Genomic DNA, 107,834 nt, shown 5'->3' on the forward strand with positions numbered 1-107,834 from the left:
ATACTTATTATGGACACAGTATGCTTACATTATTAGCTATCTTTGTTATTATTTGTTATTAGTCCCATCCTTCAACTCTACTCAATACATCCCATCTATCTCTTAACACCATCCATATAGGATTTCTATGTGCCATCTATATTTCAACCGTACTGTGATGTTTTACAAAAGTTCTGAACCTTTCTATTCTCATTGCTTCTACAGAAGCAAATACAGTGGGGAAAAAAAGTATTTAGTCAGCCACCAATTGTGCAAGTTCTCCCACTTAAAAAGATGAGAGAGGCCTGTAATTTTCATCATAGGTACACGTCAACTATGACAGACAAAATGAGAAAAAAAATATCCAGAAAATCACATTGTAGGATTTTTAATGAATGTATATGCAAATTATGGTGGAAAATAAGTATTTGGTCAATAACAAAAGTTTCTCAATATATATACAATATACCCTTTGTTGGCAATGACACAGGTCAAACGTTTTCTGTAAGTCTTCACAAGGTTTTCACACACTGTTGCTGGTATTTTGGCCCATTCCTCCATGCAGATCTCCTCTAGAGCAGTGATGTTTTGGGGCTGTCGCTGGGCAACACAGACTTTCAACTCCCTCCAAAGATTTTCTATGGGGTTGAGATCTGGAGACTGGCTAGGCCACTCCAGGACCTTGAAATGCTTCTTACGAAGCCACTCCTTCGTTGCCCGGGCGGTGTGTTTGGGATCATTGTCATGCTGAAAGACCCAGCCACGTTTCATCTTCAAAGCCCTTGCTGATGGAAGGAGGTTTTCACTCAAAATCCCACGATACATGGCCCCATTCATTCTTTCCTTTACACAGATCAGTCGTCCTGGTCCCTTTGCAGAAAAACAGCCCCAAAGCAGAATGTTTCCACCCCCATGCTTCACAGTAGGTATGGTGTTCTTTGGATGCAACTCAGCATTCTTTGTCCTCCAAACACGACGAGTTGAGTTTTTACCAAAAAGTTATATTTTGGTTTCATCTGACCATATGACATTCTCCCAATCCTCTTCTTATCAGTGGTCTTGTATGTCTTCCATTTCCTAATAATTGCTCCCACAGTTGATTTCTTCAAACCAAGCTGCTTACCTATTGCAGATTCAGTCTTCCCAGCCTGGTGCAGGTCTACAATTTTGTTTCTGGTGTCCTTTGACAGCTCTTTGGTCTTGGCCATAGTGGAGTTTGGAGTGTGACTGTTTGAGGTTGTGGACAGGTGTCTTTTATACTGATAACAAGTTCAAACAGGTGCCATTAATACAGGTAACGAGTGGAGGACAGAGGAGCCTCTTAAAGAAGAAGTTACAGGTCTGTGAGAGCCAGAAATCTTGCTTGTTTGTAGGTGACCAAATACTTATTTTCCACCATAATTTGCAAATAAATTCATTAAAAATCCTACAATGTGATTTTCTGGATTTTTTTTTCTCAATTTGTCTGTCATAGTTGACGTGTACCTATGATGAAAATGACAGGCCTCTCTCATCTTTTTAAGTGGGAGAACTTGCACAATTGGTGGCTGACTAAATACTTTTTCCCCCCACTGTATAACCTTGTTGATTTGATGTTTCAATGTTTAAGTTGAAATGGTGCTGGAATAGCGGAGGCAGTGCTCCTGTTGTCTTTGTGCTGACTTGCGGTAACTCCGTGGTTCTAAATCAGTAGTTGTTTTTTAAACTGTCGAAAACATGCTTGACCATGCTGCAGGTCATATACTATAACTGTTTGCTACATGCAATATTTGCTTTGTGGACTTCACCGAACAGATGTTGTTGTCTGGTTTTGTGATGAAACAAACGTATGTGTAGTTGAATTTGTTGTCACAGCCTTATTGTATATCACGGTGGCGTTTGAACGAATGGGTTATAGAGCAAACAACGCAATTATTACAACAGCAGGCTTTTTTTACTGGCTTGGCTTCCTTAGTGATTTTACTAGCTGTAGACTAGTTGTCTAGTGATATTGGCAACCATCATCAGCTGATCCAGGAAAGAAAACAAATATTGATAGAAAATAATAAAGCTAAATAAATAGTCTAATTCTTCTGGCCACGGACAGCACAGAGAACGCCAATATCTGCGCGCACCTGAAAAACAAAGCAATGAGCGCTCTAAACAGCTGACTGACAAAAGCAAACAATGATAAATCAATGGATAAATCTCATGCATTGGAATAAAGGCTATTTTTATCAAGGGTGCATGGCAAACAAATGGCGAAAATCTATGGTTTTAAGGAGCTCAGCTGAGGCCAAATTCAGCACTACTGAGTGGACAGGGAGACGGTTTGTGCAGCCACGTAGAAATACATGTTTTAAACCATGACAGAGGTGGGGGTGTTCGTTTCATTTGGAAGGTGTTATTTTCATATTTACCACTGTAAAATATATTCACCACTGCATTTTAAACAAATAGGATAATTGTTAAATAAGCATTATTTAGAGACTACCCCAAAGTTTGACTTTCATTTAAGGGAGCTAATGTCTCATTCAGAGAAGCTGAGCCCCCTCTTGCTCCCCCATAATTCGCACCCTGGTGGACGCCATAAATCAAAATGGCTTGCATTGAGCGGTAGTCCTGATTTTCACAGACACAGGAGTATGTCTCTTCTGTCTGTGTGAAGCAGGATGTCACTCCCACCATTTCATCTGCTCATGCGACTGTCCAACTCCTGGCTGAACCCTATGTCACAGCCACTACCATAATGTGTCTGGAATCTTTACATCATAACGCAGCAGAAGAGAGTGGTTTCGTCACTGTAGCACATTCAGAGATCGATTTATAGCCAGTAATTTAAAATAATTCATACACTTTGTTTGTCATAGCTGGACAAGATTAATATGAGATGAAAGGTGAGTTCCTAATGAGTTCATGAAGCCAAGCTAGAGCTCTGAGATATTCACCGTGATGGGGGCAGACGTTTTGATCAAGAGAGACCTTTAGAAAATATTCACATTTTCTCTAACCCTAAATATACAAATATGTATTTTACAGTTATAAGGAAGGTGAAATCTTATAGTTAGTCATTTTATAAACTGATTATTATATTTAGCCTTATTCATACAGTTTTGTTGAATAGGAAATACAATATTAAAATATTTAATTTTCATATTTTTATCATATTTGTACTGTGTACTTGAGCTTGTGTCCTCAAAAGTGACAGCACCTCAGCAATTTATTTAAAAAATACCAGAAAGGTGAGATTTTAGCCTTTCTTGGAGTATGCAGCATTACTAGTTATTGTTTATGGCCCTCTCATGATAAATAATTACTTTTGGGGATTACGTAGATTACATTTTCGATTACATTTAGTTACATTTAAGAGGTTTTAAAGGATTACCCCAACCCCAGTTATGGGTATGCGTGTGTGTTTGTGTGCGCACACTTCTTGTATTTGTGGGCATGCATGCATCTGTGTTTGTACACGTGCATGCACGTGCGTTCGTCTGTATACTGTTTGTACACAAGCTCAAAGTGAGTAAACAACCTTGTCTGCACTAGAGTGCCTCAGGGTGTGAAAGTATTGGGGAGAGGCAGCTTAGCCAGCAGGGGAAGTAGCGGCAGCCATGCTTACATCTAGCTTATAGAATCTAAAGTGGCCTGGAGGATTGCCAGGCTACGCACGTCAGGATCAATCATATATTTGATAACCCCCTCCCCAGACCACTGCTTGGAAATGTAGAGCTACTGTACAGTTTGAAAAGAATTGGTTGGATACCTTTGATCTTGCAGGACTCTCTGCTCCACTGCTTTTGATTTGTGAAAGTGCGAAGTGCTCTCCCAAAACAACATGAAGCATCTTGATTGATTACCTCTATAAAGCCTGTTCAGAACAAACTGAGTCAGATGTTTACAGCATTTCCAGACACTTATACTGCACTTAGTGTTCATATGCACCCCAGTAAGTTACTTACTGAGACTCCAGCAGAAGTAGGATCTCTGACATCATCTCTCTTCTTGGTACGTCTCAGCGGCAAAACATCCCCTGACATCTTCAGTTGAGAGAAGTGATGGGATTTATTTGGAATCTGCTATCCACTTTTACTTTAGCTAATTCCACTCACTCAGTTGTATAGCTAGTTTGTTTGTTTGTGTTGGTGTGGACTAGCTTGCTAGCATTCACGCCAGGCTGGTCATTAGCTTCACAGTTGTACTAGCTACAGATGACAGAGGCGTCATGCCCATAGGGGGCACAGGGGCACGTGCCCCCTCAGATTTATAAAATAATATTTTTCAATGTTCTTTTTTTATTTTTTGCTGTTGTTTCTCTGTAATACTACTAGCCACCTAGCAATTTCATGAAGTTGCGTTTAACTAGCCCAAAGGTTCCCAATCTCCCCATGACTAGCTAGCAAGAAGCCATTTCAGGCTATCAATCATGTTAGAGTAGCTAGCTTGTCTAACTACAGTGCATTCAAAAAGTATTCATACCCCTTTAATTCATCTACCAGTGTCCGTTGGAAATCAGACTGAACCAGGTTTTCCTCTAGGATTTTGCCTGTACTTAGCTCTTTTACGTTTCTTTTTATCCTAAAAAAAACTCCCTAGTCCTTGCCGCTGACAAGCATACACAGCCACTACCACGTTTGAAAATATGAAGAGAAGTACTCAGTGATGTGTTGTGCTGGATTTGCCACAAACCTCACGCTTTGTATTCAGGACATAAAGTTAATTTCTTTGCCACATTTTTTGAAGTTTTACGTTAGTGCCTTGTTGCAAACAGGATGCATGTTTTGGAATATTAGTATTCTGTACAGGCTTTCTTCTTTTCATTCCGTAATTTAGGTTAGTATTGTGGAGTAACTAGAATGTTGATCCAGCCTCAGTTTTCTCCTATAACAGCCATTAAACTTAAAGTCACCATTGGCCTCATGGTGAAATCCCTGAGCGGTTTCCTTCCTCTCTGAGAGGAAGTGTAATAATAACTCACCCTGCTCAAAGGGATATTCAATGTCTGCTTTTTTATTTTTACCCATCTACCAATAGGTGCCTTTCTTTGCAAGGCATTGGAAAACCTCCCTGGTCTTTGTTGTTGAATCTGTGTTTGAAATTCACTGCTCGACTGAGTGACCTTACAGATAATTCTATGTGTGGGGTACAGAGATGAGATAGTCAAAATCATGTTAAACACCATTTTTGCACACAGTGAGTCCATGCAACTTATTATGTGACTTGTTGAGAATATTTTTACTCCTGCACTTATTTAGGCTTGCCATAACAAAAAGGGTTGACTCAACACATTTTAGTTTTCATTTTGTATTAATTTGTAAAAATAAAAATCTAAAACCAAATTCCATTTTGACATTATGGGGTATTGTGTGTAGGCCAGTGACAAAAAAAAACTTAATTTAATCCATTTTAAATTCAAGCTGTAACACAACAAAATGTGGAAAAAGTCAAGGGGTGTGAATACTTTCTGAAGGCACTGTATCTTAGCTGGCTGGCAAGGTTGGCAAAAAAAAGAAAAGTTTAGCAGAGATGCAGAGAAGCATATTTATTTCTTTAAAATTAAAAAACACCATTCAGGAGGATACAGACAGCTCAAGAGGTATGCTTAGATACAGTATGTGGAACAATATACATTTGTTTGTTTTTTACATAGAATTAAGCATAATGATTATGGCTTTAGATTACAGGAAAAAGCTGTTTCAGGTGTTTGAAAAATGCGAGCACCCCTCCAGACCATCAACCAGCCATCCTCATGTACTTTGTGCCCCCTCAGATTTTTGGGGTGCATGACGCCCCTGTATAGCTGGCTAGCTAATTTCAGCCGGTAGCTGCTTACCGCTATTGTGCAAAACGGCACACAAAGTTTGTAATTTCCTAAGGGAAACTGAAAAATTACATGAGCCGAACATCTCTCTTCGAAGATGAATATTTTATATCCAACTTCTAGCTTCACATAACAAACATTTACGGGTGAAATATCCCCTACCTGGGCTGTATTCATTAGGAAACAAATGTAAGCAAACGGGTCAAACCTCTCTTTCCCTCCACCCCTTCGCCTTCCTCGCAGGTGAGTGACATCACTGAATAAAAATGTGAAAATGCCCAAAACAGGATCGTTGCTTTTCAAGCCAGTAAGAGCAAAAAGTTGGCAGAATGGAGAAGAAGTCTCATGAATTGCTGTGTGTCTCCATAAATTGTGGGGGTTTATTTAACAACATAAGCATTGAAATGGACAGTAAGCAACCTAACATTGTAGCTAGCTAGCTAACTGCCCGCTCCATGTAGTTTACAGTTAGCGAGCTAGCTAAATCAGAATTGAAATTAGTATTAGTTCATTAAAAGTCACCCTGATAATTTTAGCAACAAATCCAGCAAAACCTAGACGCTTCAAAGACAACACTGGAACATGCATGAAATCCAATAAACTTTTCCCCAGGTCAAGTATGAATGTGATTAGCCCTCTCCCATGGTGAGGAGATAATTGCAGTATATCACCCTTCTACACCTTTACTAAAATATATAATATGAATTTACATTGTATTTATGTTTTCCACCACAGCTCATGCAATCTGTTGAGAGAAACGCATTCAAATCAAATCAAATGTTATTTGTCACCTGCGGCAATACAACGTGTAGATTTTACCTTCAAATGCTTATTTACAAGTCCTTCCCAACGATGCAGAGTTAAACATACGTAAAATACAAATATTAACACGAGGAATAAAAAAAAAAATGAATGAAGCTACACTGAACATGCCCCCTGCCCTTTCCCATGTTAAATGAGCTGAAATAAAAGATCCCATACATTTTCCATAGGCACAAAAAAATAACGTTTTTCTCATTCTGTGGACACATTTGTTTATATCCCTGTTAGTGAGCATTTCTCCTTTGCCAAGATAATCCATCCACCTGACAGGTGTGGCATATCAAGAAGCTGATTAAACAGTGTGATATATTACACAGGTGCCCCTTGTGCTGGGGACAGTAAAAGGCCACTCTAAAATGTGCAGTTTTGTCACACAACACAATGCCACAGATGTCTCAAGTTTTAGGGAGCGTGCAAAGGGCAAACAATGCCACCCCACCCCACCCCACCCCACCCCCAGGTGGTAAGGATAGGTAACAACACATCTGCCACGCTGATCCTCAACACAGGGGCCCCTCAGGGGTGCGTGCTCAGTCCCCTCCTGTACTCCCTGTTCACCCATGACCCACTGCATGGCCAGGCACGACACCAACACCATCATTAAGTTTGCCGACGACACAACAGTGGTAGGCCAACAGTCGAGAGAATCCTGACTGGTTGCATCACCGCCTGGTATGGCAACTCCTCGGCCTACGACCGCAAGGCACTACAGAGGGTAGTGCGTGTGGCCCAGTACATCACTGGGGCAAAGCTTCCTGCCATCCAGGACCTCTATACCAGGCGGTGTCAGAGGAAGGCCCTAAAAATGGTCAAAGACTCCAGCCACTGTTCTCTCTGCTACCGCATGGCAAGTGGTACCGGAGCGCCAATTCCAGGTCCAAAAGGTTTCTTAACAGCTTCTATCCCCAAGCCACCAGACTCCTGAACAGCCAATCAAATGGCTACCCGGACTATTTGCTGCTACACTGTTTATTATCCATGCATAGTCACTTTAACTCTACCCACATGTACATATTACCTCAATTTTCTTGACTATCCAGTGCCCCCGCACATTGACTCTGCACCGGTACCCCCTGTATATAGCCCCCCTACTGTTATTTTATTTTACTGCTGCTCTTTAATTATTTTATTTTTTTGCTTATCTATTTTTTACTGCATTGTTGTTGAAGGCTTGTAAGTAAGCATTTCACTGTAAGGTCTACACCTGTTGTATTCGGCGCATGTGGCAAATAAAATTTGATTTGATTAAAGTGACTAGGCATCAGGATGTAAAATAAAGAACAGAGTAGAAGCAGAATATGATGAGTGTGAAAGCTATTCGCTGGTGCAAGTGGGGACAATTCAGGCTGAGGTGTAAGTTTAACACATCCCCATGTGCTACATTCACCCCTCAAACTTACTCAACAGTGAAAAGCTAGCTATTTGCTGGAGCAAGAGGGGACACTTCAGGCTGAGGAGTAAGTGTCACACTGCCTGGTATAGAGGTTCTGGATGGCAGTGAGCACGGCCCCAGTGATGTACTGGGCTGAACGCACTAACCTCTGTAGTGCCTTGTGTTCAGATGCCAAGCAGTTTCCATACCAAGCGGTGATGCGTCAAGATGCTCTTAATTGGGCAGCTGTAGACATTTTTGAGGATCTGAGGGACAATGCAGAATCATTTTTGCCTCCTGAGGGGGAAGAGGCATTGTCATTCCCTCTTTACGAATGAGTTGGTGTGTGTGGACCATGATAATTCCTTAGTGATGTGCACACCAAGGAACTTGAAGCTCTCGACCTGTTCCACTACAGCCCCGTCGATGTGGATGGGGTCTGCTTGGTCCTTTAAAAGGTTGGTCAATGCTCACATCAACACCATCATCAGACACCCTGGACCCACTCCAATTTGCATACCGCCCCAACAGATCCACAGATGGTCCTCCATTTCAATGGTCCGTCTGTGGATCTGATGGGGCGGTATGCAAATTGGAGTGGGTCCAGGGTGTCTGATGATGGTGTTGATGTGAGCATTGACCAACCTTTCAAAGCATTTCATGGCAACAGATGTGAGTGCTACGGGGCTATAGTCATTTAGACAGGTTACCTTGGCATCCTTGGGCACTGGGATTATGGTGGTCTGCTTGAAACAAGGTATTACAGACTGGGTCAGGGAGAGGTTGAAAATATCAGTGAAGACACTTGCCAGCTGGTCAGCGCATGCTCTGAGTATGCGTCCTGGTAATCCGTCTGGTCCTACGGCCTTGCGAGTGTTAACCTGTTAAAAAGTCTTACTCACATCGGCCACGGAACACACAGTCATCTGGAACAACAGGGGCTTTCATGCAAGACTCAGTGTTGTTTTCCTCAAAGCGCGCATAAAAGGCATTTAGCTCGTTTGGGAGTTCTGTGTCACTGGTGTAATAGGATTGCACCTTCCTCCAATATTGTCCTTTTTCAAGTTTGATTGATCGTCGAAGTTCAAAGCAGGCTTTTTTGAATGAGTCTATGTTCGTTCTTGTAAGCGAAAGCTCTAGCCTTTAGCCCAGCATGGATACTGCCTTTAGTCCATGGTTTTTGGTTTGGATACATTCGCATAGTCACTTTGGGGACGACGACGTCATCTTTGCACTTATTGATGAAGCTCTTGACTGATGTGGTAAACTCCTCAATGCTATCGTATGAATCCCAGAACATATCCCAGTCTGTACTAGCAACACAGTCTTGTAGCCTCGCGTCTTCTCAATATGATATTGGTAACAGAACATTTCAAGAGAAATCTTGGGAACTTCTCTACTTTTGGACTATGTTTCCAACCTTTATACACAGCTTTGTCAACTGTACATGTTTTTCTCACTAAATATTAGGTGATGTGTGTCTGTCCATGACATCACATTGTAACCCCAAGGGTTGGGGAATAACTGATTACTGTAATGTGATCTGATTACAAAAAAACTAACTGTAATACATTACGTTAGCAGCAAAAATATTGTAACATGGTTAGAAATACTTTTGAAAACTAGATGATTACTTCTTCGATTAATTTTAAATTCAGAAAGGATGTTTGTAAAAAAATACATTATGAAACCTTTGTTTTCTCAATGACATTCAATTCAGCATTGAAAACAGGCACAAGCTTTAGTTTGTTCCACCCGAGCTAGCGACCACAAGTCTGAAACCACTATGATGACACACCAATTACTGATTACAATTTTGGACACGTAACTAGTAACTGTTACATTTTAGAAAGTCACCTACCCAACCCTGGTAACCCCTGACAACAACATCCATTGATGAACATCCTGTACTGTTTCCTCATGCATTCCTCTCCATGTTGTCGTCTTCAGAGACCCACTGGAAGATACTGGCACATGGGACAATCTGGCAGCATCTGGTGGTTGTCAGGGAAAACTGCATTCATACAGTTTCCGCTGAAATAAAACATTTTATACTCAGTAATAGCCATCTTTATTTGACCCTTTCTTTCTTGACCGCTTATCTAAAAGGACAAAGTATGTGAATGTCATATGGGGAAACCCTATCCAATCCTTTCATCTATGATGAATCACAAGGGAATGTAAACCATGAACTAGGCCTATCCATGTAAGAGCATAGGACAGATGACCAATGACGGGACCAATCTTCGTATAATTCAGGTGCACTCAGACAAATGACAGGTCAATAGACACTGTGAACGTACACTGACCTTTTCCATAAATGACAAGGTCAACATTACCTTCAGATATCATGTCCTGCTTTGTCTGCCCTACTCAAATGTAATAGCTTCAACCATGTCATATGAACTTGGAAGTAATATTATAATGGAAATAATGTAATGTATAGCGCGTCAGAATATGAATATTGCTATGAACCCTCTAATAAAGGAACAGGGTTGTGAAAATACCTGGAATAATGCTAACGTGATAGAAGGCTACAAAAGGCAATTGGGAAAATTACATTTCTAAGCACATTTCATATAGATTTCCAAGTTTCAAGTCAAAGGAAACTAGTAATGGGTAGGTGAATGGGATACCAAGCCTTGTGGTACATTTTAAATGAGCATTAACTGTCTCCTGGGACTGAACATACATTAAGCTCAACACTGTTCTGGAAAAGCCATGGGTTTCTCTATGGTCTACTGCTATGGGCTAATCATGAACTAGACTGTAGGCTGCTGCACCTTCCCTGGGGCTAGAACCAGTCAGTGTTTCCCAATAATAGAGTACAGTAGCTGTCTTTAGTTGATATGTACTGGAATGTATGCTTCAGTGGAAGTACTGAGCAGCACAATGGAGTCCAGAGAAACATCCCAGGAGTGACAATGATGAACCTTAAACACTCGGACTCCTACATGACTGAATGTACCAACTGCAATGATGTTGTCAATTATACAAAAATTCAACAAACTTATTTTTACGCACTTAATTACAATTCTTGAATTAGATGGGTTCAGTTATAAGTCAACCTCTAATATGGTTTGCCCTGTTGAAGCACACCATGCAAGCACTCAAACAGTGTTACTGCAGATGTAAGACCTAAAACATTTCACACCCGATTGGCTGATATGAATTTAACAGACCATTTTCACCATCGAGTGCAGGTGCCCAATTTTAAATGAAAACCAATCAACTTAAAATAATTTAAGGCAGATGTTTAGATCATTAACTACATGTTTGTCAACATCCACAGACAACTTTCAACAGCTAATGTGAAAGCTTGAGTCAGAGAGAACTAAGTGTTTGTGTGTCAACTGCCTCAAAATATGTCTCAAAGTATTCAGACACCTTGACTTTCTCCACATTTTGTTACGTTACAGCCTCATTCTAAAATGCATTAAATTATTTATTTTTTTCATCAATCTACACACAATACCCCATAATGACAAAGTAAAAACAGATATATTTTTTTGCAAATGCATATAAAATAAACGGAAATGTCACGTTTACATAAGTATTCAGACCCTTTACTCAGTACTTTGTTGAAGCACCTTTGGCAGCGATTACAGCCTCTAGTTTTTTGGTACCCTTCCCCCAGATCTGTGCCTCGACACAATCCTGTCTCGGAGCTCTACAGACAATTCCTTCGACCTCATGGCTTGGTTTTTGCTCTGACATGGGCTGTCAACTGTGGGACCTTATATAGACAGCTGTGTGCCTTTCCAAATCATGTCCAATCAATTGAATTTACCACAGGTGGACTCCAAACAAGTTGTAGAAACATTTCAAGGATGATCAATGGAAACCGGGTGCACCTGAGCTCAATTTCGATCCTCATAGTAAAGGGTCTGAATACTTATGTAAATAACGTATTTCCGTTTCTTATTTTTAATAAATACGTAAAACTTCTAAAAATCTGTTTTCATTTTGTCATTATGGGGTATTGTGTGTAGACTGATGATGAATAAATGTATTTAATCCATTTTAGAATAAGGCTGTAACGTAACCAAATGTGGAAAAAGGGAAGGGGTCTGAATACTTTCTGAAGGCACTGTATATTATAGGCAGTTAATCCGTCCATAGACATGCAGTATGAATGTATACTTTGACATACAGTAATAAGGGTGTGCTATATCCCATGTAATGCTGACATTCAACAGCACGGGAGTGGAAAAGTCAACTTTGCAATTTACAGAGAGCACGAATCCTTGAAGACCAAATTAATAATTGTGTGCTACTTAAGAATACACAATTTCCAACTGCTCTAGTTTAAAAACATATAATTGTTCCTTTCTTCCCATCATGATCTGAAGTGATTTAATTGAAGTCTAAAAGCATGCCGCTGCTGGCTTCATGTGTGATGCTCCCTGCCTTGCCTGTGAAAGTGCTCGGCCCAGCTTGCTAGCCTATATTATAATTGCTCTCTGATACTGTGTGTCTAACATTGTGGGAGACCCAATGTATAGCAGCGGCTTGAGTCTCACAGCAGCTATGTTCTGCAGTGCTAACTCCCCTGTGTCTTCAACCCTGCTCTTACATGTAATGCAGCAAGGGAATCATAATACTGTAGTTCTGAAGATATCACAATAAGAGTCACAAACTATTCCTTTGGTTTATTCATTTTATTAAGACGGTTGATACACAAATAAAACATACATTTTTCAAAAGACAACATACAAATGCATATGGTATAATTTGAGTTTGGTCAGTGCGCCATAAAAGGAATTATGGAATTCCCTATGCCACGACAACACTGCATTTTTTCGTTTAGAATTGGAGCAGCCATTTTGTTAAGATGACAGACTCTAACAACTTTAACAATCCTGAGGGGTGACATCCTGTATAGAGAGACACATTATACCCAGGTGCAACCAAGCCCTGTTATCTAAGGCCTTATTTCTAACACAGCAGCCCAGTACAGATCACTATGAATAAGGACTTTATTTTGCTGCTTTCGTTTCAGAAAAAAGTTGATAACATAAAAAGGTATTCCTGTGGAGGGAACTGTGTGGGGTGACTTAATAGTTAGCTAGAGTTTAGATACTTGGCCACTTTATTCTTCCTGTCTCTCCAGGGGAGTTTTAATGTATTCAGGTTGTATGTACTCTATTAGTTGCAAAATATTTGACCGACTACCTCGATTCGATCTTATGTAGTAACATTTGAAATTGTGTTTTTTACATTGGATAAAAGTAGAGACCCAGAGGTACAAAACTGAATATCATACACTGCAGTTGAGGAACAATGGGAAAGTAATTATTTGAAAGTTGATAAACTTGTAAACCCACTTTTAAGAAAAAGGCCCTTTAATGTTTTTGTCACGGTTTCGGCCGAGGCTGCTCCTTCTCCTTGTTCGGGCAGGCTTCGGCGGTCGTCGTCTCCGGAGTACTAGCTGCCACCGTTCTATGTTTCTATGTTTGATTGGTTTTGTCTGTGTTGCTACACCTGTTCCTTATTAGTGTTTATTAGGTGTCCTATTTAGTTATCTTGAGTTTGGTCAGGTGTTGTGTGTAATTGTTTCCGTGTCACGTTGTGTGCTAGTTCGACATTTTCTGTTCTCTCTGTATTTTGTGTTTGAGAGAGAGTTCCGCACTTTGTGCGCCTTAGCATACTTTACTGTTGTGCGTAAAGTTCGCCTGTAGCCTGTTGCCGTGTTTGGCTCATTTTGGACTTTACTAAAGACGCTGTTCGTAACCTCTGTGTGTCCTGCGCCTGATTCTACACCACCTCTACACTCAACCCTGACATAGTTACACACCGATCATGGAATCAGCAGGAGCTACCGCACCCAGTGAAATTATCGAGGAGCGTCTTCGTGGACAGGAGGACAGGATCAATCAAATCGGACATGCTCTGGATAGAGTTATGAACACCCTCCATCGATGGGAGACCAGCGGGGTACCCATGCCTCCACCTACTACACCATCACCATCGATCAGTCCGCCTGTCCAACTTCCGGAACCCAGTGGGATTCGGCTCTCGCTCCCGAGGGCGTACGACGGCACCGCTGCCGGGTGTCAAGGGTTCCTGCTGCAAGTGGAACTCTACCTCGCCACCGTACACCCGGCACCCTCGGGACACGAGAGCGTTTTCGCCCTCATCTCCTGTCTCACCGGCAAGGCGTTGGAGTGGGCCAACGCCGAATGGAGGAGAATAGACGCCGCTACTATCACCTATGCGGAGTTCTCCCGCCGCTTCCGTGCAGTGTTTGACCATCCACCAGAGGGGAAGGCGGCGGGGGAGCGTCTATTCTACCTCCGGCAGGGGATGAGGAGCGCTCAGGAGTTTGCACTGGAGTTCCGGACTCTAGCGGCAGATGCAGGGTGGAATGAGCGGGCCCTCATAGATCACTTCCGCTGCAGTCTCCGGGAGGACGTCCAGCGAGAGTTGGCGTGTAGGGATACCACGCTTTCGTTTCACCAATTGGTTGACATGGCCATTCGGCTGGACACCCTGCTCGCCACTCGCGGGCGTCCCGGGTGGGGGTCGCCCATTCCACCCTCCAGCGCCTCCGAGCCGAGTCCTATGGAGCTCGGAGGTGCTGGCGCTAGAGAACAGAGGAGAAGGAGCCCGAGGGGGGCCGTCCCCTGCACCAACTGTGGCCGTGGAGGTCACACCGCGGCTAGGTGCTAGGGAGGGTCTCCTGGTGGAAGAGAAGGCAGGCCACGCATTGGGGAGTCCTCCCAGGTGAGTAGGCGCCCCACTTACCCAGAGCTTTCTGTCGTACACATAACTATACCTGTTTGTTTTCCACAGGTTGCACCTCGTTCCCAGCATAAGGCGCTAGTAGATTCAGGCGCAGCTGGGAATTTTGTAGATCGTAAATTCTGTGTAGAGTTAGGGATCCCTCTTCTTTCGGTCAATAATCCTTTCCCAGTACATGCCCTAGATAGCCGTCCGTTAGGATCCGGGTTGATTAGGGAGGTCACAGTGCCACATAGGATGGAGACGCAGGGGGGGTCATGAGGAGACGATTCAGCTCTATCTGATCGACTCTCCTGCGTATCCGGTGGTACTGGGGCTTCCCCTGGTTGATTACCCATGATCCTACTATTTCGTGGCGAGAGAAGGCTCTTAAGGGGGTGGTCTGCCCAGTGTGAGGGGCTATGTCTGGGTGTTTCCGTAGGGGCGACCTCGGTGGAGAGTCCAAACCAAATGCCCGCACTGCACATTCCCTCCGAGTATGAGGATTTAGCACTCGTGTTTAGCAAGACGAGAGCGGCGCGGTTGCCGCCTCATAGACAGGGGGATTGTGCGATAGACCTCCAGGCAGGAGCTGCGCCCCGCGGAGCCATGTGTATCCTTTGTCACAAGAGGAGAAGAGGGTGATGGAGACATACATTGCCGAGTCTCTGAGACAGGGATACATACGGCCCTCCACTTCGCCCGCGTCCTCGAGCTTCTTTTTTGTGAAGAAGAAGGATGGAGGTTTGCGCCCGTGTATTGATTACCGCGGTCTCAATCAGATTACTGTAAAATATAGTTATCCACTCCCTCTGATTGCGACTATGACGGAGTCATTACACGGGGCACGGTTCTTCACAAAATTGGACCTCAGGAGCGCATATAACTTGGTGCGCATTAGAGAGGGCGATGAATGGAAGACAGCATTTAGTACTACCTCCGGTCATTACGAGTATCTCGTCATGCCATACGGGTTAATGAATGCTCCATCAGTCTTCCAATCCTTTGTAGATGAGATTTTCCGGGACATGCAGGGGCAGGGAGTAGTCGTGTACATAGATGATATTCTGGTGTACAGTTCTACCCGAGCCGAGCATGTAGCCCTGGTGCGCCGAGTGTTGAGGAGGTTGTTGGAGCATGACCTGTATGTCAAGGCAGAGAAATGTCTGTTCTTCCAGGAGTCGGTCTCCTTTTTGGGTTATCAGTTGTCTGCGTCAGGGGTGAAGATGGAGGTTGACCGTGTGTCAGCTGCGCGTAATTGGCAAACCCCAACCACGGTTAAAGAGGTGCAGCGGTTCTTGGGTTTTGCGAATTACTACCGGAGATTTATCCGGGGTTTTGGACAGGTGGCAGCTCCCATAACGTCCCTTCTGAAGGGGGGTCCGGTGCGCTTGCGGTGGTCAGCTGAGGCGGACGGGGCCTTTGGGAGACTGAAGGACCTGTTTACCTCGCTCCGGTGCTGGCGCACCCGGATCCCGCTTTACCATTCCAAGTGGAGGTGGACGCGTCTGAAGCCGGTATCGGGGCCGTTCTCTCACAACGGTCCGGCACACCACCTAAACTCCGCCCCTGTGCTTTTTATTCGAAGAAGCTCAGTCCGGCGGAGCGTAATTATGACGTAGGGGACAGGGAGTTGTTAGCCGTGGTACAAGCCCTAAAGGTGTGGAGGCATTGGCTTGAGGGGGCTCAACACCCTTTTCTCATTTTGACTGACCACCGTAACCTGGAATACATTCGGGCAGCTAGGAGACTGAATCCTCGCCAGGCTCGGTGGACTATGTTTCTAGCCCGGTTCGTGTTTAAGATCACTTACATCCCTGGGTCCCAGAACGGGAAGGCAGATGCACTGTCTCGGCGGTATGACACGGAGGAGAGGTCCGTAGAGCCCACTCCCATACTACCTAAGTCTTGTCTGGTTGCACCGGTGGTATGGGAGGTCGATACGGAGATCGAGCGGGCGTTGCGCACCGACCCTAGCCCTCCACAGTGTCCGGTGGGTCGGACGTACGTCCCGCTCGAGGTCCGGGATCGACTCCTTTATTGGGCTCACACGTCACCCTCCTCTGGGCATCCAGGTATTGGCCGGACAGTGCACTGCCTTAGCACAAAGTACTGGTGGCCAACGTTAGCCAGGGATGTGAGGATTTATGTCTCCTCCTGCTCGGTGTGTGCCCAGTGTAAGGCGCCCAGACACTTGCCCAGGGGTAAGTTACAATCCCTGCCCGTTCCACAACGACCCTGGTCTCACCTCTCGGTGGATTTTGTTACAGACCTTCCCCCCTCCCAGGGGAATACCACCATCCTGGTCGTTGTGGATCGGTTCTCGAAGGCCTGTCGTCTCCTTCCCATGCCGGGTCTTCCCACTGCCCTACAGACCGCTGAGGCTCTATTTACCCACGTCTTCCGGCATTACGGGGTACCCGAGGATATAGTGTCTGATCGAGGCCCCCAGTTTACCTCCAGAGTTTGGAGAGCGTTTATGGAACGGTTGGGGGTTTCGGTGAGCCTTACCTCGGGTTACCACCCGGAGAGTAATGGGCAGGTCGAACGTGTCAACCAGGATGTGGGCAGGTTTCTGAGGTCGTATTGCCAGGGCCGGCCGGAGGAGTGGGCGAGATATGTTCCCTGGGCAGAGATGGCACAGAACTCTCTCCGCCACTCCTCCACTAAACTAACCCCTTTCCAGTGTGTGTTAGGGTACCAGCCGGTTCTGGCACCTTGGCATGAGAGCCAGATCGAGGCCCCTGCGGTGGATGAGTGGGTGCGGCGCTCGGAGGAGACGTGGAACGCTGCACACGTCCACCTGCAGCGGGCCATCCGTCGACATAAGACGAGCGCCGATCTCCACCGCAGTGAGGGGCCAGTGTACGCACCTGGAGATCGAGTCTGGCTCTCGACCAGAAACCTGCCCCTCCGCCTGCCCTGCCGGAAGCTGGGTCGGCGGTTTGTGGGGCCGTTTAAAGTCCTGAGGAGATTGAACGAGGTGTGTTACAGGTTACAACTGCCCATTGATTACAAGAATATTAACCCCTCGTTCCATGTGTCTCTCCTCAGGCCGGTGGTAGCTGGTCCACTCCAGGACTATGAGATAGAAGAGACTCCTCCGCCCCCGTTGGACATCGAGGGGGCTCCGGCGTACACTGTTCGGTCCATCCTAGATTCGAGACGCCGGATGGGGGGTCTCCAATATCTCGTGGAGTGGGAGGGGTACGGCCCGGAGGAGCGGTGCTGGGTGCCGAGGAGGGACATCCTAGACCCGTCTCTGCTGACCGAGTTCCATCATGGTCATCCCACGCGCCCTGCTCCGCGTCTTCCTGGTCGTCCCCGAGGCTGGGGTCGGCGCACTCCTGGAGCCGCGCGTCAAGGGGGGGATACTGTCACGGTTTCGGCCGAGGCTGCTCCTTCTCCTTGTTCGGGCAGGCTTCGGCGGTCGTCGTCTCCGGAGTACTAGCTGCCACCGTTCTATGTTTCTATGTTTGATTGGTTTTGTCTGTGTTGCTACACCTGTTCCTTATTAGTGTTTATTAGGTGTCCTATTTAGTTATCTTGAGTTTGGTCAGGTGTTGTGTGTAATTGTTTCCGTGTCACGTTGTGTGCTAGTTCGACATTTTCTGTTCTCTCTGTATTTTGTGTTTGAGAGAGAGTTCCGCACTTTGTGCGCCTTAGCATACTTTACTGTTGTGCGTAAAGTTCGCCTGTAGCCTGTTGCCGTGTTTGGCTCATTTTGGACTTTACTAAAGACGCTGTTCGTAACCTCTGTGTGTCCTGCGCCTGATTCTACACCACCTCTACACTCAACCCTGACAGTTTTGATACACCTACTGGAGAGCTCTTCTTTGATTACACCTATGTAGCATCATTCACACCTTCTTAAGCCTTAGGCCCACCCATCTCTTTAAAGATTCACATGTGAGGCCATGTGCTTAACAGAGTGAGTAAGGTAGTGTAGTAAACAACCAAAGATTTCAAGACTAAAAGTGGTTAAAGGAGTAGCATACAATAACGAAAAACTCCAGGTAAAAATACACTTTATCTAGTCCTTGGCCTATATCCTAATCTGACTTTGGTGCAGGTCATTGTTCTTCACATTACACACACTATATAAAATCAAAAGTTGATGTGTCACATGCACAGGATACAGGTGTAAACAGTAGAGTGAAATGGTTATTTGCATACTTGAATAATAGCAATTAAAAAAATAGAAAGGGTCCAGAAAAGTATTTATACATATTTTATTATTATTAAATGACACACTTGTCTAAATTGATGGGTCATCTGAAAGAAATGCTATAACCACCCCCCAGCCACATCTAGCTAAGTGGATGGGTCACTCTTGTCTAGACGTACACATGTTCATGAAATACAATAGATGGCCGTAATCACCCCCAGACACACCTGGCTAACTTGATGGGTCATGTAATCATCTGGCGAAGTGAAGTATTTTGTTTAGACATGTAGCTAGCTAAACAATGAACCATAATCCCAACCCATACTACTAGCAATACAAACTGATTGTCATAATGCATAAAAAAGTGATCAGCTTGTTTGAATGACTCCCATTGCATGTGATTACAAAAATACTGGATTACATTTTGCTTCCCCACGTAGACCTTGTATATTTGGGAGCATCCCATCTCGAGAGCTGCGTTGAGTTGATCACTCAATAACAAAGAGTCCCTCTCCTTTCTGGATTGAAATAGACACCTTTCGAATACACACACTCTCAGATGCACATACACTGTCTTAAACACACATACACTATCTGCTTGCCTCACTTTGCGAGTCTATTATTGTGAGAACAGGAAAACATGCAGTGTGTGGAAGATTGCTTGGCATGTGTGCATCTCTGAGCAGAGGAAGTCAGAGCCAGAGGTCATGCAGGAATCTGCTGGGTTAACAACTGGATTAACTGACAGCCCATCTGATTTACTCTGTGTTCTGTCAGTACTCACAAAGAGCCTAGCTGTCACTGACTGTCTGATACTACAACTCTCCCTCAATCCACTGCTGCTTGCCTGTTTGGAGGTTCAGCTCAGGGGGACGCCACTCATTCACTGACTGTCGTGAGTTAAAGGTTTTAGCTCACAATGGCTGCTTTGCATCAGGTGGGTGTTGCATATTGGTGGTGGATGAGGTTAGTTTCTGTACCCCCAACAAAATTAAGTGCTGCTGGGACCTGGTCCACAGTATTACAAATGGAATGCATCAGCCTATCACACCAGCAGCAGGCAATATAACAAACAGAGGGTGATTCTGTACACGGTATCTCGAATCAGAGAAGATAGCTTTTGTTATTGTATGGCAGGGGGTTTAGGGTGAGGGAAAAGTTGAACAGAATAAGTTAGGGCAACAACAAATGTTAACATAACACCAGTAATGTGGGCTCTGAAGTTTGGCTTTAGCTACTTGATGGTAGTTTTAATGATGTTTATTGAAATTAATAAGAACAAAACTAATCATAGGATTTAAACTGGAATATAAAAAGTATAAATCTATGGCCATCTGGTTACAAATTAATAAAAGTAAAAAACTGTGCATTCAATAAGTGCCACAATAGGGAATAGTCCCAGTTCTTTGGAAAATATAGAAAATAACACAGAAGCTATAGAATTGATAAAATAAGAATATATAAAACAACACTTCTACAAAATAAACTGCATGGACATTACATACAGAATTAACTCATCATATTGCACAAATACTCAGGTGGCAATTTCTATTGTTTTCCTCTGAGTGTACACATCTTAAAGTACATTCACACACACATGAACACACGCCTGTATGCACAAACACACACACATATGCACACTTGCATGCATGCACTCACTCGCACATACGCACAGAAACACTCACACAATGCATTATTAGCTACATCATTTTTCAGATGAAAACAAAAACACGTTGGGCCATTAAAAACACAGTGCTGGGTTGAGGAGCTCACTTGGTTTTAAGATTGCTGCTTTTGGTGATGGTATCAAAACAAATTAATTACAAATTAATTATTAACTGCTTAACAAATATACATTAGACTCTTTGTCTCTGTACATTGGCATATTGAACTATAAAATACCTAGTACAATCATTACAATAAAAACATTACATTTTATATAAATACTGTATACTTTTGGTACAGTATTGCTGTTTCTTTAAGAGACATGGCTGAATGGAATGTTTGAAGGGAATGTCTTTATACCCACCAGGTCATAACCACAAGGTTTTACTTTGTATTGTGAGAGCAATTTCAAAGAGGTAAAAAAAGGCAATACAATCAAAATACATTTACATTTGTACATTTACACATAGAATGGATTTACACTTACGGTTCAAAGATTTATCACATCTGATTTCCATTTTTCTTGGCACTTGACATAAATAATTTCACCCTAAATTACAATAATGCCACATAGTTATTCTTGAGTTCAATCATTTTGACTTTCAATCTTTTTTTCATCTTTACAAATTTCTCGCAATTTCTTTGGTAACAACTTTTGCTTTGGTGTTGACTTTGATTTGCATTGAGGACAGTGAAATGTGTCTCTAGACATAATGCAATTTCAGATAATTATTATATATTTTTTAAATTACTATAAAACCAACTCATTTCTAAGTCTCCAAAGTACACTACATGACAAAGTATGTGGACACCTGCTCGATTAATATCTCATTCCAAATTCATAAGAATTAATATGGAGTTGGTCCCCCCTTTGCTACTATAACATCCTCCACTCTTCTGGGAAGGCTTTCCACTAGATGTTGGAACATTGCTGTGGGGACTTGCTTCCATTCAGCCACAAGAGCATTAGTGAGGTCGGATACTGATGTTGGGCGATTAGGCCTGGCTCACAGTCGGCGTTCCAATTGATCTAAAAGGTATTCGATGGGGTTGAGGGTCAGGGCTCTGTGCAGGCCAGTCAAGTTCTTCCACACCGATCTTGACAAACCATTTCTGTATGGACCTCACTTTGTGCACAGGGACATTGTCAAACTGTTGCCACAAAGTTGGAAGCACAGAATCGTTTAGAATGTCACTGTATGCTGTAGTGTTAAGATGTCCCTTCACTGGAACTAAAGGGCGTAGCCCGAACCATAAAAAACAGCCCCAGACCATTATTCCTCCTCCACCAAACTTTACAGTTGGCACTATGCATTGGGGCAGGTAGCGTTCTCCTGGCATCCGCCAAACCCAGATTTGTCCGTCAGACTGCCATGGTGAAGCGTGATTCATCACTCCAGAGAACGCGTTTCCACTGCTCCAGAATCCAATGGCGGCGAGCTTTACACCCCTCCAGCTGACACTTGGCATTGCGCATGATGAGCTTAGGCTTGTGTGCGGCTGCTCGACCATTTCATGAAGCTCCCGACGAACAGTTATTGCTTCCAGAGGCAGTTTGGAACTCGGTAGTGAGTGTTGCAACCGAGGACAGACGATTTTTACGCGCTACGCACTTCAGCACTCAACGTTCCCATTCTGTGCGCTTGTGTGGCCTACTACTGCGTGGCTGAGCCGTTGTTACTCCTAGACATTTCCACTTCACAATAACAGCACTTACAGTTGACCGGGGCAGCTCTAGCATGGCAGAAATTTGACTAACTGCCACGTTGAAAGTCACTGAGCTCTTCAGTACTGCCAATGTTTGTCTATGGAGATTGCATGGCTGTGTGCTTGATTTTATACACCGGTCAGCAACAGGTGTGGCTAAAATAGACGAATCCACTAATTAGAAGGGGTGTCCACATACTTTTGTATATATAGTGTAACATTGAAAATAAATATAAATTCTGCTTGTATGTAAGACACGCCTCGGAGGAAAACAATATGATGTAACTCAAGTGAAATGGAATGAAAGAGAGAAACAAAAACAATTATCTCACTAGCTCATCAGAAGAACCCATTGTCAAGCTTATGCTTAACAATCCGACATCTACATAAATTAAGAGGTAGCCTTTTCCCAATCTTTCCTAAATCATATGAAGACAGATACCCCTTGGTGTTGGTAGAGAACATTGGATATTCTAGCTTTTTACTGTCTGAAATCTTTAAATCTGACATGGTGTCTTCCAGCCACCCGTATACAGTAATACACCTTTTTATTCAAACTACAGTCAATGTGAAAGAACGGATGTCAGTCCAGAATCTATCTCTAAATTGCCTGGAAAAAGGGGCCTTGACATTTCCTATCACAACAATTGTGGATGTTGAGAGGCAAAACAGTTTATCTAATAATGTTTTTAAAAGTCAATCTTTTGTCTCTTTTTTCCCCCCTGACTGACTCTTATTGTGCCGCTATCAGAGAGGCACAATTCATTGAAAAGAATGCAGTGAATTTCCTGTTAGTTCTTGGGGATATGCTTTGTTTTTCCTGTTGCTTGGAGCCGGGGCCGTGATTGTGGTGTGACTAAAGAGAGGGGGGTGATGCTTTCTTAAGCATGGTGAAAGAGCGACCAAATAGCATGGAGCCCCCTCAGTATGACGGAGAGGGGAGACAGTGGTGCTGATGGTGTCATGCCATGCTGCTGGTTGGCGTGCTCTGAGTGCTGCCAATGCTGGCGTTGGCACTACTGTTCTCAGAGGGGGAGGGGTTGTTGGAGACAGGTTGCCGTTTGCTGGTCAGAGAGCAAGGACATCCTGGGGAGAAAGGATTTTTATTTTATTTATGTTAACCAATTGTTTTAACCAATTTGTCAAACTCAATTTCAGCTTGCAAACCAATTGCCTCTGGGATAATAAAGACTGATTGACTGATTGGTTGGTTGATTAAGGGATAGTGATCATGAGAAAGATCAGCAAAGGAGGAGGAGACAGGTTTACCTCATCCATATGGTTTGCCTACTTTACTATTCCCCCTTCAAGGAAAATAGAACTCAGAAACAGTGACTAGCATCTTACCCGAGAGGTTTGCAGCAGTCGACCCTACATCCAGTCCGGTGGGGTATCCTAGATCCCATAAAACAAAATAATACAGTTTTAAAATTACGTTTAAATGAAAAGGGACCTCAAATCAAGAGAAAGAGACCTTTAAAAACACTTTTGTATGGTATGTAAATGTAACACCACAAAAGAGATAGGCGGACTACGCCTCACCTGTGCGGATCTTGATTAACCACAGAGCTCCGATGAGCAGAACTCCGATCAGGAAGCCTCCGAAGGCGATGCCCAGCACAGCTGACAGACCAAAGTCAATCCACGCCACTAGAACACACAGGAGAAACACATGAATGCATGTCTCACATTGGGGTGTTTAGTAGAGTCGTTGGATATCCATGGATATCAGTGTTTCTCAGCACACAATCAGTTAACATTACAAGCTCATGCATTTTTCTCTGTCTCAAGCACATTGCACAATTGAGGCCAAATCTGTTTGTGGAAACAAATGGTTATCACTGTTGTGATGAATTTCTGGCTCTCTCAACATGCGATGTGAATTTAAGTTTGTGACCACACTGCTTGGCCCTGCCAGTGCCCCCTGGGCAGCCTGTGTGTGGCATTGTCCCACACAAGCCATTCCAGCAATTACAGACGTAGGAGCAAACAAAACAACTCTTGAGCCAACGGCTGAGACAAAATTGCTCTCCCTCGAAGGAACTCTCAAATCAGCTTTGCTTTGCTGAAAACAGGCTCTGGCACTGACACAGGCCTCTGACACACACACACACACACACACACACACACACAAACACACACATACACAGACAGACACACACACAAACAAACACGTGTGCATCGAAGCACGTGATCATACGTGCACAAACGTACACACACGAAGACACACACACAAGTTCCCCAACATCTGCTTCTTCCCAAATTGAAATCTCCAACATGGATCCTGAGAATTTGGGAGGAAGCTAATCATCAGTCCTCTGGGCAGAAGCCATCCTGTGTCTTAACAATGACTGTATATATGAATGGACAAAGCCATCAGTCACGTGACACCATTCATTCCTATGTGAAGACTCAATAGCTCATTGAAGCCAAATTAAGTCAGTTAAGATGGCATCTCATGGAGACATAACATGTGCAGTTTGAGCTACTCCAGGAAGCGTCCGTGCAATCCAGTATCCCTACCCCGTTGATATTTAAAATGGTTAAGGTAAGTGTTAAGGTTAGGTTATGGTTATGGTTAAGGTTAGGGTTAGTGTAAAGGTTAGGAGGGTAGGGATGTCACAAGGATCCCCGATATCACTGACCCTCCAGGAAGTGACTTTGCAGGCTGGCTCAGTGCTGCCACCTCTCATTGAGTAATTCAAGTTGAAGGCTGACCGGGGTACTGCAGGCTGCCATTAGCAACTAAATTATCCTTAAGTTCTTCTGCGTGCGGTTTTAAAATAATTGGTTCAAGGAAGTTCAAGGACATACATTTGGTGTATTTGAAGCAATTATTGGTACCATGATTGTCTTCAAATTTCTATTTTATTTACACAAACATTGACCATTTTCTTGAAGGACAGGAAAGACAGGATGCAGGAAGGATGAGGAACTGCATTCTGTTTGTTTGGCTGCACCTCTTGCCACCATCCTGCAAGCCTGTTAATATTGTTATTGATGGTTTCCATGCATTAGTCTATAAGAATAATAAAGATAATTTATCCCCTCAACCTATTAAAATCCATCACTGCTCTGCTGTCACAACATAATGAAACGCTTGTGTGGCATCGTAATGAATCTAATGTGGAGGCTACATCCAATAAAATCTCATGAATTAGATTGTAAGTGATTAAAGTTATCTTTATAGGAGGGGAATTATCTACTACAGCATTACAGACTCAAAGGCCCTGTCCCAGTCCATGTGTAAACAGAAGCCTGTTATAAAGTATTCTTTACATTTGTTTTCCAGAATGGGCCGAAAAGCAAACGGGGACAGGAAGTAGAAGCTGTGTCGCAGTTGGGGAGGAGGTGGATGGGGACGAACAGCAGCAGGCCTGCACTACGACACTACGACTCCCAAGAGTCCTCTGGGGGACAGCTACCAAACAGGAAGGACAGCCGAGGGGGAGCCATATCCTGGCCAATCAAAGCAGGCGAGGCCCCCAGCAGCAGCTAGTATTACTCAGCCTGCCTCAACTGAGCTCCAATTCTCTGGCCAGAATTCTGAAGAAGAACTGAGCAGGAACTGACTACATGACCGTAGGCAACCAAGAGTCAGAGAGTTGGTTGGCTCCAGTTGTTTTGTGTGGGCAGGCATGGATGAAAGGAGCGCTGAGGTCAATGAGGAGTTGCCTGCAGTTTAATGGGAGGAAACGTTGATCCCTTGCCACGGATTCCAATTCATCCTCCATCACAGCAAGTCCCTGAGTCCCTCCACGTACTCACATTACCTTTCCATGACATAGGGACCATGATGGGTTGGCTGACAAAACAGGGACACAATAACAAAAATGAGCAGTGAGGGCCTGGCAGCATCAGCCTAAAACACCATCAACATGAGCTGATGATCCAACCTGTATCCTCTTCCTCTAAGGAAATTGCAGGAAAAAATAACTTGTTGGCCAAATTTGGGGAGCTATGTGGTAAGCCAAAACATGATTATGGGCTTCCCTTCTGGGCTTACAGCGGTTGAGGAATGCGATATTTGTTCCTGACTCATCTGCCCGGAGATTGTCCTCCTTTGAAGAGTAACACCTTCCCCCCTTTGTGTTCGGGGCCTCTGTCTCTGACAATAGCGCCAGGCCCGGGGCCCATGTTTGGACAGACGGCCCAGCGGCCAGACCTCGGACACAATGGATCCCCCCAAGGGTCATTACTGGCTGATTGTGGCCACAAGGTCAGGCTGCAGGCCTTCCTAAGGAGGAGGCCCCACCTCACATCCCCTCCACGACCCGTCTCTCTCTGTATATCCTGACCTCATCATCGCCATGATGACGGGCCCAATGTTGGAGTGGAGCTCGATGCTAGGCAGTACAACCGAGATGGACAGACAGACTGGCCAGCCTCTGCTGTGGCCGGAATGAAATGGATGATGGAATGTTCCGATAGAGGAATTCTTGAGGGTTGAGGAGGACAATGCGGTGGCTCTCCTATTGTTGCATTTGACAGCAGTGTTAGTGCTGATTTCATTTGACTATCTTGTTTGTTTTTTTTCTAAATGAAAAACGATTGCACAGTATAGGGGAAGTTGGGGGTCATCTCAATGACAGAGAAGAGTCATGTTTTAAAATATACCCAAATATGAATTTATGAATCCTGTTTAGGGCTAACAATGGGATTATCATTTGTACTGTAAATGTTGCCTGGTGCCAAAGCTGATAAGAGAAAATATAAGGAAGGGGTTGCCAGAAGGACAAATTACACTACAACAACAAAGCTGGAAGGCTTTAAAACTTTGTAGTTAAAACTAAACTCACTTGGTGGTGGGATGTATGTCTGGGTGACCTCCAAGTTCCTCTTCACTCTTCCTCCATCTCCACATTTCTACAATACATTACCAAAAGAGAGAGTGATACATACAGATCATTAAGTGTGCTTTGTTGCCAAAGATACTAAAAACTACTAAAGTAAACTCAAAACACCAAAAATGCCTTGATGATGAAGTGAAAGTTCACTGGAGATTTGGTTTGTTGACTAAGCTACAGCTTAGAATTAACATTGTTTAGTGAAACATGCTGGCACACACTATTACTTTAAGAATCAACTCTGTTTATGATATTTCATATTCAGTCTAACTATAAAAGTACACTTACTAGAAGCATAGCTACTGTTATGCTGTTGAAATAAATATGTCAGACAAAAACTTAATCAAGATTTAATGAATAAATGCTCAATGGAAAAATGTATTTGGAAGATACAAAAAGAAATTACAGAAAAATATTTTGTCACAGAAGTCAATAAAGCAATACCCCTCTTTCCCCCCACCACCCATATCTCCTCTACCTACATACCTCGCTGAAGCAGAGTTTGACGGAGCACTCCAGGTCCCAGCTAGTGGAGGCCAGGTCTTGGAGCAGCTCTAAGGAGAAGCTAACCCTGGTACTGTTGGGGCACACAGTGGAGGAGCATGCCTCTGGCCTGAAGGGCATGTCCCTCACCACCGGGCAAGAGCCCTTGGAGCGCACCGAGCAGTTGATCACCTTGATGGTCAGGACAATCTCCCCCAGTGTCCGCCCTGAGATCTGGAGAGGAGAGGGATGAAAGTGAAGATAGGAATGATTGGAGTCCTGGAAGTGTTTGAATACACTACAGTATGGGTGTTGTTTTGTAGCCTAGAGCAGGCCTGGTGGGAGATGTTGGTGGATGTATTTGCTGGTGGATGTATTTGCTGGTGGATGTATTTGTTGGTGGATGTATTTTCTGGTGGATGTATTTGCTGGTGGTTGTATTTGCTCCGATAACTGTATATGGTCACGCTCTAACGTGCATGTTGTTATATACATACAGTGGGGGAAAAAAGTATTTAGTCAGCCACCAATTGTGCAAGTTCTCCCACTTAAAAAGATGAGAGAGGCCTGTAATTTTCATCATAGGTACACGTCAACTATGACAGACAAATTGAGAATTTTTTTCCCAGAAAATCACATTGTAGGATTTTTTATGAATTTATTTGCAAATTATGGTGGAAAATAAGTATTTGGTCACCTACAAACAAGCAAGATTTCTGGCTCTCACAGACCTGTAACTTCTTCTTTAAGAGGCTCCTCTGTCCTCCACTCGTTACCTGTATTAATGGCACCTGTTTGAACTTGTTATCAGTATAAAAGACACCTGTCCACAACAAACTCCACTATGGCCAAGACCAAAGAGCTGTCAAAGGACACCAGAAACAAAATTGTAGACCTGCACCAGGCTGGGAAGACTGAATCTGCAATAGGTAAGCAGCTTGGTTTGAAGAAATCAACTGTGGGAGTAATTATTAGGAAATGGAAGACATACAAGACCACTGATAATCTCCCTCGATCTGGGGCTCCACGCAAGATCTCACCCCGTGGGGTCAAAATGATCACAAGAACGGTGAGCAAAAATCCCAGAACAACACGGGGGGACCTAGTGAATGACCTGCAGAGAGCTGGGACCAAAGTAACAAAGCCTACCATCAGTAACACACTACGTCGCCAGAGACTCAAATCCTGCAGTGCCAGACGTGTCCCCCTGCTTAAGCCAGTACATGTCCAGGCCCGTCTGAAGTTTGCTAGAGTGCATTTGGATGATCCAGAAGAGGATTGGGAGAATGTCATATGGTCAGATGAAACCAAAATATAACTTTTTGGTAAAAACTCAACTCGTCGTGTTTGGAGGACAAAGAATGCTGAGATGCATCCAAAGAACACCATACCTACTGTGAAGCATGGGGGGTGGAAACATCATGCTTTGGGGCAGTTTTTCTGCAAAGGGACCAGGACGACTGATCCGTGTAAAGGAAAGAATGAATGGGGCCATGTATCGTGAGATTTTGAGTGAAAACCTCCTTCCATCAGCAAGGGCATTGAAGATGAAACGTGGCTGGGTCTTTCAGCATTACAATGATCCCAAACACACCGCCCGGGCAACGAAGGAGTGGCTTCGTAAGAAGCATTTCAAGGTCCTGGAGTGGCCTAGCCAGTCTTCAGATCTCAACTCCATAGAAAATCTTTGGAGGGAGTTGAAAGTACGTGTTGCCCAGCGACAGCCCCACAACGTCACTGCTCTAGAGGAGATCTGCATGGAGGAATGGGCCAAAATACCAGCAACAGTGTGTGAAAACCTTGTGAAGACTTACAGAAAACGTTTGACCTGTGTCATTGCCAACAAAGGGTATATAACAAAGTATTGAGAAACTTTTGTTATTGACCAAATACTTATTTTCCACCATAATTTGCAAATAAATTCATTAAAAATCCTACAATGTGATTTTCTGGAGAAAAAAAAATTCATTTTGTCTGTCATAGTTGACGTGTACCTATGATGAAAATTACAGGCCTCTCTCATCTTTTTAAGTGGGAGAACTTGCACAATTGGTGGCTGACTAAATACTTTTTTCCCCCACTGTAAGTAGTACGATACTATCAAAATTATTCTCTAAAAAGTCCTCTCCCAAACATTAATACCTGTCTAGATTGCCATACTATTAAAGAGATGTTTGTTCTCTGTGTTAGGAGTCGTGCAGTTGTGAAGGTGTGGGCTTAGGGGGTGAGATGTTTATTATCTATGCATAGTCACTTTACAAATTACCTCGACTAACCTGTACACCCCCCACATTGACTCGGCACCGGTACCCCCTGTATATAGCCTCGTTATTGTTATGTCATTTTCTTGTTATTTTTGACTTTAGTTTATTTAGTAAAAAAAACTATATTTCTTGAACTGCACTGTTGGTTAAGGGCTTATAAGTAAGCATTTCACGGTAAGGTCTACACCTGTTGTATTCGGCGCATGTGACAAATAAAATGTGATTTGAATTGAATGTGGGACGGCTGAGGAACTGGGAGCGGATTACTAAGAGCGGGAGGGTGCTGGAGTGAAATAAATAAAAGGTCTCTCACCTCTGCGTAGATCCTCTTGTCGCTCTGCACCTTGGTGTTGGGGTCCATAGGGGAGCGGTAGTCTGGAGAGGTGTACAGCTGCATGAGCAGAGGCATCTGAGGAGGGCTGGGGGGCGATGGGGTGGTCTCGGTTGGTGCAGCCTCTGTGACTGAGACAGCAAGACACAAAAATCCCCAGACAGTAAGAATCCATTTGTACAGGATACTACAGGATAGGTGCACCATATAGATTAGTTGAACTGATGAGTTAATAAAAACCCTAACCCTAAATAATAATAATAATAATAATAATAATAATAATGTTGGCCAGTCTAGTACAGGGCTATTCTAGTACAGGGCTGGTCTAGTACAAGGCTATTCTAGTACAGGGCTATTCTAGTACAGGGCTAGTCTAGTACAGGGCTAGTCTAGTACAGGGCTAGTCTAGTACAGGAGCTAGCTGGCAACAATGTCATAGTGTTCGCTACCAATTACTGAGAAAGCTTACTAAAGCATATTTTTATTGCAGTTTTGCACCATTTATACCAAACAACAGTATGAGCATTTATGCTTGTAGAACTGGTCACTCTACATCTGAATTTGCATTTACTGTTTACATTATCAAAAAATATGGTCAAGAGTACAGAAAACTGACAGGAACGGTGTCTAAACACAACTCCCTAGTCATTCTATCCTTGTTAGATACTAATAGTACTGTGCTTACTGTGACTCTAGCTGTATCTTACCTGGAGTGTGGTCCTTATTCCCCAGGACCAGTGTGACCATGGTGCCCTCGGTTCGGATCTCAGAGTAGCTGGTGATGGTACTGGCTCTGAAATGGTCCAAGGCCTTCTTCTGTACAGCATCAGCATTGTCTGTGGAGATGGTGACCGTGGGAGGGATCCTATGCATCATGCTGGTGGCAGCAAGCAAGATCACGTTGTTGGACTGAGCGAGAGAGAGAGAGAGAGAGAGAGAGAGAGAGAGAGAGAGAGAGAGAGAGAGAGAGAGAGAGAGAGAGAGAGAGAGAGAGAGAGAGAGAGAGAGAGAGAGAGAGAGAGAGAGAGAGAGAGAGAGAGAGAGAGAGGAGAGAGAGAGAGAGAGAGAGAGAGAGAGAGAGAGAGAGAGAGAGAGAGAGAGAGAGAGAGAGAGAGAGAGAGAGAGAGAGAGAGAGAGAGAGAGAGAGAGAGAGAGAGAGAGAGAGAGAGAGAGAGAGAGAGAGAGAGAGAGAGAGAAGAGATCAAATTAACAATTTATAGTAGAGAGGACAACTTTATAGGACAACTTTGTCAGTCATAGAGAATAATCCCAGTTATGCATGCATACTGAACTGGGCATGAAATGAACACCAGAAAAATGCAGGTAAAATATCTGAGTCATTGGTGATTCAGTTTCAGACATTGATACTACAATTTAGCCAACTGTAGATGTTGTCCAGTGCTTACAGAGAAGCTGGTGTGCTGTGGGTCATGGATGCTCCACATGGTACCCTGAGGTCCTCTTAGGAACAGACTGATCTGCCTCTCACTGATGACGTGCACAGAGACATTGCTGGAACAACAAAATAGTATGTTACTTTACAGTTCAAGAGCACCAACACACATTACAATCACCTATATAATGCCACTATCATGGAAAGTGTTGCTAATGTTTTCTGCCAAGAGACTCTTCGGTGTCTTACCGAATGCTGACATCCTCAGGGATGTTGACGATGTACAGTTCTTTCTCAGTGTGGCTGTCGGGAGGCTGGTTCGAGCAGGATTTGAGCAAGCGTATGTTTGATTCTAACTTCAGATAGTGCTTGAGCGCCTGCCATTCGTTTTCAAGAGTACAGTTGTTGGAGCCAGTTGGAAGGAGTTTTGTTCCTGTAAAATCATTACGATGTATTATTCAGATGTGTTACGTTATCTGTCATTCTTCCACCATAGTTTATCTTAACAAAACAGACTTGTGAATTGTGTACGTTTGAGGTACGTTGTATGTATCTGACTGTCTCACCCTCTCTCCCTGTGGAAGCGATGCTACTTGGGTTCTGGACGGTGGTGAAAGACGTCACCCCACCAAACTTCTCGGTGGCCCACCTCACTATATCTTCATTGTCTGTGGGAAGGGCTTTTTTCTGGACGTTGACATTTAGACCAATCAATCTCATATTGGAGTCATCGGCCACCTGGTGAGTAAAGGAAAATACATTAGACATTTAATTTCAAGACTCTTTGACCATCTATCTATTATTGCATGCCAAATTCTGATACTATGGGTTAAATTCAATTGAACCTGTATTGCAATAATGATACACAGTAGCTCTTTGACCCCTGGCCAAACTAAATCATAGAATAGTATTGGGGAGGCTGCTGTAAAATGTACAAACTACTTATTAACTACTATTCTCAGGTTATTCTCACAAGTAGATTCTTCCAGTTTTCTTAAAGAGGTGTGTGCTTAGGCAGTAGTTTATAAACAAATACACTACATGTACAAGGCAAGTTTGATTGAATCTGTCTGTTAACATGATCCACTCCATTCTTTTTCATTTCCTTTATGTACATGGAGGGATTCTTTTTTATATATGACCCTAAGTCATTAAGCTACTATACCTCTAGGAGGGCCAGACAGCTCTGTTTGTCTGCTCATTGTTACCGTAGAATCGGGTGTGTCAGCGCCTTATTTAGAGCCTGCTACCTCATGTTTGCCCAATGTGTCTGACAACAGCCACATTAAAGCATGCCCCCCTCCTTCTTCCTCACCCTCCTCCCTCTCTCCCTCTTTCTGTCTGTCTATTGATCTCTCTCCTTCCCACTCTCTTTTTTTCTCTCTCTCTCCATCTCTCTCTCTCTCCCTCCATCTCTCTCTCTCTCCCTCTCTTTATTCTCTGAGCAGAGCAGGGCCATTTGAAAAGGAATGTTTATTATGGTAAAGTGTCCACGAGCCTGGTTGCACAACCCCGTTGGAGCCAAGGTCTTTCCTTTGCTTCCTGAGTGGGGCTGGGAAATGGGACCTTTTTAACTCTGTGCGTCAGTGGAGTCGGCTGGAATTTGGCTCCATACGGGTATAAATATATACATCCAGCCTAGCGCATACACACCACAGCACACATTCCCCTGTTCCCCGGCCAGGCCAGGGGAATAATGGACTGTAGATGAATCACTCAAGTAGGGGGTCTACTGTAATGGGGCAGTTACGTGACGTTTCAGTGTAACCTAAGAGTCGCGCAAGGGTTAGGATCAATTCATAATTTCTTAATTCAATTCAACCCATTCATTGACATTTTAATTTTAATTGGACACACCCCACAGGAAGCAGACTTTGAAATGAAAGGGAGCATAATTTAATTTAAAACAATTCAAAGAAATTCAACTGAGACATTAAGCATGAAAGTCTAATTCCTTTGACACATTTTTTACCAAAAACATCTGCCACTTATTACTGCAAAGAATACAGATACCATTTCAAATATTATTGTCACAGTCTTTTTTTCTTTTTTTCTCATTAGATTAGGTTGATCCCTTCCATTCTGTAGTGTTTGATGCATTCTGGTTATTTTTAATAATATGTAAGTGAATTATGAATTATTATAAACCTACAAAAGGATCTTAGAATATTTCCAGACTACTGTCATTCTTTAAAATGCATGTAAGGAGAGTGAGTCTTTAGAAATCTAATGTTTCATCCATATGTTTTACATAGTATTGGTCACCATATGTCAAAATAAACATTTGTATAGTGATAAATTAGCCATTTGAATTTCATTGAATTAAATTCTACTTCCTTTAATTCAAATTCAAATTCTGCTTCCTGTGGGGTGTGGCCAATTGAAATTCAATTCAAATTCAAGAATTGAATTGGAATTAAAGAGAAATTCGGACTCAATTCAGAATTGATCCCAACCCTGAGTCGTAAAAAGACAACCATACTTCTAAAAGCATTTTTTTTTTTTATAGCCCAAGAGACTAGTCAATTTATATACTATACAGAGCAGATGGATGGATGGAGCAGATATCTATTTCCCTTTGGATCCTGTCTCAACAATTGTTTCATTTTCTCCCCCATCAATGTTCTCATAGCTATTCCCGTTGCATTCCAGTTACTGTAGCACACAGATGGACATCTTGTTCTGGAATGGGAGGACTTAAATAGGTCTGCTGTGTTACTACAATTAATTTCATGATAATGGATATCATGAAAACAACAACAAACACAATTAGCTATACTGCATTGCACAAACTCACAAGAGGTATGTGCTCAGTGTTTTGCCAAGAAGAGGCTAGGGGAGGGGGAGAGAGCAGCAGCCATTGAGTTTGCAATGAGTTTGGAGTTGGAGGAACAAAGTCCATGTATTTCCTGGTGATCTAGGTGTTAGGTTGAAAACTGAGGGCTGGAAAAAAGACCACTGATTGTTTTCTCTCTGGACCTCCATGTTAACGGTCAGTGTGTGTGTGTGTGTGTGAAGGCCTGCCGGCTGCAGCCAGACCCCACACAACCAGCCAGAATGCTCTGCTGAAAGACAAGAAAACCTGTGTGATTGATTGGTCCTTCTCATGTGTGTATATTTGGTTTAGGTTGGATCGAAATACAAAGACGAGAAACTACGAGGACGAGAAAATAAAACACATCACAATTGAGGGAGAGGAGGGGGAGCGGAGAAGGGAGTAAGTCAGGAAGAGAGAAAAAGAGTGAGAGGGATCAATGAATGAGAGAAGGAACTATATTGACAGGAATTTTGTCCTTGGGGTCAGAGTTCGACATGGCACAGAACCAGGGACATATCACACGACCGGAAGTAGTCAGAGCAAGGAGTGGCTCCGTCTACTGGCGCTTCCAGAAACTTCTCAGATTAGACTTCCTTCCCTTGGCCTGATCCAGAGGGGCTGAATGAGCAAGGAGTCGGGGGGATATACGTCTCTGTCAGAGAGAGCTATCTGGTGGGCTGTTTAGAACAGGCACCCATCCAACAGAGATTAGGTTCGGGTCAAGGCCACTCGCCTGTCTGTCCGTCTGTCTGTCTCTGTCCCTTTGGCTCCAAAGACGCATCCTGAACTGTCTCCACGAGGGCATTCGGGGGACAATTCCAGAGGGGTCATTAACTCTTACATAACATAGTAGGGAGAGAGACCACTGTGTATTATGACTTGGTGTAATGGTAAACCACCCCATATTAGATAGGGAACTAACGTCAAGTTCTAAAACAGTGAGGATTTGATGAGGGACAATTGAGGTTGAGAGACCTTAAACCTTGATGTTGAACCCACAGGTTGGTGGCTTTTTGTGAATGTACGCAAATGTACTCGGTCCCATCTGAGTGTGTGTGGTGACTTGTCCCTGTCCCAGTCACAGCTGGATATAACACTAGGCAAGTACCCAGCAGATCTGTCAGCCTCGTGACGCACTTCCTCAGACACACAGATGCTATTTTCTTCCATTAAAATGGTAACACTCCCCAGTGATCCACTACACACTATCCCATCCTTCCATCCCACAAAAACATCCCCTCTTCATGTGCAATGTTCTCCCTCTCTGCAGGACATGAAAGGCTATACCACAGACTGCTGACAGTGTTGTAAACATCCTATTATCATGGAAGGTTATTGAGAAGTTGATATGGCCAACTTAAACAGAGACTAGAGGGTCGAAATAGATAAAAGATAAAGTTATTTATTTTACCCCTTGTGTGAGAAGCAGAGCTCAATAGGAGGATGCTTGGGCTGTGGACTTTGTCTGAACTCTCAGCTTGGTACTTATGTTCATTGTGATGAAAAGCAAGAGTTCTGTTTTAAGAGTATGGATGCCTGCAGACAAGGGGTGGTTAAATTCCCAGGCAGGGATCCCAAATCACTAACAATATAATTTACTCAAACTTCCAAACAAAACATCCTATCAGTCCTAGAGATGCACACTTTCCCTTCTGCTTAATTTCCAAAATTCTATTGACAAGACGAAACCCTTTGAGATGTACAATCTCTCCTCTGGAGTCCTCTCTTTCTGGGTTGATTGAACAACACAATACTCAAGTTAATGTCTCCACTATAACACTATACATCCCCAGTATGACTGAGACTACCCACTGGGCACACTACGTCATTTAAACGTGGAAATGTGGGTAATATTTTGTTGAGATGTTTATTCACCTACTCAAAATGACAGCCAGAAGTTTGTTGAATTCCCAATGTGTTATCACTATGCTTTCAATCATTTAAAAGCACAACAAAGTTCAAATGGGTATACAATGTCAGATATTTTGTATTTATACAATTTGATGTGTTATCAATGTTCTTCATCTAATGACCAAACAACCTGGATTGCAGTTGAGATTACATTAAAAGCACGTAGTGCAAGTGATCAATGCCGTTCGAGATTCTGCACAGACTATTATAGCAATTGTGAAGATCTCCACAGACCTGCCGACCTTTGCATGCTATCATCTTGAACAAGCACGCGTTCTATGATTACATAAGAAGACATTCATAGTTACAGTAGGCTAACCTCAATGTGGCCATGGATGTTACTCAATTTAAGTTTGAATAAATACTGTAACATTAGATTGTAAGATAGCCTTAGCTTTAGGCTATTTACTGTATTACAAAAGTATTATTGAATTGTGTTTGGTTGACAACTCAACAATATATCAACATTTGAAGGAGATGTATATTTAGTCTGGCTTTAATTCCAGTTTGACTACAATAATTGATATGTTGGATTCACGTCTACATCTCAACCAAACATTGAAGTTAAAGAATATATTATTTAAAGTGTATTTAAAGTTTGATTTGACTTAATCATATTCTTTAACTTTGATTTTTGTTTGAGATGGAGACTTGAATCCAACATATCAGATTATTAATTTGTAGACAAATTTGAAATCAACCAAAGCTTGAAACCCTAGGCCTATATGTATTGTCTATTTTTAGTTTAACCCTGGATTGAATTGAAACAATGTTGTTGACTTTGCAAATGCTATTGATGATATATGATTGATAAAGTATGGTTACATTTCATTTGCTCTGTTAAACCTACCCTTTGGAATGACTTTGATCGCAACAGTGAATATATTTTGTTATTAAGAGATCTCTCAATAATCATTCTCACGATAGCACATTGGTAGGAGTCAGTGACAATGTTTTGTCGAAGCTAAGCACGGCTGGACTTTGCGAAAAGCATGGATGGGAGACCAAATTAATAGCTGTAGATAGACTTCAGTAGGAGGTGCTACTTAGCGTATTGTTTTTTTCTGATAGTGGATGCAACGTTGAAGATCTGACATTGTTTCAAAGGTACAAATTCAACATAATTTATACAAGGTTTGTCTATTTTGAAAATTGGTTACAATGATGACAGAATCCTGTGGTTGAAATTTCACCCTAAAAACAACAATTTACATTGGTGACTTTTTTCAAATCCAATGATTTTTCCACGTAGATTCCACGTCCCAATTCATTGACAAATTATTTTGAAACAACGTTGATTCAATCAGTTTGTTCCCAGTGGGTATTAGCTTGTTCTGATCACTCCCTACTCCAACACACTCTAAGACCCTTTTTATTATGTTTTCCATATATAAAATACACACAGGTCCAGAAAACTAACAAGGGTAATTGCTTCTCCAAACTGGCCCGGGGGGTTGCACAGCAGTGGCTGGTTCTTTGTCATACAGCTGGCCAATCTGGGCCTGCAGGAAAGCATTTCTCTCCTGGTTAACTATGGAAGTAGGGAGGCCTGGCAGTGAGGCTCTACCCCCCCTCAACCCCCCTCCCTCCCAGGCTCCAAACACTAGAGCTACACAGAGCAGAGCAGCTCAGCTGGCAGGAACAGGACAAATGCCAGGCTAGACTCCCAGCCCTCACCAAGCTCCCATTAGCCAGCTATCAGTTTCAATGCAATCATACCTACTGAGATCCTTCTCTATTGCAACAGAGGTTATCGGGCATTTAGGTTTAAGTCTAATAGCCTAAGACGTTGAAGTCAGCATCTACTTTCCTCCCAGCTAGTGTAATATTTCTGGAATAATAATTTGCATAGATATTTTCATGTACTCTTTATACACTGACTTAAAGTATTGCTCTTACACTAACAGATGCAAACCCCTAAGGAAACAAGTAGGAGGCAAAAGGCAACAATTACATAAGGAGAGGTGGTACTTACGTAAAAGCTGACATCCGTGTTAGCATGGGCCGCAGTGTATGTGATCTGCTCTGAGTCTGTGGTGATGATGAGGTGCATTGGCTGGGCAGTGGTCATGTTCAAATCAAACATGGTGGGAGCCTAGAGAAGACAGATTAATCAAGTTAAACTTCAGGAAAAATGTGATGATGACTGTAACACAAAGTAAATGTTTGTCACAATTCACAATTTGAGTTTGTTAGCTTCAGAAAAACAAGTTTAACCCCCCTCCACCATCTGAGTGTACAGTACACATCAACATCATCACCACATCAACAATGGCTGTACATTCAAAACAGCGGCATGCATAATATGTACAGTCAATATAGCATAAACAACATGTATGGCTGGCAGGGGAAGTGGTGGTGGCGTTGTGAACTTTGTTGTGATTAGGAAGAAAATAAATCAAGCGGCATAAACATTTGTTTTGTCCTCTGGCGCTTTTTGGACAGGGTCACACTGGGGAAGGCAATGTCTACTGTAGGATTCTGAGACCTAATCTGTTCTCATTTTGGTCACCCTATAGACCTTCCATAAGGGGCAATGTCTTTGTTCATGACTGTCTCTTGATAAGTGGTATAAAATGTACTATGACAGATAAGATAAGGCTTACTGGAATGCTACCATGTTTGCCTGACTGACTAGTACATACTGTACACACACACACACACAAGCACACAAAACCTGGTTCCCAATCTATTCCCCTCATTCGTATATGGATTCCACACTTCCATGTTGAAAAATCGACTTCTCCTTCAACAGTGTTATTCCATTTCACAGAGTCAGCGCACAGCATCATTTAAAATACAATGACTCCACACTGCAATGTAATGATCGTATGGTGGGGTAACACATGGTGTTCTCGGGACACAAATTTAATCTAACACCTTTAATTTATTTTGAAAGGACCGGGTTTGGGATTGGAATGTTGCCTGACAGCTCAACACAAGGGTTTCTATTGTGTTCTGTCTCTCCCACAGAGAAAGTCATTGAGAGAAGCCCATTTCTGTTCCCTTCACTTCAGGACAATACATGAAAAATCGAAGGACGGCCCGCATGCTAAATTATGTACCGCTTTCCTCACTTCTTCAATTCCAGAGACAACAAGATGCGAAAGATTCCGTTGATGGTAGGTGTCATTTGTGTGATTTGATAGCATCAGCTAATATGAGACACAAAACATTACGTAGTCTCTCTAGTAATGGGAAAGTTAGCTACTATAAATCACTGTGTAATGTGGAAATATGACATATTCATCCCAAGTGGCAGGTGTTGGCTGACCGTTTTGATGGCTAGGGCTGCCAAGGAGTTTATAGCAGAGGAACAGTCTACAGCAAAACCTGTCCAATACTACAGACAAACCAGCACAACACTGGTGGGACCAGCTCATTCATCCAATCCAACACCAGTGATCCCAGTCCAGCACCAGTTCTTGCTGTGAGGCTTGGGGTACCATGAGGAGTGGATGTGAGAGGCTTGGGGTACCAGGAGGAGTGGAGGTGAGAGGCTTGGGGTACCAGGAGGAGTGAAGGTGAGAGGCTTGGGGTAGCAGGAGGAGTGGAGGTGAGAGGCTTGGGGTACCAGGAGGAGTGGAGGTGAGAGGCTTGGGGTACCAGGAGGAGTGAAGGTGAGAGGCTTGGGGTACCAGGAGGAGTGGAGGTGAGAGGCTTGGGGTACCAGCATAGGCCCTGAGCAATGGAGCAAACGGAGCAGCTGCATCCCCAATTTCAAAATAGGGGTGCAAACGCATGTTTTTGTATTAAAATATATAAGTCAATTTTATATATGATATAATAATTAACAGATTGTATTTTGCACCCCGTCGCCTCAAGATGAATGGTTTTGACCACTCAAGTATTTATTCGCTCCTGTGCGCCACTGTTTTGGTTCAGTGCAATTAGAAAGCACTAGTTGCACCACTGGTGTTTAAAATGAAAAGGCACCTGCAAAAGAAAATTGTTTATCTACATTTGTATCGTTGTTTCATGTCCAATGGCTCTGAGTAGCCTTCACATCAGCCTACCAAAGTTCCACCTTAGTAGAAAATTGCATGTCCGGTAGCTCGTGGGCTGTCAATGAGTAGCTCGCAAGTAGATACCCACTGGGCACACACTGGTATGCCTAATATTACATGATTAAATCTGGGACATCATTTTTGTCCCCAAGGCATTTAACACTATTCTGCATTTTTGGAGTGGAGGTGAGGCTTGGAGTACCAGGAGGAGTGGAGGTGAGGCTTGGAGTACCAGGAGGAGTGGAGGTGAGGCTTGGAGTACCAGGAGGAGTGGAGGTGAGGCTTGGAGTACCAGGAGGAGTGGAGGTGAGGCTTGGAGTACCAGTAGGAACAGAGGTGAGAGGCTTAGCCATATCCTCTCCACTAATCTCTTCTCCCCTCTCCGGTGACAGCAGAGTCAACATGTCCACCTTGCCAGCCCCCTGCAGTTGACTCCAAGCCCTGACAGAGAGAGGACAAGACGTGCATCAATGCCCTCCTGTACACTATCTGCCTCAGTGGTCCTAGAGGAGATTAGACAGTCTCTATCTGAGTGGCAGTGGCCCCGACACACGCTTAGCGCACAAAGCACAGCTCCACTAGGCTGCATCAGGATTCAGCAGGCTGGTAGTCAGATGTACAGAGAGTAAGATAAGCATATTCTAGTTCACAGTTCATACCACAGTGGACAACAGGTGAACAGTGTTGGGCTTCAGCTTTAGGTAAGTCGAATATGTTCTTGCAATATTTACCTGGTAAGTGAAGAATGCATTGTAAGCCAGTGAAGTTTACAAAGAGCAACAAAGAAGAAAAAGAAAAGAGGAAGAAAGGATATTTATATTCTGTTTTCAACTTGCCAATGAATTACCTTAATTTAATCCATTTTTACTTTGTGAATCCCATTTTGTTGTTAAAATACTGAAGTGGACGACAGTACTTAAATACCTCCAAAATACAGTTCTGAAGAGGAGCTTTTGGGGAATTAACTATTAATATGAACAAAAAGCCGCTTTTATCCCGTCTTAAAGCCTCTCAAAGCGATTTTTATAAAAATCTCTGAATGCTTGCTTGTTTGGAGCTAGATTCTCTTGGCTGCTGGCCTTGGTTCTTTGCGTGGAGAGTACTGTGCGAGGGTGCTGAGGAACACGGTGTCTTTCTATTTGTCTATGCTCACTCTTATTAAATTGATCGTCTGCTGCCTGCTGTTGACAGCGTGCATTCTGACAGGGCCACGCTGAGCTGAGGCGAGGGGCCTAGGTGGAAAAGTTGGACCCCTGATGTTTGGAGCTGGTGGGAGGAGCCCCCCAGTGTATTGTCTGAGGCCTACCACTGGGCTAATACACAAGGCCTCCGCAAGGGCCATGTTCAACACACACACACACACACACACACACACACACACACACACACACACACACACACACAAACAGACAGACAACACACCACGATAGCTGCTGTAAACAGGCCAGGCAGGACCAGCAGTGTGTTGTGGATGTAAGAGAGCAACAGATGCTGTGTCCATGTATGCACACTCACTCACACACACACACACACACACACACACACACACACACACTCATTTAGTGTGACCAATAGGCAGTTTGATATCATCTCCCCTCTGTCCACCTTAATTGACTCACTCCTCTTTTCTATTAATCATCTTCACAGAACACACCTGTGATCATCTCCGATCCACAGACAAACCTTCGTCAAAGATTATGGATATACTGACAAGATACATGTCTCTCCGCCCTAACAATGGGAGTCCTTGTCTACAAAGCGGCACGGCAGGCTGTCTAGCTCCTGCCTATCCTTTCTTTGGATTGGTGGATCAATTTAATTATTTAATTTTTTGAATATTCTATGAGGGTTGTTGACGTCAACTGCCTGTATTCAATGGAGAGAGATGCTATGCTACTAGCCTCATGCCATGAATATGCATAGCCATCTTGAGAAAACTGATACAAAGTGTTTTTCTCAAAGTTGCCGGGATGTCACGTGTCCTACTTATATCAGTACACTCCTAAGCATTACGAGAAAAAAAATGTGTTGACCAAATTCGACACTCACTCATCAAACAAAATCTACTTGCGGATTGTGTGTGTGTGTGCATGCGTGTGTGAATTACTGACAAGGAGTCAGACCAAGCTGCAGGCAAACAGTCTAACTGATTAAATTATCAGTTTCCCTTGCCACTGTCTATCATCTCAGAGCATTAAAGTACGCCGCTTGCCTAGTCTTTTCAATAGTGTCAGTATATGTTTATCATCGAAACTCAGAGAATGCCTCCTGAAATACCTTGAAGAAGCAGGATTACTCAATAACCAGTCAGCTGAGAGATACATGTTCTCTTCTTCTGCTGTTCATGATATAAATTGGCCTCTTGTTGCCTCCAACAAGTGAAGTGGCCATTGTTTAGACTATGTACTTTGCTGACAACTAGACTTTACACTTCCCTTTCAATGAAACATAGTAGGGTCTTAGATGAGCTGTTATCCTGGTTGGAAATAGTTTGGGGTTGAGAATCCTATTGCTATGAATCCTATCGTTATTCCATGAGTGTTCTAGCAAATCACACAGTATACAGTAAATGTGTGACTCATTTTCCCAGTTGTCTGACAGTGTATCAGTCTGGTATGGACAACTTATTCACTATTCACTCAGTTTGAGTCAATAGAGTCAAGGATGTGTCTGTGACTAATATACTGTATGAGTCAACAGGATTTACGCATGCAAATCAGTTGGGAAAAAACTGTAATTTCACTTTTAACCAAAACTCAATGGTCTTTATAAAATAACTGTCATTGCTTCTTCTTCTTACTTTCTCCATCACTCTCTCCAACATACTCTATAAGTTGGAACAATGCACGTTGTCGTCTCTGGTCGCTCGCCCTTGCTATTTTTGTTCCTGTGCTTTCAAGATACAATTGTTTTCCTCCTCAGACTTTTTTTTTCTCTCGAGGGCTTTTGCTGGTGCATAACAGCTTCCCGTTATTCTTTGTCTCTCTCCCCTAACCCGAGCTGGCTCCGACGGTCCAGTCTAGGCTGTGAGCCAATGCCCGTGCCAGAATGTGACATCATTGGGGTCTGGACAAGCGCCTCCCCTCCTGCCCTGTCCAGCCCTCCTGCCTTCCATCTTCCCTTCTCTCCCTCTTGTCCTTCCATCCCCCTCCCATGCTGAACCCATACACAAGCCGCCAGGCAGCCACACTTCCCATATGACCCCTCCCTTCCACAAACACCTTTGTCCCCACCTCCCTTCTTTAGGTGGCCTAATATTCCATCATAGTTGTTTACAGTGGAAATTGAGGAATGGTCAGGGTTGAATCCTGGCAGGGGGTGAGGGGAGTTCAGGGGTGATGGGGAGCTGGGAGGGGGGAAGGCCACGTGAACTCTTTTGCTTAGGGAGGAGTGATTTGTTTTTCTGTCTGTGTGGAGTGCATGCAGGTGAGCAGTGAACTACTCTATAAAACCCTAAATCAAACTGCTAAAAACAGAGGAGAGAGAGAGCGAGAGAGAGAATAACAACTCTCCTTTCCATCCACTGGTAATTTTGCCTTCAGCCAAGGACATACCCCTGCTTTGTGTCTGAGGATAAACAAAGCCTCCAAGCCTTCCAAATCGTACATTTTCAGCACTGCCCCAAACTGATGCAGTAAAGGGAGTGATAAGGCTGTGTGTGTTGAGAAATGGCATGAACCCTCACTCTCCAATTCCAAACATTCAGCCTGGTCCCACAGGAGAACAGGATATGTTTGCTCTGTGGAATGTCCACGGGATCACACGGCACCCTCCAGCTCCAGACAAACTACAGCCTTTGTGTTCATCCTCTCCAATCTTTTCGTGTTTCATAAAACCTGGCAGTAAAGAGCTAACACTTCTTCTACACCACATTTCTCTTTCTTGATCCACTCTAAGACCATTCTTGGAAGAAATCTGTCTTTGTTTAGCTGTGTACATAAAAACATGGTTAAGAAAAAGTTTGCATGTTCTAGTTGTTTTCTAGGACGTCTGCCAGAGAGAGAAGCAGAGGAAAACAGGAAGAGATTTCCAGTATTTTTCCATTTAGTGCAGGCAGGCCGAGGGCCTCCTTTAGCCTTCATTAAGGTGAGGAATCCAGGCAGGCATCCTCAGATACTGTATCATTCTGTGATGGCGTCTCATCCGATGCACAACCACACACTCATTTACTCACCCCCTGTAACTTATGGGTAATTTATACCACACAGACCTACTCCTGGGTGAGCCCCCTTTAATTCATATTAAATAGGGAATGAGAGAGAGAGAGAAATGTAGTGCGTGTGTGTGTGTGCCGAGTATGTGTGTGCGTGTGTGTGTGCGCGTGTGTGTGTGCGTGCGTGAGTGTGTTTGATAGAGAAAGATAGAGACAGAGACGGAGAGAGAAAGAGAGACAGAGAGAGAGACAGAGAGTGAAGGACGAGAGAGAGAGAGCACTTATAAAGAAATTACTAATATGTGCTGACCAGACACTGTCAGAAAATGAAAAATGAAGTCTGCGTAGGAAATAGCAGTGTAGGATTACATTCGTCCTCCTAAGCACTGATCTAGGGTCAGTTTCCTCAATTTATTTCCAATTGATCCTACTGCAATTTATGGTACAACTTTTTGACATCAACCTCTACTCCACACACGTAGCCCCATTCCCCATGCAGGCTGTTGGATGCAGTGGTGTGTTTTCACACTACTGTGTATGTAGTGTAAGCCTGTAAGGAACACCATTCACCTCAGGGGCGACCCCAGCTCCATGCTATGTTTGGCATGTGTTTGCACTTATCAGGCTAACCAGAGGAGGTGTCCCTAATGTTGACTCTCAGCCACATGGGAAAACTAGCTAACCTAGCACGCTAACGCTCATCTGGTATCAATCTCATGAGAAAGCTAGCGTAGTGTGCTAACTCTCATCTGGCATCAATCTCATGAGAAAGCTAGCCTGGTGTGCTAAAGCTCATCTGGTATCAATCTCACACAGACACTCTCCCAGAACAATGTTTCCCCCAGGAATGGGACAAACATTCCAGCTATATTGAGCTACAGTAGCTATCTACTATATGGACTCCAGATATTACAGAATGTAATCTAACAATGCAGAACATTTTGAAAAGTTAATGCTATGGTGTTATTTGAAAAACTATGGCTACAGTCATTTGAAAAAATATGACTACAGTAAAATCCTATTACCTCACATATCAGTGTACTGCATATTGGAACCTGTGTCTTAATCCTGGACATCTTCAGACTGAGCATACTGGTCGATTGAAATGCAGTGGAAGCCTTCCACAGTAGTTTAGGACAGACAAACTGTATACAGTAGATTGCCTTACCCCAGTAGTATAGTGCAGGCTGAGGATGTGAACCTCTTTGCTGTCCTGAGTGGTGTAGTTGGTCCAGCAGCCTGGAAGCATCTCTCTCACCCTGATCCAGGCATTCTGGTTTTCAGGGACCGCCACTGGCTCACACGTCTGCTGGGATGCTGGGGGAGAGAAGGGGAAAACCTGGTTAAACAGAGTAGAGGTCACATGTTCTAGAACCATACATTTTATTGAACCTTTATTTAACCAGTCTAGAACAAAATTCTTGATTTCAATGATGGCCAATAATGTGGAAAGGATTCTGCATGCAACCGAAAAGGGTTCTACCTTGAGCCAAAAACAGTTCTTCAAAGGGTTCTCCTATGGGGACAGCAGAAGAACCCATTTTAGGTTCTAGATAGCACCTTTTTTTCTAAGAGTGTACAAGACGAGAGGTACAATAAAAAGAGAACACCAAGGAGAGCTGACAGAGCTCTATTATGACCATATGAATAATTCATTCTGAATTTCCTCGTAATGTTTTATGCATAACCCTTAAATACAGTAAAACCCAATATACAGTATCATTAGCAAGATATATTCATAGACATGTTAGGCAACATACAAAGAGCTCGGTAGAATAGCGCTATAATGCATGATCTGAAACACATATTCAATCACCCTCTTGGTTACAGACTAGCCTAGCCTATGGAGGGTGTTGTTTTCCTGTTCTATTCATCTCTGATTCCTCCACATGCACTCCACCACTTGTGCTTCAGTGACTGCCTATGGAAGGGAAGGAGGGGACGAGGTTTGCATGGCGGGTCATTAGGAAGCAGCGCTGCCGTGTGTTATAATCAGGAGATAAAGTAAGGAGTATGGATGCTAAATGTGTGGGAGGGGCTGCCGGTCTGACTGGCACGGCTGATAGGTCGAGTTTATCTGGGACCTCACGGCCTCTGCTATCCCTCACTCCATGACTGCACCACGCCGCACCACAGGGAGTTTCCTCCCCAACCTCTGTTCTCTGTCACACAGACACAGGGGCAGCTGATGTACTACTGTGTGTGTGTGTGTGTGTGTGTGTGATAGTAGGGAGTGAGTCAGAGAGACTGGCATTGTGTGGAGACCTCAGAGGGAACAGTTAAAAAAATAATGTATTTGCTTTCTCTGTTCCTAATACTTTGTCCACTGGGGGAGTGTCCTTTTGGTGCTTAATAAATTATCCCACCATTAAACCGCCTCCTTCCTCAGGAAGAGCAGGGTCAGGTGTCGCTTCCGACCCAATCAACAGTCAGCACTAGGACCAAGTCCCGCCCAGCCCGGTGAGATCTGATTGGGGCTTTATCGGCACCCTGCGGGGTCATTGGGTGGCAGGCGTCACGGTTGCGGCACGTTCAGATCTGGATTGGCTGTGCTGGGGGCTGGGCCCTGATGCCCCCCAGCTCAGACTGTCTGTCTCCTTACCCAGATATGATCACAGGACAGATACGACAGAGACGACCCTGGTCTGAGTCTCTGAGTCCCAATCAGTAGACGCGTATCTAAACAGGATATCATATTACCACTGACACCCATTATGGAAAGGGCTGATATTATTGAGCGCAGAGGACAATGCTCCATTGGAAAATGTATGAGGATTTTCAGCTCGTTCTGTGTGATTGATCTTTAAATTCCTCTGATGATTCGAATACCTCGCCATTTTCTAGAAAGATCAGTTATCATTCAGCTGATACGTTTCACAGTGGCAGAATTTAATGATCGGATTTAGACACGTTTAATGGTTTATTCTGAGAACTTATTACGAGAGATCAAAACTGCAATGAACACCTAAGAGACAATCATAGCTTTTCAGTTCCAGGGCCTGTTCATATTCACAAAGCATATCAGAATACCAGTGCTGATCTAGGATCAGCTCACCCCTGTCTATATAACCTTATTCATTATGATCTAAAAGGCTAAACTGATCCTATATCAGCGCTCCTGCAGACCTAGGCTTTCCCTACTATAACTACATGGTGCAAGGTCTATGGGGGAGGGGGTTTATGGTTGATCAGCGCCATGGAAGGATGGAGGGAGAGAGAGGGGGGTTGAACAGGAAACAACAATGTTCGTGAGGGCAACAGGAAATGCCCTGTTTAGACAGCTGGCCTGATGATGACGGAGAGCCCAGGCAGAGGACATTGTCATCACTACGAGGGGGAGGGATGGAGGGAGAGAAGGGAGAGAGAGAAGGGGCATGAGTAAAGTCAAGCCAATACCCACCACACAAACAGCTCTTTCTTTCCAGCCTCTCATCTTTTCGTTAATGAACTGTGGCTTTCTTTCTTTCCCCACTGTTCAGTGAGCGAGATCCTCCCTCTCTTTTCTCATCATCCCTCTTCTCCTGCCCTAGTCAAGACCCAGCTTCCTGTTATTCTGCCCCTGTGCCTTCATAATGTCCACTCAATATCCAGATTACCTCCCATAAAGAAACGCTGTCTCATGTGACAGAGTCAACAGCCTGTGACTGCGCAGGCTGGGGGGGGGACTACTTTACGTAAATCACCCCTTGGTGTCTGCCACCACTGAGCAAAGCACACACACACACAGAGAGAGATCCTCCCCTTATCCTATTTACCGGTCACAAAGAATATAAACCATAGTCACACTGACCCCTCTGCCTGACCCGGAAATGCCAACGGCCTCACTAAGCGGTTTGCTGGTAAATGAGCTATAGAGAAGTGCCGTTCCATTCCTCCTCTGTCTTTATCTATTTTTATCAGCAGCGCCTTACATTTTATTTTCCATGAGAAGAAGAGATGTTGAGGAACGATGGTGGTGATTCCCATTTAGATGTGAGTTAGATGTGAGTCAGGGTTGAAGGAATGCATCATGATTTTAGATGCCAGAGGATGTAGCCTTTATGAGATGTATGATATGATCTGGATGATAGGATAAGATAATAGAGGATGTTAAGGAAATGATGATGAGGCTCATGTATTTAGGTCTTTGGCTTGAATCGCGTCTAGCCATCTTGCTGAATCTGCCATTAATACCTCTCCTCCTCCCTTATCATTTTCTGCCTGTCTGTGTCTGTCTCTTCACTGTCCCTTCTAGTCTTATTGTTCTGGTCAACTCCCAGACCTAAACACCGCGACAAAACAACAAACAAAACGAAACGTGAAGTCCAAGGCAGCACAGCACAACATACCTTAACTGGAACAAGATCCCACAACTAACTAGTGCCAAAAGGCTGCCTAAGTATTGTCCCCAATCAGAGACAACGAGCGACAGCTGCCTCTGATTGGGAACCACACCGGCCAACATAGAAATAGACATACTAGAACACCAACAGAAATATATAACATAGAACATACACACCCTGACTCAACATATACGAGTCCCCTGAGTCAGGGCGTGACAGTACCCCCCCCCCAAAGGTGCGGACTCCGACCGCTCCACATAAACATAACAGGGTAGGGGCCGGGTGGGCATTCCGCCTCGGAGGCGGATCCGGCTCCGGGCGTGACCACCACCTATTCTCCGCCTCCCTTGTTGCGCCCCTGGTCTGGTCTGGACCTCGGCGCGCTGCTTCCCCTCTCCTTCCTCCCACGAAGTACCAAGCCCTGTCTGGACCCTGGTGTGGGAGACCCCAAACCTGGAGAGGGGCTGACGTCTGGGTCTGGACTAGAACCGCTGACCGGAGCTGGATCAGGCACCGGTGGAGCGGACTGCTCGGGCTCCGGAGTGGAGCCGCTGACCGGAGCTGGACTGGACCCCGGTGGAGCGGATTGCTCTGGCTCCGGAGTGGATCCGCTGACCGGAGCTGGATCAGGCACCGGTGGAGCGGACTACTCTGGCTCCGGACTGGAGCTGCTGACTGGTGCTGGACCAGTCACCGGTGGAACGGGCACGGGCCGTGCCGGACTGGACACACTCACCACTGGTCTGGTGCGAGGAGCAGGCGCGGGCCGAACCGGACTAGGAACATGCACCACTGGCTTGGTGCGAGGAGCAGGAACAGGCCGGGCCGGGCTGGGAACACGCACCACTGGCTTGGTGCGAGGAGCAGGAACAAGTCGGGCCGGGCTGGCGACGCGCACCACTGGCTTGGTGCGAGGAGCAGGAACAGGCCGGACCGGGCTGGCGACGCGCACCACTGGCTTGGTGCGAGGAGCAGGAACAGGCCGGACCGGGCTGGCGACGCGCAACACTGGCTTGGTGCGAGGAGCAGGAACAGGCCGGACCGGGCTGGCGACGCGCACCACTGGCTTAGTGCGAGGAGCAGGAACAGGCCGGGCCGGGCTGGGAACACGCACCACTGGCTTGGTGCGAGGAACAGGAACAGGCCGGACCGGGCTGGCGACGCGCAACACTGGCTTGGTGCGAGGAGCAGGAATAGGCCGGGCCGGGCTGGCAACGCGCACCACTGGCTTGGTACGAGGAGCAGGAACAGGCCGGGCCGGGCTGGCGACGCGCACCACTGGCTTGGTGCGAGGAGCAGGAACAGACCGGACCGGGCTGGCGACGCGCACCACTGGCTTGGTGCGAGGAGCAGGAACAGGCCGGGCCGGGCTGGGAACACGCACCACTGGCTTGGTGCGAGGAGCAGGAACAGGCCGGGCTGGACTGGGAACACGCACCACTGGCTTGGTGCGAGGAGCAGGAACAGGCCGGGCTGGCGACGCGCACCACTAGCTTGGTGCGAGGAGCAGGAACAGGCCGGGCCGGGCTGGGAACACGCACCACTGGTTTGGTGCGAGGAGCAGGAACAGGCCGGGCCGGGCTGGGAACACGCACCACTGGCTTGGTGCGAGGAGCAGGAACAGGCCGGACCGGGCTGGCGACGCGCAACACTGGCTTGGTGCGAGGAGCAGGAAAAGGCCGGGCCGGGCTGGCGACGCGCACCACTGGCTTGGTGCGAGGAGCAGGAACAGGCCGGGCCGGGCTGGCGACGCGCACCACTGGCTTGGTGCGAGGAGCAGGAACAGGCCGGACCGGGCTGGCGACGCGCACCACTGGCTTGGTGCGAGGAGCAGGAACAGGCCGGGCCGGGCTGGGAACACGCACCACTGGCTTGGTGCGAGGAGCAGGAACAGGCCGGGCTGGCGACGCGCACCACTGGCTTGGTGCGAGGAGCAGGAACAGGCCGGGCTGGCGACGCGCACCACTGGCTTGGTGCGAGGAGCAGGAACAGGCCGGGCCGGGCTGGGAACACGCACCACTGGCTTGGTGCGAGGAGCAGGAACAGGCCGGGCTGGCGACGCGCACCACTGGCTTGGTGCGAGGAGCAGGAACAGGCCGGGCCGGGCTGGGAACACGCACCACTGGCTTGGTGCGAGGAGCAGGAACAGGCCGGGCTGGCGACGCGCACCACTGGCTTGGTGCGAGGAGCAGGAACAGGCCGGGCCGGGCTGGCGACGCGCACCACTGGCTTGGTGCGAGGAGCAGGAACAGGCCGGGCCGGGCTGGGAACACGCACCACTGGTTTGGTGCGAGGAGCAGGAACGGGCCGGACCAGACTGCGAAGGCGGACTGGAGGTCTAGAGCGGAGAGCTGGCACAACCCGTCCTGGCTGGCTGCCCACTTTCGCACTACACATGCGGGGCGCTGGCACAGGACGCACTGGGCTGTGCACGCGCACTGGCGATACATCTCGTAGAACAGCCGCAGGATATGCGGGACCGAGGAGGCGTACTGGAGACCAGGAGCGTTGAGCCGGCACACCCCGTCCTGGCTGAATGCCCATCTTCACACGACACGTGCGTGGTGCTAGCACAGGACGTACAGGACTGTGCCGGCACACTGGCGACACAGTACGTAGCTCCGCATAACACGGAGCCTGCCCAGTCACACGCTTCCTCCCGTGAGTACGGGGAGTTGGCTCTGTCTCTAACACTAGGCTCCGCCAACCACCCTTTTAGCCCCCCCCAACATTTTATTGGGGCTGTCTCTCGGGCTTCTTCCTCGGCCGGCACCTTCTGCGTTGCCGCTGCTCCTCTCTATACTGCACTGTCTCCTCCCAAGGACGGCGATCCATCCCGGCCTGAATCTCCTCCCATGTCCAGGAACCATTTCCTTCCAGGATCTCCTCCCATGTCCAGGCTGTCTGCTCCTGGACACGCTGCTTGGTCCTCGTTTGGTGGGAGCTTCTGTCACGTTTGTTTATAGACGGGACGGACCAAAGCGCAGCGTGATATGCGTGCATGTTTATTGAATATTAAACACCGCGACAAAACAACAAACAAAACGAAACGTGAAGTCCAAGGCAGCACAGCACAACATACCTTAACTGGAACAAGATCCCACAACTAACTAGTGCCAAAAGGCTGCCTAAGTATGGTCCCCAATCAGAGACAACGAGCGACAGCTGCCTCTGATTGGGAACCACACCAGCCAACATAGAAATAGACATACTAGAACACCAACATAGAAATATATAACATAGAACATACACACCCTGAATCAACATATACGAGTCCCCTGAGTCAGGGCGTGACAATTTCACTTCACATGTCCACTAGGCACATGACGCATGGTGGGTGTGGAAACAAATCGCTTCACTTTAGCGCATAGTCAATCATAATTAATCACAGATGTACATATGGTCATTAAGGATTATATTTACATTTTTACATTTTAGTCATTTAGCAGACGTTCTTCTCCAGAGCGACTTACAGTTAGTGAGTGCATAAATGTTTTATACAAATCGGTCCAAGTTAAAACCTAACCAACAGAAAAAGAATATTACATTGGAAACTGTTGAAATACCCGCCCATTTGACCATTACGCGCAGGATGCGCGGTGGCCGTAGATATAATTACAGTGACCTACTTCAAAAACTCTAATAATAATTTGATATCAATGAGATGGGCACGTGTTGTAGTTACAGAAAATCGAATATACTGTATACTGTATGTACAAAATTACCAAGTGGAGACCTGGATGGCAGGACAAATCAATGTGACATATTCATGTAAGAAATGGTCTGTTATCAAACTCTTGGTTAAGATCTTTTGGAGACATGACGGACAAACGGTGAATCCAATACAATTCTCTTCTCAGTAATACATTATCAGTATCTCCCCTGCTCCTAGGACTCTTAACATGTTCGATACCAATGTATCTCAGAGACCTGATGTTGTGACGAGCCTCCATGAAATGCGCAGCCACAGGGTTTCTCTGGTTAAGAGTCCTGATATTACTCCTGTGTTCTGCTATCCTTATTTTCAGAGCTTGTTTTGTTTTACCTACATAGCATAGACCACAAATACACTTGATCAGATATACCCAATTTTTGGTGGAACACGTAATGATGCCCTTAATCTTAATGGCCTTGCCCGTGATAGGGTGATTGAACATTGTGCATTTGTTTGTAAAGTTACACATAATAATTCATATTTCCTGTTGCTGCTGTAGCAAACAGGCTCACATAAAGATCCTACATCTGTACGTGTATTGTGAACAATGACATCATGTAGCGGAAAAAGCCAGTATGGCTCCTTCCTCTCAACAGTTGTCGGAAAGCAGAAATACTAAACGCATTACTTTATCATCAGCCTCAGTTCTTATTTCGGGGGGAGGGGGTGAAAGGTCCAACGTCAGTATTCTGTGGGGTGGATCTCCCGACTCAGCAGAAAGAGGACCTTTGCTAGAAATAAAAACCCACACAACTCTGACATTAAGGGTAATATATTCAAGAGAGGCAATGTGACCCTGCCCGCAACAAGCCATATCCTGGAAACAGTGACTTCCTTTATTGAGTCTCCTCACAGAGTCAAAGGATCAAACCACTATTCACTTCGACAGGGAGGAACAGCAAAATGCAGATGAAGCAGTTTTGACTTGTACTATCCTACATTCACCTATATTTGAGATAGGATATTCATTATTTTACATCAAGACCTGAGAATTTGATTTAAAAAGGTAGTCTGGGGAATCAAGAGAGTATTCTTTATTTGTATTTATTTTTTCATGAATACAGTAGTCTGCTAAAAGCCACAGACTTGTAGCCCCCTTACAACAGGACCCTAACAATATGTATTTTGTCATTTGTATTACACAGGGCTGAACTACAATCCAATGTATTTCGTAACAACATACTTTCGAGAGCTGTAATTTGTATTTTCTAAATACAAAATACTTTTCTATACAATTTTTTTTATAGTGGTTGACCATTTTGTGGCCCCCTTCAACCCTGCATTGGTATCAGAACTCTGATGACACTATGGTGTGAGCGTCTGCTAAATGAACTGAATACGAATGCATTTGGAAAGTATTCAGACCCCTTGACCTTTTCCACATTTTGCTAGGTTACAGCCATATTCTAAAATTGATTCAATAGTTTTTTTCCACATCAATCTACACACGATACCCCATAATGACAAAGCAAAAACAGCTTTGTAGAAATTTTTGCTAATTTGAAGAAGATTTTTTTTTATATATATAGAAATATACAATTTACATAAGTATTCAGACCCTTTATTCAGTACTTTGTTGAAGCACCTTTGGCAACCTTGAGTCTTCCTGGGTATGACACTACAAGCTTGGCACACCTGTAATTGGGGAGTTTCTCCCATTCTTCTCTGCAGATCCTCTCAAGCTCTATCAGGTTGGATGGGGAGCGTTGCTGCACAGCTATTTTCAGGTCTCTCCAGAGATGTTCAAGTCCGGGCTCTGGCTGAGCCACTCAAGGACATTCAGAGACTTGCCCCGAAGCCACTCCTGCGTTGTCTTGGCTGTGTACTTAGGGTCGTTTTCCTGTTGGAAGGTGAACCTTTGCCCCAGTCTGAGGTCCTGAGCGCTCTGGAACAGGTTTTCATCAAGGATCTCTCTGTACTTTGCTCCGTTCATCTTTGCCTTGATCCTGACTAGTCTCTCAGTCCCTGCCGCTGAAGAATACCCCCACAGCATAATGTGCCACCACCATGCTTCACCGTAGTGATGGTGCAAGGTTTCCTCCAGACGTGACGCTTGGCATTCAGGCCAAAGAGTTGAATCTTGGTTTCATCAGACCAGAGAATCTTGTTTCTCATCGTCTGAGAGCTTTTTCTGAAGAGTGGATTCCTTCTGGCCACTCTACCATAAAGGCCTGATAGGTGGAGTGCTGCAGAGATGGTTGTCCTTCTGGAAGGTTCTCCCATCACCACAGAGGAACTGTAGAGCTCTTTCAGAGTGACCATCAGGTTATTGGTCACCTCCCTGACCAAGGCCCTTCTCCCCCGATTGCTCAGTTTGGCCGGGCGGCCAGCTCTAGGAAGAATCTTGGTGGTTCCAAACTTCTTCCATTTAAGAATGATGGAGGCCACTGTGTTCTTAGGGACCTTCAATACTGCAGACATTTTTTGGTACCCTTCCCCAGATCTGTGCCTCGACACAATCCTGTCTCGGAGCTCTACGGACAATTCCTTTGAATTCATGGTTTGGTTTTTGCTCTGACATGCACTGTCAACTGTGGGACCTTATATAGACAGGTGTGTGCCTTTCCAAATCATGTCCAATCAATTGAATTTACCACAAGTGGACTCCAATCAAGTTGTAGAAACATTTCAAGGATGATCAATGGAAACAGGATGCACCTGAGCTCAATTTCGAGTCTCATAGCAAAGGGTATGAATACTTATGTAAATAAGGTATTTTTTTGTGGTTATATTTTTTTTAATATGCAAACATTTCAAAAACCTGTTTTCGCTTAGTCATTATGGGGTATTGTGTGTAGATTGCTGAGGATTTTTATTTTATTTTATCCATTTTAGAATAAGGCTGTAACGTAACAAAATGTGGTGAAAGTCAAGGGGTCTGAATACTTTCCGAAGCATGCTGAGTATTATTCTAATAAGCTCCACCCCGAAAAAAGGCCAATAATAATATCCAGTGTGCTTTGCAGTTCATTTTCACATATACAGTACATATACATTTTGGTAATTTAGAAGACACTCTTATCCAGAGTGACTTACAGTCAGTGCATTCAACTATGGTGGATAAACAACAACATATCACAGTCATAGCCAGTAGAACGTTTCTGTAACCATCACTTAGAATGTTGTTGCTGTTTGGGCCTGCTACTTGCAAATGTATTTTAAAATATAAAAAAACACATATTTTTACGAAATACATATTAAAATACAACTATTTTGTAGTTTATTTGGATACATTGATCTTTATGGTGTTTTGTAATAGTATTTTGTATTCGTATTTTGTAATTGTGTTTTGTAATTTTTGCCCATCCTTGATGTCTATCAACTGGTTCCAATAATGGTGTTTGCAGCCCTGAACCATTAATCTAAAGCCTAACCCCGCCTTATCAGGAAATCTTGGGGAAACCCTGGCAAACACAGAGCACCGTCAGGAGCTACTGCCTCCCTGAGGCAGAGTAAGCTATTTGTGTCCCGAGTCTGGTCAGAGGAGCCATGATGGTGAAGAGGGGAGGTAGGGGGGGTGTTCTGTCAGGGGCGGGTGGTTGGAGCACAGGGAGGGGAGGGGAGGGGATGGGGGTCAGGCCTGCTCCCTCCTCTCCAGCTCTACACACCTATTGTCCCGCTGTTTCCGCAGCCGCAGACTGAGGCCTGACCATCCACAGTAAGGTAAACAAGCTCTTATCAGTGCTCTGCAGGGGCCCACAGTGTCCCCTGGCCTCTCACCCCTATACTGCACAACACTGCACTGCACAGTGCCTTAACTCTCTCCCTATATCTCCCCAGGCCATACAAATCTCGCTAGTCTATCAATAAGTCCCTGATTATCACTGTCACTTTCACTACTACTGTGTATGTGGTAGTGGGTTGGGGGGGGGGTTATTTGTGTGTGCGTCTGTGCGTGTGCGTGTGTGCGGTTATTTAGGGATGTTATGTGGTACTGGCATTGGGGATGTGAAAGCTGGTCTGGAGACAGCTTGTCTTCATATACAGTAGCTCTGTTTACACTTCTAGGAGCCATTTGTCAGACGTCTCCTTTTGTCGGAAGTAGACGCAACAACAAATCCAATGACATTTGGAGGGCCTATGGCTCACTCAAACACACACACAACACATACCTATCTCTTAGAGGCTTGATAGTTGTTTCCCAATTAGTGTTCATGGACTGTCTGTCTGCTGCTGTTCCAATCTGACGTTTTGATGTAGACAAACTGTCTGTGCTCTTGTCATTCACTACACTAGCAGTTATTTCCTAGAACGGTGATGCAAGAAACTTTAGATATACGTTAAATACATTGCCATTCTGTTGATACAGGCTCTCCCTCTTTCTCCATATCTCTCTCTGTTTCTCTCTGTCACACACACACACACACACACACATTCAGAAACATATATCTGTCATATTCGAGGCAGCATCAGAGAGGGCAATGTTTTTGTTTCATTGGTTCGGTTGCCTCTTCCCTTAAATTGACAAGGTGTTCCATAAACAATTTATTAGCTCTCAGTCTTCAGGTTGGTCCCAGTGTGAAGAAATTAATTCATTGCAAAACGATGAGACATTTTGAATTTCCACTATAGCGAGAGTCTATTAATCTTCCAGGCGTTAATTAGCAAACGTGGCTTTTAAAGGGAAAAACTAATTTAGCGGTTGCTGTGCTTACACTGTTCCACCGAGCAGATGGAAGTATCAGAGACGCATTGCATACTGGGTGCTTCCAATCATTCAAGATTGATATTGCTTTGCACAGCATATGTTTATCATAGACCAACAGACATTACCCTGTTTTCTCCACTGATTTCCCAGAAAATATTAACGAGCCCACTTTTGGTTGGTCGCATAGGGGATAGCATAACAATAAAGGTTTTGAAGAGCCTTGCGGCCCGTGGCGATGGAGTTGCCATACCAGGCTGTGATGCAGCCTGACCGTATGCTCTCGATGGTGCTCCTGTAGGACACTGTGAGGGCCCTCTGGAACAGGCCAAATTTCATCAGCATCCTGAGGTTGAAGAGTTGCTGTCGTGCCTTCTTCACTATGGTGTCCGTGTATTTGTATTTGTATTTATTACGGATCCCCATTAGCTGCTGCCAGGCAGTTATACATTTTAAAAACATTACAATAAATTCATAACAGATTTCACAACATATTAAGTGTGTGCCCTCAGGCCTCTACTCTACTACCATATATCTATAACACAAAATCCATGTGTACATGTGTGTATAGTGCGTATGTTATTGTGTGTTTGTATGCATGTGTCTATGTTTGTGTTGCTTCACAGTCCCCGCTGTTCCATAAGGTGTATTTGTATCTGTTTTTTAAATCTAATTTTACTGCTAGCATGAGTTACTTGATGTGCAATAGACTTCCATGTAGTCATGGCTCTATGTAGTACTGTGCGCCTCCCATAATCTGTTTTTGACTTGGGGACTGTGAAGAGACCTCTGGTGTCATGTCTTGTGGGGTATGCATGGTTGTCCAAGCTGTGTGCCAGTAGTTCAAACAGACAGCTCAGTGCATTCAACATGTCAATACCTCTCACAAATACAAGTAGTATATTTTGAGCCAGGAGAGATTGACATGTTAGCTCTCTGTGTACATCCAAGGGCCAGCCGTGCTGCCCTGTTCTGAGCCAATTGCAATTTTCCTAAGTCCCTCTTTGTGGCACCTGACCACACAATTGAACAGTAGTCCAGGTGCGACAAGACTAGGGCCTGTAGGACCTGCCTTGTTGATAGTGCTGTTAAGAAGGTAGAGAAGCGTTTTATTATAGACAGACTTCTACCCATCCTAGCTACTGTTGTATCAATATGTTTTGACCATGACAATTTACAATCCAAGGTTACTCCAAGCAATTTAGTCTCCTCAACTTGCTCAATTTCCACATTATTCATTACAAGATTTAGTTGAGGTTTAGGGTTTAGTGAATGATTTGTCCAAAATACAATGCTTTTAGTTAGAAATATTTAGGACTAACTTATTCCTTGCCACCAATTCTGAAACTAACTGAAACTAACTTTGTTAAGTGTTGCTGTCATTTCATTCGCTGTGGTAGCTGACGTGTATAGTGTTGAGTCATCCGCATACATAGACACACTGGCTTTACTCAAAGCCAGTGGCATGTCGTTAGTAAAGATTTTAAAAAGTAAGGGGCCTAGACAGCTGCCCTGGTGTACTCCTGATTCTACCTGGATTTTGTTGGAGAGGCTTCCATTAAAGAACACCCTCTGTGTTTTGTTAGACAGGTAACTCTTTATCCACAATATAGCAGGGGGTGTAAAGCCATAACACAAACGTTTTTCCAGCAACAGGCTATGATCGATAATGTCAAAAGCCGCACTGAAGTCTAACAAAACAGCCCCCACAATCTTTTTATCATCAATTTCTCTCAGCCAATCATCAGTCATTTGTGTAAGTGCTGTGCTTGTTGAATGTCCTTTCCTGTAAGCGTGATGAAAGTATGTTTGTAGTAAAATAGCATTTTATCTGGTCAAACACAATTATTTCCAAAAGTATACTAAGGGTTGGTAACAGGCTGATTGGTGGGCCATTTGAGCCAGTTAGGGGGGCTTTACTATTCTTAGGTAGGGGAATAACTTTAGCTTCTCTCCAGGCCTGAGGGCACACACTTTCTAGTAGGCTTAAATTGAAGATATGGCAAATAGGAGTGGCAATATTGTCCGCTATTATCCTCAGTAATTTTCCATCCAAGTTGTCAGACCCCGGTGGCTTGTCATTGTTGTTCCACGCTTACTTTACGGAATTCAAAATTACAATGCTTGTCTTTCATAATTTGGTCAGATATACTTGGATGTGTAGTGTCAGCGTTTGTTGCTGGCATGTCATCCCTAAATTTGCTAATCTTGCCAATGAAAAAATCATTAAAGTAGTAGGTAATATCAGTGGGTTTTGCAATGAATGAGCCATCTGATTCAATGAATGATGGAGCGGAGTTAGCTTTTAAGGTGCTCCAAAGCTTTTTACTATCATTCTTTATGTCATTTATCTTTGTTTCATAGTGTAGTTTCTTCTTCTTTTTATTCAGTTTAGTCACATGATTTCTCAATTTGCAGTACATTTGCCAATCAGTTGTACAGCCAGACCTATTTGTCATCTCTTTTGCCTCATTTGGTCTTTTACCAAATAGGGCTATCTTCTGTATACCACCCCTACCTTGTCACAACACAACTGATTGGCTCAAACGCATTAAGAAGGAAAGAAATTCCACAAATTAACTTTTAAGAAGGCACACCTGTTAATTGAAATGCATTCCAGGTGACTACCTCATGAAGCTGGTTGAGAGAATGCCAAGAGTGTGCAAAGCTCTCTTCAAGGCAAAGGGTGGATATTTTGAAGAATCTCAAATATAAAATATATTTAGATTTGTTTAACACTTTTTTGGTTACTACATGATACCATATGTGTTATTTCATAGTTTTGATGTCTTCACTATTATTATACAATGTAGAAAATAGTAAAAATAAAGAAAAGCCCTGGAATGAGTAGGTGTGTCCCCTGTAGCTCAGTTGGTAGAGCATGGCGCTTGCAATACCAGGGTTATGGGTTCGTTTCCCACGGGGGGCCAGTATGAAAATGTATGCACTCACTAACTGTAAGTCGCTCTGGATAAGAGCGTCTGCTAAATGACTAAAATGTAAAATGTGAAATGTGTATCCAAACTTTTGACTGGTACTGTATATATATATACAGTACCTCACATGTGACCCGAGATAAGACTATGAACAAAGTCTATTAAAACAGAATATCTGACTCCATAAATAGTATAGTAAAAGTATAGTATAGTTGGGTTCGATCCCCGGGACCACCCATACACAAAAATGTATGCACGCATGACTGTAAGTCGCTTTGGATAAAAGCGTCTGCTAAATGGCATATTATTATTATTATTATTATTATTATTATTATTATTATTATTATTATTATTATTATTATTATTATTATTATTATAAAACCATGTGCAATCATGTATTATGAGTTTAGATCAAGGAATGGTATTATTTGATCATTTTGAAAAATGAATGATTCACATACAAGGCATAAAGCTTAAGTTACAAGACAATACTAACATTAACAAAACATTAAGTATCTAAGCATGATCAGAGAGGGAGAGAGAGAGACAAATAAACCATGGGAGAGAGAGAGAGAGAAAGAGAGAGAGTAGTGTTGTCACAATACCAGAATTCTGACTTCGATACCAGGTTCAGTACACGATACTCGATACCATCATGATACTCGATACCAAAACGATTACCAAAACGATATCAAAACGATACCACGGCAAAAAAAGGTGTATTAGCCAAAGTCACAGAATGGCACTTGAGCCTGACAGATAAACTCAGCTACTGCTCTGTTCAATCGTTGGGCATCTTTTGAGTTCAATATCATTACATTAGACATTTTATGTCAACATTTTTCAGAGACAGCCATGTAGGTATAAATGAATCAATTATACAATCATACAATTAATTTGACATTGTTTGTATCAATCTAACTACAATGCATAACATCATAATGGTCATAATTTATTTGAATGGTAAATCTCTGTTGATAAACTGGGTAAATCAAGATGTAGCCAAAATCTTTCGTCCTGTGTAAATATCCCGTTTCTTGTTTTTTTTTTGTCTATATTTTCTCAATTTTTTACTTCCATTCTTTAACTAAATATACTTTCCTGCAACCCGCCTCACCCAACGTGGAAAGGATTCTATTATTTCTTTATAACTTTCATCAAGAACCGTAAGCTGAAAATAGTGGCTACCTGTTATTAGTCACCGTTAGCGTCTTCACCATTGTCCGTGGCCTACACTATCCACCAGCCAGCTCTAGCTCTAGCCTGGACAATTCGTCGGCCAGTCTGCACAGCGTGCTATCGACCCAGCGTGCTATCGACCCAGAGCTTATTGGACTTTCTGCCGGAATCACTGGACCCTAGCGCCGGATCATCACAACCAGCTAGCTAGCTGCAACCTGTTGTTGACTGATTACCATTACCATTGCCCTATAGCAAGCACCAGTTAGCCTTGAGCTAGCCTCAGGCCCATCTCCCGGCTATCTACCTCTCTGTCAACCGGACGGGACCTCCTAGTGTTGACACTGAGCCCCCGCCGATCCAACACGACTGGTTTGCCGACGAAATAGTCTGATGTGGTTTCAACAGGCTTCCCGTTGCGACGACCACGAAGATCCATCTGCCAGCCCCGGCCCGCTAGCACACGCAAACTACAACTGTGCTCCCTGCTAGCTGTGCTGAAGCACCAATTTGAACTGCTCTCGGACTCACATATTGCTGTTCACTGGACCTTATGATCACTCAGCTGCACAGCTGATGCCTGCTGGACTGTTCCTTTACACGGTACCCTGTCCTGTTTATTCTGTTTAGTCTTAGCCCAAACGTTATCGCTATTTCCAGTTGTGTCTTAGCTCTCTCTAATAACACATGTGACTGCTTTATGCCTCTCTCCCATGTCAATTATGCCTTGCCTATTGCTGTTTGGGTTAGTTCTTATTATACAATTTCAATGTAGAACCCCTAGTCCCTCTCAAACTGCCTCATATAGTTCCTTTGTTCCTCCCCCCATACACGCCGAGACCGGCTCAATCGATGCCTCCAATGACGCTATCTCTTTCATTGTTACCCAACGCTTAGGGTTACCTGAACTGTACTCATATCCTTCCATATCCTTTTCTGTACATAATGCCCTGAATCTTTTCTACAACGCCCGGAGAACTGCCCCCTTTATTCTATGTACCCAACGCACTAGAAGACCAGTTCTTAAAGCCTTTAGTCGTATCCTTATTCTAGTCCTCCTCTGTTCCTCTGGTGATGTAGAGGCTAACCCAAGCCCTGCAGCCCCCAGTATCACTCCTACTCCCCAGGAGCTATCATTTGTTGACTTCTGTAACCGTAAAAGTCTTGGTTTTCTGCACATAAATATCAGAAGCCTCCTTCCTAAGTTTGAGTTATTCACTGCGTTAGCACACTCCGCCAACCCTGATGTTCTAGCAGTGTCTGAATCCTGGCTTAGGAAGGCCACCAAAAATTCTGAAATTTCCATCCCCAACTATAACATTTTCCGTCTAGATAGAACTGCCAAAGGGGGTGGAGTTGCAATCTACTGTAGAGATAGCCTGCAGAGCTCCATCATACTATCCAGGTCTGTGCCCAAACAGTTTGAGCTTCTACTTCTAAAAATCCACCTTTCCAGAAATAAATCTCTCACTGTTGCCGTTGCTACAGACCCCCTCAGCCCCCAGCTGTGCCCTGGACACCATATGTGAATTGATTGCCCCCCATCTATCCTCAGAGTTCGTACTGCTTGGTGACCTAAATTGGGATATGCTTAACACCCCGGCCATCCTACAATCTAAACTAGATGCCCTCAATCTCACACAAATTATCAACGAACCTACCAGGTACAACCCCTAAATCCGTAAACATGGGTACCCTCATAGATATCATCCTGACTAACTTACCCTCTAAATACACCTCCGCTGTCTTCAACCAGGATCTCAGCGATCACTGCCTTATTGCCTGCGTCCGTAACGGGTCCGCGGTCAAACGACCACCCCTCATCACTGTCAAACGCTCCCAAAAACACTTCAGCGAGCAGGCCTTCCTAATTGACCTGGCCCAGGTATCCTGGATGGATATAGATCTCATTCCGTCAGTAGAGGATGCCTGGTTGTTCTTTAAAAGTAATTTCCTCTCAATCTTAAATAGACATGCCCCATTCAAAAAATACAGAACTAAGAACAGATATAGCCCCTGGTTCTCCTCAGACTTGACTGCCCTTGACCAGCACAAAAACATCCTGTGGCGTACTGCATTAGCATCAAATAGCCCCCGCGATATGCAACTTTTCAGGAAGTTAGGAACCAATATACACAAGCAGTTAGGAAAGCAAAGGCTAACTTTTTTCAAACAGAAATTTGCATCCTGTAGCACTAACTCCAAAAAGTTTTGGGACACTGTAAAGTCCATGGAAAATAAGAGCACTTCCTCCCAGCTGCCCACTGCACTGAGGCTAGGGAAACACTATCACCACCGATAAATCTACAATAATCGAGAATTTCAACAAGCATTTTGCTACGGCTGGCCATGCTTTCCACCTGGCTACCACTACCCCGGCCACCAGCTCTGCACCCTCCGCTGCAACTTGCCCATGCCCCCCCGCTTCTCCTTCACACAAATCCAGACAGCTGATGTTCTAAAAGAGCTGCAAAATCTGGACCCCTACAAATCATCTGGGCTAGACAATCTGGACCCTTTCTTTTCTAAAACTAGCCGCTGAAATTGTCGCAAACCCCTATTACTAGCCTGTTCAACCTCTCTTTCGTAACGTCTGAGATCCCCAGAGATTGAAAGCTGCCGCGGTCATCCCCCTCTTCAAAGGGGGTGACACTCTAGATCCAAACTGTTACAGACCCATATCCATCCTGCCCTGCCTTTCAAAAGTTTTTGAAAGCCAAGTCAACAAACAGATCACCGACCATTTCGAATCCCACCGTACCTTCTCCGCTATGCAATCCGGTTTCCGAGCTGGTCATGGGTGCACTTCAGCCACGCTCAAGGTCCTAAACGATATTATAACCGCGATCGATAATAGACAGTACTGTGCAGCCGTTTTCCATTGACCTGGCCAAGGCTTTCGACTCTGTCAACCACCGCATTCTTATTGGCAGACTAAATAGCCTTGGTTTCTCAAATGACTGCCTCGCCTGGTTCACCAACTACTTCTCAGATAGAGTTCAATGTGTCAAATCGGAGGGCCTGTTGTCTGGACCTATGGCAGTCTCTATGGGGGTGCCACAGGGTTCAATTCTTGGGCCAACTCTTTTCTCTGTGTATATCAATGACGTCGCTCTTGCTGCTGGTGACTCTCAGATCCACCTCTACGCAGACGACACCATTTTGTATACATCTGGCCCTTCATTGGACACTGTGTTAACAAACCTCCAAACGAGCTTCAATTCCATACAACACTCCTTCAGTAGCCTCCAACTGCTCTTAAACACTAGTAAAACTAAATGCATGCTCTTCAACCGAATCGCTGCTTGCACCCGCCCACCCGACTAGAATCACTACTCTAGACGGGTCTGACCTAGAGTATGTGGACAACTACAAATATCTAGGTGTCTGGTTAGACTGTAAACTCTCCTTCCAGACTCACATTAAGAATCTCCAATCCAAAGTTAAATCTAGAATCGGTTTCCTATTTCGCAACAAAGCCTCCTTCACTCATGCTGCCAAACATGCCCTCGTAAAACTGACTATCCTACCGATCCTTGACTTCGCGATGTCATTTACAAAATAGCTTCCAACACTCTACTCAGCAAATTGGATGTTGTCTATCACAGTGCCATCCGTTTTGTCTCCAAAGCCCCATATAATACCCACCACTGTGACCTGTACGCTCTTGTTGGCTGGTCCTCACTACATATTCGTCGCCAAACCCACTGGCTCCAGGCCATCTATAAATCACTGCTAGGCAAATCCCCGCCTTATCTTAGCTCATTGGTCACCATAGCAACACCCACCCGTAGTCTGCGCTCCAGCGGGTATATCTCACTGGTCATCCCCAAAGCCAACACCTCCTTTGGCCGCAATTCCTTCCAGTTCTCTGCTGCCAATGACTGGAACAAATTGCAAAAATCTCTGAAGCTGGAGACACTTATCTCCCTCACTAACTTTAAGCATCAGTTGTCAGAGCACCTTACCGATCACTGCACCTGTACACAGCCCATCTGAAATTAGCCCGCCCAACTACCTCATCCCTATATTGTTATTTATTTTGCTCATTTGTACCCCAGTATCTCTATTTGCACATCATCTCTTGCACATCATTCCAGTGTTAATACTAAATTGTAATTATTTTGCACTATAGCCTATTTTATTGCCTTACCTCCATAACTTGCTAAATTTGCACACTGTATAATATATGTATTTCTGTTGTATTTTTGACTTTGTTTTGTTTTCAATCAATCAATCAATTTTATTTTATATAGCCCTTCTTACATCAGCTAATATCTCGAAGTGCTGTACAGAAACCCAGCCTAAAACCCCAAACAGCTAGTAATGCAGGTGTAGAAGCACGGTGGCTAGGAAAAACTCCCTAGAAAGGCGAAAGCCTAGGAAGAAACCTAGAGAGGAACCAGGCTATGAGGGGTGGCCAGTCCTCTTCTGGCTGTGCCGGGTGGAGATTATAACAGAACCATGCCAAGATGTTCAAAAATGTTCATAAGTGACAAGCATGGTCAAATAATAATCAGGAATAAATCTCAGTTGGCTTTTCATAGCCGATCATTAAGAGTTGAAAACAGCAGGTCTGGGACAGGTAGGGGTTCCATAACCGCAGGCAGAACAGTTGAAACTGGAATAGCAGCAAGGCCAGGCGGACTGGGGACAGCAAGGAGTCACCACGGACGGTAGTCCCGACGTATGGTCCTAGGGCTCAGGTCTCTCAGTTGGCTTTTCATAGCCGATCATTAAAGAGTTGAAAACAGCAGGTCTGGGACAGGTAGGGGTTTTACCCCATATGTAACTCTGTGTTGTTGTTTTTATCGCACTGCTTTGCTTTATCTTGGCCAGGTCGCAGTTGTAAATGAGAACTTGTTCTCAACTGGTTTACCTGGTTAAATAAAGGTGAAATAAAATAAAATAAAATAAAAGTCGCTCTGGATAAGAGTGTCTGCTAAATGACTAAAATGTAAAACGCCTATCCCCAATACTGGTGAATTCATATTCAATAGTTATTGAGCTTGTTATCGATGATTTCATGTGGCTACAGATGACAAACAATCTGTTTCCCTTTCATTTGGGACTTATTATATGGTACTGATCAATAACATTTGCATAGAAGTAGCAATCTCTTCTTTTATAAAAGTGCGTGCTGTCTCTTTAAACCTCGTAATGACGTCATTCATGACGAGCAACACGTCCACTAGTTGTGCACGAATCTAGGATTTTTGCTCGACTCCCAACACATGCTGAAACGGATGCGCATACACGTACACAACACGTCATTATTGCAGAGTCCTACTCGGAAGACTACATTTTAATTCTAGAAGACTGATCAATTTGCTCAACAACTTAGCCTATAAAAGGCCTATTTGGTTTGAATATGTTAGGTGATGTGTAGGAACTAGAATATTTCAGTCATATTAATGCTGTGCGCAGCCTTGACGATGGAATGATGCGGCGCACTATACGCTAATAAGCCTATTCTTTGCCATGGTATAGCCCTATTCGGATCGATATCACTAGAGACGTTGGGTTATGTAATTATTTTAAGATTATTCTATTGATTTTTAAATCAGTCCACGATTGTGCACCCCAATACATGTCAGAAATGCTTTTAAATTATGTACCCGGTAGGTCCCTCAGGTCCTCTGGCACTGGCCTTTTAACTATCCCAAAGCCTAGGACCAAGAGGCATGGAGAGGCAGCCTTTAGTTATTATGCCCCCAGCCTCTGGAATAGCCTGCCAGAGAAACTGAGGGCGACCGAAACTCTGGACATATTTAAAAGAGATCTTAAAACACATATTTTTAGCTTTGCTTTTCCTTGGGGTGTTTTTTAGTCGTTCAGTTTTTGTCAGTCTTTTGTTTTTAATCTTATGTTTGTTGTGTAGTAAATATTTCAGCTTTTAGTTTAATTGATTCTATATTTTTTCCTGTGATGCACATGGCGTTGCATTCCATGTCTTAAATGTGCTGTATAAATAAAGCTTGATTTGATAATTATCCAAGCATGTGCATTATTCCAGAGGATGATTCACACAGGATTAGTTTTTCCAAATTGCCCCCTGTAATTCTGATTTTTTTCCACATTAAATTGACTCTTATGACGGAAGCCTGGAGGTTTTTATTCTAGGCGTGAAGATATTTCAACGTCATGTCTAGACGATAATAAGATACACTGATAACTTGTACTTGGTGTATAGGTGTAATATTTAAATGGATTTAAGTTAGATCAGGTTAGTTACAACTGGGGTTGGAGCGAAAACCTACAGGAAGGTTGCTCTCCAGGAACAGGGTTGGAGAGCCCTGACCTAGGTCATCAACAGCCCGCCAGGGTTTCATTAAATAAACTATAGGCACAATACTTTTTATTGCACAATTAGGCTTTATTAAACTGATGCATTTGGCTATGTTCAACTTAAATTCACTGGCACTATGAAGAATAGCTTAGCCATACTCATTGATAGCCTAATATATACTTTAACATACTTTCGGTGAATTTACGAGGCATTGCAAGACAATACATTGCGAGATTACCTAGATATAGCCTATGCGCACGAATCCAACTGTATGTCTGCCTGCCTGCCCCGATCCTCTCCCTCCCTCGCCGCTCGCCTGCTCTTTCTCTTCGCTATGCAAAACGCTAGTGTGTGTTTGGTCTTCAGTCTGTTGTGTGTAGAATAGCTCAGCCTACTCATTGATAGCCCCTCCTTGAGTGAACTTGCGCGACACATTTAAATGTTTTACATTTTAGTCATTTAGCAGACGCTCTTATCCAGAGCGACTTACACATTGCAAGCCAAGAAATTGCGAGATACAGCATTGCGATAGCCTATACATCTTTTGAATACCGATGCACGGTTCTGGGCAGACATGCCTACCTATGCCTGGCTGTGCCCCTCCCCTCTCTCTCCGCTCTATTTAGCTCGCTCTTTCTTTGCTGTCAAAGATGCAAGAGTTTGTGTTTTCGGATGTAGCCTACTGCAAGTAGTTTCCTCCATTGCAAAAATACTGAATCTTAGGAGTCGAGGAAGTTTGACACCCAGAAATGGGAATCGACGGACAAGGAGTTGAGGAATCAATTATTTTGGAGTCAACTCCCCACCACTAAGGCCAACACGGTCAGTTGAGTTCGGTGAGAAATAGACGTGACAGACGAAGGGGGGAAGTATGTTTGAACATGATGGAGGGACGATTAAGTTTATTAATACAGTTTTTGTTGACAATCAGCTTTAAAATTAGCATATTTTACCTTATGGTTTGGTATCACAAACTAGTACAAGTACTAGTGTAGTGAATTGATGTTAGCTTCAGCTGTGAGCTAGCAATGAAAGTTAGACTACAAAACTGGAAGCTACCGGTATCTTCTTGCATTGTAAAGTGTTCTAGCCTGTATGGACATTGTTTTGCGAACAGTAATTAACAGTTTGAACATTTCTACATGCCATGTTGCATTATTCAGGTGTGTTAACTTCTGTGCAGCATGAGTGGAGAGCAGTGGAGGCTGGTGGGATGAGCTATAGGAGGACAGGCTCATTGTAATGGCTGAAATGGAATCAATGGAAGGGAGTCAAACGTGGTTTCCATATGTTTAATATGTTTGATACAGTTCCATTTAGTCCATTCAAGTCATTACATTGAGCCTGTCCTCCTATAGCTCCTCCCACCAGCCTCCTCTGGTGGGGAGCTAACATGTTGCAGCCCAGACTCCCAGTGCTCTATCAATGAGTAAGTGGAGCAGGCAAGAGGCATGAACGGTGCACTCGCGCTGTAAGGGGACATCGGCTGCGCTGATAGACAGACTTTATGACGTGAGACACATTTGACAGAAGTACCTAAAGTAACCAAAATTCTAGTACTGAACCGTTTTTCATGTTCTAGTGTCAAACAAGTTTCAGTATACTATACAACACTTAGAGAGTGTATCTGACCATGGCAGGTCAGGAACAAAGAGAAAGAGACAATTAATATAAGTCCCTTTTATAACATCTGAGTTGTTTGGATTTAAAATTTGAGTTGTTGACCAATAGCATTACTGTTGAGTTAACCCCCAATCAGACATGAGACCTACAGGATATAAAGACAACAGCACCTACTGCTTCACAAAACTGTGACATAATGGGGAATGTGGAGAGCAGCAAAGAGAAGGCTGCATTCCTGAGGAGACAATAACACCTTTTGCATAGTTGATAAGTCACTTCGGGGACCGCCCTACAGGAGCACTAATCAAAAGCATTTGATCATATTCAGAGGCACACTCTATAACCCTAAAAGTGGCCCCTACACAAACACACCAACACACACAAGAGCATACAGGCGTGCAGACACACAAACAGGCACCCACACACACACAAGCCCCCGAACACACCAATTTTGGCATAAATCAAAGAGAAATGTTCAGCACTTTACCACATGAATCCAGAGAAAGCAGCATGACACCTGAATCAACAGGAAGGTTCCACGTTATACACCCAGTCCATGAGACACATTGCAACAAGCTTCAATTAAAGCCTATGACACCCATCATAGCTTCAAAGCATCAACTGTTCAATAATAATTTCCTGTCTTTTAAAAGTTTAGCTGACAACACTCTCTGCATACTCTTTGATCAAATCAGCACACCAACAGAGCACACTAAATACTTTATGAATTTGCATAGTGGGAAATGCAAAATAGGTACCAAACAACCAAAATATAAAAAACAAACAGTCAACCAAGCACTTTGCCTGAGTTTTCTTTTTTTAAAGAGACAGGTACAAGTCCCCTTTCAACACTTCTGATTGGGCAGACATTTGGCTGAGCAAGGGCAGACTCGCCAGAGATAGGAGCTGCACAGCGCCATGCCTTATCTGTCCATAGTGTGCAGGCGCCCACCACTGGCATGAGCACAAGGAGATTGCCATTTTGATGAAGAGTTTATATCAGCGTCCGCTACTAATGAGGCATTCAAGGCTCACACCACAGCCAGCCGACGGACCCATGCCATACCGAGCCCCAGGGACGGTGCACTACCGATGGGGAAGACAGGAAGGCGAGGCCCAGGCCTTGGCCAGAAACAGTGACTGAAATGAGTGGACACTGAAATATCAATGACGGTGGTTTTTGTTTGCCATACAGTACTTACGCATCAAAGTGATGCATAAGTACTCCATGTTTAAATGTGTCTTTGTTATAGTGCTCTCTCTCTCTTTGCCTCATGGCCAAGTTATAGCAGTACTACTGGGGCTGAAGGCCCGAAAGATCGTCAAGGACTCCAGTCACCCGAGTCAGCTTCTACCACCAGGCCATCAGACTGCTGAAAAGCTAAACCTGGCTGTCTCCCTGAACAAACCTACACCTTAGAGACTATTTGCACCGGAGAGACTATACTGTCATTTTTACAGTAAATAACTAGCAGCACAGAAGCCAGTAAATTACTGTAGATTTACAGGCCTTTACTGAAACACTAATTTACAGCTTATTGCTGTAACACCTGACTACATCAACATGCTGTATTTCTAGAATTTACAGTGCATTACTGGAAGCACAGTGGTTAGTAAACTGTTGCAGATTCACAGTGCAGCCAGCTAGTGCCAACGATGGGCAGTATGTATTTGATATAGGTATTTCAATAGTTTCAATACCTATTTTGTAATTTGTATTTCACTAGCCTGAAGAACTATTAATGTATTTTGTAACAGTTTAATTAGAATACATTTATTTTTTATTTTCTAATACAAAAATTAAATTGCAAGTAGCCCGCTTAACTACAACAACATTCTAGGTAACATAATCTTTTTACTTGCAATGACTGTGATATGTTCTTGTTTATCTACATTAGTTTAATGCACTGATTGTAAATCGCTCTGGATGAGAGCGTCTGCTAAATGACCAAAATGTAAATGTAAAATGAACACTGCACACTGCTGGGTATTATTCTAATGAGCTCCGCCCCAAACAAGGCCATATTTGATCAAAATACAAATAGTTTGAGGGCGGAGCTTATTAGAATAATACCCAGCAATGTGCCTTGCGAGTTCATTTTAACATTTACATTTTGGTCATTTAGAAGACGCTTTTGTCCAGAGCGACTTAAACTAAGGTTGATTTTTCTTTACACATGTCACAGCAATTAAAACGTTTCTGTAACCGTTATTGAGAATGTTGTTGTAGTTAAGGAAACATTGGTTTTCAAGATATTTTGCAATTGTAACTAGATACCTTTTGATGTATCTTTGCCCATCTCTGGCTAGTGCTGAGTTCGTTACTGTAGTTTTCACAGTAACTTGCCACCAGCTTCCTGTAAGTTACTGTAATATCAGAGCAACGATACAGTACAATACTGTAAAATTAGCCTACTAGACTGTAAGAAAGTAAATGATACAGTAATTACTTGGGATTTGTGCAAGCAGGTTGGCTGCTAGGTATTTGTATATTACAGCATATTTACTAATATTTGGTGTTTTATATCACTTGCTCTTCTAGAGGCCTAAACAAAGGCTTCCAAACTGGCTGTGACTACAGGGCAAAACAGACAAAAAAGGACTTGGCAAAACACTCAAACAGTAAAGATGTAAGACTTGCTGGCACTACCACATATCAGTTCAATTGGTACAGCATTTTCACTAACGGGTGCAACAAATACAGTGCATTCGGAAAGTATTCAGACCCCTTGACTTTTTCCACATTTTGTTGTGTTACAGCCTTATTCTAAATTCATGGTGTGGTCCTTTCCAAATCATGTCCAATGAATTGAATTTACCACAGGTGGACTCCAATCAAGTTGTAGAAACATCTCAAGGATGATAAATGGAAACAGGATGCACCTGAGCTCAATTTCGTGTAGCGGAATGCCATTGAGCATTGCTCTTTACAGTACCGTACTGTAATACAGATTTCTTTGCTGTAAATTTACAGCAATTTGTTAGTGATATGCACCTTAGAAATGATTTGCACTGACTAACCACAAATCCAACCCTTACACACAAACTTACACACACACACACACAAACACCCATAAACAAACACACACACAAGCACACATACACTCAGAACTCATACACACACACACACACTGACACACACAAGGCTGCTGTTCTATTATATACTATTGATTCCAGTACCCACTTTATATTTGTAAATACAGTGTAAATACAGTCCATTACCTCTTCTATTAATTCAACTACTTGTTATTTTTGACTTGACTCGACTCTTTTCATTGTTATTATTGATTATTGATTAATGTACTGTATTGTTGAAGGACCTAGCACATAAGCATTTTGCTGCACCTTTTTTACCTGCTGTAAACAGTGTATGTGATGAATACATTTGACTTGATTTGAAGCATCTCCTTGCAGATGAGAAAAAAACTATTGTAAATGTTAGCCGCAAAATATGTTTCCTAGATATAAAATATTAAATAGGTTTAAATTAAATGGTTTCCTAGATGAAAGAGTGCCTACATTAACATTAGGTTATGCATAGCCTATATTAGAGTGGGCTAGATGTGTTTTACAGTGCTTTGATATGCTGTATGTCTTGTCGCATGAGGGGAATGACTTGTTAACAACTTACTTCAAGAAAAACACAACTTGCGAGCTGGAAAGAATCCTTTGGCTCTCTAAATGTTTTACATGACACTGCTGCCCTGATTTACTCCAGAGATAAAGTGAATCATCACACATCTACAAACAGGAACATTTCTCCGGCTGCAAACATTATCATAACCCATCAAACGCTTTCTCTTCCTTCCAGGGATGAGCGAGAGAGAGGAGAGAGAGGGGGGGAGGGAGGGAGGGAGAGAGAGGAGAGGGAGGGAGAGAGGGAGAGAGAGAGGAGCAAAATACTGTAGCATAGCTAGTACCACTCAGCGCTGCTAGAGTCAAAGAGAGGAAAAGAGAGGAAATTAATTGTTAATTGCAACAGTGAGATAGAAATCAGTCTGTGGTCGCGTCACTATGTCTCCCTGGTCCTGCCACCCAGTCTGGCTGCAGTCTGCAGGGCTGGCTCTGCTGCGGTGTGGGGAAGTGAGCTATTTAGACTCCCAGCGCCATTTTTAACAGAGGCAGCCGGGGGTTTCTTTTGGTTTGTAATTTCCCTCTATAAGGCCCTACTAAGGAGCTGTCTGTCATCTCTTTCTATCCCTCTCTCCCTCTCTTTCTCTCTCTCTGCATCTTGCCATAGTTTATTTCTCTATCTCTCTCACTCTCTTTAGTCCCTCCCCTCTTTCTGTCTCTCCCTCTCCTTCGCGTCATCTCTTATCTCAGTCTCTCCATCTCTCTGCCTCATCCCTCAACGTATCATCTCTCTCTCTCTCTCTCTCTGCACCCCTTTCCCGATCGCCCCCCCCCCCCACTGTGCCACTGATATGTTCTTGGAGAGTTACATAACCCTCCCACCACCACCACCACCATCATCTGCACCCCTCCCCACCCCTCCGCCTCCAGCATGGCTTCCTGAGGATGTGGGTCCCAGTGGCTCCCCTGCCTGCTGTTCAGCTACTCACCCTCCCTTCCATATGTCTGTCAGCTTCCCCCAAGGTCCCCTCCAGGCTCCCCTCCCTCTCTGGCGGCTGCCTAATCGCTTTTGTACTTTTCATTCGGTCTGTGGAGAGGGACCCGGCTAGGCGGAGGTGCAGTGGGAGACCTAGAGTTGACAACCGTCACGTCAGGCTCCCACAGGGAACTAATTGCAGCTGGGAGCCGATATAGTCACTACAGCCCCCCTGAAAGAAGGAAGGAGGAACTGTGGCAGGCTCCTATGGAGAACTACAGCAGAAGGGGACATCAATCAATACATTGCCGCTTTAGGGGAAGAACAATTAAGAGTCTCCTATGGAGCTACTGCAAAGAAGAAGGCAAGAGTCAACAGAGCCCCCAATTGGAAATTACTGTCCTGAATGGGGCCTACAGTCGACACAGCCCCCCGTTGGGACACCCCCAGAGAGGGACTGTAAAGCTGACAGCCCCCATGGAACTACAGAACAGAAGTCTGGAGCCCAACTACCATCTGGACTGGAGCGCAAATGGAGACCCTCAACAGGGATTTAATCCAGTGAGACCCAGACAGGACACAGCTCCCCAACCAGGATCCACTGCAGAAGGCTACACTGTCAACAGACAGTTCAGCCACAACCTCTCACTAGTGACTGGAGTCAACAAAATACTGTGTTCAGTAGCATTACTACATAGTATTCCCATTTTGAAGTCTTGAGGGGCTCATAGAATATTCCAGTAAGTGTTTTGGCATGTTTCAGTTATGTTTTTGGCTGATTTCTTTTTTCTTCTAGAGCCAAATACATCAAATGTGCATACTAAGTACAAAGTACCACTTGAGCACAGGGAGGATATCAGTGTATGAACCTGAAGGTCTTCTGGAATGGCCTGCACCACATCTGCTTCGTCTGACTACATAACCAACTGACAATAAGCATCACCCAAAGGATCCACCACACCTGTTAGCAGCCAAAGCATAATACAAGACCTGTCAGAGCATTACTGAACATTGCAGATACTTTTCCATTCCCTACATGACACTCCAGCTAGCTGCCAACTAGCAACTACAGCCATTTATCATACCTAAAAATATATGTTTTACTTGATAAAAATATACATGCAACGCAAGAAAGGTCTACCCTGCTTATAGCGTATACCAGCACAATAATTAACTGATGCACACATTTATCATTTAGTCCTTATCCTTTACAAGTTTTAAATAAATGAGGCTTCAGGAATTATTGTCAGTCAGACCCAAAATGAAACAAAATCTCTGTACCTAAACGATATCCTATTATATACAGACTCATCCGATCAACTTGAAATCCTAATGGTTTACAGAGAGAGAAAATAAAGCACTGGGTTGGTTTTTGAAAAAGAGACGAGTTTAGAATAACAAAGTCATGACAGGTCAAATGAAGGTTAATGGCTGTTTTTTTTACTTTGCTTACACAGAAGGAAAGACCCTCTAGGCTTCAATTCAATACCAGTCTCCAAGTCAAGTCTAGCACACTAGCTTTCAACCAAACAGCTCTTCACTAACACAACCATTTAGAAGAGATGGAAGTTGGAGGTTCAACCAAACATTGGTCTTACCTGAAGTGGCGATGGCAAGGCACAGTAGAAGCAGAGGTAAAAGCGACATGTTGCTGCTCTCCATCTCTAAGTCAGATATCTGCAGGAGTCTCAAAGAAGCACTAGCCAGTGTCTAGGTGCTTGGGCAGCGAGAGCAGTGTCCAATGGCAGCACGGCTGTGACTGTAGTGGCAGTGGTTCCGCTCCAGAGGGGTGACTACACAAATCCAGCCTTGATAGGTCAAAGGTCAGCTAGGAGAAAAGAGGCAGGGCATCAGTCGGAGATAGCCAACTGCCAAGCAAAGTCATAGGGAGAATCTCAATTGCATACTCCTCGCATCCTTTCTCCACTCTCCTCGCCTCCTTCTCAAAACCCATTGGATGAGAAAGCCAGAGGTCCCTCCCCTCTGACCTTTTCCTCCAATGGGTTTTGAGAAGGAGGCGAGAGGAGAGAGGATGCGAGGAGTATGCAATTGAGATTCTCCCATAGATGAGGTGATTCAAATAATACTGACACGGTACAATCAATAAGAAATAGTGTATACCTCTGATATAACTGATGTTTAATATTTATATCATCACATCACAGTATAATTAATATAATTTCAATGCACATACTGTCTCTTTGCCATAATTAAAAAATACTTAATTAATCAATTAATCAATGTGATAATCATCCTCTACAGTCAATGCTGGCAAGGTTTACAAATCCCCTCAAGGAACCTTTGCCATTGACAATGAAATGGTGAGATGGTGTTGCCAAGATTAACTGCATCACTTTATCTTTTATCTATTTTTCTGTCTTTTATCTTGGACAGTGCTATGCTATCTGAGCTTATTATAGGATTTCATTTTTTCTCCTGAGGGCCTGTTCCTAAACGGGCAGGATGAAATGCAGCACGCTGATTAACATCTTTTTTAGTGATGATTAACAAGGCCATTGCTAATAAATGTACCGCTCTCTACTGTACTGCTCTCTACTCAACTACCCCCCATTTGCTAGTAAGGTGCTTGATTACAACTGTTGCTATGATACCTAATCCAGATTCAAAATATGATAATCATTCAATACTGACCAACTACAGCACATGCAACAAGCAGTGGGCAGGTTATAATTTTAAGGGTATGGAATAACTATATAATAAATCAGCATGTGGATACAGAGAATCCTGAGGGGATATACTACTCTATTTATAAGGATGTAGCACAAAGTGAGTTGACATAACTTTTCCTTTTACGGTTTCACACAAAAAAGTATTGTTCCTCCAATGTTATGTGTTGCCATTTGAAATAAAACACAGGGGATGTATTGTGTTAACATGCATGCTAGAATAAGCTTGTACAATAACAAGCATGGAAATTCTTGATTATGAATCATCTGAAAACATTGTAATGATAGGTTACAAACGTATTAAGTTTATACTTCCAATAGGGCTATCTGTTCTTGCATAGCCCAGCTTTATTCACATTAGGGCGCAGAGCTCTATAAGTAATCCAGTTGTCAGTAACTAACTGCTGGCCCAGTCTGTCAGGAAATGGTACAGCGTCGCTTTCTTTAAATAATATTACAATGCAGAGATCTAATAAACGGGAGAGACTGCTCTTGCTATTCATATAGTGCGAGGGGAAACTACTATAAACTGTCTATATGCAACCAAAGCAAAACAAATGTAACTTTGGCTACTTCCTTAACCAGACAGACCCGAATTGTTGATGCCTAATAACGCTGACATTCGTAGCCTATGTATCGAGCATCAGACCCATAGCGGTCCATTTTTTCACTCTAACTATAGAAAATGGTCATTAGAAAGTAGTTGAATATTTCAGGCAAGCTGAAGACAGGCTATTAAAGTGAAACAAAAGCTAAATAGTTACTTTTTCATTTGACTGAGATAAATAGGATGAATAAGTGAAACTCATAGTTCTGATTTTCATATTTGGTTGCATATACGGCTATAGCCTAATATACGTTTTTCTGACAATAGCTCACAGTTCACAACTTTGTAATACTTGTTAAGAAGTTATCTTACGTAATTGTCACCTACCATTGGCTTCAAATAAACAACACAATAAGGGAATACATTGTATCAGTGACAACAACTAAAGCTGACAACAAATCATTGATACAACTCACATATCAATGGAGAATGGCCGTTTTAAATTGCGGGTATAGGCTAATCCACGAGCGCGAGAGAAGCGGTCAGTCATGTAAACTTTCAGAAACGTTCTAGTGTGGCCAGGCGGGCGGGCACAGTTTTACTTTAGTACCACTCCCACTGACCAGAGTCTCTCGCCCTGCTGCTAATGAGCGTCACTCACGTCAATGCCCGGAATACCGGTCAGCACCGTACATTGTGAAAGACAACCCAGGGATTTCTTTGAGATTTTGCAACTCAGGTGAATCGACAGCAATCATATATGGTCGACAGGTAGCAACCTAATGAATGAAAAGAAAGTCGAAAAAATACAAAGTATAAATGAGTTTGTTTTTTCCATTATTATTATTATTTTTTTTAAACATAACACATTCAGCATTATTACATTGTAATACCATTGAAGTAACCCACAATGTTACGTAGCCTATTATCATGAGTAAATGGCTTGTGTCTTTATAATCTCAGATGGAATGATGATGATAATGATGATGATGATGATGATCCCTGGGTTTCGAAGAATCTCACTTCAGTTATTACATCCAACTGGGTATCACACCGCCCTCTTGAGGACAATATTGCTACAACAATCATTATTTGTCCCTCTATTGTGGAGTTGTAACTTGTGTACTCTCTCTCTCAATCCTTGAGACTGTTTTGTTTATAAGAACAAATTTAGATCTTGTAACCAGGGATGTAATTTCAGAGTCAAAATAGGACATTATAATGTATAAACATATTACTAATATAGAATGTTATGATGTTGTGATGCTGATATCCGGCAATTGTCCTCTTGTCAAATCTCATATTTGATAGGCTAATTAATAAATTCTCTGGTCAGTTGTATATTTGGGACCAACTCAGAAACACTTATGTGGTTGCTATGGTGTCATAGTCAGAGAAACAGACAGGGCATAACAGTAGACTGCAGTGAAGGACAAATTACACATTCATTATTTCATACTTTAACAATGGCTGCTGCCTTCATGGAGACATACAACAGGCTTTTTATTTTTTTAAACATATCACAGTACAAGACTATCATTGTCATGTGTTTGAGCTTTAAATATATATATATATATTTTCTTCTTCTGTATTCTGGTCATGAGTAGGCTAAGTCATTGGCGGTTCCACAATGTTTATAAGCCTGTGCCATATATTTTGACTTAATTTTTTATTTTTTATTTTTCACCTTTATTTAACCAGGTAAGCCAGTTGAGAACAAGTTCTCATTTACAACTGCGACCTGGCCAAGATGAAGCAAAGCAGTGCGATAAAAACAACAACACAGAGTTACATATGGGGTAAAAAAAACATAAAGTAAAAAAATAAAATAAAATACAAAAATTAAAATACAACAGAAAATATATATACAGTGTGTGCAAATGTAGCAAGTTATGGAGGTAAGGCAATAAATAGGCTATAGTGCAAAATATTTACAATTAGAATGCTAGATGTGCAAGAGATTATGTGCAAATAGAGATACTGGGGTGCAAAAGAGCAAAATAAATAACAATATATATATGGAGTAAGGGCAGACATTTTAATGTTGTTGTTGCTAAGAACCGAACAGGAATAAGGATTTAAATGTATGCGGTATTACATTGCCTACTGTTGGCCTACAAGCAACCTTTTCAAATAGATTTTGGATATTTGAAATGAAAATCTACAAGAATAGAGGCAGCGTGTGTTTGTTTGGAATATATACTTATTGCTCAATGTGTTCTGTAGCCTATACATGTGCTATAGAACCAGTCCTGTGAAAGAACTTGACTATAGGATTTTGTGTATGCTATGAAGCCTACAAAAACACTTAACTCATGAATCCAGATCATGACTCATGTCCTCTATAATGAAAATGTATACAATTTCAGGTTGTTGACCCCAGACTTAGAGGGGAGATACCTTAGATAACATTCTTGACTGCAGGACTCCAGGGAAGAACAACAAACATATGCCACATGTAAGTATAACATAACTCACATCCTGTTCAATAAAACATGCACACACTCTCAGCTTGTTGTAGACACCTGTCTACATATAAGCAGACACAGGAGGAGGACTACAGTACATTGGCCATGCATCAAATACAGCTAGGTAGATAAACATCCACATGCCTAGCATAGCAACGTCCCAGACGAGCCAGGCAGACTGCACGTCCACCTCGGCTGGGGGGGGGGCATCTCTGTAGTACTTCAATAACAGGAAACAATCCGCCGGTCTGTCGTCATCATCTTCTATCGCCGGTTCAGCGGGTTGACGCGGGTTTCAGCACGGTGCCGCTGGTTTCCATGTCGCCAGTCAGCAGCAGGTCAGTGGAGGAGGACATTTGTGAAAGTGTCCATGTGCCACCTCACAGGTTTCCTTATGGATGCTGGGGCAAGGCCATTTGTTAGCAAAGAGCTTTGGCACATGACATGGGAGATGGGCAAGACTGGATCTGGAGGTCAAACAGTGTATTTGTTAAATCATGGCCGGATAACTGCTCGAATGTGTTTCTGAGCCTACTGAGGCTTGTGTGTGAGGTGTGAGGTACAGGAAAAACACGGGTGGTGGGAAGCTCTGAGGGGAAAGTTCCAATAATGGATGTACTGGAGTAGCGGTGTATCTACATCCTGTTGTGTTTACATGCTCACTCACCTTAACCCTGATTTTGGTGTAAAAGAACCACCTTCAGCACTTTTAGTGAAGTGGAGTTCATGTTCTTACATGTTTCAGGGATAGTTTTTATGTAAGACTATCTTAAAACTATGCTTCCTGAAAGAGCTGTTTTTTATGGTATGTACTGTATATGGCAATAGGTGTTCATGCTTTGATCATCCTGTTTCTGCCCACTATGGTGCAGTATTGTTTTACAATTATTTACATTTTAGTCAGTTAGCAGATGCTCTTATCCAGAGGGACTTACAGGAGTATGTAGGATTAAGTGCCTTGCTTAAGGGTACATCAACAGATGTTTCACATAGTCGGCTCAGGGATTCGAAACAGCAACCTTTCAGTTACTGGCCCAACGCTCTTAACCGGTAGGCTACCTGCCGCCCCAGCATTTGCAAGTCAGGCAGACAAAATAAAAGTTGTACTACTAATTTATTTAATTCTTTAGGATAGCTTTTGTGATACACTATTCTATACTTCTTATATGATACAGCAGATATTATTTTAGTAGGATTTGTTTTTCAAACATTACAAAACATACACATGCAAATGACAGCATACAGACACACACAAACATCAACATCACACATGCCCAGAACCACCTGCTCACACCCCCATCTCCAGCGCCCGAATCACTCTCCGCAACATGGCCTCAAACTGCACCATTTTATTTCTCTCCGTTGCCCACGCACTTAAATAATGAAGCATTTGACCTTTCCATTGTGTTAATAATGGAGGATTGCTTGATTTCCACTTTTTAAGTATACGTTTTTTCAAGATGATTGACGAGAAAAGTATCGTCCAACCCATGGGATATATCACTGCACCCTCAAATGCCATGTCTTGAAACATGCAGACAGATGAATTACAAATAAATGTACATTGTACACTCTAAAAATTACGGGTTCAACAAGGGGTCTTCTAAGATCCTCAAAGTTCTTTGAAGAACCTTAGGGTTCTTGGCACTGAAAAATGCCCCCAAAAGGTACAGTGGCTTGCGAAAGTTTTCACCCCCCTTGGCATTTTTCCTATTTTGTTGCCTTACAACCTGAAATTAAAATAGATTTTTTTGGGGGGGGGTTGTAACATTTGATTTACACAACATGCCTACCACTTTGAAGATTCAAAATATTTTTTATTGTGAAACAAACAAGAAATAAGATAAAAAAAATAGAAAACTTGAGCGTGCATAACTATTCACCCCCCCAAAGTCAATACTTTGTAGAGCCACCTTTTGCAGCAATTACAGCTGCAAGTCTCTTTGGTTATGTCTCGATAAGCTTGGCACATCTAGCCACTGGGATCTTTGCCCATTCTTCAAGGCAAATCAGCTCCAGCTCCCTCAAGTTGGATGGGTTCCGCTGGTGTACAGCAATCTTTAAGTCATACCACAGATTCTCAATTGGATAGAGGTCTGGGCTTTGACTAGGCCATTCCAAGACATTTAAATGTTTCCCCTTAAACCACTCAAGTGTTGCTTTAGCAGTATGCTCAGAGTCATTGTCCTGCTGGAAGGCGAACCTCCGTCCCAGTCTCAAATCACTGGAAGACTGAAACAGGTTTCCCTCAAGAATTTTCCTGTATTTAGCGGCATCCATCATTCCTTCAATTCTGACCAGTTTCCCAGTCCCTGCCGATGAAAAACATCACCACAGCATGATGCTGCCACCACCATGCTTCACTGTGGGGATGGTGTTCTCGGGGTGATGAGAGGTGTTGGGTTTGCGCCAGACATAGCGTTTTCCTTGATGGCCAAAAAGCTTAATCTTAGTCTCATCTGACTAGAGTACCTTCTTCCATATGTTTGGGAAGTTTCCCACATGCCTTTTGGCGAACACCAAATGTGTTTGCTTATTCTTTCTTTAAGCAATGACTTTTTTCAATGACCACTCTTCCATAAAGCCCAGCTCTGTGGAGTGTACTGCTTAAAGTGGTCCTATGGACAGATACTCCATTCTCCGCTGTGGAGCTTTGCAGCTCCTTCAGGGTTATCTTTGGTCTCTTTTTTGCCTCTCTGATTAATGCCCTCCTTGCCTGGTCCGTGAGTTTTGGCAGGTTTGTTGTGGTGCCATATTCTTTCCATTTTTTAATAATGGATTTAATGGTGCTCCGTGGGATGTTAAAAGTTTCTGATATTTTTTTATAACCCGACCCTGATCTGTACTTCTCCACAACTTTGTCCCTGACCTGTTTGGAGAGCTCCTTGGTCTTCATGGTGGCGCTTGCTTGGTGGTGCCCCTTGTTTAGTGGTGTTGCAGACTCTGGGGCCTTTCAGAACAGGTGTATATTTACTGAGATCATGTGACAGATCATGTGACACTTAAATAAAGTCCACCTGTGTGCAATCTAACTAATTATGTGACTTCTGAAGGTAATTGGTTGCACCAGATCTTATTTAGGGGCTTCATAGCAAAGGGGGTGAATACATATGCACGCACCACTTTTCCGTTATTTATTTTTTAGAATTTTTTGTAAACAAGTTATTTTTTTCATTCCACTTCACCAATTTTGACTATTTTGTGTATGTCCATTACAAGAAATGCAAATAAAAATCAATTTAAATTACAGGTTGTAGTGCAACAAAATAGGAAAAACGCCAAGGGGGATGAATACTTTTGCAAGGCACTGAACTTCCAAGAACCCCATAGGAGGTGGGGTTTATCGAGGAATCTCCTTAGTTCTTGGGGGTTCTTGCAGGAACCTAACTTTGAAATTTGAAAAAAAAAGCAAGTGCAGGCACTTAACTGAACATTTTTAAGATCTCCTTAATTTAAGGTAAGGTATGTATGATCTCAATTGATATTGTTTTATGATGATATCATCTATTTTTTCATATTTGTGCAAATGGCTGTGTAGTTTGGAACTTTCTCCCTTTTAAAATTCTTTCTAAAACAGAAAATGTACACAATTCAATGAATGTCAGTCAACAAAGAGGTAAGAAGAATATGTTGAAGGCTATAGCTTTATTGGGCGCAGATGACTGAACTGCCCACTTATTTGTGTGTTTCCGTGTCTGCAGGTATACTGACGAGGAGGCACACAAAGGTATGTACAATCAGTGGTGTAAAGTACTTCAGTAAAAATATTTTAAACTACTGCTTAAGTAGCTTTTCAGGGTATCTGTACTTTACTTTACAATTTATATTTTTGACTACTTTTACTTTTAATCCATACATTTTCCCTGACAACCAAAAGTACTCGTTACATTTTGAATGCTTAGCAGGACAGGAAAATAGCCAAATTCACGCACTTATCAAGAGAAAATGTGGTCATCCCTACTGCCTCTGGTCTGGCAGACTCACTAAACACAAATGCATCTTTTGTAAATAATGTCTGAGTCTTGGAGTGTGACCCTGGCTATCCGAAAAATTTAAAAACAAGAAAATGGTGCCGTCTGCTTTGCTTAATATAAGGAATTTTAAATGATTTATACGTCTACTTTTGATACTTAAGTATATTTTAGCAATTACATTTACTTTTGATACTTAAGTATATTTAAAACCAAATACTTTTAGACTTTAACTCAAGTAGTATTTTACTGGCTGACTTTCACTTTTACTTGAGTAACTTTCTATTAAGGTATCTATACTTTTACTCAAGTATGACAATTGGGTACTTTTTCCACCACTGTGTACAATTGTATGCTATCATCTAATTGTATTAATGGTTTCTCTAAAACCTTATAGGACTCAGTCACAGCAGCCATCTTCCTCCTCCCTGACCTCTTCAATGAAGATCCCAGAGGTCTCTACATTATGGACAAGGTATGTGTATGAAAACCGTTGTCAAAAGTGAACAGTTTTTTCATTCACATTTACCACAAAAAACAATGTATGAATACTGTCGTGTGGACGTTTTGTTAATATTATTTTTGTATTCACAGACTTCACCCTCCCTACACTCTAGAAATTAAGGGTTCAACAAGGGTTCTTCTTAGATCCTCAAAGTTCTTCGAAGAACCTTAGGGTTCTTGGCACTGAAAATTGCCCCCAAAAGGTTCTTCAAAGAACCCCATAGGAGGTTGGGTTCATCGAGGAACCTCCTTAGTTGGTGGGTGTTCTTGTAGGATCCTAACTGCCCAACTGAAACATTTCAATTTGAAAGGACAGAAGGTGCAGGCACTTAACTGAAACATTTCAAGATCTCCTCAATTTAAGGTAAGGTTTGTCCCTTATATGATCTAAATGTATATAGTTTTATGATGATACTATCTATCTTTTCATTTTTGTCCAATCTTTCTAAAACAGAACATGGACACAATTCAATGGATATCAATCAACAAAGAGGTAAGACTATGTAGGCTATAAGAATATGTTGAAGGCTAGCTGTATTGGGTGCAGATGTCTGAACTCCTCACTTTTGTGTCTTTGTCTGCAGGTATACAGACGAGGAGGCATACAAAGGTATGTCAATTGGTATTGGTATGTTATGCTGATCACATTTACCGTCCTCCTCCCTTACCTCTTCAATGAATATCCCATAGGCCTCTACATTATGGACAAGGTATGTTTATGAAAACCATTATCAAAACCATTTTTTTCATTCACATTCTCCACAAAAACCAAGGAATGAATTCTGTCATGTGCATGTTTTGTTAATCATCTGTGTAATTACTATTTTTGGGATTCACAGACTTCACCCTCCCTACACCTCTGATGAATATAACAGGAAACCTGTTCGATCACCAGGCACTGCAAAATCATTCTGGCTATGGATACGGAGAATATCAACACATTAACATCAACACGCCAGAGGATATACACATTGGACTTGGGGCTCTGCTGGGAGTTTACCTCATATTTTTATTTTTTTATTCTGCTTTGCCACTAAAATCATAATAAACAGTGAGAACTAAAATATTGTGTTATTGTTGTTATTGTTATGTATATTATTATTATTATTGTTATTATTATTAATAGGGGGAGGTAGTTCAAAAATGAACCCCAAAAGGTTCTTCAAAAGGTTCTTCCAGGATCCATTAAAAGGGGTTCTTTGAAAAACCCTTTTAAAGGGTTCTTCAAATAACTTATAGGGGTTCCCCCACAGTTTCAATTTGAAGAACCCCTAAAGGATACTCCAAGAACCTTTTCTTTTTAGAGTGTACACCACAGATGAATATAACTGGAAACCTGTTCGATCACCATGCACTGCAAAATCATTCTGGCTATGGGTACGAAGGATTTCAACACATTAACACACCAGAGGATATACTGATTGAACTTGGAGCTCTGCTAGGAGTTTACCTTATATTTAGATTTTTGAATTCTGCTTTGCCACTAAAATCATAATAAACATTGACAACTAAAATATTGTGTTATTCTTGTTATTGTTATGCTGATTAATAATAATAATAATAATAATAATAATGGGGGGTAAAGAATGAACCCCAGAAGGTTATTAGAGGAACCATTAAAGGGGGGATCTTTGAAGAACCCTTTTAAAGGGTTATTCGAATAACTTATAGAGGTTCCCCCACAGTTTCAATTTGAAGAACCCCTAAAAGATCTTCCAGGAACCTTTTCTTTTTAGAGTGTAATACTTCTGACAGCTAACTTTCTAACTCCGCCCATAACTTTTGGACTTTATATCGTTCCCAGAATGCATGGATTATTGAATCATTGTTAGTTTTACACTTAAGACATGCCTCTGCCGTTGTGCTGTAGAATTTGTGAATTTTGTCTCTTGTATAATATATTTCGTACATTAGTTTATACTGGATTAAGCGTACAATTTTATTCACTGTAAATGTGTTAGTTAAGTTCCAACATTCCCTCCAGCTCGTGCCGATATCAGTTCTTTTTAAGTCTTGGTTCCAATAGTTTATATATTTTTCTAAATATTGTCAGTTGGATGTGCTCTCTGCAAGGTTTTGTATATCTTACCTATCATATGAATATCCTTTTCTGACTCAAATATGATTCCCTCAAGATACAGCAGATCTGTTATGTGATGAAATGAGACATATCATGAGGTGTTAGACAGTGGAATAACTATGAACATACTCTATTTTCTTTTACAACTGTTGGTTACTATTGTACTTTATTCCTGCTGTGGGAGAACTATACTATATCCTGAATGTCTGAATGATGGATATGGCCTGCTGCTGCTGCCATGTCTGTCACTGCATGGCATTTAGCACCAGGCATAAAGGAGTCTAGTCTCCATGCTTTCCCATATACTCCAGTGCCTATATGGCGGCACATGAGCATAGAGAGTGCAGCCGAGCCCACCCCAGGAAGGCATTGTACATGTAAGGTCAGGCGAAGTGTTGACAGCTCCCTCTTGTAATTACATAGAGCTGAGATCAGCACCAACCGTAAGGGTGTGTGCATTGTGTGTGTGTGTGCTATTCTGTGAGAATGCATCAACCTATTATTTATCCCATTGAGAAGGTCTCTTCTGTCAGATATTAAATTCATATGCAGTTGTTTGGTCAGGGTTTGAAGGTGATGTATTAATGAGACAGAGGAACATGTATGGTTTTTAGAAAACCACACACAGACACACACACACATACAGACACACACACACACATACACACGTAGACATTCTGTACAGGAAGTGTGGACAAGACATGGCAGACAAACAGGAAGTGAACAGTAGACTCTCAGGAAGTTATGACATTCTTGTAAATGTGGCTGTATATGGGTGTCTGTTGTGGTTGGTGAACTGTAACAAGAGATTATTGCTGGAGGAGGAGTACAGTGTTGAATTAAGGCATCACTGTTCTTTAATGGCCTTTCATTATAACCAAGGTGGCTCAGCAGATTGTTGCTTTTTTCGGCATAAGATAGACATTTAGAAAAAAAGAATCAAAAACAACGTTTATATCCAGGCATGTTTGCTTTTTACTTCAGGCCATCGATAGCTTTGGCAACGTGTCCGAAGACTTCATCCACAGGCAGTTCGGAGTCAATCTGAGGAGAATGAGAGAAAGAGAGGCATGAAATGAGATTGCAATGAGGGTGGCGTCACCGTTGTAAAGTGAAGAGAATTTTCTGAGTGAGAGAGTGTTATAGCTTTCAGAGAGATGTGAGATGAGACACTTGAGTGTATTGTCACAATGTGTCATTTTTTACGTGCCATTTAAAAATAAAAATAAAACTGAAATGTTTTTATTCCACTGTGCTATGACATACTCTCATACATGACAAACTTCCTCTATCTTTTATCTCATTACAATAGCCTATAGCTTGTAGTTCCAGTCTCACCTTCCTGACGATGCCGCGGCTGGAGTAGAAGGCGATGACTGGCTCGGTGGCTTTGTAGTACAGGTCCAGGCGCTTCTTAATGGTCTCCTCATTGTCGTCAGCTCGGCCACTGGTCTCACCACGCTTCATCAGCCTCTTGACCATGGTCTCACCCTTGGCATCAATGTACAGCAGCAGGCAGGGGGCTCCTATCTGTGAGAAGACAAACATAATGGTGAAGACAACTGTTAGAAGGTTTTTTAAATTATATAGTCCTCTTAAGTGGGAGGTGATGGGCCAAAGAAAAATATTTATTGAGAGAAACACTATGGGAAATTGAGGGATATTGAGCTATTGGTGATTTTTGAAAGGACAGGACACCTCATAAGTGCATATATGGGTTGTTCTACAGAACTGGTGTAAATTGGGGGTTGGGAAAAAAATCACATTTGTATCCTGTTTCTCCCAAACTTCCAGCACACATGTCAGGTAGACATATATACTATTCACACACTTTGTTTGTATTGCATATCTGAAATATTTACCTGAATTCCTTACCACCTCACTAAATTTGTCACTACTGAAACATAGTGGAAAAAGTTTCTATAAAGGGAGAACCATGCATAGTAGTGATCATTTTTGATTAACCTTCAATTACAGATTCATTTTCGAAATTGTATTTGCATACTAAATTAACAAAATAGTAAAAACATGATATTTAGCCTGATTTTCAAAACCTTTACATTTTATTTAGAGAAATATCATCTCTATTGTTCTCTGTAAAATGTCTTTATTTTGGTAAAATACCAGGCGTTTCTGTGTCAAGTATTAGTCATAGAGGTAGAGGACTCTAGATGGAAGTAACTTGTTTTGGTATAGACATTACCCTTGAGGGCTTCCACCATTTAAAAGTAGTCAACTGAGTGGGGATTCCTATGGTTTGAGAGTGATCAGCCAATGATCAGAGAGCATTGTATTTTTTCAAATTGGGTTGCCTATGGTTTGTAAATCAAAGACTAAGGTAATATCCAGGAGCCAAGACCAAGATTTATGCTATGACATTGGTCCCAAGACCCAGACCCAGTGAGTTGAGACCATGACAAGTTAAAGATCTAATTAATGTATGTGGTCTTGAGTGGTCTCAAGACCAAGACCACTAGATCAAGAGTCCAAGGCCCTTTCTTCAATTGTTAGAAACTCAAGTAGAGTAAACTTGAGTAGAGTACAGTACAGTAGGGTACAGTATAGTAGAGTAGGTTACAGTACAGTATAATAGAGCACAGTAGAGTACAGTTCAGTACAGTATAGCACATTATAGACGTCTATGTTTTGGCCAAATAGGATTGGATTGGATTGGAGCCCTCCCCCCCCCCCTGCTGGCGATACATTTCAATATTCTACACTTTTTCCTGAAGTGTGCACTTGTCCACTACCCACATGGTGGTCCTCTGTAGCTCAGTTGGTAGAGCATGGCACATGCAACTTTAGATTGGAGATAGTCTCAATGGCCCTGCCGGTGCAGTCACAGACTCCATAATGGCACAGATACAAAGATGAGACCTCTATTTATCTCTATTGTTTTGGTTGTGACCGTTTCGGTTTGGACAATTGTGACTCATTTTGGACTAAAAAATCGGCTTTGTTTACATATGGCTGGCTATCTTTCATGTGGACATCCCAGCAAACATATATTTTAGTCCCAAAACCATAAGTTTACATATTTCTTGATGTATTGGATGTTCGGTAGTAACACTTCTTAAAAATACATTAAGATTTACCAACTTGCTCACTCATTTTTTCTCCAAAATGTTTGCAGACAGACTACTCACCATGTGGCCATAGTGGAGAGGGGTGCAATCCCATCACCTGGTGATATTTGTAGGGGTATGGCTTAAGGCACATTCATTCTACAGTCTTTTAAAGTGTGTGATTCGGTAGTTTGTTTATTTGGATCCCCATTAGCTTTTGCAGAAGCAGCAGCTACTCTTCCTGGGGTCCACAAAAAAAGCACAAAACATGACAAGTTACAAAACACATACACTGACAGACAAGGAGAGTCACACAAATGTAAAATACAACAAAATACAAACAATGCAACAAAAAATTACACAAACAATACAACTAAAAAAGTATGTATGTGTTAGAGTGTGTCTGTGTGTGGGTGTGTTTCTGTGTGTGTCCTTTACAGTCCCCGCCGTTCCATGAGATGTCTTTTAATCCGTTTTTTAGGGAAGGGAGTTCCATGCGATCATGGCTCTATATAAAACTGTGCGTTGCCGTGAATTCGTTTTGGACTTGGGGACTGTGAAGAGACCCCCGTTGGCATGTATTGTGGGGTATGTATGGATGTCTGAGCTGAATGTTATTTGATTCTGCAGACAATCTGGAATTTTCGTCACAGTAATATTTATCATAAAAACTACAAGAGAAGAAGTTAATCTCTCGTCAACCCTCAACCAGGAAAGACTGGCATGCATATTGTTGATGTTAGTTCTGTATGTGCAATTAAGGTCAAGGCGTGCTGCTCTGTTTTGAGCCAGCTGCAGCTTTGCTAGGTCTTTCTTTGCTGCACTTGACCATATTACCGGATAGTAATCAAGATGGGACAAGACCAGAGCCTTAACAACTAGTACAGTTGATGTTTGTGTCAAAAACGCAGAACAGATTTTTATAACAGACATACCCTTCCCCATCTTCACAACAACTTTGTCAATATGACTTGACCATGATAACTGACCCTCCAATGTTATACCTAGCAGTTTAACTTTTTCAATGGTCACACCCTTTATGTACAACTCCAGGTTTAGGTCTTAATGAATGTAGTGACATCAAAAGTGGGGACAGCATTTTTCAGAGAAAGATATTTAAAAATAAACAAAACTAATAATTAGATCAGTATCTTTCAATGTAGTAATATAACAACTCAAGATGTTCTATTTAAATAAGTGTACAAAAATATAAAAAAATCATGAATTGCTTTATTTTCAAACATGAAGTTTAGGAATCAGGGTTTGGGACAGCCACCTCTCAATAGAAATACAGTGGGGGAAAAAAGTATTTAGTCAGCCACCAATTGTGCAAGTTCTCCCACTTAAAAAGATGAGAGAGGCCTGTAATTTTCATCATAGGTACACGTCAACTATGACAGACAAAATGAGAAAAAAATATTCAGAAAATCACATTGTAGGATTTTTTATGAATTTATTTGCAAATTATGGTGGAAAATAAGTATTTGGTCAATAACAAAAGTTTCTCAATACTTTGTTATATACCCTTTGTTGGCAATGACACAGGTCAAACGTTTTCTGTAAGTCTTCACAAGGTTTTCACACACTGTTGCTGGTATTTTGGCCCATTCCTCCATGCAGATCTCCTCTAGAGCAGTGATGTTTTGGGGCTGTCGCTGAGCAACACAGACTTTCAACTCCCTCCAAAGATGTTTCTATGGGGTTGAGATCTGGAGACTGGCTAGGCCACTCCAGGACCTTGAAATGCTTCTTACGAAGCCACTCCTTCGTTGCCCGGGCGGTGTGTTTGGGATCATTGTCATGCTGAAAGACCCAGCCACGTTTCAATGCCCTTGCTGATGGAAGGAGGTTTTCACTCAAAATCTCACGATACATGGCCCCATTCATTCTTTCCTTTACACAGATCAGTCGTCCTGGTCCCTTTGCAGAAAAACAGCCCCAAAGCATGATGTTGCCACCCCCATGCTTCACAGTAGGTATGGTGTTCTTTGGATGCAACTCAGCATTCTTTGTCCTCCAAACACGACGAGTTGAGTTTTTACCAAAAAGTTATATTTTGGTTTCATCTGACCATATGACATTCTCCCAATCCTCTTCTGGGTCATCCAAATGCACTCTAGTAAACTTCAGACGGGCCTGGACATGTACTGGCTTAAGCAGGGGGACACGTCTGGCACTGCAGGATTTGAGTCCCTGGTGGCGTAGTGTGTTACTGATGGTAGGCTTTGTTACTTTGGTCCCAGCTCTCTGCAGGTCATTCACTAGGTCCCCCTGTGTGGTTCTGGGATTTTTGCTCACCGTTCTTGTGATCATTTTGACCCCACGGGGTGAGATCTTGCGTGGAGCCCCAGATCGAGGGAGATTATCAGTGGTCTTGTATATCTTCCATTTCCTAATAATTGCTCCCACAGTTGATTTCTTCAAACCAAGCTGCTTACCTATTGCAGATTCAGTCTTCCCAGCCTGGTGCAGGTCTACAATTTTGATTCAGGTGTCCTTTGACAGTTCTTTGGTCTTGGCCATAGTGGAGTTTGGAGTGTGACTGTTTGAGGTTGTGGACAGGTGTCTTCTATACTGATAACAAGTTCAAACAGGTGCCAGTAATACAGGTAACGAGTGGAGGACAGAGGAGCCTCTTAAAGAAGAAGTTACAGGTCTGTGAGAGCCAGAAATCTTGCTTGTTTGTAGGTGACCAAATACTTATTTTCCACCATAATTTGCAAATAAATTCATAAAAAATCATACAATGTGATTTTCTTTTTTAAAACATCTCAATTTGTCTGTCATAGTTGACCTGTACCTATGATGAAAATTACAGGCCTCTCTCATCTTTTTAAGTGGGAGAACTTGCACAGTTGGTGGCTGACTAAATACTTTTTTTCTCCACTGTAGGTGTATAAACAATGACTTTGTACTATATTAATTAAAACATGTTTGTTATGGACTTGGATTGAATTAAAACATATCATGATGTATATAACTGTTCTTTAAAATAGTTATTTTGGGGTGGGACAGAAATGTACACCACTTCTGTAGAATCACCCATGTAAGTGTTTTCATAGTGCTGCAACCGAATTGCCCAGCGATGAAACAGTCACTGGCAGACACCATTAGGCAGAAGAGGCAATTGCCTCAGGCCTCACGTCATCAAGGGGCCTCATGAGATGTGTATAAAAAAATATATTTAAATGCTTGAGGCATAATAAATAAATAATTTAAAAAATCCCCATCACAATCCGTCTGTTTAAGCTAGAGATATCTGTTTTGTATGGGCTGCATCTCATCCACCGCATCCGCCAATTTTTGCCTTCAACATCTGTGGTGTTTGTCAGACGAGGAGACATCCCGAAAATCGATCTTCTCATGAAAACATCTCTAACATCTGTTCTCTGTTTTGCTCTCTGAAGTTTCACAAGACTCATTTGAAGGTAACCCGGTAATGGGCTGAAAATGTTATGGGAGTGAATTTTATACGGCATTTCCACGTCAAATGTATACGGGTAATTCTATTATAAATTATTCTTCTTTTTTTAGCTTATTTCTCTCAGATATAGGACAGACACTTCAAAACATACTTCCTTTTGATTGATTTTTGGCTGTTTTTCCATTTATGAATTTGTTACTAAATGCGTTTTTTATCGGCTAATAGCAGTAAAGCCAAATTCGATATTTCATCAAATCATTTTGTAATGAAAAAAAGTTATACCTACAGGGGTCTCAAAATTCAAAATCAAATAGCTAAATTATCCTTGGTATGACCATCTTAAAACAATTCCATATGTTAGCTTAGGGAGATACAATATGCATTTCTTTGGTAAAAAGACAGGGGCTGCTGATAATACTGCCATCGTCGTCGATGCAGAGGACATGTATGTGTAGCTCACGTATCTCATGCTCTCTGGCCCAAAATAATATGGCATGTCATACTCTTTTTGGCCAGACAACATCAGATACATGGGCTACATATAGTAAGACAGAGGGGCACTGTTTCACTCGCTCGAATGCCTTCTCCGGTGAGCCACTTGTGAATTGAAGGACAGTTGGCAGGTGCACAGTGCACTGTTCGCATGCTGGAATTATTTTGGATGAACGTACTAATGTAACCTATTTTTTTTAAGTGATTTGTTTGACAATCAGATGAAAACATCATGACTAGTTGTGTTCATGGCACATTAAAAGGTAATACATTTTTACAGTTAAATTACATGTCTTTACTATAAATCCCATAACACATTTTTGAGAAGGCACGGGGGAGGGGTGGCCTCAGACTGGCCTCTGCCTGGGAACAGTAATGATTTTCTAAATGTGAATCCATGTTCCTGTCTCCTCTTACCTTCTTCTCGAACTCCTCACCCTGTTTGACCTCACGGGGGTAGCCATCAATGAGGAAGCCCTTGGACACGTCAGCCTTAGCGATCATGGCATCCTTGATCATGTCCAAGACTGTGTCCTATAGGAGGGAAGCACATGTACTATTTATTGACATGAAACACACTCACCCTCATAGAAATATGTTTGAACAGTTTTACTTCTGTGTTGAAAAATGACAAAGTAACTTATGAACACAATAACACCCCTATTACAATTGGTATTTACCTGATTTATTGGTACTTATTGCAAGGAATTCAGCACAAATGGTTATACCTTATACCATAAATCTGTGTAGTTAGACTATAATTGCTGTAAGAACAACATTTAATTGACGTGCTGTTACATAGTAACTGCTTTCTGGATATGACTGTAAAAGCTGTCCCATGCAGCCACTCACCAGGGGTACGAGCTCTCCTTTCTGCATGATGGCCTGGAGGGTCTTGCCCCTCTCTGAGCCGGATGCCACCTCAGCACGCAGCAGGTCCCCGGAGGACAGGTGGGTGTAGCCATACTTGGCCACCACCTTCTCACACTGGGTGCCCTTGCCAGAGCCAGGCCCGCCTTGGAGACACATACAAAAAGGACAGGTGAATCCCATCTAGCCATAACCTTAGTGGTGGTTGGAAGTGTATGACACAGGGCTGTTGTATATATTTACTGTATACTTTTGGGCATTCTTTCAAAATAAGTGTTGTCTTCACATCTAATATCAGGCATTTACAGTTGAAGTCGGAAGTTTACATACACCTTAGCCAAATACATTTAAACTCAGTTTTTCACAATTCCTGACATTTTATCCGAGTAAAAACTCCCTGTCTTCGGTCAGTTAGGATCACCACTTTATTTTAAGAATGTGAAATGTCAGAATAATAGTAGAGAGAATGATTTATTTAAGATTTTATTTCTTTCATCACATTCCCAGTGGGTCAGAAGTTTACTTACACTCAATTAGTATTTGGTAGCATTGCCTTTAAATTGTTTCACTTGGGTCAAACGTTTCGGGTAGCCTTCCACAAGCTTCCCACAATAAGTTGGGTGAATTCTGGCCCATTCCTCCTGACAGAGCTGGTGTAACTGAGTCAGGTTAGCTGGCCTCCTTGCTCGCACACGTTTTTTCATTTCTGCCCACAAATTTTCTATAGGAATGAGGTCAGGGCTTTGTGATGGCCACTCCAATACCTTGGCTTTGTTGTCCTTAAGCCATTTTGCCACAACTTTGGAAGTATGCTTGGGGTCATTGTCCATTTGGAAGACCCATTTGCCACCAAGCTTTAACTTCCTGACTGATGTCTTGAGATGTTGCTTCAATATATCCACATAATTTTCCTTCATCATTATGCCATCTATTTTGTGAAGTACACCGGTCCCTCCTGCAGCAAAGCACCCCCACAGCATGATGCTGCCACCCCCGTGCTTCACGGTTGGGATGGTGTTCTCGGCTTACAAGCAACCCCGTTTTTCCTCCAAACATAACGATGGTCATTATGGCCAAACAGTTCTATTTTTGTTTCATCAGACCAGAGGACATTTCTCCAAAATGTACGATCTTTGTCCCCATGTGCAGTTGCAAAACGTAGTCTGGCTTTTTTATGGCGGTTTTGGAGCAGTGGCTTCTTCTTTGCTGAGCGGCCTTTCAGGTTATGTCAATATAGGACTTGTTTTACTGTGGATGTAGATACTTTTGTACCTGTTTCTTCCAGCATCTTCATGTCCTTTGCTGTTGTTCTGGGATTGATTTGCACTTTTCGCACCAAAATACGTTAATCTCTAGGAGACAGAACGCGTCTCCTTCCTGAGCGGTATGATGGCTGCGTGGTCCCATGGTGTTTATACTTGCGTACTATTGTTTGTACAGATGAACGTGGTACCTTCAGGCGTTTGGAAATTGCTCCCAAGGATGAACCAGACTTGTGGAGGTCTACAATTGTTTTTCTGAGGTCTTGGCTGATTTCTTTAGATTTTCCCATGATGTCAAGCAAAGAGGCACTGAGTTTGAAGGTAGGACTTGAAATACGTTCACAGGTACACCTCCAATTGACTCAAAATATGTCCATTTGCCTATTAGAAGCTTCCAAAGCCATGACATAATTTTCTGGAATTTTCCAAGCTGTTTAAAAGGCACAGTCAACTTAGTGTATGTAAACTTCTGACCCACTGGAATTGTGATACAGTGAATTATAAGTGAAATAATCTGTCTGTAAACAATTGTTGGAAAAATTACTTGTGTCATGCACAAAGTAGATGTCCTAACCGACTTGCCAAAACTATAGTTTGTTAACAAGAAATGTGTGGAGTGGTTGAAAAACAAGTTTTAATGACTCCAACCTAAGTGTACGTAAACTTCTGACTTCAACTGTAGATGGTGTTGATTTTGATTTTGTGTGGGGTTTCACACAATTATTGGCAAAATTTATTTCACTCACCCACAACAAAGATGATCTTGGCGTCCTTGATTTTGTCTAGAAGGAACAGAGACAACAGAACAACGTGAGTCTTGGTAGTTCTAGAAACAACTTCAGATGATTAGGCTACTGATTAACCCTGCAGCTTAGTAAGAGTAAACAAAGTTCAATTTAAAAGACATTTGGCAGTGTAACAAACCATCCTCAGAACGGACAATTCGTCCAGAGCAGCTGGCTGAGCAACCCATCTTGACACAGAACCTCACTGCACTGCACTGGAGCTAGCATGCCATGCTCTACTCTGGCTACTTGGACTTATATACAATGGAGTTACCTTGGCAACTATAACCAACCACAATGCTTTGTGACCACATAGAAGATGGCCCCTAGCTAGAATTCTGAGGTAAATTATCCAAATTCACTGTAGTCACACACATTTGGTAGCAATTTGGGATGTTTATGCATAATGGTCTGAGTTAGTCTACATGATTCCACGTGAGGAAATGCAGTGTTTGAGTCACTAGGGAATCCAAAAGTACCTTCTAGTAGTCTTTGAGATTTTTACATCTGGATTGGATCAGAGTCAAGCACAAGCAGTGCAATCTATCTCTCAATGGAATACATGTATCAGTCACTGATAAGTAGTAGCTAAGAAGTAGCTAAGAAATCCATTTCACTTTGAATGTGCCCTCATCGAATAATAAACAAAAATAGAATGTATAGCTACAAACTCATATAAACTATTTTCCCATGACTGTCGTGTTGACCGTGAAGGTACAGTATGTTCCTTTCAGCTGTTGCAACATCAAAAACAACCAGAAGAGGTCACAATAGCCTAAGCATACACTTAGGACACACAAGCACTTCTCCCATGAAAACAGTCTTACGTAAAAGGGGGACCAACATAATATAATTTTTCATAATTACCTGCCATCGTGATCTGTTATGTAAGGGTTATTCCTTTTAACTGAATTAGAAGAGAGAGAATACAGACGTTAGCTTGTACATTCAGAGCTAGTAAATATTTTGGTTACAGTCTCATTTCCTATTCAAAATAGTCACCCATAGCATTTCAAAGAGAACCAAAGATGGAAATATCGGTCAGTAGTTTATCTTCGCATACTTACTTATCTCTGTATGCGAATGACCTAATCTAATCTGAATACATTCACATTCATTATATTGTAGTAAAGCCTATACTCTTTCTCAGTTTTGACATTAAGACAGTTGATGTCCAAGCAAAAGAGGAAATGTTTAAGTGAGAATAGCCACTTCCGCCTGAAATTGCTACTTTCTTGTAATGTACAGTGCATTTGGAAAGTATTCAGACCACTTGACTTTTTCCACATTTTGTTACGTTACAGCCTTATTCAAAATTGATTAAATAAATGTTTTTCCTCATCAATCTACACACAATACCCCATAATGACAAAGCGAAAAAAGGTTTTTAGAAATGTTTGCAAAGGTATTAAAAATAAAAAAACAGAAATACCTTATTTACATAAGTATTCAGACCCTTTGCAATAAGACTCGAAATTGAGCTCAGGTACATCCTGTTTCCATTGATCATTCTTGAGATGTTTCTACAACTTGACTGGAGTCCAACTGTGGTAAACTCAATTGATTGGACATGATTTGGAAAGGCACACACCTGTCTATATAAGGTCTCCATACATCTCTGAATGACCAAGTATTTTGCAGTTGAAACACACTACCATTTGTATATTATGTAATTTGAATGTAACTTGACTTAGGTATAATAAACCCAGTCCACAGAAGGGAATCATTAGAACGCAGCATCAACACATGCATCAACATCTCAGTGCTGTGGGTAGCACTGACAGCTCTACATCTGACAGACTAACAAAACCATACCAGACCAAGAGCCCTCAGGCAGAGGATTGTTAAGTCAGAAGCGTTACTCAGGATTCCAGTATAAAGTACAGCTGCATTACCATCTGCCACAGAAGTTGGCACAGAATAAATGACAGTAACATTACAGTATCTGATCACTCAGCAGCTGGTTACACTCCTCAACCAGAAATGATGGCTGAATCTGATGTTCCTTTACACCCCAAACAAAATCAAGACCAGAGCATAGCACCATCAGTGTCACTGTGCAAATACTGTATGACGGAATGGAATCTGAATATTTCTGATTGCAGTAAATATGAATAAATATTCCGAAATAAGAAGACAGCCTTCCTGTTCGCTGTGCGTTTTGTCTCTCTCTTCAGGCCCTCCTAAGAGCCAGAGGAGGGGAATCATTTCTGGGTGTGTCAGGATGGCATGTGTAAACAAATCTCTCACCTCAAGTGGCTGCATGCCTGGATCTTGTGACCCATTATTTTATTATATTTTTCTATCTTTATCTTTAACTTTGCATTGTTGGAAAAGTCCGGTAGGTAAACATTTCACTGTTAGTCTACACCTGTTGTTAACGAAGCATGTAACAAATAACATTTGATTTGATTTGAAGCCATGTGGTTATTTTGAATATGCCTGAAACAACTGGTTAAACAGGTAGAGAGACATGTTTTAACTGGTCCTGGTCTCTTCATAGCTAAGGTAAGAGAGGAGATATGGAGAGCTGATCCTGTATCAGTTGTTGTGGGATAAGTGAAAAAGTCTGACACGAGCTGACCATGAATCAGTCATTACTGGCTGAAACAAAGGTGGTGGTAGGGAGGGTGTTCTTCAATCAGTTGTTGAGGGATAAGTGAAAACTTCAGTGTGTCTTGGGATATGAGGATCTGACCTTACTTACTATAGAATTGTGTAGTACACTGTAGAATACTATAGTAAATAACAAAGTATTATCTGCAAAAACACTACAGTGTCTGCAAAAACACTACAGTTTTGTAACAATAGTAATACTGCGGTATTACATTTGCATATACCCCACCCATTTCCTTCCCCCGTATCCCAATTTATTCCACCCATGAATGAGAAACCTACATGCCAATTACAGACCATATTGTGTTGCCTACAGGTTATAGAGAAGAGCAGAAGCGCTGAACTATCTGAGCAGACTTCAGTCCCACCTACAGGTTATGGAAAATGTTGCTAGTTTAGTATTTGTCCAGTAGGTTTCCTCAAGGAGATAACCTGTAGGTTTATGCACTGAAAACTTTTACCATGACACGGTCAAACATGCAACCATTATTCTATTCAGTCCCTAATGAACATGAATATCCTGTTTTCTCCATGGAGTTCAACTCAGAATACTCAAACCCACATAATCAAGGTTTATTTGGTTACTTGGTTACCTGTTGTGGGTTTGAGTATCCTGAGTTGAACTCCATGGAGAAAACAGGATATTCAGGATAATTAAGGACTGAATAGAATAATGGTTGCATGTCTGCCCGTGTCATGGTAATAGTTTTCAGTACATAAACTTACAGGTTACCAACAACACACACTAGGAGGTGTTTCTGGTTTAAAATATCCGGTGATTAATTGTGCAGTGACACTGCCAAATACATGGGTAGGCAGGTGACTAGTAGCACTAAGCATAGATGTCCTTTCATTTGCTTTGTGATTTATTTATAATGCACCAGAAAACAGTCGCAGCTCAGCCCTGTTCCACAGACAGGTTCAAGTAGAATTTTCACCCATGGAAAAGTGTTTCAATATAGTGGCCATATTGTTTGCACACTGTCTGGTGTATGTGTGCTTGATAAAATTATTCCACCCCACTCACAGAGGAGAAATGTAAGAAGTGGTAGAGTTTCACTGAATGTCTTCACAATCCTGTTACCCTACTCTATCTTCCTTTTTCTGCAAGCTCAGTAGTCCAGGTCCAGGGTGGCAGGTTTTATGTAGGGGCTGTTGACCCTGTGGTCTTTGTAAATGTCACCCAGGCATCTGAGTCAGTGCTGTGCCCTTTTGGGACTCCCATCCTGGCCTATTATGGTGCCCTCATCAGGGTCTCCAGCCTACTTGGAATGCCAAACACTCACCGCCTCCAATCAGGGGAGGACCAGGCACTTCCAAGGCAGCTGGGGTTACCGTTATGAAGTATGATTGATTTTACATGAGGCGTAACATGTGTGCTATATTGTGTTACACTGCACTATGTTGACCACTTACATTGACCTTTACGTTGACTGTAAAACCATTTTTTACACATGTTAGCTGTGTAAAATAGAACTTTATGTTCCGATGACAATGCCATCTCTGTGGCCTATATTCTGTCATTATTGAGGCAGGGTTGCCTGTTTCAATGTCTGTTAGCTCCCATCCAAAAACACGTTCCTTTCTTCATGATACAGGACATCAATAACGCACGAAAGAAGCACACACACAAAATATTGCACTGCTTTCCAGCAATGTATGAATACAACGTGATTCAACAGACACGGTAACGTTTCAGCACCAAGGTCAACTTGAATGTGTCAGAATCAACCCATTCAGTTTCCTCATGTAAGCCACTTGCGTAAAACCTGCACCAAGAAGCAACTGCGAACCCACTCGCCCCTACCTCAAGCCTGTGGCTATCCGATGCACCTCTCTCTTTCCCCAGCAATAAAAATACCCTGTCAGTCCCCCCTGCAGTTGTTCCCAGATACCATGTCAACCATTCCCAGAAACCATGTATAAGCATGTGTAAAGCACATGGAAGGCTGGATTGCACTTGCAGCTAGTAAAGGCAATGGAAGTGTAGCGTAGAGTATTTAGCAATAAGCACATAATCCGTCATTACAACTGCAGTGTTCCCCATCTCGCTGTTATGCAAAGCAAGTGATGTACTGTATTGTATGTGGTACTCCTGTGGTACTGCTCCTTTAATAGTGGTGATATCCCGTTAAGGGAAAGCAGTGGAACTCTTTGACATCATCAGCCCAGTCTGAGTTATGATATTCTGTAGTCTTGAGAGGGAGAGGGAAAGGGAGAGGGGGAGAGAGAGAGAGAGAGAGAGAGAGAGAGAGAGGTCTACTGTAGCTTTGTGGGTGTGTGTGTGTGTGTGTGTGTGTGTGTGTGTGTGTGTGTGTGTGTGTGTGTGTGTGTGAGTTCCAGGCTGTAGGGCTTCGCTGTTTTGGACCTGCACCATTAACTGAGAAGAATCAATAGCATGAAAAGGCATGCAGCAGCCCGTGTCAATGCAACATGCTTTAAATAGAGGCATACTGCAAATAAAGTAAGCCTATGTCTGAATGCAAAAATAACATGACAGCCGGTGGGTGGGAAGGAGCAACAGGACGAGCATGTAGGAAATTCCAGATGAACTTCATGACAGCTCAATCAAATCTTGTTTCTGCTATGGATCATGAAAGATGAATGACACAAAATACAGCCAAGCCTGTTCTTTTTATCTCCTTCTGTGCATGCAGCCTAGGCATGCTCTTGTCAGTCACTGAGATTTATAAATACTGTGCAATGGTCTAGGCCATTCACAGCCATGGTGGATGGCACATAGAATGACACACGCTTCCTTTGGCTGTCAGCCTTCCATAGCCTCTAAATGCATTGCATCAGAGAAGCAGTTACAGCTAACGTCAGGCGCCACTGCACAGTGCCTCTCTCTTTCTCTCTCTCTCCAGCCTGTCAAGCAGCCCTGCCAACTATTCCCTCACAAGCCTCTCTCTGTGTTCCTGCAGCACAATTAGCCCCCAAGCCACACTTCTTATGCTCTCTCTTCCTCTGCGCGGCTTCCATTGTGTGGCTGTCTGTACTGACCTCTCTGTAACGGTGCGGCTCTGTCCACCAGTGTGACTGTCCCTGTATCCTGTGTGTGTCTGAGCAGTGTCCCTGCTGCACGGCGGCCCTCCCTCTCCCTCCTCCTCCTTTTTATAGCGCAGCTTAGCTTGCTCCGACACTAGTGCATTCTGGGAAAAGAGGGAGAGTGAGGGAGGGCGAGAGAGAGGAGGAGAGGGAGGGGGAGGGTTTGCGGGCAGTGTGCTGCTGTAAGGATTAATTATTGTTGTGTTGTGTGTTCGATCCGCGGCTGATCCCTTTGCATTAAAATTTTACGCCCTGCTTCATCAAGGAGAGATTGTGTAATCGAGGGGAAGAGAGAGAGAGCTAGGAAGCTAGGGAGAGAACAAGCTAATGAGGAAGTCAGTGAAGGGGGAGATTATCAACTAACTGCAGATTGAGATGTAGTTCCTTTAATATGGACTGAACCAACTGCTGGGGAGGTCAGTAGGGAAACACACAGCTACTGTACAAAGGAGCCCACTGGGCACAAACTGGTTGAATCAGAGTTGTTTCAACGTAATTTGTCAATGTATTCTGACGTGGAATCTACATGGAAAATACATTGGATTTGAAAAAAGTCATCAACTTTTTTTTTCAAGATGAAATTTCAACCTCAGGATTATGTCATCATTGTAACCAATATCCAACATAGACAAACCTTTTATAAAATGTGTTGAATTTGTACCTTTGAAACAACGTCATAAATTCAACATTATATCCATATTTTTTTCTTAATCAATAGGCTGGGCAGCACCTCCTACTGGAGAGGATCTACAGCTGATCATTTAGTCTCCCATCCAGGGTTTTAACCAAGCCCAGCATAGCTCAGCTTTTATATTTCGAGAGCTTGGGCCTATAAGATTCTATATGCTAAAATTATTCTGAGATAATTGGCTTTAAAGTTCCAAACCCTCATTTGTATTTTTTGTATTTTATTAGGGATCCCCATTAGCTGCTGCCAAGGCAGGGATATATTATTATTATATTAAGAGACCTCTGGTGGCATGTCTTGTGGGGTATGCATGGGTGTCCGAGCTGTGCTAGTAGTTTAAACAGACAGCATGGTGCATTCAGCTTGTCAACACTTCTTACAAAAACAAGTAGTGATGACCATGAGATATTGACATGCGTATAGCTCTCTGTGTACATTTAAGGGCCAGCTGTGCTGCCCTGTTCTGAGCCAATTGTAATTTTCCCAAGTCCCTCTTTGTGGCACCTGACCACACAACTGAACAGTAGTCCAGGTGCGACAAAACTAGGGCCTGTAGGACCTGCCTTGTTGATAGTGTTGTTAAGAAGGCAGAGCAGCGCTTTATGGACAGACTTCTCTCAATCTTAGCTACTGTTGTATCAACATGTTTTGACCATGACAGTTTACAATCCAGGGTTACTCCAAGCAGTTTAGTCACCTCAACTTGCTCAATTTCCACATTATTCATTACAAGATTTAGTTGATGTTTAGGGTTTAGTGAATGATTTGTCCCAAATACAATGCTTTTAGTTTTTCCTTGCCACCAATTCTGAAACTAACTGCAGGTCTTTGTTAAGTGTTGCAGTCATTTCAGTCGCTGTAGTAGCTGATGTGTATAGTGTTGAGTCATCCGCATATATAGACAAATTGGCTTTACTCAAAGCCAGTGGCATGTCATTAATAAAGATTGAAAAAAGTAAGGGGCCTAGACAGCTGCCCTGGGGAATTCCTGATTCTACTTGGATTATGTTGGAGAGGCTTCCATTAAAGAACACCCTCTGTTTTCTGTTAGACAGTGTTATGATGAGTTTCTGGTATCGAGAAGTTCAGGATGCAAGAGAGTATGTTACGAGATGGAGATTGGATTCAGTCATTATTTAATGGTCACAAAATTGGATTCAATGACAGGCCGTACGGACATAGCCTCCTGCCATATGAATGACTTCCATACAAAATCTCTCAGTTTAAATACTTTTGCAAATGCTAATTCTATCCAACAGTTGCCAACCATCATTGAGTGTCACTCATCTACCACCATATCATCCACCGACTTGGTGTCATATGGCACCCTAGCTAGGCCATTCCATCACGTACCCCTCCCAAGATTAGCAACAGTGGCCCCCCATCTATCTTGGCACACTGACCTTCTGTTACTAACCTGTGACACCAATACCACATGGCATGTCCTTGTCCTCTCTCCCTTACATACTGTAACGAACCCTGCAGTCTGAGTCGGTTCCTGTCTGGGTTAGTAGTTTTCTGCTCGGGATCTCCAGTTTCCCGAGGGTTCTGGAACGCTCCCTGCCTGGTTGCCGGGCAACGTTGCTAGGCGGGAGCTCTCTTGATTTCCGCACCTGCATCCCATCAGCAATCTGCACACCTGGTCCTGATCATCACCCTTCTTAGGCTCTGTCCTAACATCCATTCCCCTGCCGGATCGTTAGCCATGAACAGTATGTTTATCAGTGGATCAGCCTTAGAGCATATAGCGTTAGTTTTGTTGTTTTTGCACCTTGTTTGCTTGTTTTGTACTTACCTCCGTTTTGTTCCATCTGCAGTCACTCATCCGGAACCTTCACCCCACCTCTGCCTGATGGTCGGCGGCTGCCGAGCCATTACTGGACCTACCACTGCACCCTCAACAACCCATCCACGCCGCCCGCTCTGTTCCCTGGATTATTCAGCCTCACTCGTGGATCTGTTAAATAAACACTCACCTTTGTTTCAACTTACCTTGTCCTGGTCTGCTTCCTGGGTTCTGGCTTTGAAAACCGTGACAGAACGATCCGGCCAGTAATGAACCCAGCGGACCTGGACTCTGTTCGCCATGCCATTACCCATCAGGAGAAGATGTTGGGCCATCATAGCACGGTACTACAGGAGATCGCGTTGTCAGTTCGGAACCTTTCTACCGGTCTGGGAGGTCCAGAACCAGCGCAAGTTTCCGGTGGAGGATCCACTACCGGTTTCACCCATCTCGCCTGCCGCTTCTGGAGCTGTGTCCTTCCGTGAGCCCAAGGTTCCGGCGCCGGATAAATATGAGGGGGAGCTGGGAAGATGCCGTTCCTTCCTTATGCAGTGTGGGTTAGTGTTCGATCTACAGCCCTACTCTTATGCCACAGACAAGGCTAGGATAGCCTTTGTGATTGAGTTGCTGCGTGGTCGAGCGCTGGAGTGGGCTTCAGCCGTTTGGGAACGACAGGATCCCTGCATGGCTTCATACCAGGGGTTCACGGCCGAGATGAGGAAGCTCTTCGACCATTCCGTCCGAGGGAGGGACGCAGCTAGGCGCCTGTTTCGCTTCGCCAAGGAACTGCTAGCGTGGCCGACTTCGTGATCGAGTTCAAGGCGTTGGCTGTGGAGAGTGGGTGGAATGAGGAGTCTCTGCAAGCGGCCTTTTACCAGGGTCTGTCGGAGCAGCTCAAGGATGAGTTGATCTCCTATCCGGAGCCTAGTGACCTGGACAGCTTGGTAGCCTTGTCTATTCGGGTGGATAATCGAGTCCGAGAGCGAAGGAGGGAGAAGCAATGGGTCCCGTCCAACCGATCAGCTTCTCAGGTTCCAGTCGGGTCGGGGATTGGATCAGAATACGTTGATCATCGTCCACCACACAGGATTAGTGGAGAGGTCCTGTCTCCCGATTCTGAACCCCATGCAAGTGGGGCGGCACGGGTTAACCAAGGAGGAGCGCCAACACAGACGTAGGACTAACTGTTGCCTCTACTGTGGTGGTTCGGGACATTACCTCGCCACTTGTTCCCGGCGGTCGTCAAACTGCGGCGGCTCGCTAAAGTTGGGAGGACTTTTAGCGAGCCAGTTTCGACTCCTCTCAATACCTCTGTCAGACCCCGTTTCCGGCTACCCTTATGAACAGGAATCAGAGCTTAGCGATTAACGCTTTTGCTCGATTCAGGTGCCGATGGAAGCTTTCTTGATGCCGAGTTGGTGGAACAGCTGGGGCTTTCCAAGGAGCAATTGCCGGAAGCCATTGAAGCTACCACTCTGAACGGCAGTAGTCTGGCACGTATCACGATGAGGACTGAACCGGTTAAGATGCTGTTGTCGGGGAATCATTCTGAGATGATTTCATTCTTCATTCTGCCGTCTTCCCATGTTCCTCTGGTCCTTGGATACCCCTGGCTGAAGGAACACAATCCCACGTTCGATTGGGTGACGGGCAAGGTAACGAGTTGGAGCCTTGATTGTCATGCTAACTGTCTCAAGACTGCCTGTCCCCATTCGGTTCCCAGTCAGGTGATTGAGGCTAAACCCCAGATTTGTCCCTGGTTCCCGAGACATATCACGATTTGGGGGAAGTGTTCAGTAAGCAGAAGGCTCTGTCACTCCCCTCCCCACAGACCATATGATTGTGCCATCAACCTGTTCCCTGGAGCTGTCTACCCCAAGGGAAGGTTATACAGTATCTCCCGACCTGAACGTGAGGCTTTGGAGACCTACATCAAGGAGTCCCTAGCTGCTGGTCTCGTTCGTCCCTCGTCATCACCCCTGGGGGCAGGATTCTTCTTTGTGGGTAAGAAGGATGGCTCTCTTCGACCGTGTATTGATTATCGGGGGTTGAATGACATCACGGTCAAGAACAAGTATCCCCCTGCCCTTGATGAGCTCTGCCTTCGACTCCTTACAGGGTGCTACGGTGTTCACCAAACTAGACCTACGCAATGCGTATCACATGGTCCGGATCAGAGAGGGGGACGAGTGGTTGACGGGTTTCAATACACCCGATGGGTCACTTCGAGTATCAGGTGATGCCGTTTGGACTGACCAATGCTCCAGCGGTATTCCAGAGTATGGTGAACGACGTCCTGAGAGATATGATCGGTCTCTTTGTGTTTGTTTACCTGGATGACATTCTGATCTTCTCGAAGGAACCTTCCGACCACGTCCAGCATGTCCGGCAGGTTCTGCAGCGATTGTTGGAGAATCGCCTGTTCGTGAAGGCCGAGAAGTGCGAGTTTCACGCCCACACGACATCCTTCCTCGGGTACATCATCTCCAGGGGAGAGATTAGGATGGACCAGGAGAAGGTTAGAGCGGTTCTGGAATGGGTCCAGCCCGGTACGAGATTGCAGCTCCAGAGATTTTTGGGGTTTGCGAATTTCTACCAGATTCATCCGGGATTACAGCCGTGTGGCCGCTCCGTTAACTGCCTTGACTTCCAGTATCAGGACCTTCAAGTGGAATCCGGAGGCGGATCGGCGTTTCTGGATTTGAAGAGGCGATTCACCAACGCACCGATTCTCTCTCAACCGGACACGGCCCGTCAGTTCGTCGTTGAAGTGGCGCGTCTGATGTGGGAGTTGGCGCCATCCTGTCGCAGCGATGCTCCACGGACAGTAAACTCCATCCCTGCGCTTACTACTCTCGTCGTCTTTCGGCCGGCGGAGAGGAACTACGATGTGGGTAACCGGGAGCTGCTCGCGGTGAAACTTGCCTTGGAGGAGTGGCGCCACTGGTTGGAGGAGGCGGAGCAACCGTTTATTGTCTGGACTGACCACAAGAATCTTGCTTACGTGCAATCGGCTAGACGTCTCAACTCCCCGTCAGGCCAGGTGGGCGTTGTTTTCGGACGATTCAATTTTTCCCTGACGTTCCGACCTGGATCTAAGAACGGCAAGGCGGACGCCTTTGTCCCGGATGTTCTCAAGACGGAGGAGAGTGGGTCCAAGACCGAGACGATTCTCCCCGGAACTGTGTCGTGGGAGCAGTTAGTGGAAGATTGAGGAGGAGGTGATGGCGGCCCTTCGGACGCAGCCCGGTCCCGGTAACGGTCCACCCGGTCGGTTGTTTGTGCCTGAGTCGGGTTCGTTCTGCTGTCCTCAAATGGTCCCACGCCAGCAAGATGGCTTGTCACCCTGGCGTGGCTCGGACGATGGCGTTTCTTCGCAGACGTTTTTGGTGGCCTGCCATGGCCGAGGATACTCGGGGGTTTTGTTGCTGCCTGTCCAGTGTGTGCGCAGAATAAGAGTACCAATCGGCCCAGCTCTGGACTACTTCACCCTCTTCCTATTCCCCGGCGACCATGGTCGCATCTGGCCCTGGACTTTGTCACTGGGTTTGCCCCCTTCTGAGGGGAACACGGTCGTTCTGACTATCGTGGACAGATTCAGCAAGTTCGCCCACTTTGTGCCAATTGCCAAGCTTCCCTCTGCCTCGGAGACGTCCGAGATCCTGGTTAAGGGAGGTTTTCCAGGGTCCACGGTTTGCCCAGTGATATCGTTTCCGACCGTGTCCCTCAGTTTACCTCTGCTGTCTGACGTCCTTCTGTTTGGCCATTGGAGCTACAGTCAGTCTCACATCTGGTTTTCACCCCCAATCTAATGGTCAGGCGGAGAGAGCCAACCAGAAGATG

At 43.4% G+C, this 107,834-nt stretch overlaps 2 protein-coding genes across 2 annotated transcripts; both read right to left on the bottom strand.

Annotated features, from left to right (window-relative positions):
• Positions 1-22,395: 22,395 nt before the first annotated feature.
• On the bottom strand, positions 22,396-77,512 carry LOC121582485 (endoglin). The gene is made up of 14 exons (XM_041898304.2): positions 77,409-77,512; positions 75,297-75,526; positions 45,609-45,757; positions 38,256-38,375; positions 32,118-32,289; positions 31,801-31,984; positions 31,565-31,670; positions 30,866-31,067; positions 30,141-30,289; positions 27,567-27,797; positions 27,033-27,099; positions 23,776-23,883; positions 23,581-23,628; positions 22,396-23,319 (listed from the first exon to the last, which is right to left on the bottom strand). The coding sequence occupies exons 2-14, from the start codon at positions 75,358-75,360 to the stop codon at positions 23,195-23,197; spliced, it is 1,725 nt and encodes a 574-aa protein (XP_041754238.1). The 5' UTR covers positions 75,361-75,526; positions 77,409-77,512; the 3' UTR covers positions 22,396-23,194.
• Positions 77,513-86,789: 9,277 nt separating this feature from the next.
• Positions 86,790-101,579, bottom strand: LOC121582484 (adenylate kinase isoenzyme 1). Its single transcript, XM_041898303.1, has 7 exons — positions 101,473-101,579; positions 96,721-96,760; positions 95,815-95,850; positions 93,789-93,952; positions 93,354-93,470; positions 87,294-87,485; positions 86,790-86,999 (listed from the first exon to the last, which is right to left on the bottom strand). Exons 2-7 carry the CDS (start codon positions 96,725-96,727, stop codon positions 86,931-86,933), a joined length of 585 nt encoding a protein of 194 aa, XP_041754237.1. The 5' UTR covers positions 96,728-96,760; positions 101,473-101,579; the 3' UTR covers positions 86,790-86,930.
• Between the last annotated feature and the right edge of the window lie 6,255 nt (positions 101,580-107,834).

This window comes from Coregonus clupeaformis, chromosome 15, assembly GCF_020615455.1.
Source record: "Coregonus clupeaformis isolate EN_2021a chromosome 15, ASM2061545v1, whole genome shotgun sequence".
Taxonomy (NCBI): domain Eukaryota; kingdom Metazoa; phylum Chordata; class Actinopteri; order Salmoniformes; family Salmonidae; genus Coregonus; species Coregonus clupeaformis.

What these genes read in the sequence shown, in the direction of transcription:
- LOC121582484 (XM_041898303.1), bottom strand. An exon ending in CAAGATCATCTTTGTTGTGG is followed by an intron (nt 93,953 to 95,814) that starts GTGAGTGAAATA and finishes TGTGTCTCCAAG; the next exon opens with GCGGGCCTGGCTCTGGCAAG. An exon ending in AAGGAGAGCTCGTACCCCTG is followed by an intron (nt 93,471 to 93,788) that starts GTGAGTGGCTGC and finishes TCCCTCCTATAG; the next exon opens with GACACAGTCTTGGACATGAT.
- LOC121582485 (XM_041898304.2), bottom strand. Translation starts at nt 75,360, where the DNA reads ATGGAGAGCAGCAACATGTCGCTTTTACCTCTGCTTCTACTGTGCCTT. An exon ending in CCTTGCCATCGCCACTTCAG is followed by an intron (nt 45,758 to 75,296) that starts GTAAGACCAATG and finishes TCTCTCCCCCAG; the next exon opens with CATCCCAGCAGACGTGTGAG. An exon ending in GTTAATCAAGATCCGCACAG is followed by an intron (nt 23,629 to 23,775) that starts GTGAGGCGTAGT and finishes TATGGGATCTAG; the next exon opens with GATACCCCACCGGACTGGAT.